Genomic DNA, 144,179 nt, shown 5'->3' with positions numbered 1-144,179 from the left:
TAAAATCTGATTAGTTAGGTTCAAGGGAAACAGAGATGAAAAAGAAGCTGCATGCCCAGGTGCAACTGACTGTCTCCCCATTCACTCTAATTTTAATCTCTTTGAAAGACTGACTTTCAGGTATAAAAAGCTGACTATTTTTTGATCTACAGATATAACTGGACCTTGTAAACAGCTGAACTTATTTTAGAGTCTAATTCTTTGCTTTGTTTTGCTGGCATCAGCAGCAGTACATGATGACAGCCTTCAGAAGAGAGTATGTCTTTAAAAGCAGCAGGCTGGTGTTTAGTGTTTCTTGTTCAACCTGGACTGGAAAAGAAATTGTCACTTTGTAGCCAGGAAGCTACAGCATGCTATGGTCGAGCAGGATGACAGCTGGGTCATAAACATATACTAATACATGGGTAATACTAGCAGTTCTCAGGAGCAGGCCTGTGTATGTCCTCTCCTTAGGTGGTCTTAATGCTCTTGAAGTAAAGGTACATATAGTAGGCAGCAGGAAAAGGTGCAAACCCAACTCAGATAAGGAACAATTCTGAGGAATGAACATTTACCCTTGCTTTGGACAAAGGATTGTAAAAGCCTTTCATAAAATGTGGATTCCCACTGCCTATCAAATAATGGTATGTTCAAAGGTGGGAAAGCAGCTGTGTTTTGCCAGAATGAAAAGGATGATCAGTCTGAAAGGCTTTTAAGTAAACTGTCAATCATCTTAAAGAAGCAAATCAGACTAGATACTGCCATGTAGTTCTACTGATGAGTTACTTCGTAGTTTTCAATATAGGTTGTAATTCTAAACTTGGGAGCAGTAACTTTGGATTTTTTCATAAATACGAGATGCAGAGTTTCAGCATTAGTAACTTGAGGAAATGTAATGATACAGAATTTAATTTTCTCTCAGAAATAATTTTGGTTTTAAGTGGGGCTCTGACTAGAGCAGAAGATCCAAAGGAGCCTCTTAGACCAGTGGATCTCCAGTGAGCTCTGGGCTGTCTCTTTGTAGATAAGATTGAAAAAAAGTGGAGTAAAATGAGAAAATGTCTCTGAAGATTTGCATTCAGACAAACATTTTCAAATTTGATTGTTAGCTAAGTATAGCTGGGATTTGGTGGCAGTTACAGTTGCTTGGAATACTGTCTTGCCATTCCCTCTGTAAAATTTAAGTGCTAAATGGAAACCAAGAACCAACAAAAACAAATCCCCAAAACACACAAAAAAGGCATTGACAAACAAAGACAAACAAATAAAACAAAATAAACCAGAAAACTAAACAAACAAGCAAAAAAAAAAAAAAACCAAAGAAAAACAACAAAATTAAAACAATGACAAAATAACAGTGGACCTTGTTATGTCAGCATGAAGGGACTTGCTAGGATTGCTAGGATCTTAGTATATCAAAGAAGATGCCCACATGGGCTGTACCCAGAAAAGCAGAACCTAAAATGGGCTGGTTTTTTCACCAAGTATAGACAAGCATGCAAGATATTTTGAAATCATGTAAATCCACAAGATCTCTACTTCACCTGTCCCTGCATATTACATGTCAAAGAAAAAATTCTTGCACCTTAAAATAAATGGAGGCCCTTCAGCACTACTGGAAAAATTCCACTGAACTAAAAGAAAGGACCATGAGAGCTCAATAATTTTGCCACTATGCTCCAGAATCCATAAATCCCCACTTGCTCAGCAGCACATATATTTAGGAAAGTTTGTGAACAGTCATCATAGCAAACACATTTTATGACCCTAATTTCAGAATAAATGTTGACTAATTCTTAAATACAGAAAACTGCAAGACAGTAATCTTCACTGTCTTTCCTAACAATAACTCCTTAATTAAGGGATGGAGGATCTCAATGATATTTTTCAAAGAAAAGCCCCATGTAGTCTTTGTGTGTTTACCCGTAGTGTGAGACAGAATATGCTAAAAATGTCACAGCTAAAAGGCAATTGATTGCAGAGCTTTTGAAATTACTATGTTTCTCCCTGCAATGCTATGCATTACATCTTATGAAGACAAGTGAAACAGAAACTACTTCATTTTCACCTACCCACCTCAAACTAATTTCTCTGGAAGATTCTTCTTAAGCAACATCAAAGCTGCTTCTGAACCCTTCCAGGAAGTGCAAATAAAATGCAAGGTATTGGGCAAAGCTATTCATCCTTTAACTATGTGGAAGTTCCCCTTTGCCACAGCATGCTCATTGCTTTCTAAATTGCTTGTGGGTCGTTATGAGATGATGTCACTGATGCATGTGAAGAGAGACATGCATTTTTCAGACTAATCTCATATTTTTCAGCAGTAGTCAAAGGCATAGAGAGCTGGTTCTGAAAGCTCAGTTTCAGTGTAAACTGGTATCTGAGGCTGAGTGCTCATCAATGTTTAAGCTCCTCCAAGTTTTTAAAATATGCATGTAGCATAAAGAAAACACTAATAATATGATACACAGCATTCAGTGTGAGAAATCCACTCAAAACTATTTTAATTATACACATTTATTTCTAAATTTCTGTAGGAAAACCTTATTGCAACAGCAATCCACTCTGTAATACCTTCCTCTAGTGCAGAAAACAAACTGGATAAATGCCATCTCAGAGGTGTGGCTAAGCATAACTTGCTTTGAGTACAAGCATATTAAGCCTTATGACAGACTGAGCTTCATTTATGCCTAGTGCATAGAAGTTCTCCGAAAAATAAGTAATTACTTCCTTGAAAACCAATGTGATATTCCAAAACTTCACTTTTAAGATGTTCCCTGTAGATTTTTCTTTCATATCTATAACAGTGTGAAACGACCTTTGAAAAAAGGAAAAAAACAAGTCTGCAAGTGATGCTGTTGACTGCAGGCACAGAGGCCCAAGTTGCTCCTGCTGTCCCAGTTGGATTAGGGCTCTGCTGTGTAAAGCTCTTTTGTATGAAATGCTTCCTGTCTCACAGACTATACACAGACTTTGAGGATTGGAGTCCTCAGAAACATCACTCAGCTGTTGCCTAACTCTGGAAAGTGCTCAAGTTTTCAGCATTACACTGACTTAAACCTTGGCTTATGGTCATTCCCAAAATGACTGGGAAGCCCTGACAGTATGACACAGCACTTTTATCTCTCACATGGCAAGCCTCATTGAGTCACACAGTCGAGACCTGCTGTCTGCTGGGTGGCTCAATACAATCTACATAGTGAGAGTGCATGTTCCATATGGGGTCCTGCAGAAGGTATGGCCATCATATCGCTCCCAAATGTGCCAAATGACAAGCAGGGTACACCACTGCTCCTGCTGGTCATGGAAGATCAGTTTTGGTTCTTTCCAAACCATCTATCTGCCCAATTCCATCCCTCCTCTCCTGGTACAGTAGGAGAGGAGCCCTTCTATTACCATTTTTTCCTGTTGTTGATCCACTTGCTACTGAATAGGTCAAAGTTAAGTGAGGACAGATGGTGAGTGCAAGTGTGTCCATCTGTCATATTAATACCCTAGTCCCTTTGCACTGACATCAGAAAGAAAGACAGAAAGTATTTTTCCTTGTGTTGTAATGCTACTCATCAGTATTTGTGAAAATGTCAATTAGTTCTCAGTTAAACCCTCAGAGTATTACTGTGATACTGCACAGGCTACCAGACCTATTAGTGTTCTTCAGGAACAGGTATTTTATATCCTTGGACTGTTTTTTATGGAGTTGAAGGTATGTTTGGTTAAACACAAGTCCTAGTTTGATGGCAGATGACTCCTCTCTTTAATTACAAGTCATCCATTGTGAGGGTCTGGGAGTGCATTTGGTTTTTGCTGAACTCATTTCACTCTGCCTGTTTCTACAGAAGTGTGTTTGTGTGGCAGGATTCCTCATTTTTGTTTCTTTCTTCTTTTAAGTGTCTTTTTTTCCCCCCCCGCTAATTTCAGCCAAAGTAAACAGAAAAAATATTACAAAAGATAAAAATCTCCAGTGGTGTTACAGTTCCAGAAATTTACAGGCCTGTTTCTCATCCAAAGATGTTTAGGCAAGTTTGATTAAGCTTTGAAACAAAACACAAAGCTCGGTGCCAAGCCATTACCACAATATTGCCAGTGTTGCGCTAACATGCCGGAGAACTTCACTCTGACTTTACACCAGTGCAGTCCTGCTGGCCTACCTTCCCCAAGGCTTTCACTCCACATGGCTTGCCTACCTGCAGAGCTCCTCTCCAAGATTTGTATAGATTCTCAATAAGACATACATTTTCCTAGAGGTTTCCTAGAGGTCTCCCAGCCATCTATTGCTCCCATTCCCACATTCCTCAGAAATATGACTCTGGAACTACTCCTTTCTTCCCAGAAACATATCCAAGCAATATAAACCTATGCTGTACAATACTTTTAGAGGCGCAGACATAGTCCAGGAATAACTGTTCGTTGTCTTGTCCTGTCTTGTTATTACACTCCTCTCATTCAGGAAGACCTCCAAGACATTTGGTGGAGGAAAGCAGGGGAAGGTAATGAACATCCTCTGTCAACAAGGTTAAAATGCAGGTGACTTCATTACAGATTTCTTAGGGGAAAAATCCAATTCATTGTAAATGAATTATTGTTTCTAAGATACTTCAGTGTTTTGGATGGCAACTCCACCTAAAGAGAAGAAATATACATCACACAAGTAAAGCTAATAATTTTATCAGGCTGTGTGATTTTTCTTCATGGGCTTTCATAAGAGGGAAAGGAGAAGAAAAAAAAATAATTATTTTCTTCCCTGTTCACATTCCATTCAACTTCATTTTTGCCTGAACAGGGACCATGTAGACCATAGAAAACCAAGTCTTATCAGTTCAGCAACTACAATGAAATATTTCACTTTTGACTGAAAAATGGTTACACTAAAAACAGCTTCTAAAGGAATGACGTTTCATATGTCTATCAGTTTCCAAAATTGTTAGCTACAGCAGCATTTACACTGAAATTTGTTATCTTCTTTGCTCAGTTCTTAGCTTCCTTTTCAGGTCTTAAGCTTTCCACTGTTTTCTGTGCCTCTTTGTAGGATTATATAGGAAATCAAACTCTAGACATTGTGAGAAAACAAAATATATTAATACTTTTGAGTATTTAAATCATATGGAAAGGTAGACAAGTCATATTATTTTATTTCTAGAACTATTCTTACTGATCCTACGTATTTAAGCCGAGGAATATAAATAAGCCCTAGACACAGTATACTTATGAACTCTTTTTTTTATAAATTCATACTTTCTCTGACAGTGAAATCAAGTGATCTGTCTTCCTTTCAACTCAGCAGATTAAAATAATCTCTCAGGGTCCTGCTGAGAAAAAATTTTACAAATACTTCATTAAGCATATTTATATAAAGCTTCACTACCAGCACCTCTGCATCTACAAAGCAGCATCTTTCCACAGCTCAGTTTGGGAATTTTATCTTCCCTTTATCCAACATATCCTCAGAAATAATGAATGTTTCAGTCAGCACTCCCATAGTTCCTTAAGAATACCACAAGGACTTTATTGCTAATTGAAGAAATAGATAACATGTGTCCTCTCTTCAGCACAATTTATTTATTTTATGAGCATTTTTCATCAACTTTCAGACATTTTCTGTTTGAAATTCCACATAATTTAATGTTCCCCATCTGGGATGTAAACACTCATCATGAAGAAAAGGAACTCAAAGAAAGAAAAAAAACCACCACAACAACAGCATTTCTTTGACTCCTGTGTCAGTAGTAGCAATTAGCTACATGAATTTTCCATCTGCTTTTGCTAAAGAATACTTGAACAGCTGCATCCTACAGGAAGACAACCTGATGCAGCCAACAGAAACTGTCAAGCACCTGGTCAGTTCCTGTCACTACCATCACTATTGCTGCAGATATCAAATCACACAGGCATTGTTTGCTAACTTTGAACAAACTCCACTGAAAAAACAAGAAGAACAACAAAAACACCAAAACACAACCAAAAAAACCCTGCTATTTTGCTTTCTTGTAGTGAAATTTCTTTGCCTACTGATTTAAGTGGTTTGGGATTATATTTTACTTTATGCGCATTGGATTGAACAGAATAGTGTAATATGTACGAAAAATTATGGGCCTCACAGTCTCCTAAACAATAAGCACACCACAGTAATGCCACAAATTAAAGAGAAATCAATTATTTTCTTTGGCACAGTCTAACTCTGCTGTTAATTGGTAATATATATTGTGTTGGGTAGTTGCATCTAATCTATTTTTTTGCTTAAAGGAATACCTACCATTTTGCCCTTGTATTTCACAGTGTATCATGCAAACTTTCTCATTCCTCAGTTTAAAAGGAGAGACTATTTTCTACTTTCCTCCTCCCCACCACCCTCAGGAAAAAAAAAAAAAAAAAAAAAAAAAGGAAAGAAAAAAAAAAAAGAAAGAAAAATATTCACTGATATTATGGGAATAATAAATTCAAAATGTCTGGCCTAGCTTACTTATACTGTACTACAATTTTCAGACATTTTGCATGAAGCACAAAGTTTCTTGTTAGATACCTGGACCCTCTGCATCTGCCTTGTGTTGAAAATGTTGAGAGAATATCTTTCTCCTTCTTCATTGTTGAAGCAATCTTCTTACTCGCATGGTATTGTTTAACTCCCTGGCTGAATCCTGGTAGGGCTTACGAAGAGGTAAGACCATCTGTGGTGTTAGGCAGAGAGTGAAAATGCTTTCTGGAACTGTCAGGGGAATTAGGAGATTTATAATCTTTTTCAACCCAAGGCCTGTGAAATATGTAATTTTGACTTTGCTTGTGAAATAACTGATAATAAAAAAAAAAGAATAGATCATTTTGAAAATAACAGTAGGTGGCAGAATTTAAACTTGCGCTCAACATCTTCACAAACATCAACCAAAGTCATACATTAATTTAGAGGTTTGGGCATGACTCTCATGTATTTATGCAATTTCAGTCCTCTTGTCAGGAGTTCTGCATGCCTAGAAACTGCATTATAGACTGTCTGTTGCATTGAATTTGATGATCATGGCTGTGGTCTGCAGAGCTACAAACACAAGACCATTGTCTTCATATTATTCTATTTTTTAAGATTTAAATTCCTTCTAGTTTCAAATAGCTCAATAAATTTTCTTTTCCCTTAGTTTCCACAATAATCATCTTCAGAAACAACTGTCACAGCACAGGTTTTGCATTGAATGTGCATACATCCACCGTGCCATAGCAGGCATGCATTGCTAGTAGATCCATGCCTAGAAACAGGAATGATGCTTCTGCAAGCCTTCCCATGTGCTCTTGTGAAGGTCTCTCTTGCAGAAGGTCCCACTGTGTTCTCTTCCCTTGTCCTCAACAACCACAGTCTCACAAAGAGAGCAGCTAGCATGGAAGGAAACATACATATGGGAGCCTGGGTAGACTCAGACAGACAATCTTGCATGAGTTATGCCAGCATAGCCATATCTTTGCAACACAATATTTCTGCTAGGTCAGCTCAGACTGAGATATGTGTCAGCAACCACAGTCTCTTTGTGCTGTTTTACTGGGAAAGAAAGGGTTTCTGACACAAGGACAATGTTGCACCTGATTTCTACACCAACATTTGTGAATCTCCTGCATTTTTAGCAAAGGAAATTGAAATACAGGGATCAGAGTTACAATCAACAAGCACCTTAGCTAATTGTTGATGTTCACCCCAAAAAACCTACAGCATAAGTTTACAGTGTTTCATGACACTTTGTAAGTCATGGGTGAGCTGTTTCACCACACTCCTGTGTTTACACCCATCTCCACAATGTTTGTACCCCCATTTTTTCCTTTCACAGTTGACAGCCAAGCTGGTTTTGGGTCTTAGACTGAGGAGATGAAAAAAATAAGCATTTGGGCTTGATTTCATCTAAGTAAAACTGAATAAGGATCTTGGAATGGGAAATGTGTATGATTGGTATCTAGCAAACTGAAATTGTGATGGTGATTATTAAAATTCCGAACTCACAAGACCCCTAAGAGATAAAAGACTGTTCTTTTATGAGTTCTTTCATGGTGTGCTTTTCTAGTCCTTAGAATAACCAAGTATTTGTAGCTATGAAAAAACAGTGACTTTTAAAATAAAAATACCTCTACCTTTTAAAGGTATCTGAAGTTAAAACAAGTTTTCTTAAGACATAGTTAGATCATTTAATTATTATTATTAATCAAGAAGATAATATAAATGACAGATTTTTTGCATCCTGAATCATTAGGTTATCATGTTATAGGGGATATTTTTAATCACAATGTAGAAGCATATGATTTACAAGTACCTTCTCCCTTCATAATCCATTCTATTGCAGATGTATCTGCATTCTCTTTTTTACCCTGACAATAAGTATATTCTGACAAAATTACACTTTAGATCTGAGAACTGAAGACCACAATAGAAGATATTTTAATTAATTTTCAGAGATAAAATTAAGTGAGATTAGATCAAAGACTAAAATGCAGCAGATATTCTTCATTGCTGGAATTATTTGTGCAAGGTTTAATTGGACTGCTATTCAATGCCTTCTACATTTGTCTTAACCGTATATAGGCTCCTGTTAAAAAAAACACAAAACAAAACCAAAAACAAACCAAAAAACCCAGATGTGCTATCATCTGAAAACAAGACAAAACAAAATAAAAACCAGTTCTGGTTACTTGGCTTTTTAAAACCTGTACCTGTTCAGTAAGTTCCCAGTTCTAGCTTACCCTCCATAAACACTTCCCAAGCCCCTAGACGTTATTAGTCTCCCACAACAGCACAACTCTTCTTAAGACTCTTTTATGATGACAAAATCTCTCATAAGAGCTCCTAATACATCATGCTTTATCATTATCACCACTGCTATAACAGTACCACTTTGCAACACACAAACAAATTGGGCTTTGAAAATTGTTTTAGATCACACAAAGTATCCATTAGAGAGACACATGCAATAAGTCATGTATCTGCACTGGATAGCTGGAAAGGATGAGGCATCATGGCAACACATCGTGGGTTAAGGACTAGCCTAGCTGTCCTAACACAGAGAGGATTTCCAGGAGTCCCAGAGGGGATGCAGAAAATTGAAATGTTTTGTTATTTCATCCCATCATGCCCGCACTCCCCTATATAAACGGACATTACTGTCTTTTCAGTCCTTTTCCCCTCTCCCTCTTCTCCCAGCCAGACCTTATCTCTCATTTGGTATGTCGGGGGAGGGTTTTGGCCTTGAGCAGCCTGGTTTGCCAGGGAAAGGATGATTTCTTCTCACTATTTGGGCTTAGAGGCATGGGGGGTAGAGAGGTGTGGTGGGGGAGGTGGGGAGGAAATTGAGGCCTGGGGTTTTGGCCAGGGTTTTTTTTTTTGATTAAAGAGATTTTTGTAAGCTCAGGTGGAAGGACTGGGCTGAAGCCAAATATGAATTTGGGTATTTTCTGATTTCTGTATATAGTTGTGCATAGTACTTCCATTTAAACTTCCAATTCTTTCCAATCCCATGTGGCAGCATCTTTATTTTATTTCCTTTGGGGGGGTAAAATATAATTTCTGTCCACTCTTAAAACTAAGACACAATGGTAGCCCATTGTTTTTTGGATGAAAATCTGTCCCACTGAATCTTTGGTGTTTTAGTAATTGCCTCACTGGATTAACTAAATGCTGCAAAGCAGGGAATATGCCAGATAAAAACAGTGGACAATAATTCCAGTAAAAACTGAAATAGACACAGGTGTATTATTCTGAACTTCTTTATTCAGAAAGCAGAACTATTGTGAACCTCCTGAGACACAGTTATTTCTATTTTTTTGGTCCACAAATCCACCCATTTTGCAGTCTTTAAAGTCTGCACATTTTTTCATGTGGTAAAGATTCATAATCTGAAGCATAAATCAGTGTATGTATCTAGATACAAGGCAACCATCTTTTAAATTCATAATAGCTACTATATAAATATATACACAAATATAGAGCATCAGTCACCAATTATTGTGGGGCTTCCCATGAAGTGTAGGACTCTGCTGAGCTAGGCACTGTACTAATAGGGAGATATTTAATACCCTTCATATTAAACAGAATGTGTTTCATTTAATCCCTGTGGTTACTTCTGGGCTGAAAGCTAGAAGCAGCAAAAACATATCATCAGAGAAATGTAGGTAAGAGGTGCTGCAATGGAAGATTGTGTATTTGTGCAGCTGAAGATACATCATATACTATCTGCTGTTATGACTGTGCAGCATTTATCCCCTTTAGTGACCATGGCACAGTGCAGAGAGAGAGAGAATGTGAGCAGGAGAAAGAGAGAGCAAAGGACTTAAGAGTAAGAGGGAGAGAAGGAAGAAAAGGAGGAGATGACAGTTGTTCAAAGTGAAGGAGAAGTGGTGGTGAGGGAGGCAAAAGCAACTTATTAGAAGCAGTCAGCTATGAGGAGCTCCACTGGGGAGACAGAAAGCACAGCTTGAAGGCATGTGTGAAAACCATTGGCTGTGGTGTCAGTTTTGATGTGGCTCTGTCTCTAGCTGCTACTGTGGTTGCTCACACTGCTCACATCTATCACTCCCACAAGCCTGAAGGAGAAGGCAGGCTTTGCAGTACCACTGGGTAGGTGTGAAAAAATAGTCAGTGGACTGAGAAAGAGAAGGAAATTCTTGCCTGTGAGGACATGTTGAGCCTGTCCCACTAGCAACCTAATCATTTAAATCACCAAAGCAACAGTTCAAGCTGCTCCAATCACTCCAGCAGTACTGTGCCATGCTGTGTTGTACCCTTCCATGCTGTGTCATGCTGTGTGGTGCCATGCTGTACTGTGCCATGCTGTGCTGTGCCATGCCGTGCTGTGTTGTGTGATGCTCTGCTGTGCAGGGAGTTAGGGTTTCCCAGGTATGCAAGTTAGTGCCAGAAATCATCTGCATCAGTGAAAGTGTATGATGTTGATGGGAGGGTTTGTGCTAGTTCTGTGAGTAAAGCTTTATGCTGGAGACTTCACAGCTTTATCATGAAGACATCCTAAGGAAGAAGCTGAAAAAAATGGTGCTCAGTGACTAATTTCAGACGCTGTAAACCAAGAGAAAGGGAAAAGATACTCAACAGATGATGAACATATTTGTGTCAGTCAACCAGCAATATATTCTTGTTAATTCTAGACGAATTATTTTCCCTGTTGTTCTAGTCTCCAAAAATACTTTTTCCTGTTTCAGTGATATAATTATGATATGGGCAGAATCACTGCAATAAATGAATTCCTTGTTCTATTTGTCAAAACAATGGGACCCAAGGTATGCCTTACAAGCTATGTGTAAATGACAGAGACAAAAGAGAAGTCAAGTTAATTAAAAAGGGATGAGAACATAAATCGATTGTTTTCCATGGCTGCAAATTTTTCTTATAAGTCATTATGCTCTTTCTTGATGCCCTCATGTGAAACATAATGCTGGTACTTGAATCAGTCTTCCAAACTCTTTTAAAATCTACTGTGCACTCCAACCTTTAACAACAAGCACTTAAATGAAATGCACTGTTCTACTGGATTTAGTGTGAGCCTCTTAAGTGATTCTTCTAGTCAGCAAACTCACTTGAAAGCTTGACAGCCTAGCCTTTTTTTTATTTAAGTTGAAGAGGAGCTAATTTAGAATCACTGGAGAAATCAAATATTGGAAATTAAAGCAACAAATCAACAGAAGACAGCAGAACAGAATTAAATGGCCATCTCCTCTGATCATGGATACAGCAACTTCACCCCCCTTCTTGCAAGTATTTCTTTAAGATCCCTAGGAGTAAAATAGCTTCTTAATACACCTACTGTCAGTAAAAACAATCTTAACTGTTTTCTATAAATGCCTCTATTTGACTTCATAACCCTGTAGTAAAATAACAGAGCATAAGCTGCATGTCTAAACTTATTTACAAGTAGTATGAGCTCTGATGTGATTATTTAACAGCAATTATACTGCAACAGAACTATGTCTGGAAATGTTCTTTTGTTTGAAACCAGTGACAAGTCCACAAGCCTGGCTTCATAGTCCTGAAACTAGTTACAAACTTGCTAATTCATTTTTATTTAAGAAAAAGCCCAAACAAAACCAACCACAAAAACACACCAATCTTCACAGTAGGATTCAGAAAACCAAGGATGAGATACCTATAATACCTATGTTCCTTTCCATGGGCAAGTGATTCACGTTCTCACCTGAGATCTTGTCCCCTTGATGGGGATTTCAGCTGACATTTTTGCAGCACACTGCCTCTATCAATATGCCAAAATTTATTCCAGGATGATCAGATTCCCTGCTCAAATCTTTTCAGCCTCACTGCTGTCTTGGTGCAATGGCTCCTTGGATTGGTCACTTGAAGTGGAATAGTGACATAAATGAGGATGGGAGTCATTCAGCCTTGCATGGTGCTAGTGCGGTAGCAGCAGTCCCTTGTGAACTTTGAGCTTCATGTTTTCCCAGACAGAGAGGGCTGAACCCAAGATTTGACCAAGCTATTGACCAGGCCAGTACTGAGACCAGTGGATGGATGAAGTGGGTGCCACAATTGTATTGATGACAATGCATCAGGAAGAAATTCTTCACAGAAAGATTGGCCATTGTAATGGGCTGCCCAGAGAGGTGATGGAGTCACCATCACTGGAAGTGTTTAAGACTGGATGAGGCACTTGGTGCCATGGTTTGGTTGATTAGACGGTGTTGGGTGATAGGTTGGACTTGATGATCTCTTCTTTTCCAACCTGGTTAATTCTATCCTATCCTATCCTATCCTATCCTATCCTATCCTATCCTATCCTATCCTATCCTATCCTATCCTATCCTATCCTATCCTATTCTATTCTATTCTATTCTATTCTACTCTATTCTATTCTATTCTATTCTATTCTATTCTAAAAACTGTTCCAATAAAGAGACTCCACTTGACCTGAAACACAGCATGTGAGATCTTCCATTCTTTGCTCCTCAGCCTCCTGGTCTGCTTACCAAGGCTGACCTTTGGATGTACAGTCCAGTATGACCAGTATGATCTTCTAAAAACACCATCAACCAGGGTCCACCACAGCTCTCTGAGGCCAGCTTGTTGTGGTTCTCCGGGATTATTAGCCTCTTCAGTCTGCCAGGGGAGTTATTTGTGTGATTCTCTCTTTAATGTATTTCAGTCTGGACATCAGGTTGGCAAAATTCTACCACCTGAATTAAGTCAGATAAAACACTGTTTAAACAGACACATGAGGTCCTTTCATACCTACTCTCCCTGAAAATATTTCAGTGATAAAAAAGGCCTTTCACTAAGCAGGAGAAATGTAGAACTGTTGTGACATTGTGAGTGACTGAAAATAGCATGCCATGGGAATTTTATTTTTTTTTCCCCTCATGTCTGGTAAAACAAGAGAAAAGTTATCATACATATGCTGTCCTGTTTTACATAGGACAACATCTCAGCCCTGAGATATAGTCATAAAATGTCAAATTGCACATACACATTTTCAGAAGGACTAAACCAAAAAACCCCCACTGTATTTTATATCTTGGGTTTGGGGTTTTTTTTTCATCCTCCTTACTCTTTGCTGACTCCCATGTAAAGAATAACCTTACACTTGATCTTTTTTTCCAGAAAACAGTGATCTCCTAATTTTCAAATAATTTTACAGGAAAACAGGTTTTCACACAGTTTTTGTGCTTGCCTTTTTCAACATCTCAGCCCTGAGACATGCACATGAAAAGGTTTTTATGATGATATCTCAATCTGCTCTCATTTAACAGCCTCTGTGAAGCCTTGCCCCACAGAACATACAGGCACTTTAAGATAGATTATTGTAGCATTGTGCTCCTTACTTATTTCCAGGGACAACCTAGAGAAATCTAGCAGCATATTTTTACTTTGAATCTAATGGATGAAAAGTGGTTGCGGGCAGACTCACATCTCTGGCTTCCTGCTTGCTACTGCAGCTCTATTTATTAATTCTGCAGTGGGTGTTTTATAGGTGCCATGCGATGCCAGCTGAAGGTTACCAGAGTAAAGCAGTTAAAAAGATGAAGACTACAAAGTCATTGGCAGCTTATTTTAATTCAGCTGGAAAGCACAACTTCTGCTTTTATCATCCTTTGTATTTGGCAAAGGTTAAAGTTTATCTGAGTCTCACAAGCTGCCAAAATGCTGAGTAGATCCTGCCATTGTCTCAGTGAACAGTGAATTGCATATTAATTGAAGATCTAAAGCTCTACATCAAACACTAGAAGTGTTACCAAACATTGCAGACCTGGGACATGAATATCTGTGGAGCTAGATGGGAATGTTTGATTTAACAAGACCCTTTAAATGTTTTCTACAGAAATGTTGCTAAATCCTTTGAAACTTTGACAGTGTTTTACTCCTAGCTGAAGTTAAAAATTATTTTCAGAAAGTCAGTCCAGCCTGCTTACCAGGTCATAGCCTAATGACCAGCCTCAGGAACAGTCCCACCATCCCAGCTCCTAGGGCTGTTTGAGATGACAGACATGCAGATTGCACACCTAACCTCCCACAAGGTCTATCAATCATGCACACAGGCACACTCTTACCTTACTGCTTCCTAATAAAAGGAGAAATAAGATGAGGGCCATAAAAGGAGCTGCCTATCTCACCCTTCCAGGAGGTGTATGAAATGTTGCAAAGGCAGAAAACAGCAGGCAAGGAAGGAGACCTAAATGAGTGAAGTGACATTTGTGCACTACTTAAACAGGTGAATTCAGTCACACTGTAGCGCATTAAGAATTTCTGTCAGCCACAGACAAAGACATCTCCTGGATGCTATTTAATATATGCATATATATAACACAGAAGGAGGCAGAAGGTACTGAGCATTTATCCAATATGAGATACTAATAATATAATGTATATTACTAGAGGTGGAAATCAGGAATAATGCCAAGGAATTTGAGAGAATCAATTCCATATTGATTCAAAGCCATATTGAAAAGCAGGACTGGTAATGACTACAAAACAGAGTTGCAGATACTGTTCTTTATCTCAATAGATTTATTTTTTAATGGGAATGTTCACTGGATCTGTGTCCAGCTTTGTTGCACATTCCTTTTCTTATAGTAGTCCTGATCTAAGCCACGGAATTCCAGGATTTAGAATTTTGTATGTTTAGGCATGACCCCTCTCTTGCATAATGTGTTTGTCCAGGGAAAAGCTGTCAGTTAAATACCAGCTTCAATAATGCAGAGGTCAGTGGCAATAGTCAGTATCATTGTGGCTAGTTAAGTCACTTGCTTTAGGAGTAGAGTCACAGGTGCAATTTACAGTGTGGGTATGGTATCTTAATTGCATACTAGACACCTACATCCTTTTCTGGAACTGAATCCACCTGACTGTCCTGTATGTTTTGTGTGCCATTTACATAGAATTTCTAGCTGAGCAAATCCTTGAACTTACTTTTTCTCGTGTTTGTAATGCAAAAGGCAAGTAGTGAACAGATGTAGGAGACTAAGTGTAAGTGGTTCATGCTAATATATGTAGTTTTAATGGACCTTCTTTTAACACAGATTGGCTTATAATCTTCAGTATGCAACGGTGTAATTTTAGATGTGGTCTAAAAGTCTAGAAATCAGGCACTTCAGTAGGAAGTAGCTTAAAGTACTAAGTATCTGCTGTAATTTTAAACTCTAGATGCTGTAAAATGCAGCCAGGAAAATTTGCATCCTGGGGTTGGATATTATCCAGAGAAGATTTTCAGGCTCCTACAACTTCTTACAGACTTACCATAGCAACTTCCATCTCTGCCTCATCTGCTTTCCTTCAGCCCAGTGCTTCAGGGATGCACTCCAGTAAACACACAGGACAACTGACTTTCAAAATTGCAAAGAAAGAACTGGTGAAGTAAAAGATGTTAAGGTTCCATTTCCATATTCAGTGCACATATTTTAAGTAACAGGGCTTTCTTGAGTTTCTATTATTTTCTTGTGCACGTATAACTGATACATTATTAAAACTTTGTCCTACAGCTACTGGAGCCAGAACAAAGATGTCATTGGTTCAAAAAGTCATTTATCACCAAATGCCTCCTCTATACAGTTAAACACACATAAACCCTATGATTCTAAGAAGTAGCAATAAAAAGCAAAATAAAACAAACAAACAAACAACAACAAAAAGTAAAACCAAACCACCAAATAATAATTTTAAAATAAAACAAGATAAACAAAACCAAAAAACCAGAAGTGAGATAGGTGAGGTATGTTCAGTGAGTGCTTTGTATAAAAAAATCTCTGTATATTTCTCCTATCAGTACATCAAAATGTTTTTTACTACTTTCTGTATTTCACCTTATTTTTCCAAATGCTGTTTTACGTCATGATTACTATTTGCATACACTCACATCTGACATGCTATATCCTATAGACAAATTATATTTAGCACTGTTGTTAGAATCTTAAGTTCCATAAACAAGAAAGTGCAAGAGTATCAACTCTTCAGGAAAAAAGTTATAAGATAAAACTGAGATCTTCAGGTAAAAGCTACTGTCTGTGATCTATCCAGCTGCTCAGAGGTGACTAACAATCCCCACCCTGCTTCAAGATTTATCAAGTAGAGAGGTCTTTCTAGGCAATTCTTCCAAGAGAAATTACAACTTCAAAGGAAAGATTAACTCCTTTAACAAAAGAGGTCACCAACAAGAGCTGTCAGGTGGAAGGAAATGTATCAAGAAATAAACATGAAAAAGTGGAAAGTAAATTTACTGAGATGTCCTTCATGATATGCAAAGAAGAACCTCCATCTGTTCTCATTATCTGTGGATAACTTTATAGCCTTGCTTTTCTAACACTGGTTACAGATACTTCAGTAACCAAAAAAACCTGAAAGCTATGCAAATATTATAGAACATTTTAACTTTTTCAAGGTGCTCTGCACAGCGCAAGGTCAACTGGAACACAGAATAAAATCTCTTGCAAAGTTTCACGTTTATTGCCACAGACAATAAAAGAATAAATACAAATAAGGAATAAACTGTATTTAATCTCCACTATTTTCATTGTTTTCCTTATTCACCATTGAGTTAATCCAGTCCTGATCTTCCAGTCACATAACTTGGGGGCAATTAGTTGTGTACTGGAATCCTCTCTTCAAGTCATCCAAAACTGAATTGTTTATTCGTTTTGGAGACAATGTAGGAGCCTCCCTTGCACAAACCTGCATCCAAGATGTTACCCATTGTCTTCTTTCTGTTGGTTTGCTTGCAAAACGTGTTAAAAGCACCTCCCACTCTTGTGTACAGGCAAATAGTGTAGCTGGGGTCTTTCAAAGAGGTGGTTGCCCCTACTTAATTTCCTATATAGTTAATACAAGCTGAGCTAATCAGGCTAATTAAGTTTCCCATGTCGCACTGAAAACTCATCTGCAGAAGGGATCACTTTGCTGATCTAAATAGCTGGGGCATTTTACCTATCTTCTGACAACTGATGGACAGAGAAAATAGAGCAGACACAGATTTTCAATAGTCCTCATTTATTGCCAGTTGCCATACAGTCCTGTTTTCCATGCTTCCCTACCAAACTTACACACAGTGGCACGGGGCATTTGCTGCACTGTGGTAATGCTGTTGCATTTTAGGTTTGTAACAGGAGCCATTTGCCTGCCAGCACAGTGCATACTGTTTTCTCATCCTAAACCTGGAAGGCTGAGAAGTTGAGTCTATCAGTTCAACCTTAGATGTGGATCTACAGGACTCCCTTTTTTTTTTTTTTCCTTTTTTTCCCATCCACATATGCAGCACAGGAATATCCAGCTTGCTTGTTCCATTGTATTTCCTCCCAAAGAGGAGCTCTAAAGGGACATTTCTTTGGCTACTGAATGCCCTGTATTTTCTCTCTTCACTAATCATGCATACTGTGTGTTGCAGAGTTTGAACTGCTAAGCACAGTGTGATTCACTTTCTTACATGAAAAAAAAGGCAGGGCTGTTGCACTTCACATCAAAATCAGTGAGTTTGTAACTGCTGTGACTTTTAATGATTGATAAGGGCTTTGGCATGGTTTCTATTTGGAAAAGAGGGGTTTGAACTGGTGGATGAAATACGAAGAGGAGAGACACACATAATGGGCCCATCTCCCCTAATCTCCTCACCAAAGAATACACAAGGAAGAAAAACAAGGAGTCCCTTGTAACCCTTGCAGTGACAAGGGCCTTGTTTAATGTATTCAGTTACTTATCAGTAGGCCAATATAAATCTAGCACAGCAGTGTGCAAAGTCAGCAGGGGGTCTGAATCCTGATGTTATTTTTCCCACCTCTGAATAAATGATCCCAACCACCAGCTTCAGAAGCTCGTCCTCATTAGTATGTATGAAATGAGTGGAATAAGCACTGAGAGATTTATATTGTCCTGTATTCAATTTAATTAATAAGAGATGCTGCCAATTTCTAGAGGAAAGAGGCAGTGTCCATAGATTCCTGCGCACCTTTCATTGCTATTAGTGATAGAAATCTATCACAGCATGGAGACCTTAAAAAGCACCCTCATAATCCTACTGACATTCATTAACTAGACATTTTAGCAACCTGCATATTACAATCTGCCACCATCATTACGCTCGCTGTAGAGTTTTCATTATAAGCCCTGTACTTACAAGGTTTTATAACTCAGCTGGAAAATGTAAGGATATCCAAGGAGTAGTTTTTGCAATACTTGTGTCTATTTTTAAACTCTGGACAGGTCAAAAGCAAAAAACAAAAAACAAAACAAAAAAAAAAAAAAAAAAAAAAAGACCACCAAGAAAACAAACAAAAAAACCCAAACACATAAATGCCATTTAAAAAAATAAATAAGCAAACGAACAAAAATCCAGAACATCAGTCCGTCTGAGAGCAAACAGCACAGGTAGAGTCACTGTGAAACTAGTTCCAAGGAGGCAGGAATGGGATATTAATTTCCTTAGCATGAACTAGACTATGGGAAAAGGTAGTTTGTATATGTCTTATCTGACATACATAAGGACTATGCCAAAATCTGGATCCGGACTTGAAAATCAGTGTCTCAATACACTGAGATCAACCATAGCTTTGGCACTGACTCCAGTGCAACCAAGAATTGAAACAGACTTTCCAGTTTAATGCCAGGGGGTATTCTTTGTTTTATTTTATTTTATATGTTTTCTATTTTGCATTTATTATTATTTTATTTTATGGTTATGATCTTGATTTTCTGTTTTCACTGAGTTAGGAGGCATGGTTACAAACTGGTTAATGTTACGGATTTTGTATCTTGGGTGATGCTCTGTGCCTGTGAATGTCAGTGACAAAACTTCTAAAAAAATTCTGTAAGGCCACTTCTGTACCATAGCACTGTAGCCCATGTCAAATGTAGCCCATTTATAAATTTAGTTTGGTATATTTATAAAGATTTAAAAGATTTCAATAGATTTCAATAAAGATTTCAACAGACTGTAGGCCCAAGTAAAAACTTAATATTCTTAAATCAAGTTTTATTTGTATCTTTGACATAGTAATGTAAGCAGATATTAAATTGCACATATGTTTTATGTTGATTTTCTGTGAACACTAACGCATATTCCACACAGGGCTGTGTATACAAACCCAGCAACATCCACAGGAAGTCTCTGCCAAAGCTGAGGAATAATGTTGTCTTCAGGACAGTCCAAATAAAAAGTTAAGTCACACAGAATATTGCTATAAATGATACCCTGGGCAATAATATGTGAATTTATTTTTTAGCTTGTGGGAGTTTCATCACAAATAAATGAGGATGCCTGTGGCTTGTTTCATATAAACTGTTTTCCTCTGCATTTCTTCTTTATTCCTCTTGCCACTTCTGTGCCTGTAAAGTATGTTTCTTTATCTACTAAACTTCCACATATGCAAGAGTAAGTATGTTCTAACACAATATATTTGATGTTACCATCTAAGGAAAGGATAACAGCTTGACTCAGAAATCCAGTTTGTGTCTCTAAGAATGGAACCCTTCCTTTCATCACAGTGAGTCAAACAGGCTTCTCCAAGCAGTCAGTTTCTGCATGGTCTCCTGCCCTTTCTATTGCATCAGTGACAAATCTTCCAAACAGCTTTTACTCACTTATACTCAATTTTACTGCACTAGTATCAGTCTCAGTGAAGTGACTGAAACTCACTTAGGCAGGGCTGGAATGCCTAAGCTGTGATTTACCTGGGACAGTCACAGCCGGGAGCATGGGCTAGATAATGATTGCCAGGAGTGAGCAAACACAGGAAGTCTCTGCTCCCCTTCCCTCATTCCCTGGTAATAGTGCAGGTTTCATTAGCAAGTGCTTTCCAGCTCTAATAATCACCAGGAAACTCCAGACTACAACCAGCCTGGGGGGAGGGAGGGAGGGAGGAAGGAAGGGAGGGTGGGATTTTAGTCTACCAGTAACGCTGTTATCATCATCCTCAGACGGGCCAGAAGCTATTGCCTCTTCACAGAGTGAAAAACATCTAACTCCAAAGGTACACTACCTTCAGCGCAGCTTCTTGTGGTATAAAATCTTTTTAAACACAAGTACCATTGGCAACATACAGACAATTGCCTGGAAAAATCTCAACTACTGAAACTGCATCTCCAACATTCTTATCATTACTTTTCCTGGCCTAATGAATTACAGGGAAATGCATAAAGGGAGCCCTTTCTACATCAGTTAATTGAACTAGAGCTAGAAACACAATCCTGTCAGCTTTCCTCATAGAAAAAAATAAATAAATCACAGACAAGCAGACAGACGAAAATACAATTTCAGCTTTTTTTCCTGAATATTCATCTTTGTTAGATAGAGCACATTCAAAAATTACAAAAAATACCCCATCAGCTCCACACTGCCAATTCCTCACTGCATCCCATAAAAGCCATGCTGTGCTACAAACTGACAGCTCATTCCATGTCCTCTGTTGGAGAGAAATCGTTTTCTGCTCTTCCTCATGAGACACCAGGCGACATGAACTAGACTTTGACAAGGGCAGGTGCATGGGGAAGATGGGAGAAATGAGTTTCCACTCGCCTCCTGGTTTTACCTTGCTCACAGGTGTGAGCCAAAAAGAGAAACTCCAGCCAGCCCACTGAAGAATGATGACCACTGTTAACCCCAGTGCCTTTTTATAGTGATCCACCATCCAACATTTGTCCTGCAGCACTGTTATTTCCTGGCTATTTTGTGTCACTTTTTCCAAACAGAATTAGGTCCAGGCAGCTCATCAGGCTGTGTGGGAAGGTTACTGACACTGGTGAAAACTGCTTTGCTAAAAGCAGGACATGCTCTTTTCTTCCCAAATAGTTTGTCATGTCTTTCAACACGTTTTCAATCACTCTTCCGTATCTTAGCAGGCCATAATGTGTTTGACATTAATTTCTCCATTAGTATGTAAAAATATTCATATTGTTTAAAAGCAAATGTAAACCTAGAAAAAAATCAGCCTCTCATTTCTCGTTGTTTTAATTCATTAATTTAATAAGATCAAGGGATAAAACCTGACTGAATGATCATTTTCTATCAGCTCCCCATTTGTCAACGCTTAACCAATCCCATTTTTCCTACTTTGCTTTACTACTTCTCACTAATCTTCTGCTTCAAATGGAGACCATTTACTTCCCCTCTCTTCAGTCCTCTTTCTAACCTTTCTCCTTTTCCCCATCACTTCTTTCTGGTTTACACCCCTTTCCTCCAGTGCATACTTCACTTCATAAATTTTCTCAGATGGAGCCTTCTCCTCATGTCTTCCATTTCATCCTGGCTGCTCTCTTCTCCTCTGTTCCTCTCCTTCCTTCTTCTTTTTTTTCCTTTTTTTTTCTTTTTTTTTTTTTGGACTGGATGGTTGGTTTCATTTGTTTGTTTTGGTTTGGGTTTTATGTCTGTCAATGGCAGACCCTTTTTCATTCCCAGTGCCATCAATCTGAGGGTTAAAAAAAAAAAAAAAAAGAAAGGTCAGCTGGATGAGATTTAATGTTATAAGTTAAAGTGTGTGTGTGTTGGGGAGGAGGATGGAATAAAGTCTCTTTATTTCAGATACTGAAACCATTAAAGGTTTCGCTTTGGCAATATTGCATTGCCTGGCAGTTTCACTTACTGAGTGTTCCTAAGGGCTTGGTTCAGCTGAAGGGACACTGAAAGCAATGATTTTGACTTATTAAACTAACCATTTCTTATTCTTTAAAATTGGATTTGCTTTCAGATTGATGCAGTAATTGTATTTAAAACATTTTCATTATAATGCAGACTTATTTCAGTATTGCCTTTTCAATTACAATAATTTTACACTTAGTTCCCCATCTAGACCTGAAATGTTCGTTGTTTTTTTGGAAGCCACTGCAATGGTTCATTTGGACCATATTTATCCACTGCAAGAACATATCCAAAACCAAAATAAATCTCTTTTCTCACTGTTTTCCTAAAGCTCTTGATCAAGCCCCCAATTTTAGAGACTTCTGACTAGAACAGAGGATTTTCCCCAAGTTAACGGTAGTAATTTGACTTAACATTCCAATCAAAATATTCTGCATGTTTTCAGAGAGTCTCTCTATACCTCTTTGCTTGCTCTCCAAACAACTCAGTAGTTAGTATCAAACCTTAATCATATAAAAAGAAACAGAAGCTGAGAGATATCTTTTATTCTGTTTAGTTTTCACCATACTCAAAAAGAATGCAAAACACAAGGACAATGCTGGCAAAGCTAGGGCAGGTAGGAATTTCTGAAATACTAAAAATGTAGAGCATGATATCTGAAAGGAAACCATCAAGAAGTTACTGGGGAGCATAATAACTTCTCCCATAAGAAAAGCGATGGCAACAAAACCCTGAAAACTCTTTCCAGATAGTCTCTCTATGGTTTCTGATTAATTTTCCTCTCAGAGACTCTAACTAGAAGAGACTAATATGAGATCATCAACATCCAATGTGTGAGGAAAGTAAGGTTCCCTTTATGGAAAATCCAATAGAGTTCAATAGCAAGTAATTTTTCTAGTGACTTAACAACTGCTATGGAATACAACAGATCAGCTATATTCCTGCTGTGGAGCTTTACAGGCTAGTTAAAAATTACCATGCATTCCTTTCCTGGGCAAATTTTGCAAAGCAGATCTGCAATCAATATGGATGCACAAACATTAATAGGATTATGTAAATTTACCCCAGAAGAGGATCTGGCCCAGGTGTGTTCAGAGTAATTTGATCACAAACTGGTGCAAATTTATATTAGCTTTAACACCTGTTAAATTCTTCATCACTTTCCCATTTTGACCTTCCATGTTTTGTTGTTTTGGTTTTTTAACATGGAAACTCTCCTTTTGCCATGTGGTCCAACCACTATCCACTGTATTCTCTGCTTATTTCACCATCATGTAACACTCTCCTCTTCTGGGAACTAGATGACACAGTGACATGTGAATGTTGCTCACAGTGCAACATGAATTTCTGCTGATTTTTCTGGCACAGTACAACAGGGGCTGGCCAGGGCAGCCTCCTGCATAAAACATCTGCTCAGCAGCCTTGTTTGCCTTCCAAAATCCTCTGTAGTTGTAAAGACCAACTTGCACATAACTGGCACAGAGCAAGTCTCTTTGGGTTCAATGGAGTGCCTGGTATTTCCAGTGAATATTTCAAACTGCTACCACTTTCCTGAATTTTTACTATTTTGGGTGACCCTACCAAGCATACCACAGGTCATCCTACAGTCATCTGGGTATCCATTTGAAAGATGTCTGAATGAAGTGATTAGGAAATGCAACTCAATATATACCATCCAGCAACATAAAAATGTGTCATTTCTAGTAAGGTCCTTAATTAAGAAGGAATTTTGCAAGGAGTCCTCAACCTTCAACCTTCATTTTGCAGGTTTACAGCAGTCTGTAAGATGTCTAGAACCCCCAATTTTAAACAATAAGCCTGACTTTTCAGGAGTTAAATGAGCAAAAGGCTTGTTGCCATTTTATGAGACTGAGGATTGGGTCCTTGTTGGCTTTTACGTATCTTCTTTCCTTTAACTGCAGTGTGTCCAAGAACAGCTATGTGCTGTTTAAAAATCTGCCCACTTTCAACATTTTAAGCACACAGCTGAGTTTGATGTATTCCTCTAAAGTGATTAAAAGATCTTATTTTTCCCTGTGTAGGAGTAATTACTTTGCCAGACATTCAATATAAAATCATACTTAAAGTTTGATTAGTGATTACTGTTTCTGTAAGATTAAAGAAGTCAACACTTCTTTACATTAAGAAGTCCCCACACTCAACATTTTATTTGTGGTGAGATATACCCCTACAGGTATAGGCATCTCCCCTGATACCAGAATGGGAGAGGGGAGAAAAAATCCAGTTATAACTTCTCCGAAGTTTACAGACTTAGTGACAGCCAAAGCATCTTGTAACTTCCGTGGGGCAAACCCACCCTATAGTTTCTCAGACAGCTGCCAAAATCCTCAGCTCTGCTACCCTTGTGTATTGTCAGAAGAAATTTCTTCTGCACTTAGAACCTTTGAAATAGGGGCAAGAATGAAGTGAACTAAGTCTAACAATAATAACACACAAATTGGGGAACATTGCGTGTATTACTCTGATTTGGGAAGACAACAAATGGGGAGGTACTCAATGACAAGGTGCCATTGCACCCCTGCAGTATCCCAGCTCCTCAGAATTGCATTTAGGGGGATGCTATGCCCACAATCACATGGCTCTGGGAAGCTGGAAGAGTAGAAAATACATGTGTGTGTGTGTGTGTGTGTGTGTGTGTGTGTGTGTGTGTGTGTGTGTGTGTAAGTATATATATATGAGGTTCAACATGCCAGTTGGCATCAAACTTCACACAAAGTGAAAGAGTCAGTGGCTGCCCTTCTCCCATACGGGCCAGGTGTCCCAGGAACTTCAAGCCAACATACTTCGTATGCTATCACGAAGGCCTGGAAGAAGTAACATTTTCTTATGAATTCAAGTTAAATCTTTGGCAGACAAGTACTTTGAAGAGGGCTACAGTGAGTTGAAGAGCTTCTCTACAGTTTGTGAGAATTGTTCCAATAAGGCTTTTAGAATGCACAGCTCCATGGAGACCTCACCAAGAATTCTTGAATGGAAACCTACTGTACTCTACTTCTGCAGTGGCCAAATAGCAGCCTTTTCCCATCGGTAAGGTTAGTAAGTCCTCTTCCCTGAGACAGTATGAGTAGCCCGCAGTTAAAATAATTGTGTCTTTGTTTTCAGAACATCTGACAGCATGAAGGATTGAGATTAAAGTTCCATAAAAATAGCCTAAAAACCCCATTTGGTGGGAGAGAAAATATGAGGACAATAATTTACTGGATTGAGTACATAGGGACAGAGAGGGAACATGGGGTCAAATAAAAGGTATTTTTTTAAGCTGTGAAGAGCTGTCTGATTTTGCAAATCCACTCAAGAGCAGAAGGAGCAGCAAGGGGATGAAGGACAGAAAAAAATTACTTTTGGCTTGGAAGGTGGCTAAATGAAAAAAAGGGCTTCAATGTGTGATCTAAGAAGTTAAGCAGTGCAGACTTGGAAATTTAAGACTGGGTGGAAAAACGGATGAATGGATGAATGGAAAACACTTTTGTAAAACAACCTGCATATAAAACTTCCAGCCACTGATGCCTTAGCTACTACCAGTGTCTGGAAAATGGGATTTTTATTATTTTTTTTACTGCTTTCTGCTTCTTGTGGAATTGTAATACAACAAAAATCTGGACTGTATTTTTCAAAACTCTAAATATAGGATGGGAGAATGTTCTCTGTCAGAGAGCCTTTTTTGATTAATGAAGAAATGCAAGTGTAAGATGAACCACTCAGTATTGCAGAAATAATCTGTATTTGAAGCACAGAGCCCAATCTAGATCTGCTTACAGTTCAAACCCACAACAAAGTCAGTGGAATTTTTGAACACCTAAAAACGTATGTAGTGATTGAGCATAATGCAATGATTGAATGTCACCCTTTGGTATTGTTGAAAGGGTATTTCCCACAAATCCTGAATGTGTTCCATTGCTGTTCCCATTTCCTGACAGGGAGAAGTAACATAGATAATGGTGGGCCTCTTTGTGGAAAAGGGGTTAGGACTCTTGGCAAATCAAGGTACATTCATCTGGTTTACCCCCCTCACACATGCTTCAGTACCCAGAAATTATTTGTACCAGTTCAGTTTCTGTAATTGCTTTCAGACCTCGAGTTAGTTAGTTTCACTAAAATTTATCTGTCCCCAGCAATTAGTTTGGTTCAGAACTCACTTCTGTTTTAGATTTCCAGGGAAAGAAAGAAAACAAGTATTATGTCTCAGTTCCTTTGGTTAGAAAATAACCCTAAGTATACATTCAGTTTAAACTGCTTGAAAGGAAAGAAGAAACTTTTCCTTGACACAGATGAATGTTTTCCCTTGTAATCTAACAACTAGAAACTGAATGAATGTACACGTAATTTTAGATCCCAAATCAAATACTGAACAAAAATAAATTTCTGAGAGTCCTGTCATTATCTGAAAATAAAAGGCAGAAAAAACAGCTTTCATGAACAAGTAATTATTTTAATTTTAATGCCACACTTCGTGGCCCAATGCAAATCCCCTACATTGGAGTCTGTTCTTAGCTGGTTTGGAAAACTAAAAAATAAAAAATCATCATAAATCGTGTAAAAGCAATTGCACATGCAGATGAATCCTCTCAAAACTAAAGACTTTGGAAATATAACCACAGGCTCTCCTTGCAGTGTTACTCCGGTGAGATCTAGAGGGTGGAAATAGCTGCTAGAACTCTTGAAGGATCGCATGCCATCGCCCACGATGTGCACGGCGTTTTCCATCTGTTTTGTCGAGTTTATACTGTAGTCCGCTCCCGCAGCTTGTCCGTTCGAGCCCCAGAGCTCTGAGAGGTCAGGGTGGCGTGGGGAGCCTCCCCACGGGGGCCAACGGCCAGACCCACGTGTGGGCCGAAATCCCAAAGCGGCCGCACCCGCGCCAGCTCCTGGGTGCCGCACGGCCCCGGTCAGGTCTGCGAGCAGCGCACCTCCAGCACCTTCCGCCCTCGCGGCCGCTGTCCTGGGGCCGCTGTCCTGCGGCCGCGGTAGCACACGGGCGGGCGGCTTCGGAGTGCTCCACGGCGCAACCCTCGCTTTGCCCCGCTGCACTGAGGCCGGGACGGGGAGATTACCAGCTGTGGCTGCGGGGGCACCTCAGCGCGAGGGACTTCGGCTCGGGGGCCCGGGAGAGAGGGTTTAATATATTAGCACTGCTTGCTCCTGTTCCTCCTTGGATGGGCTCCGAGACAGGGATTAGCGCCGCGAGCGACTACCGATGCGGGAGCGGAGGGAAGTGGGGAGATGACGGCCGAGACCAGAGCCAGCCCTACTCCGCGGTCCCATCAGGGTCACGAGGGCTGCTCCCGGGGGATACGGACAGGCCCGTCTCCGCGCCCTTTCACCGGCGGCAGCACGCGCGGGGCCCCGCCGCCACTCGGAGCTCCACAGCAGCCGCTGCTACAAGCTCTCGCAGCCAGCCGAGGAGCTGCACATTCCCCGAGGGCTACGGCCGGTTGCCTAGAACCCTGCCGCCGCCGGCAGTCAGGACTATACTGGCTGCCCGTGGGCACCTTAGCATCCCCCGCTGCCCGTCCACGACCCGCGGGCGCGTAAACAAACGTGATGGCTGGAGACAGCGGCAGCTGCCTGGGGATGGAGGAAGAGGCCGGTGACAGCGGGTCCCCTCCACTTGCACCTGCTCGACATAAGCCCGGTAACGCTCATCACGGGCTCCACGCCGGAGGGATGGTGTCGCTGGCAGCAGCGTCGCCGGTAGAGAGCGCTGGAAGGAAGAGCGAACCACTCCCCCCCAAACCCCGCCACTACACACACACCCGCCCCTGCAAGCAACGACCCAACACCGCCTCCGTCAGCGCCCCCCCCGCGCTGTCCGGGGCTGGGCGACCCCCGCCTCCCCGTGAGGCACCAAGGCCCCGCCCCTCGCCCGGCAGCCGCGCCCCCTCTGGGGCACGTGCCCCACCCGTCGTGGCGGGCGGTGCGAGAAGAGGGGCGGGGCGCGCCCGTCCGCCCGTCTGAGTCCAGTCCGGGCTTTGTCTCCGCCTCCGCCGGTGGAGCCGCGTCCCAAGGGCCGGGAGGCGGGCGCGGAGGGGAGGCAGGGCAGCGGCAGGCAGCGGGGGACAGCGGGGGACAGCGGCTCCCGAGTCCTCGCCGCGCGCAGTCCAATGCCCGGCAGCTCGGGGCGAGGAGCGACTGCGCTTTCCTGCCGTGGCACGGCGAGTGCCTCCAGCCTAGGAGTTTTACTGAAGCAGCCGTCACAGCGGGAGCACTTTTGGTAGAGAGGGAGCAGCAGGAGACCCCGAAATGACTTACCTCCCGAAGCGCGACTGAACGGGACTTAACTGGAGTGGAACCGTAGTGGAATTTGGGTCTGGAGAGGAGTTGCTAACGCCTTTTTTTCTCTTTTTTTCTTTTTTTTTTTTCTTTTTTTTTTCCCCTCCCTGTGCCCTCCCTTCTTTTCGCCCATCATTGGAAATGAACAAATTGCATTTGCAATTCAGAAAGTAGAAATATTAAATACTCCATCCCCCAGGAAGCACACATGTAGTAATGACAAAGGATTGCAAAGGAGAGAGTGGCTCCAGTTTCCCAGAGAGATCCCCTTAAATGGATTACTAAATGGGACACTACATCAGCTAGTCCTGTCCTCTAGCTGCCTAGATACATGCACCGAAAAGGTACAGTACTCCCCCGTCCGTGTCCCCTACCTGGTGTTTTGGGGTTGCTTGCAAAGGAAAGCTCCCGGGTCGCCCCGGCAGGCTCGGGAGGACTGAGGATGGTGTGTGGTTTGAGGCTGGATGAGGCTGTCTCGACGGCGTTTGCAGCGCCTGGGGAGGAGAATAGCCGCCTGCAAGTGCACAGGCTGCGCTTGCTGTTGCCACTTCACAGGCATCTCGTGGCTTCGCTTTTTCTCTTTTTTAACCCCACCGCCACATACACAGAGAACTGCTTGATGTGGTAGTTTTCCTCCCTAGCCCCTTGACACGGTTTGCATGCGCGGTGCTGGAGCTCCTCTTTGCCTCCTCAGCCCCGAGCCCCACTTGGAGCGGGCCGGCAGCAGTGAGGGGGGCGCGCCCGCTGGGGCGCCGCTGGGAGTTAGGCGGCCGCGGGACGCTGCCGCCGGGTCTGAGGCTGGTGCTCGCTCACCCTGGGCCTCCCAGCATCTTGTGGAGCTGGGTTGCGGACTGGGGGTGGGAGGCGTTTTGGCGTCTTTGTTATGGGGACAATGTGGGCACTCAGTGGAGAGGCGTAACCCCACGGTCTACGCGCTTCCTTGCCGGGTAGTCGGGTTGTGGTCCATTTCTTTATTTTTCTTTTATCTGTTTTTTCAAGGCTGGGGTTGCGTTTTGAGGAAAGTGGCCAGGAACCGATGAAACTTACTCGGCGGCGCAGCCCCCGGCGCTGGCGCGGGCTTTGTTCGCGATCGTGGGCTGGGGCGGCGGGCTTCTCTCCCTGCTGACAGCGGCCACCTTCCTCTCCGCCCGGCCCCGGCGGAGGGGGGCTGCCGGCTGCACTCCCGCAGCTCCGGGGAGAAAGGTGGCTCTCGGGCAGGGCTGCTCCCCGCCCCTTTCTGCCGGGCGCCGCCAGTATCCCCCTCGCGGGCCGGTGGCTGTACCGGCAGCTTCTGCCTGGATGGTGAGCGCAGGCCGGCGGGCTGGCCTTCGGCGCCGAGCCCGAGAAAGACCAGAACCCTCCGAGCGGTTTGCCGGGCCGGGAACATCGCGGGGCAGTCCGGCTCCTGCTCCCTGCGCCCGCGCCCCAGCCCTGCTACTCCTGAAGCCTCTGTCCTCCCTCCGGCCCCGGGGGAGCCAGGCGAAGCGGCGGAAAAGAGAAAGTTTTTCTAAGGGGGAATAACAAGGCCGACCGGCACAAAGGAGTTGCTGTTCAGCCAGCCTTTCCTGAGGCGCTGGGGGCTGGTGGCGCGGCGGCGCGGAGCCCCCGGCCTGGCGGCGGGGCGCTGGGAAGCCGGGCGGGGGCCCTGAATGGGGGAGCTTTCATGCCTCTGATGCTGGGGGGGGGACGGGATGCTGAGACGGATAAGGATTTCTCTCTAGGCTCAGATATACCCCATACTCCTGCCTGCACGGGCAGAGAAGGCTCTAGGCTGAAAGAAAGGTGCTACAGGAGTCGTGGCTGCGGCTCCACACGAGCTGGAGACCGCGGGTGTTTCCCGCCCCGCCCCGGGCTCTGCTTTTGCCAGGGATGCTTTGGGGACGCGGAGCCGAGACGGAGGGAGGGCGGTGGCGCCTCAGGCAGCCCTGAGGGCCGGCTTGGGGTCAGCACCGCCCCGCCGCTGGAGAGGGAGGCGAAAAGTTTGGGTCTTCATCACGCGTGGAGAAACTACCTGCTTCTTGCGAGGGTTCGGCCGTCCCACCGCCCCTTCCTTCCTTCCTGCCCGAGGGAGGCGTTTCCCGGGGGTGGCTCCCGAGGGTGCGGGTGGGGATCTGGCGGGGAAAGCGGTGCTGAGCTGCAACGCGGTTATCTGGAGCGAAGATGCCCTCCGCTTCTCCTGCCTGGCTCTTTCCAGGGTGAGTCGCAAGGCAGTAACTGCTGGGTTTTTCTTGGGCAAATAGCTCTGTCTTTCTAACCGTGAGCGCTCGCTCAAAGGGAAATTTCCTCTCTCGAGGTAATTGCAGCTTTTGAAGTTTGTAAACATGTGCGCTTGTGCCAAGCGTGCGTGTGGCGCGTATCTCTAAGCAGCTGTGGACAGAAAATTATTTCACTGGTAGAACGACACAATTGAAGGCTGTGGTCTGCCCCGTGGTACATTGTGCAAGACGCTAATTCCTGACTCTACAAGGTGAATGCTTGATTTTCCAAAGGAGCACACACGGCTTGCAGGTGTTATAAATACCAAAGAGTTCAAAGTCTACAACCATTTTCTCTCACAGGGCTGCGTGATGTGGCTTATTATTTGGCACAGTGTGCTAACTTGTGTTTAGTATCCTCCACCAGGGATATTAATTATTAAGCTAACCTCAAAGATAGTAGCTAGAGGCTACTATACTAGTAGCTACTATTTTCCTGCTGTCTTTACAAAAATCAGTGCAGTGACTGGTTTTGGTTTTCATTTAAGTATTATCCAGTGAGCCATTCTCATCCAAGTAGTCTTTACTTGGCATGTAAATCCTTTTTGGCATCAGCATGAGAAAGTCCAGTAGTCAGAGTCTTCTAATCGCAGAACTCTCAGAGATTTTGAGGGGTCTGTGGCATTTCTCTCAGTAAGATTTATGCAGCTGTGATCATGTTCAGGACTTCTTTTGTTGTTTGTTTTCAGACCAGAAAAGCAAAATGATCTTCCTCTGGTTAACTGCTGAGATTTCTTGTTTTGTCTTGTTTTGTTTTGGGTGGCTTTTTTGTTTGTTTTTGTTTTAATGAGACCAGTGTAGTATATGATGAGGACATGTGGGTCTACTCCACCAAACGCCTTTCTTCATGGAATTGCCTCATACATGATTGATAGCAAATCTTAGCTTCAGTAACATCAGGAAGGTTTGTCACTGTTAAAAAAGTATAGTTGCCAAGGCTGTCTAGGATATGATTTTATCTAAAAGGAACCCATCTTTAATATGGTAGCTTCCATAAGGCATAAGACAAAAAGTACATATACTCTCTTTGAGCTGAACAATTTCCTATGCATGACAAGGCTGATCTCTGTTCTCTACCACTCTTTACTGGAGAAAATCTCTGGCTTTCATAAAGGTTTAGTTCAGCAGCAGGTGCCTGGTTCAGGTTTCTTTCTGAATTCTAAATGAGTTTTAAAATAGCAAGTAATACTGTATAAAGTATAGTTGCAACACTTACTCTTCATGTAGTAAGAATCAAATGCTTGAAGCATGGGTGAATTCTTTCAGGGAAGATGAATCATATGGCCAAAAAAGTTCTATGTATTGTCAATTAGTCAATATTAAGACTGTATTCTTACTTAATGGAAAAAATCAACCTTATCAACTGAATTCATGCTACTTGAAGCAAAAAATAATTGGGCCCTAACAGTTGTGGGAAACACAACTAGCTAACATCTCTAGCTACTTGAAGATAAAAGTGAGTATTACTGTAGACCCTCTCTTAATGTTTGTAAATAGAGGATCAGAGTTACTGGAGTTTAAGACTGAAGAAGGATGAAGGTCAGACTTAGGATAAGGAGTTGCCTTCATTGAAATAAAAAGAAAAAAGAATAAAGGAACAAGAAAAGGAGAAAGATCAAATTAATGACCTGTGATAAATCCAGGCGGGAACTGTTTGCATTAAAAAGGAAGTAGGTGATTGTGAACTTGCTTGTGCATGTTTTGTGAAGGGAAGGGGAAATTTGTCATCTTGTTTTGAAGAGCCTTATATAAATACACATGAAAGGAGTTCTCATGGTTTACAGCAGGGGAGACATAAAATGTTTTAGGATTAGATAGACCTAGGCTAATACATGCCTTGCATGCAGCTTGTTTGCAAGAACACATTGTTACACTACCCAAACAAACGTTTTGTGTGTAGAACCTGATTCCCATGCACTGTGGCAGAGCGCTGAAAACAACAACCAGGTAGGTTCTGGAAAATAATGAACTACATTAGATGCAGCATACACTAGAGAAGAGTTGAACCAGAAACCAGAAGTGTTCACTATCCTAATTTGGCACAGATGCTACAATATTTTACCTTCTAATATTCATTTATTAAAGAGGTAAATCTTTAGCCCTTATCCTACCCATTCTCATTCACCCGAGTAAGCTTTGTTCACCCAGTGAAGCTTTGCTTGACTGAATAGTTGTTGGAGAGTAAAGGCAAATGATGAAATATTACTCAAATAGGGATTTATTTTTCATGTTTAGGCCCCGGGTTGAAAATACTTGATGAGGACCTGAAGCTATGGTGAGAGTACATTTACACTGCATTGACCTTCAGTGTTAAGTCAGACCAAGGTCTGTGTGTTGTGGAGCAAGTCACATCTGACAAATTGTGGCAAGCTTTGTCTTAACAATGGTACAGAAAAATAAGATGAATAAGCAGTGCTTTGTATTGATGACCATTTGAGCATTTTATGTTCATTAATTCTTTGTATCAGGATTACTCTGAGGTGGACATGGCATGCACAGAGATAATTTTTGTGGTAAAATGCAGTCAATAGTAGCATGGGGTCCAGCATACAGCAACTGGGAATGGTGTTCAATAGCAAAAGCAAGCAGCTGGGGCAAAGCTTGGGTCTAAGCCTGCCATCTCACTGTAGGAGTACTTTCAGTTTTTGTTCCATCACACCAGTTTCTTGAGTGAGGAACAGTTTAAATGTGCATAGGATATGTGAAGGCAGAAGAATTCCCCATCTCAACGCAAATCTGTAATGCTGGATTTTGCATGTCTTTATTTTCTTTATCTGCTGTCTCGTGAGACAACTAAACCATTACCTGTGGCCATGGACATAACTGAATGTTCATGTATCTACAGTGTTAGATCTTTAACTGCGCATGGCAAATGATGGTTTGGCTTTGGGTCTTGATTACAACATGGCAAGTATGGCAGCAGAGCTCCAAGGCACTGTTTTAAGATTTAAAGGGAAGAGTGCCACCTACTGTGCTGTAATTATACATATTCCATGTCCTGCCTGTCCTCTGGAGTTTCCAAGCTGCTTGTTTGCCTATCGCATTTCAGCAGCTGTAAGATGTGAAAGGATTCAAAATTAAATGTGATAGGGGGAACTGAGGGAAGATTTTTTTTTAAAAAAATGAAGGAAAGAGATATGCACCAACCACATAAGTCTGTTCTGGAGGTGTTAGAAGGGCTTCATTGAAAGACAGGCATAGAAATATTTGCAGTTTTTGTCATTTCAAACTTATAAAGGCTGCTAACAGTTTATTGTGGGGCCACTGGAAATGGGAAAGGCAATGCAAAATCTGTCTGCCCCCATAAAATAATCATACTCTCAGCTTTCATAGTCCAGGTGAACATTAATGGGGATGCCAGACTTATGCCCTCTGAAATCTAGAAAAGGAAAAAAAAACCAAAAACAAACGAACAAAAAAACTTTCAAAGAAGGAAGAGGATAACAAGAAAAACCCAGCATTAATTATCCTGTAATTTGCTGCAAAACCTCTTGAAGTCTTTCCCAGTATAGAACTGTAGTTATTTTTTAGCCAGAAGGAGGGATATACTATGGTCTGTGTGAGCAGAGTCCTTTTTTTATGAAAGGGATTTTTCCCCAAGCCCTAAAATGTTTCTTTAGGGGCTGGAATAGAGATGTAAAATGAAGTAGATAAACCAGCCATTAACAGAACTGCCAGTTCCTGCATCTCTAGAGTGAAGACATATGGTAATTCACTACATTCAGTGATGACCTTTCCTTTAAAAGTATTTTTAATAGTAGGCATTCCTATATAGAATATTTATACTAGATACTTGAAATTCACATGTCATGGACTACCCTATGACATTTTTTACTTTTTTTTTTAGCTACTGACAAAACTGCTTCTAAGAAACGTTCTGTAGAAATGCAGTTTTACAACACTCATGCAGTGCTGAAGTAAGAGTCTCTGTGGCCAGATGCACAGTGTTGCAGCACATTATACAATAGCAGCATGGGTGCTGTCCTCGGTATGGAAAGTGTTTGGCTCCTTCTCCATCACCCTCCCCAGTTAAAGCCATGCCTTGACTGTAGAGTTATACCCTTTATGTGATGTGGGCCAAAGATGCATTCCTTTGCTTTCATGATCTCTCTGGCCAGTTGCCTTAAGTGAAAACATGATGTTTATCAAAATGGAAAGAGATTATGTTTTTATTACACCTTTTCACTTTAGTCTGAGACTGTCTAGTGGATGAGAGCTATAATACTAGCATTTTTACTGAAGATATTAGTGGAAGTTTGATTATTTTGAAGAAAAAGGAATTCCTAACCCTAATCAATTTTGCAGTGACCCCAATAGCCTTAGAGGGCCTTCTAGTAATGAAAATGTGTAGAGTATATAATAGATATGGTCAGCTGTTCCAGTTCATCAGACAGAAAGAGTTCTGTCTCATATGAATCCCCAACACAATGGGAAAAAACTGTGTCCAAATACATTCCTGACTCAGCTTTACTCAGATGTTCTCTATATTGAGTATTCCTGTGTATGACTTTGGTAGTCAGACATGAAATCCGCTATGTTGGTTTCTTCTCCATCGTTCATGAACATTTATCCATTACTTGCACTCAATGCAGCCATTCATTGAAATGTTAATAAGAATTTGAACAGTTATAGCTCTAAAGTAATGTTTCTTTTTTTTTTTCTTTATCAGAAAAAAAAATGGTGATTTGTTGGTGCCTTTTGAAATCTACTTTTTATTGGTAGATTGAGATGGATTCTGAGCTAATTCCTTCTACATTCCTGAATTATGGCCTAGCTAGGCACTGTCGCTGGGATCTTCATCTATTAATCATGGAAGCTGCTTTCTTATTCGGTTGCCATAGTTTCAGTGCCTCAGATAGTGTTGGGGTGCCTTGGGAAAGGCTTGAGATATACTCGGACTTGCAAGCGTTGCAGTTATTTTGGCAGTAGAAGAGCTCTGAAGGAACAGAGAACAACATCCAACATTATTTAGAGTTGGATTAAAAGAGGAAACTTCTGCATGTGTCTCTCTGGACCTTGTTATGTGAACATCCAGCTGATACTTACTCCCAAGATTTGCTTTTGGTTTTGTCTTGCTGGTAAAACTGTGCGTTTCAGAGACTAATGGCTACCTTTATCCATTGCAAGAGCAAAAAAGGCCTTTCATTAGTTCTGCTGATAAATGGTTGAGTATATTAAGGCATTTAGGATTTCCTAAGCAATTCAGGTAATTTGTTTTACATTCTGTTTTAACCTAGCTACATACAGCATGACATCATTTTTGAGACTAAGTTAATGTTTATTGTTACCTTAAATTTAATAAAAAGACAATAAGTGCTCTTTTGTTAGCCGCAGAGCTGCTTGAATTACAAAGTAGAAAAAGGGAAATAAACTTTTTTTCCAGGCAGAACCAGTGCTCTTTCTGCATTGTGTTAACATTGGCAGTATTTTTTTTTTTTAAATGTTTCAGTATCTGTTCACAAATGGAGCATTAAAACATACATACTTTCAGGAATGTGGAGCTGTAAGTAGTCAGGAATAGTTTTCCAGCTACTTTCCCATTTTTCTAGTTTGTTAAACTAACTTGCCAGTGTAATGCTGAATATTAATTGTTTTGTGAGTTATGATTGATAGGAAATAATGCACAAATATCTTTCATTAAGCAAGTCATGATCTCCTTTTCCTTTTGAGAAAAACATTTCATTACTTCTGTGTGAACAGGAGTGAGGCATATCTTTTAGCAGATATTTAAATCCCATTTCTTTTGCACTATACATTACAGTGGTTTCCCTCCAGTTCAAATAAAGCAATTTCATTTGTGCAGACATAAGCTTGATACATATTTTCTGTTAAAAAAGAAAAAAAAGAAAAAAAGCTTTGAATAGTCACATCAAGCAAAGACTCATGTTAAAAGCTGGTCAGTTTAGGTTAAAGAACTCAGTATAATTGGAACTAATCTGGAAATTTAACCACCTTTTTACTTTCAGATAGTTGGCTTTCATTCAGAGATGAGTTTTAAAACACCAGTTTGGGACTTCCCAATCTTGTCAGTTTTTCAAGTGAAATCAACAAGCAGTTTGACAACATGTGCCTGTTGCTTGTAATACACCCTCAGGAGTCCTATCAACTGAACCAATTGAAGTCCAGAAATTTCACATGAACTTTAAATATGACAAAGCTTTGTTTGCTTGTAAATGCACAGAAAAACTGTATTTGTAATTTTATACTCTGACATAGTATGGAAGTTTCAGTTTTACAGTCTGGCTTTTGTGTACTCTGTTGTATATGCATATTTTGCATAAAATCAGTCCCAGCCTTTTTCCTGTTAAACTCACAATGTGCATGTATCAAGCAGACTGACACTCTGACAAAACAAAATTATATGTTCTGGTCATTTTGTAGTTCCTTTTGGAAGGGAGCTGGTGATTGTATAAGGAAATTGTTACAGTGGAAAAATATCATAGGTCAAAAGCTGTAGATGTACAAATTCAGTTGTGTTTTTGTTCTCAGAATGTATTGTACTCCATGTAGTTTCAGGTTAGGTGTAGAACCACTCTGCAGTTCTGAAAGGTATATTTGTATTTTCTCTAACATTAATTAATCATTAAGTGAGTGATAGGTGGATTTATTGTCAGTATGGAAGCTGAATCTTGTTCCTGTTGGAGAGTGAAAAAAGAGTTATCTACTGAGCACCTCAGTAACAAGCCTTTACTCCATTTATAATCCAGTATAGTTATTTCTGTTTGTTTATGGTTGGTCATAAAAGTTCTGCATCCACAAATAGCTTAATTTTAGCATCAAAATGCACTATTCTTGTCAAGGAAAGAAAATAATCATTTCTGGGAAAGTAATTATTATATTTTGTGTCTTTTTAGCAATGTTATAGTGTTTGCTTTGCAAATCTTGAACATGTTGAGTATCATCTTACTTCCTGAATATTATTCTCAGGCTAAAACTTGTTTAGGACTGCTTGCTCATGAAGGGACCTGAAAGACAGGAAAGTCATCCCCCACTCCTCCACAGACTTCCCTGGTACTTGCAGCTGGTCCTGGGTGAAAGCCGAGTTTTGGAGCAGCTGCATGGCGTGGAGAGGGTTGGCCAGATCCCTGGCCTTTGCATCTGAGTCTGTGAAGGAAATGCTGTGGTTGCACTCAGCTTGAGCCAGCAGGATACTACTGCATCCTGTCCCAAAACACCAAAGCATGGGAAAAGATAGGATGGGATGCCTTTTTGCCATCCGGAGCTCCTTTTCTGCTACTTGCTCTGTATGGAGGGTATAGCCCCCTGTTCATTGCCTGATGACAAAGCAGGAGCTGGGTCCCATAGGATTATCTTTCTTGAGTTCACACCATGAGTGTGGCTCAATGCAGCCTGATATTTGACTCAAAATGACTTTTTTTATTATAGAGTATCACGGGCTTTCTGACTGCAATTTTGAACTTTGCATCATAGTGTTTTTAGTAGTGGCTTGTCATCATGGCTCTCTGACAAAAGAAGGCCATTGTATATTAAATAAACTTTTGAAGTTAGTTTTCTGTATTAACAGAGTTGGGTGCTGTGTGTGTAAACTTCTAATAGTGTTCAACTCATTCCACTTATGAATTATTTGTATTTACTAATTAGAAATGCATAGCTTTTGCAATTACAAATTACTTTTCCATACCATTGTAGACAGAAACTTTCATAGTTTAATTGATTTTTAAAACATTTTCTGTAGCCTGTTATAGGGGGGTGATTATACAATATATTTTGGTTTTGAGAACTGTGTCCATGCAGTACCTTTATTTTATATAAATACTTGGTGCAGATTTTTGTTTGTTTGTTTGTTCTTGGAAAGGAATGAAAGAGGAGAGCCTTTTCAGGTTTCGCAAAGAGGTAAGAAGACTTAACTTCTTTCTAGTGATTCTTTCAGATACCTTTTTTTTTTTCCCCTCAATGAAATTATTCTTGAATTTGAACAGGAATTTGTTTTTCTTTAACAAGAAATTAAGAACTGAATCTTTAAAGTGCTGTTGTGGGAAGAGGAAGGTCCAGTTGCATGAGTTGCTACACTTTTTCATTATTATCTGCAAGGTGTTTCCTTTTAATTCTGTTGTAGGGAAGTTGAACATGTTCAGATACACTGATTAATTCCATCACGAGATGTGTATGTTGTAGGGTGGTGTCGTCTTTTTTTGCTTTATCCTGTTCTAAGCATAAAACTTAGAGATATTGCCAGAACACTTCCTTTCCCAAGATAAAAAAAAACCAAAACCACAACAAAACAAAACACTGCAGACAACACCAGACCAAAGCCGATGATCCTGTTCTTGTTCAACAACATGTATAGTCCAAAAGACAGATTTAGCCATTGTGGAGCTAACTACCCAAAGGTATGAGGTGAAGGCTGGTGTTCGGCTGACTGGGAGAATAATGCAGTTTTGATTTGTCAGAATGTTTTTCTTAGAGTACCACATACAAGTGTTAAACTATGTATTAAAGTTTGAATGTAAAGCATGAAGTGTAGAAAAGAGTAAGTTCTGTGCCGTACATATATCTAATTCCCTTTCAGTGTGCCCTTTACATTATGACCAATTGTTCATATTCAGCAGTGTCTGTCATAAGCTCTCTCATGTGTTGGTGAAATCTTGGAGGTAGTATCATTAGGGGAAGAAAAACACAAACAAAAAATAACCAAACCAACCAACCAAAACTAACCAAAACAAAAAAACCCAAACCAAAACAAAACAAAAAACCAAACACCAACCCCAACCAGAAAACCTCCTAACAACCAAAACCAAACCCACACAGCATCCAGCTCAAATGAGAGAGAGAATTCATCAGGGTCTTTTCTGTGGCTGTTAATAAATGCAAGTGATGTGCTGCAGAAGGGTGTAACATGTAGACCACTAATGTTGGAGAAAAGGTCTGTAAGAATGCTTGCATTAATTTACCTTGAATAGCAAATCAGATCTATGGACATTTCTTTTTTTTTTTTTTATGCGATCATTAATCTGTTTTAGTTTTGAACAGATTAAAGAATTGTTATCACTGTGAAAGAACTTCAAAAACTTTTAAAAACCTGCAGCACCTATACAAATGCTTATACTGTTGCCTTTTTAAGAAGGCCTAATCCTGATCTTCTCCTTTGGGCCTGTCTCCAAAGATCCAATACCTGGATTCCCAGCTGTAAAGATATATTCAAATTCGTTGCCTTAGATTGCATGAATATGTCACCAGAACATTGCTCATGTAGGTAAGTGCAGAGGAGCTGGGTTGAAGCACAAAAATATGGGTTAGCAGGATCTAACTTTCTGATCTGCTAACATCAAACAGAAAAATGAGGGCAGAGTTTTGCTTTAGATTGCATGTCCATATTTATTTCACCAGACAGGATTTGTCTAGTAAAGATAACCTCTGACTCATTCATATTGGTGACATAAACTTTGCTGACTTCAGTAGGCCTACTAATTGCTGAAATGTGAAAATTCTGGTGGATATTAACTCATAAGAAAATTAATATGCGTTGTACTGTAAGGGCATCTGTACATTGAATTGATATTTCAGCTTCAGAGAGTCTAGTAGTGGAAATTTTTGAACAGTAAACCAGCAGAGAATGTGTTAGTAAGGGGGCTGGGGTGCTACTTTGCAGCTGTGCTGCCTACTTCTAGACAACTATCATATGACAGCCTGCTCAAACAACTACCCCCATTTAAAAAACACAGTTGCGTAAGAACAAACACAACACATTTACCAAAATACATTCATGGGGGGGAGGCAGGGCCTTAAAGATTTCAATGGATGGAGTATACTGAGAGGAAATCCGTTGCATTTTCTTTAGATTGCATGTCAAAGCCTGGAAAGGGGGTGGATAACATTTCTCCTTATTACATACTGGCTTTAAAAATTTCAAGAGAAAAAGACCTTCCACCTTCCGACACAGTTTATAAATGCAGGAGTTAATCTGTAACGGCAGTGTGCTGTCTAGAGAAACAGTAGAAGAGCTTGGTCACTTTTTTTTTTTTTTTTTTTTTTTTGTAATTATACTGAGAAATACTTCAAGTTTTCTGACAGCCTGTTCAGCCGGGACACTTAAGTTCTGAAAAGGAAGGGAAATGCCCTGTACGTTTTCCTTTGCATGTAGCCTGCCCTCTTGTGTTCTAGAATCTCAGTGCAGACTCTTCAGGCATCCAGATGATAAGGAAGGTGGTGAAAAACAGAACAAAACCAAGAAATGATGGACACAAGCCATGCTCCTCAAAGGCACTGATTTTGTCTGTGTGTGTTTGCTTGCTGTTCGCAGTATAAGAAGCAATATCGTTTTCAGCTTTCTTAAACAGAGACTTTAGAAAGTGGGTTAGCCAAACTGATGTGCAGAAAAGCTCTAGGAGTGAATTTGCAGTGATGGGTAAAGGCCATAATGCATATGATTAAAGTGAGACATGCTGCCTACACAAGGAATTGCTAACAAGATTCTTTCACAGCTTTCATGTCTCAGCCCTGCTTTTACAGAAAATAAATTCCTGTTTAGTTTCAGTGGTTGCAACATTTTGCACAGCCCTACAGGATAGATAAGGTAATCAAACTATACAAGTGCAACCAGTTGGACACAAAATAATACAATTTGCAGAAACAGTGGCTGTGCATATTAGCAAAATGGTGTCCCAAGTTAACATTTGCTTGGTCTGTTTTGAGCTCCTGTGGTGTTGCTGCTTAGTTCTTCAGTAGTCACAGGGAAGGGAGGCCAAAAGCACAGATGAAGGTAAGGCAAATGAGTTGGATGTTTCAGAGAAAAGGGAAGGCAGGGATTTTGCGTCCATTAAAAATAACCCATGTTCAAGCAGTAGGGTAGAAATTGTTTCAAGCTGTTAAATAGTGCATGGCACTAGTTCTAGCACTTCCTCTTGCTCATAGGAAGTATATTTTCTGTAACTCAAACGAGCATTTAAATACTCTCCTATGTTTAAAGAGCTTCCAGAATTTAGAGTTATATAAAGTTTCTGTGATATGCAGATAAATAGACTGCAATAGCTGTTTGTTGTCCGAGTGTTTAAAGAAATGGTAATTGCAGTAATTCATTAGTTTAGAAGTGATTCAGAAGTCAGCTGGAAATGTGTTTGACACACAAATCTAAGGCTATTTAATTTTTCAAGTTTTTTAACTTGTTGAGAAATAGTTTGTATCTGGATGTGGATTTTGCCTCAGGTCAGTTCCATGTGAAGTCAGTGCTTCTTCTAAACCATTTCATTTGTGTCCTGCTTGAGACACAACATCTTTCAGCCTTCATTTCATTATCAATAGTCATATTATAGATATGGAACAAGAGACATGCAGATTCTGGAAGTGGTTCTTTTAGCTAAGAGTTACTTTTGTGTTAAGGATACAAGTCCAAGTGCTCCAGTCTTACCAAAAAGAACTTACAGGGGTTAGCATGTTTTGGGATTTGTTTGTTTGTTTGTTTTTAATTCAAATCAAGATCCCCACAGAGAGAGTTTTATACGTTTTGGAGTAATTTTGTTCCCACTGCTGTGGGTCTCTTCAGATCCACACAGGTTGAGAAATCAGCAGTAGGTCACAGCTGACTGATCAAGACAACTATGCTCACATAGATGCTGATTGGCTCTTGACTTCCCTTGCAGCTTTAGATTTGTCTTCCATGTATCTGTTTTGCCAGGGTACAGTCGACTCCCATCTGGGGAAAACCTTTCTGAAAAGGTTGCATATTTGTATTTGCATCCTGACATTGCTTTATGAATAGATGCCTGCTTCTGACCCCAGTTCAGACCTTTGCCCTCTGCTCAATCCACACCTTACGTCGTATCTGCAAGCCTGTAGGTGGTTTTAGGCAGAGACTTGATTCGAAAGCTGCTGTGTGTAGAAGAAAGGCGATACACTCACAAAAAAAAGCACTCAGTTCTTCAGTCTCAGCTGATCAAGTCTCACTGTTGTGGGCTTTTTTTTAAGTGAATTTTGTGTGTTTAGAATGTGTCATGGCTAAGATGCCTAGAGATTTAGAGCAGAAACAACTCAAACACATACATAAATAAATCAGACATGTCGAAAGCATTATGAAAGACACCAAACTTTCTTTTGCTGGGTACATCATGAAGGTGGTGCACTAGAAGTGCATTGGTGATGCACAGAAATTCATCTGCAGATAAATAAATGTTTCATACCTGTTACATGCAAGTAAACCAGACATTTTTAGGCAGTTAGGTTTTTTTTAATATATATTTTGTGTGAGCTATTAGCTTCAGGTTTGGAGAAGTTCAGACTGAAAGCATCTGTTTCTTCTCAGTAAAAAAAAAGAGACTCCCTAAGCATCTGTCCCAAGGCCATCTCAACACTGACTGATGAAGCCTGAGAAAATAGGGAGTTTGTACATTGGAGAGGGCACTGGATTTTCAGTGCAGCCAACACAAGGTGATGTGAAGAGATGTAGAGTTGTTTAATAGCATCAAATCATCTTGCTGAGAGTAGTGTCTCAGTAGCCAGGACTGTGTAAACTTGTTGCCAACTCCAGCTCAGGTCTTGCCAATTCAGACAACTAAAGGTGATTTCTGCAATACAGTGGTGAAACCAGTGGGGATGAAATGTGATGCTACTCAGTGACGAGGCAGCTCATACTAACTAGACTGGTTGTCTTTTAAGAAATAGGTGGGATAGTCCATGAAATACTGCTGTGATGCAATATATGCAGGATTTCCATTGACTTCAGTGGGTGTTTAACAACTACACTGTCTTCACTGTGGCTCTATCATAGAAAACACTAGGACATCTCTGCTTTAAATTCCATTGTGATTTTATGCTATAGTGTGAGATAAAAGAACTGGAATTTGCAAGACTAAATGGAAAATTAAGGGTAAGATATTTCTCTTAACTGCAGGGGGAAATCCTCACTTTTTATCAGTTTAAATGAAACTCTCTTCTTGAATCTGGTACTTGATGCTAACGCATATTTTCAGTGTGAACTCAGCAGGCAAAAGATGAGAAGCTGTTTTGTCCTGCTGAAGGATACACGGGAAGAGAATAAGTAATAAAGAATTTATCTAATTCAGTATTTATGGTGTCTTTGAAGTGTTAATAACATTTGGAAAATACTATTGGAAAATATTTGTATGGCAGGTTAATGTCTGCTGGGTGAGCTTGTTAGAGAGATTGCAATAAATCTGTGAATAATTTGCAATTTATTTTTTTTTCCTTAACAAAACCACTAAGATGGCTCAAGTTGAGATATCACTTTATCTTGACAGGGTTTTTGACTGAAGCTTCACTCAAAATACTTTAATGAAGAGAAAGATGTTTTTAGTAAGTGCTCAGCAGTTAAGTAAGTTGAAGTCAAATTTATGGTGGCATGTCAGTGCTTTTGATATGTGCAATCTTGTAAAGATACTGTCTTTGAAAAGGTAACATCATGACTGACTAAGTCAACAAGAAACCCAGAAACCTTGAAATTATGAGCAGATGTAGCTGTGGTACCAAACAGCTTTTGGGTGACCTCAATTACCCCCATAAGTGCTGGGACAAGCACGGATACATAGAGTAACTTAGAAGGAATAAGTGGTCACAAAGGAGCAAGGATAGTAGCTGTAATGTCAAGGCTGATGGATAGAAGGTTCCTAGAAACAGAAGGATTAAGGGAATGGTTATAGGTATGTATCTCTACAGAGGGCTAGCTGAAATGCCGAGATATAGAAGGGGAGTGCTGTATGCTATTGTACTCTCTACTTTACAAACTGGCAGTATGCTGTGGGACGATTTTTTTCTGATGAGCTGTCACTGTCTAAAGTATATGGGAAGCTTGGAGGGGAAAAAACAGATGGCACACAGGAGATGCAAGTGACATCGTTTGTGTCTCTGCCTGATTTCTTTACCCTTCATACAAAATTTGGTAGGTGGGGGAGGAAAAAGCCCAGATGGGACTCTCCTCCATCCCCACACCCTCCTCCTTGCCTGTGTAAATCTCACAAGACTCCTTCAACTTCTGTGACAAGCTATAGGTAGAGAAAAGAAGGTTTTTCATCATTGCTGAGCATGTCAAGTGATTGGCTTGGAAAAGCTTTTTTTCTGGGGGGAAGACAGATTGACACAGCAATGCAGAGAGAAGGGGCACTGAAAATAAATACAGTAAGCAATTTTATTGTAATGAGCCTTGGGCAAAGAGGTGGAAAGAGGCTTTACAATCTGTGTGTTTTGGGGGAAGCTGCTAATGGTCTGTATGATCTTCTTGTGTTCACGCCAATGGTGAGGTGATATGTTTGCAGCCATGAGGAAAGGGCATTGGCATTACCCTTTGCAGCTGGCTGGTCAGCTGTCTGGAACAAGTTCATGGCTTTTGGCCAATTTCCACTGAACTAGTAAAACTTCCTTTAGAAAAAAATCCCTGCACCTGGCACTGTTTAGGAAAATTGTCGGTAGCTGCAGCAGAGAAGCAAAAGCCTAGCTCAAGGCAGAGTTTACAATCCCAAAAAGTTAGATTTTGATATATTATACTTTGTTTTTTAAAAGTGCCAACCTGTGTCTTGGAACAGAGTAGGGTTTTGTCTGTGGCAAAGGGAAAGTGGGAAGCTGGAAAGTGGAGGCAGAAGGCCTGTTGGTTTGGGTCTGTGCTGGACCCAAAACTTTTGCTGAGATGGGGCAGGACTTGTCTGTGCAGGCAGTGACTACAGAATTGGTCTTTGTAGTAGGGGAAAGGTAACTTCAATATGAGGATCATCGTTTTAGGTGTGATTCTCATGCTGGTGGTGTAGCTGCTGATGTGCCAGGAGGCATGTGAAACTGAAAGCCCATTTTCCAGCTCTGGACCTGGATGTCTGCAGCAGGAAAGCCTGCTGAGCTGGCTACTGCAGAGTGAGCCAAGAGTACAGTGTGCTGGACAGGGAGTACCAGGAGGTAGGGCAGTGTGTGTGGTGGCTCTGCCTGCATCGTGATGAACGTGAGCAATCTGGCGTTTGTCACAGATCTTAAAACTAAGACTGAGTGTAAATAAAGAGCCCTGCTGCAAGTAAGCAGAAATTTTATAGCAGTATCCAGGGATGAAATCAAACCTAAACTGCAAAGGAAATATCCTCTGCTGTATTCAAAGTTTGTGTACAGAAATTTTAAAATAAATGCTCTGTAACAGTGATTTAATTCTGCTGTGATTATGAACTTCTGCAAACATGCTGTTTCACATTAGTCTCTTAAAGAATTTTGATTAGTTAACAGCTGTGGCTCCTCAAGTCCCCCAAATTTTATTTTCTCAGTAGGAAAGAGTTGAAGAAATCCTCAAATTATTGTAAATGAAGGTTTTGTTTCTGTTTCGAGCTAAGATATACTTGACAGTGTCCCAGCAGTAATTAGGTGGACATGCTTCTGCTTGGAGAGGCTACAGTGAACTGCCTTTAGTTCAAACAGTCTTTTCAGTTCCTGGAGCACTTTGTGAGTATTAGGTGCTGAATGCCGAACAAGTGCTAAAATCTAAGTTATAAATAGTACTGCTTAGTGACGGGCTGTTTGAACCCAGAAGCAGGCTGCCATGGCTGCATTGTGAATTTCAGCCCTCACATCATGCAGACGACATGCACACTTGCCCCCTCCCACCCCCACATATATCATCACATATCTTTTCTGATAGTGGTGTTTGTTTACCACCCATGTCTGTGTTGCTTCATTCAAGGTGCAGTGCTCTGTGGGACAAGTTAGCACTTGGATGCTGAGGATGTGGGCTGTCTTTCTCATCCATTTCTCCTCCCTCGCACAGAAAACGCACCTGGTAAATGGAGCAAGAATGTGCTCTGCTGTTGGTGCTCTGTGATGTTGAATCCATTGCTGGAATTCCCACTGCAGAGGCCAAATTTCACTTTATGGCAAGGTGTACTGCAGAGTCTACCTTCATTAGAGGACAGACTTTCCTGTCCCCAGTTCTGCCATCTACTGCTATGGCTGCCAGCACTGGGCAGCTTTCTGTATGTGTGACTGCAGCCTACGTGATGTGAGCAAGGGCTGCAGGCATACTCTCCTATACAGCTCTTCTGCTAATGAGCCTGTCTGCTAATTAAATAGAAAGATAAAGTTGGCAATGTCTTCGATATTTATTCTCAGTGTGGCCCTTTTGACTTGTTTAGAATTTCAGGGTGGTCTTGAGGGAAGAGATTTGGTAAGCAAATGCTGAGTTTGTACTATGCTTTATCAACACTGAAATAAAGTTTGTAAAATAGTGTTTTGTTCCTTTTAAGCCAGATAATGCAATGTAATTAAAAAAAAGAGAGAGAGGAGTAAACCTTAACTCAGAAGCAGAAAAAGCCATGTGGGAAAGGCCTTTTTGTGAAATTTATTAGTATTTCTGTGTATGCCACACATGCTTGGTGACATCTGTGATGAATGACAGTCAGAGGTTAAAAAGCATTTATTATACACTTTTGACCACCACTTTGCTTCCTAATTCACTGTTGAGATTATGTTAACCATTTCAGCCTTCTTGAACAGCTTCAGACAGCTGCCATTTTCTTAAAGAAAGAAAAAAAAAGGGCAAAAACCAACCCAACCCCCCAAAAAACAACAAAAACCAACACCCCAAGCCAACCAACCAATCAAAAAAAACCCCCAAACCAACCAACCAAACAAACCCAGCCTGATGTAGGAAAATTGCTCTTATAACCAGCAAATGAGAAGTGTCCTATCTAGATGTACATTTGCCAAGGGTAAAGCTTTTTTTTTTTCGGCTGAGGTAGGAAGTAGGTTTAAAGCTGAGATTCTCTGATCTGGTAGAGTGAGAGGCAGATGGCCAGACCCCCAGGTGATTTCTGTCTGTTCACTCACTGCTCCCTATCAAGCTTCAGTGCCCTGCAGTATGGAGAGTGGGAGATTTCCATATCTCCAAGGAGAAATGCACTGCTTGCCTCCTAGTTGTGTGACTTACATAGGTGTCAGAATGTGAAGCATTAATGCACCTAAAAAAAATCCAGACTGGGTCTTTCTGTGGTTCATAATTTCTTTTTCTTTTTCTTCCTTCCCATCTCTATCCACTTCTGTAGATAGATGCTAGATAGGCAAAGCACTAAAGTTGGATACTCCCAAAAATATGTGAAAAATTGTACAAAGCCATAAGAATTTGTATATGTGAAATGTTAAAAGCTTTCAGTAAAGTTTCTTGTGGTCCTGGTTCTGAGGGGACATGCTGTGAGAGTTGGATATGTTCAACCTGGAGGAGGCTCCAGTGAGACCTTACAGCAGCCTTCCAGTACCTAAAGGGGCCTACAAGAAAGCTGGGGAGGGACTTTTTACAAGGGATTATAGTGACAGAACAAGGGGGAATTGCTTTAAGATGGAAAAGGGTAGATTTAGACTGGGTGTTAGGAAGAAATTCTTTCTAGTGAGGGTGGTGAGACACTGAAACAGGTTTCCTAGGGAAGCTGTGGTTGTTGCCTCCTCCCTGGAAGTGTTCAGAGTCAGACTGGACAGGGCCTTGAGCACCCTGGTCTAGTGGAAGGAATCCCTGCCCACAGCAGGGACATTGGAACTAAATGAGCTTTAAGGTCCTTCCCAACCCAACCCATTCTGTGATTGTGTGGAGGTTGGTTTGTGATGGTTGGTAAAGATCATAGAATCGTAGAGTCAATAAGGTTGGAAAAGACTTCAAAGATCATCAAGTCCAACCTGTCACCCAAGACCTCATGACTACTAAACCATGGCACCAAGTGCCACGTCCAGTCCCCTCTTGAACACCTCCATGGATGGTGACTCCACCACCTCCCTGGGCAGCCCATGCCAATGGCAAACAACTCTCTTTGTGAAGAACTTTCTCCTCACCTCAAGCCTAAACTTCCCCAGGCATAGCTTGAGACTGTGTCCTCTTGTTCTGGTGCTGATTGCCTGGGAGAAGAGACCAACCCCCACCTGGCTACAACCTCCCTTCAGGTAGTTGTAGACAGCAATGAGGTCTCCCCTGAGCCATCTCTTCTCCAGGCTAAACAATCCCAGCTCCCTCAGCCTCTCCTCATAGGGCTTGTGCTCAAGGCCTCTCCCCAGCCTTGTTGCCCTTCTCTGGACACGTTCAAGAGTCTCAATGTCCTTCTTAAATTGAGGGGCCCAGAACTGGACACACGACTCCAGGTGTGGCCTAACCAGTGGACACAGTCTCAGGCTGCGTCAGGGGAGGTTTAGGCTGGAGGTTAGGAGGAAGTTTTACACAGAGAGAGTGATTGCCCATTGGAATGGGCTGCCTGAGGAGGTGGTGGGGTCGCCGACGCTGGGGGTGTTCAGGGCGAGGCTTGACAGGATGCTTGGTTGTATGGTTTAGTTGATTAGGTGGTGTCGGATGATAGGTTGGACACGATGATCTCGAAGGTCTCTTCCAACCTGGTTAATTCTATTCTATTCTATTCTATTCTATTCAGTGCTGAGTACAGGGGCAGAATGACTTCCCTGCTCCTGCTGGCCACACTATTCTTGATGCAGGCCAGGATGCCATCGGCCTTCTTGGCCACCTGGGCACACTGTTGGCTCATGTTCAGATGGCTGTTAATCAGTACCTCCAGGTCCCTCTCTGTTTGGCAGCTCTCCAACCACTCCGACCCTAGCCTGTAGCTCTGCATGGGGTTGTTGTGGCCAAAGTGCAGCACCTGGCACTTGGACTTGTTGAATGCCATCATGCTGGACTCTGCCCATCTGTCCAGCCTGTCAAGGTCCCTCTGCAAAGCCTTTAATGAGATACTGGGGTAGGTGGACTTCTAGTTGTAATGGCCAATATATCCATTCCAGTGTTCTGATGGTGTGGAGAGTTTCAGATGTGTGGATTGTTCTGGTGTTCAGCAGAAGAGTTACTGGTGGAGGTTTGTATGCAAACTGTATGAAAAAGAAAATGAAAAAAAATAAATAATGTGACTACTCCAGCTCTTTGATGGAATAATGCCAACAAAATAATAAAGGAAAAGTGGAGCTAACCATATGCCACCGTCATGATCTCCCTGGAGGTTTTTAAGGACAAGCTGGATGTGGCTCTGAGCAATCTGATCTAGTGTGAGGTGTCCCTGCCCATGGCAGAGGGGCTGGAACTAGGTGATCCTTGAAGTCCCTTCCAACCGTAACAATTCCATGATTCTATGACACAGCATTTTTCACAGATTTTTCATACAGTAGAGTGATTTGTGACTTCCCACAGTTACTTCATAGTAATAATTCCAAGCCCAAGAATTAAAGGTCTGCAGGGTTACTGCTAGCAAGTAATGCCTGAGAGGGTAGATTTCTTTGTAACCTTTTGGCAGTCATGGTAAGTGTTGATGAATGTATGGCGGCTGCCATCAGGCTAGATGTTCTTTTCAGTTGCAGTCCTTAAATGGAAACAAGTGCTGCTTATATTTGTGTCTTCTGTATGAGAAAATTGCAAGTTCAGAAATTGGCATCGGGAACAGCTTGTATTAAGAGACATTATGAAAATCTGCAGACAAAAAAACTTGTGTTCAGATGAAAGAAGTTGAAGGATATATGTTACATAGACATCTTTATTTCTTGATAGTTTGTTGAGACATACACATATACACATATATATATGCATATATATATGAGAATGGATCTAGATGTTGTAAAGTGAAATGGAAACATGGCTAAACAATTTGTCATTGTATGATTATGTAGAAAAGTGAGTTAGTTATCAGAGGCCTATGCGCAGGCTGTACATGGGAGAGTTGGATATTCAGGAAAAGCACTGTAGGTAGAGTTATTTTCATATCATTGTAGTGATCATGACTTGGTGCTGACCACTATATCATGTAGATTTTTGTTTTAATGTTCATTTCTCTATAGAGTCATGAAGAAATGTAATATTAATTGCCTGCTCTGTAGCTTAAGTAGAAATGCTAAGGAACAATAAAGGTCAATGCTAACGGGAATGTTTTACTGGAAATGCATTTGGCTTTTTTTTCCTCTTATAAATAAAGAAGGTTTAATGTTTTCTTCTCTCCAAAGGTTTGCTCTTATTGTTTCATTTCATTTGCATTTTTGGAGGCTTAAGGGAGGTGCCATGACTTTCAGAACTGCTGAATATTCAGGACTTCCTGGAGCAGTCTGTGGCACTGGAAGGTGCAGCATACCTCTGAAGGGCAGGCCACAGATCTGTACTTTTAACTATCAGGAATAGGCAGCAGCACATGTCTTTTTTTTCTTTCTTTTTTTTTTTTTTTTTTTTTTAATGAATCGTGCAACTTCTGTTTCTGCAAAATCCCTGTGGACCATTTGCCCATCTGGTGCAGCCATCCCAGACTGCTCTGCCTCTCTCCTGAGTCTGCTGGGTTGTGCTAGCTCTGCCTGAGGGCCAGAACAAGCTTACTTCTGTCTGCAAGAAGGGGTACTTGAGAAGCTCAGGTTTTTATCAGTGGTATAAATTCCTTAACCTAGGCCTGATGAGTGGCTAAAAAATACATCACTGATTTTTCCCTAACTCTTCCAGGAGAGTGCTGTTTTTCTAGAGTCTCTGGAAATATGAGAAGACACAGGGTTTCCAACCTCCACTGATAAGAACTGCAAGTTGATGAAACAGGGAAGCTTGCAATGCATCCTGAGTGACCAAGGAGTTCTCTTACTCCTGGAAATTTCACTGTTATTGTGATTCCAGAGTTACAAACACTGGCACACAAGAAAACTTTTCTTTGAAGATATAAATGTGCATCACATTAGCTGGGAAGTGGTGATTCTTAAGTTATCTTCAAAAAGGTGTATGTTCTTGTCAGCTGTCACTTAACACAAAAAATTACTTGTTGAGTAAAGAAATGAGGAGTTTATAAACTTCAGCATTGCTGCACATTCGTTGTCAAGCATGTCAGAGTAGACAAGGAAATGTTCCCTGTGATCAGTGTCTGAAGCTAATGGTGTATCTTCAGACTCTAGGACTGGTTTGTGATGGATTCCTTGCAGATCAGTGGTTGGATATCAGTTATGTTTTAAATGGCTTTATTCCATAGACCATGGGACTGAAAAGCAAGATCAGTATAGAGACCAATGCAGGCAAGTAACTGCAAAATGTAAGCAGACATCTGCATCCACTTTTCATATGTAAATGCAAAGCAAAAAAAGGGTGAAAATTATCTCAAGTTCTGTGGGTTCTTTAAATGGAGAGTGTGTATTTCTAGGAGTAAACTTAGAGTAACAGAAAATTCAGGGGTGCTAGGATAGCATGTGAGGGAAATTGCAAAGAGCATGACTCAATAAATAGTTTTTTACAATTTGTGGAGAATCTGAAGAGCAGTGACACTGCAGTTTGAATCTTGAACTTTATATGAGAAATTTAGGCTGTCATCAGCAATCTAAGTGTCACTGGGAAAATGAGTATCATCTGCAGTGAAGCCTTTTTTTTAAAAAAAGGAAAAAAAAGGATTTTTCAGAACTTGTATCTGATTGACAATCTTATTGTATTTGAAACTAGGAACCAAAACTACTGAAGCTGGCTGACTGAGAAAAAGAATATACAAAGTGAAGGTAACTCTGATTAGGTGAGGGTAGCTCCACAGTCACCAGCACATCTAGCAATGACACCATTAAAAAAAAAAAATCTGCTAAATAGCTGGGAATTGGTCCAGTTAATTTGATGCAAGTGCATTCACTGACTGGTGAATGGATTTACAGCAGCCCTGTGCCTGCACCACCTAGGTGCTCTTGTAGAGCAAACTCTGCATTTTTAACCTGTATGCAGGCACTGGATTGTAGAAAAAGGAGGAGCATTATCATGGTTCAGTGTGCAGTGGTTTACCAGTTGGTGCTTGGTGTTTTCATGCAGAAGCCCTATGGCATTGTCAGAACAGGGCTTTGCCAGGGTGAATAAACTCTTCTCTGGGTCTTGTAATAAACTCACTACCTTGTCTAATATAAGCTCTCTGTTGTTTTACCTTACTGGTATCTATGAAGCTTGCACAAAGTAATGCTTACTGATCCTATCCAATAATCTCAGGCAATGAACCATTTACTTGAGTATTTCTATATGGGAAGTAAAAGGAGTACAAAAATAGTAAACAGTAACATTTTCTGATTCATAAATTAATCAGGCTTCTGGATGTTAGGGATGCTAAGATTGTGCACCTGCTTTCAAAACCAGGATATGGCCTTCAGGTAAAGTAGATAATGTTAAACTGATGCTAAGCAGTACCTTTCTTCCTTACAGAAAGACCAAATATTTGATAATTATGTAGAAAAAAAAAAATTTAAAAAACTAACTAACAAACACCACTTCTTCAGTTCATGTAGAAATGATATTTGCAGTCAGTCACTGTAGTGTACAAACACTTTTGAAATGAAGTCAGTTAGTGGGAATTAATTCCCTACTGAATTCGCAGTGGTTGGAAGGTATTATTCGACTCAGTCTCACGTAGCTAATTTGCAGCTCTCTGAAACGCCTTGCTTTAGAGAAGTAACAATACCATAATTTTCAGGGTTTGAAAGTAGTAGGGGGGAAGCTATAGACCTGACTGCAGACTCCACAGAAGAAAGTTGCCATTGCCTTTAACAGTTTGTAAGATCCCTGAGAGTGGCAGAAACCTGTGGGAATCCTTCACGTGGCTTGAAGAGCCCTTATAGCAGCCCTCAGTTACGAAAGCCTGGCTTGGGGATGTGCTGGGGAGAGGTGTGTGAAAACTGTGTCACAGCCAGGGGCTGGTCGTACTATTCCTGGAAATTGGTAGGATGCAAAGACACATTATTCACGGCTTCTTTCCCTTCTTTGTTTCGCACGCAGTGGTGCTTTGGGAAGCAATAGTTGAGGACACAACCTGGCAGCTCTGTGCCAGCATCAGACAATTCACTTTCTGAAAAAGTCTTGCTGCAGCTCATCTGCAGAGATCTGTGTCCATTTCACCCTCAGAACCACTGAAAGGGTCTGAACCAAAAAAATAATCCTATGAGATGGCCAAAAAAAGTGCTCTTCAAGTTTGCAGTTCAAAAGCAGAAATAATTTTGTATTATGAAACAAGAAAGGATAAAAAAATCTTTCTTAGCTTTGGGCTTTTTTACCTTCAATTTTAGAAGACTTCAAAAATTTTTGTTACTCATTGCACATAAAACATACTGAACTGCCAGGCTTAATGTGAAAACTAATTACAGTAGACCTCAGCATTTTTTCCTGCCTTATGGAATACAACACCTGCACTCCACGGGACTGAAATCTCATTTGATAGGACTGGAGCTGTGTTCTTCCAGGGTAAACAGAGACTGGCTGGAAACTAAGAGTTGCCCTACATCAGGCAGTTGTTTGTACTAGCTTAATCCTTATCAGAGAATTCAGCAATAGTTACTTGAGAAAAGGTGCTTTTATTTGTTCAGTGAGCTCTTGTAGTTTATCATAGAAAAAAAATCTCAAAAAGCTTTTGTCTGAAAGGAGCAACAGAAGCAGGAACCTTGTGTGTGCAGATGTCATATGGGTAGCTGGAAAGGAATTAGGGGAACTTGCAAACCACTGCTGGCAGGATTGAGGTGAGAAGTGGTTTAGCCTATGAAGGAACAGTCTGATGCATGTTAAAGTCCTGCAGTCTTACTGCCTCAGCTAAATTTTTAAATAACAGGAACAAGGAAGGTGAAACATCCTGTGCTCTTACTTGAAATGTCTTTGCTGCTTTCATTATTTCCTGTAGTAATGCACAGGATATCCAGCTGATTAGCCACAGCAGGCTATGTGATCTTCATAACATCTACAGGAACCTTCTAGGATGTAATCTCTTGCTGAACTTGCAGAATAAACTTTTACAGCCTATCAACAATATATAAAGGTTTTGGAGAAACTGAGTACAGGTAAGGATGTCAAAGATCCTACCAGCTAGGATAAAGTCTTCCAATTTTTTGCCAACCCAGCTTTTCCAGGTCTTTGCTTGTCTCTGTGCTTTTTATCTTCTCATGCCTTCTTTTCTGTATGTCACCATGTCCTTATTCTCTAGGACGTAGATAGGTAGAAGTCATTATCTACAACTATGCTTTAATTAAAGTGCATTGATCCCCATATGAATGATCTCACTCTGAAGTTGCCTTATGTCATCTTAACTCTGAATACTTTGGAAGATTAGTATGTTTTAAGAATTAACTTTGAATTCACATCTTTCTTCAATTGTCTTGACTTTCCTCAGGATCACAGTATTGACAGGTTCCTAATCTTTACTGCAGTTAAACCAAATCCTTTCTTCCTCCAAAGGATTCATGTTTCAAGCCTTTCTCCTTTCTTCTTTGTAATTGCAGTTGCCTTTCTCTTTACATCTTGATTGCAATGGTGTCTGCTCCTCCCTATTCTACATTCTTTTGCTTAGTTTCTGACTCTTCACCTCTTACTTGTTTGTCTTCCAGTACCTGACAACCACTCAGATCTGATCCTCAGGCTTTTTGATGCGTTGTACCATCAGTCTTTGAGGGAACCCATCTGAGTTTTAGGAGATTCCCTTAGAAGCAGACAACTTTGTATTTGCTGATCATAATAATAAATACACTTTCTTTGTAACGAGTGAGCCTGCCAGGGAGATGAAGCATTATTTATGCAAATGTGAAGAAAATGTGGATGGGGTTCAGGATTTGAGCTGGAGTTCCAGTTGCATCTGGTTCTTAATTCTTCCCCAGACAAAAGCAACTACTGCTAACTCAACCAAAAATTTAATGCTGTATTGAAGGAAAAGACTTGTTCATTTTTCCATGTCATTTGAAGTACTTTGGCCAACAAATAGGCTACCAATATGAACAGAATCATGACTAGCAGAGCTGTTTTAGTAGTTAAATAATTTGTAATAATGCCTGTTTTTGCAGAAATAGAATGTCTTAGCTGTAGTATGTGCTTGGGAATAAGCATCAGATGAAGCAGTCATTAGCAGGTCTGTCTGCATGATTAGTTGTAAAATTTGAACCATTGGGAGCTTTTGTTTAGGTTATTAACCTTTACATGCAAAATAGGCAGAAATATTCACCAGCACATACCCATCTTAGAAGAGTGTTTTCCTGTTGGTGTCAGAGTCAGTGTGTGCTTCACAGCAAGAGAGAAATACTTTGTCTTGTGAGATCAGTGGAAAAACTCATTTACCATGATTTTGTTCCAGGTCCTTGCAAGACTATTCTGAACATATGCAAATTAATCTGGGGACAAAACAGCTGGGGTGCCCCTCATTCCTCTTTGTCAGAGTGGTCTGTGCTCTCAGCCCTTGAAACTGGTAATAGCCAGAGCTGCTCCTTGTGTAGATCTGTCCCTTCTTACCTGCATCCAGTTAAGGCTGCTGTCTTTCCCTAAGGACAGAATTTGGAAGACGTAGTAATGCACTCACGGGGTGTGTGTTTCCAAGAGCAGTATATGCTGCTTCTGAGTTTGGAAAGCCTGTAGTAGTTTAAGCATTTTTATTTTGACTCTGGGGTCTACGTAGCTTGTGGTTTGTTCTGTCGATTTTGATGATGGACAAAGGTGAAAGCAGAGATGGAGGTAACCCATTGACTGGAAACACCTGTCATAAGGGAAAGAGAAATGGAGGATGAGAAAAATGGAAAGAGACAGATCACCTTTCATGCCCCAAGTTCAGCTGGCGAGTCGATCCCAGGAGCAGTCCAGCTGGAATCTCTAGCGATGGGGTTGTTTCAGTATGTGAACAAGGAGTGTATCCAAGCAACAGCTGCTCAGGTCTGACCAGAAAAAAATAAAGAGCACGCCCTCTGGTACTCTTTAAAGTTGCGCCAATTGCAGCTGGCACCTATTCAAACCTGTCGTCGCCTTCACTGGCTTTGAAAGAACGTTTTGCTAAAAGGTGAAGGCATATGCTTTTCCCCCTTGTTTCATCTGCCCAACTTTTTATACTCTCTAAGTAAACAAAAACGCCACTTAAGCTCAAACAGGTCTCTAGTCACAATGCTGGGGTTTATGGAGACTCACATTTATTAGCTTGTTTTAACATGTTGATAATTCATCAAAAGCAAAGTCAACAAATAGAAAGTCTTGAGAAGGGAGCCTTGCAACTGGATAACTGAACTTTATAAGAAGTAAAGAGTGAAGTTCAAAACCTGTTAGGAAACAAAAGTTAAATTAAGGGACTCTAGAAGTTCCTTTATGTGGGAAATACCATGACCTTCATGTGTGCAATTTTTGGGAAGAAAAAAAAAACCCAAACAATGTAATTTCTTTATACGTGAACATGAGTGTTCTTTGCCGTCATTTGTAAACCAGGCTTTTCAGTTTGTTAGGCAAAGAGGAAAACAGCAAATAAATTGGAGTGTGTGACAAACACATGCACACAATATTTGTTATTTTTTGTTATCTCACGGGAATGTCCTCCAAAGCTGGCTTAGCAAAACACTATGTTATTAAACACCGCAAAGGCTAAGAATGTATGCTTTCTAATGAGAACCATAGGGTTTAGCTGTCCATTGAATTCTAGTAAAAAACGTGTTGTACCTCATTTCACTCTGACAGCAGAGGAAATAGGGAGTTACACCACTGAAGCATGTACCGTTCTGAGTCTGGATCAGCTTGGTGACAGTTAGGTAAGAATCTTTTATTTCGCTGGGAACCTAATCTGGCCTTTTCCTGTAGAGTAGAATTTGAACAGCTAAAAGCTCCTGCATACTTTTCACTACTGCTCGAATGGTATTCTTTGCTGCGACTAGCAGGATGCATATGTAAACCGAAGCTTGAAGTACTTTGTTTTGTTATGCTGAAAGGAGCACCAAGTCGATGAACAAGTGTCCCTGAGGGGCTGAGTTTGGCCTTCAGAGTCTCTAAGCCTTCAGAAGTGCTTTCCGCAGTCTGCCAGCAAAGGGTCTGCTTCACGTTTTTTAATGCTCTTTTTGTGATGGAAAGGATTTAAAAAAAACATCTAGCGAGAGAAATAACTCACTAAAATGAGAGCACTAATTTGGTAACAGGGGGTCCAGAAAGCAAAAAAAAAAAATAAGCAATGGAATGATAGAGCTATGGGGGAGAATTCTTGTGTGAACAAATCAATCTTTTTCAGGTTTTACAGAAATTGGAGCTTTTTCCTGTCCTAGATATCCAGCCTCTCATAAGATAGCAGCAAGTGTGCTAGAATTACTACAGTGTTTGAGCCTGTAATGAAAATAATGTGCTAAGCGCTGGCAGACAGAAGTTATGTGGTTGGACTGTCATTGTCAGTATATAATTGTTAACCCTTTACTATGGCAGTCTCCTTTTTAACAGTTACTTCAACTATGTTTTTAGTGTGTTGTCCTGTATGATTTATTGATTAAGAACATCATGACTTTCAAATGAAGTCTGTCTGCAGTTCTTCTCGAAATGGACACCTGGTTTTTATAAGACTAATATGCAGAAGGACTGCATTGTCTGATTTCCCATCCAGCAAGTTAAGAATTTTTAGACTAAGCTAATTCCAGTTAATTAGTAATTTGCTTCATCAAGACCAGCATGTAATTCCTGCTTACCTTTACTGCTGGGCTTTACCTCTCTGCACCAGCCCCAAACCCTCAAATCTGTGCAAGTGTTCATAGGGGTATTCAGCCTTCATCCCATATGGCACAAAACCAATTGTTGACCTTCAAACACTTGGTTGTCTTTTAGAAAGCTGTGTAAAAAGCTTTTGCAGCAGGGATGAGAGGAGTGAATTTTTATGTTACTGTCGGTGTAGCTTGTTCTAATTCCCATAGCTTATACTAAAATCTCTGACGCTGACTCAACTTTGCAAGTGGAATTTTATTTGCAAATAGTTTTTGGCCTCAATTTAGAGCAGAGCAATAAACTGTAGCCCAAGGGCTAAAAGAGATTAAAATTAAGCAGGGAAAATGGAGAATTGTGCCAACTAGGAAAAGAGGGAATTTCTAGGGAACAGTAACATTACCACACACTTGCCTCGCATCCTTTAGTTGGTTATTTTGAAGCACGTTAATAGAGTTAATGGAGCCTCATAACTTCCTTGTGAGGCAGGTACTGCATTCCAATACTGATTTAGAGATGAATATACAAAGGCCTCATGCAGTCCTGAGTCTCACAGCAAAGTCATAAATATTCTCAAGGGAAGACTGGGAAGTGGTAGCAAAGAGAAACAAATGTACTGTGGACTGGTACCTGCTGATGAAACACCCATGCAGTGATGAGTCTTCATTCGTCATAGCTGTCTGGCATTCATTTCCTAGACAAAATCAGCTTTGATTGTTGGGAGGAAGACATTAAAGACACCCCCTTCCCCTCAAAAAAACCCAAGTTCAGAGACCTACTATTTTAGTTGTCAACTAGCTTGCTACTTTGAACAGTCACTCTAGTCCTGCTTCTGATACTTTAATAGCTGCTCTTCTTCCTCCAGCGAGATTCAAATGATTTATCAGTGGCTTAACTATGTCTCTGCTAGCACAGGGTTGCTACACAGCAGTCTGAAGGGAATTTCTCACCTGTCATTTATTTGTCTGTGATTTACTCTTTGTGGAGAAAAGATTGGGAACTTGGAAAAATCATACATTTTTCAACCTTTAAAAAATAAGCTGCAAGGCCGTGAGTTGGTGACAACTTTGTATCTTCTGTGTTTGCCTCTACTGGGCAGCGCAACTAGTGAGTGAAAAATGCTCCATTTACACCTCATCATGAAGAACAGGCTTGTGCTGCACTGTGACTAAGTGCTTGATCCCTGCGTGCCAAAATACATACCTTCTAATTGACATGAAAGCAGCTTCTGACTTGGTATTTAGGATGTAACACAGCTCCTAGCACAGGCTTCGTTTCCAGAATAGAACACATTCTTTTCTACCATGCATGTTAATTCATTGTCCTCCTTCCTTCTCCTAACAGCCCATGAGATTTGAACTTGGAGTCAGCAAAGTAGGGGCTTTGTGAAGCACAAAAGAACACCAGGTTTTTATCACACCATGCCTGTATAGAGAGCTGTTCAACCATTCAGTTGCTGCTTGTATTGTGCAGCTGTTATTCTGCTGCTGAGAACATCTTGCTGTCGACAGTGAAGTAGTACCTGCGGGAAACACTGGCACACTGAGCTTTTCAGGAGGAGCTGGGCTTGGGGATTTGCCAGATTCCTACATGGAGAGCTGAGATATTTTTTCCCTGTGTACCTTTCCCATTTTAAAAAGCTTGTAAATAAGTAACAAATTATTATCCACTTGTCAGCATCTGTACTGGGATTTTTGCACAATGAGGTCTTCCTGATGTGGTGAAGGAGTATGTTTCTTGTGTTCTAAACCCACCTCTCCAAATCTGATAGTGGGATTGTGATGGGCAATGTCAGCACTGTGCTTCCTGGGTCCCTGGTGGGGGGATGCAGCTTTCTATCACAACAGCTCTTTCTTTGCTGAACTGATGGTCAGTATCTGGTCAGCCTAATCTATTTAAAGTCAGCCAAGCAGACATCCCAGAGAGGATGGTGGAGAGGGTGCTTTGTTTGCTTATGAGCAGCAGGAAATTCAACTGTTTCAAATTAATCACAAACAACTATGTGAGGACAGAGTGAAGGAAGTGTCTGAAATCCACAGAAGGGAAGAGGGGCAGAGAAGACCTCAGCCTCAGTCTCCATGGCTAAATTTGGATATGTGCAACAGGGGCTACAACACACACTGTAGTTCAGGACAGAAATTCTTCTGAGCAATTAATGCAAATGGCTATATTTTTAGCCTACCATCCTAAAGAAACAGGACTTGTGTGATTGCATTGTCTGTGTAGATGAAGTTGTCAGCTCTCAGAAACTTGTGAGATATTCAGTTGACTTAGCCCAGTCTGGAAGATGGTGTTTTTCAAAGGTCCTTCATGAAACCAGCTAAACAGGTGAAAAGAGCATGGCTTCAGAGAGGCAAGGGGTGTGTGGGGAGCTCTGTCCTTTTAAAGGCATCATCATCAGAACACAAATTCCTAACAACCAGGCTTCACTGTTTCCAGTGCTTGTTTAGTAGTAACGTTTCCATATAAATAAACAGAATGTTCCTCCTGTAGGATTGTGTGAGGCTGAATTTGGTACGTTGCATTTCACAGTGCCCAACACATCCTAACATAAACTAGCAGACTAGCTAGTGCAGAACATTAATTTTGTGAGGTCTAACTTGCTGGCTACACTCCCATCGACTTTATTAAATTAAATGGCAGTTTTGTCTGCCTATGTTTTTCAGGATCCAGACCCACAGTTTGCATATTTTTAACAGTTTGAAATTGTAACAGTGCACAGCTCTTGATCTTTGCCATATGGGACGCTAACCTTGTATGCCTTGTGCAGGAGATGTAACCCCATTACAATAAGAATACGGGGTGGGGGGGAACACAAAGCATGAAAAAAAGCACATGGAAATCAATGATGACTATATGCAAGAAAAAGCAATGTATGACATCATAGCATGGCAGGTTGTTAAGTGATATGCAAATGTCAAATATCTGCTGCATGTGCTAGGGTCTTAAATGTTCTCATCACAAGTATTTGTACTTTGTTTATTGCTTTTGTTGTGTTTTTTTTTTTAATTGTTTTTGAGAGGAAGAATGCTGAAGGCACATAATTATATTTCTGACTTGATCCTTTAAATCCAGTGGGGATCTTTCCACTGACTCCACTGAAAGCTAAACTAATCCCTAATTTTAGAAATTAACCTTGTCTTTCTTTCACTTTGGAGTGGTGTAGAAAACATCTTAAACCCCTGAAAATACAATTTCAGGCTGTAAAATGGAGCATTGTAGATCCCCATCTCATGTGGAATTGATTTAATGTCTGGGACTGCCAAATTCCAGTCCGATACAAATTGCAACAGCTGAATTACAATTTTTAAATCAACCCTGAAGATGAGGGATTTATAATAGTTTCATGGGAAGGATGTTTATCTTTCCAGCCATATGAAAATAGAGGTCTACTCTGTTTAGACTTACTACCCCGTTCCCATGAGGCAAGTTAGATATATGTTTCGTTGGGCTTTCTGTATATATCCTTACTCCCTGTTTCTTGCAGGTTCCCTTCCTACTGCCGGTGCTTCTTCCCCAACTCTGCCCTTCCCATCTAACTCTTCTTCCATTCACTTTGAGGCTTAGAAGTCTTTTCCCCTCCTTGTGGGCCATTTGTCAGTCCTCTCCAAATCACCTGCTGATTGAGGTGTACAATAGTGGAGGAAGCTTTCCTGTGCTGCAGGAAACATGTGGATACGCACAGGGAGCTTGTCACAGTCTCCAAATCCTTTATCTCTGAAACATAAAGATAATTCTAATGCACAGACAAAATTCCCTTGGCTCAGTAGTAGTTTCTGAGATTTTTGAGTTTGAATCTCACAGAAGTGATGTTATTGTTTGGTAAGCCACCTGCTTTCCTACCCATGATCTGAAAGCTACTTTCTCTTTCATTTATGATTAAAATGCATAGAAGAGTTCATTTTAGAAAGTATTTAATGTATTTTAACGTTTAGATGGCCTATGACCAAAGAGGTGCTGACAGAAGTGATAGTGAATTCTCTTTTCATCCATTAGAGACCCATGAGACACAAATTGTGAGCCTATCTTTGGGTATAGCCATCGTTTTGGGACCTGCGGTCTTCCTGGGAGCCAGCTGCTGGGAGGGCAGCATCATTACTTCCTTTGATAAGTGATGAAGGATATGCAGAAGACTTCCTTGTCCTTCCCTCTCCTTGAATTATTTCTGTAAGACTGAAAAGTTGATGAGTTGGTAAAGGAAAAAAATAACACACACCCATGAGACAGAATTTTCAAGCACAGACTCCAATTGAAAATGGGTGTGATACACACTGATAACTTTAACAAGTTTTCTAACTCCTTCAATGCCTTCCCTCCAGCTGATGTCCTTCTCATTTCCATTTTCTCAGGAATCTCCTTTGAATATTTTCCCTTTCTTCTTTTTGTGTCTGCAATTGCCTTCATTTCTAAAGATTCCTTTCCACATATCTGCAACTGTCCTCCTGCCTCACAGTCCTTTTACAGATACATTAATTTTGAAATGGTCTCCTCATCTTTGTATTTTTCACTCCATCTCCCTCTGATCATTTCTCCCCCTCCATGTCCAAATGGCATGACAGCTCTCCCTCCCTTGCCTACTTCACCTATTTGAACCTACAGCTTCCCAGTTTTCACAGTCTTTGTTCTTTGCTTCTCAGCACCTGTACTCAGGTCTGCTCTCTTTTTTCTTCCACACATCAGCCTTGCTTTTGCCCAATTCTTTTTCAGAATGTTCCATCCACTGTGCATAAATATAGCTGTACCTTCAGCCAGTTCTGTTCTTTAGTGTGGGAAATCTTTGTAGGAGTCTGAAAGAAGAATTTAATCTCAAGTATAAAATACATTTTGAAGGTTGTGCTGGTGATTTGTGCCTCCTTTTCACATTAGGGCCGCTTCTAGTGTTTAACTAGGAGTCCTAAGAAGTCCCTAGCACTGGAGGACATTGGACATTGGTTCATCCATTGATGGATGTTAATGGATCAGTTTTGCCTGGAAAGTATCACAGTATGAGAACAGATTGTGACAGCAACCACACAGCAGTGGGATATTGAGAGATGCAGTCAGCGTCAGCACAAAAGGTTGTTGGAACTTGTAGCACTATGCCATCTTTCTGCACATTTATATTTGCTTAAGTATATTCATACCTCTTTTGTGTTGGTGTTCAGAGTAGTTTCCACAAGGCCTGCTTGAATTTTCTCTCTCACTATACCTACCACTTGATACTGTACTGGTTTGCATAAATGCCTGAATACCTGCTTCTCCAGCTGCTCCCCATAGTGAAGTCAATGGGATTTCCATGTGCAGAATGAATGCCAAACTCCACCACTTTAGAGTATAAAAGCTTTGCAGAAGTGGGGAGCACGTCTCTCTGTGTCTGTGCAGTGCCTGAGCACACAGCTGGTGCTCAATAAATAATATATGTGTAAGGTCGGTAAGGAGTGACTGTTCATCTAGTGCAGCTGAGGTGAAACAACTCTTTGTAAGAAGAGGCAATTCATTATCACTTTTACTGGTCTATTTTATAATTTAGGCTTTAAATGATGAAAGTATATTAGCCAGCTAGTTCAGGGGAAGCTCATTTACACCGCCTTCACACAACATGTCCCATGTTTCAAATGACAGGAAGGATAGCTAGTTCTCTACAGGCAAATGCATAGTGATTAAACTGTCTGAGCACCAGCAGTAGGCAGCCATCGAACAGATCATTATTAAGAGGGCTATAATTACAGAGTCAAAGCAGCCCCTTGCAGGGCACTGGTAATCTGCTTTGAGAACTGGGGGCACAAAGGCATATCTCCTTTATATGTTGAGGCCCAACATGTGCAAAGTAGCTGCAGATTTCTGTGTTACATCAGTTGTGTCTTAAGCTGTTAAATGCTTCTGCCTGGTATTTGGAAACTGACCTGCTTTCCTGGCCAGGGGGATCTGTGATAGAAATAAGTGCTGAGTAAAAGGCTGTCTAGGAAAAAAAGTATAGCTGTGACACCTCCACAAGAGCTCTCATGGTATTGCTTTAGTCATTAGCTGAGTGGATACTTGAGCTTAATCAGTATCAAAGGCACATACACAAAGTCATCTATTTCATTAAGCTAATTTGCATGACTCAGCTTACCAAGAATCAAATTTTCATGTATTGTCCATCTTGCTGTCAGCAAAATAAGAAGAGGGGAAAGAGTAAATGGTAAGCAGTGTGAGACTGAGATGTGGTGGTGTGTTGTGGTTTTTTTCAGAGATACCTGCTAGTTTCTCAAGATCCTTCAGTGTTTTTGGATACCAAAGATAGGAAGTACTAAGCTTTATAAAATTTATTTTAAATAACTTGTGCTTAGAAATCAGACCTAAAGAGCTTTATTAAGTGCAGGATTTTCAAAGCAGAGCATAGTTAGGCTTTCAGTTCCTGCTGTGGTTAAAGAGGAAGGTAAGTTTGGAAGGAGGTGATGGGAGGATTAGAATAGTACACTAAAATAGACCTTCAGCCTCCTGTGGTCCTCAGAAGACATCAATGAAGTCTTTTGTGTGTAGCTTCACACAACATTGCAGTCCCAAGGGAATTGCTGCTGCTGTTTATATTGTACCAGATCTGGCTGTGACTTTAACCGAAAGCTGTAATATATTGAGATACCTGTATGTGTTCTTCTGTCTTGTCTCGGGTGCTCATGACACTGTCCTCCTACAGGATGTAATTTTTTTTCATTTTTTTTCTTTAAAAAGAAGGTTAATGTTTAATACCTTCTTTTTCATTTCTGCTAGAACTGAAATTTAATGACTGTTGAGTGAAACCGTGTTGTTTTAGTTGTATCATCTGGTAACTGTTTGCATGTTAAACCTTCCTTTGTCCAAGACAATTGTGACTGAGGTTTGCTTTCCAGTGTGGATTTGTTGTGGTGATTAAGATTATTCTGGCTAAGCCTACCTGTTGGTGTCTGGTGATTAACCACAATTTAACTTCAGTGATAGAATGAAGAAGAACTTTTATAAAACAACTGAAAAAATATGAGGCATCGTTTCTCTTGTTATTGAATAAAGACTGAACAGTGAATTCTGCAATCCATGCCTAGACCCTGCCCAGAGTTTTTCAAATGCTAATCTACTGTTTAGATAAAAATGCAGCTCTTCTATTGTTTGGGTAACTTTTGTAGGGATGGCTGGGGCGGGGCGGGGAAGCAACTTTGACAAGTTGGTAATGATGGAAAACCAAAACAAATGCATAATTATGAGTTTAGTATTTCCTCTGACATGATTTGTGCTCCTTGAACTGCAAAACTGCTCCAAAGCCATGTCCCTGCTGAAGCTGCAAGCATTAACTCATCTATCTTGGGAATACATCCCATGTGTGTGCATGTGTGCGTGATTCAATTCAGTTTTTAAAGACTTGGTGTTGGGCTAGAGGTCATCAATTGAATGGATTTGTTTGAGCCCAAAACGTTGATCTGAGCAGTTTGAGATGCTGGAAGTCAGTTATTGTGGATGCTGCTACACTACAGAAATGTCAATATTTTTACAGTTTAGTGACTCAAATGTTTGCTTAGAGAAAGAATGGGGCCAAAGAACACTTGTGTATTTGAATCAAGAGAACTTCAGAACAGTTTTTCTTGCACCCTTCTTTATCCACATATGTATGTCTTGACTGTGTGAGTTGTATTCTTTAAGACAAGGTGCTTTTTATATTTTTTTTTCTTAAAAATGGCACAGCACCAAGCATTCTTGTAGTAATGTACAAGTTTAGGAAAGAGTATCTAAAAGGAGCTCCAGTGCAATAGCATCTTTTGCCAGTGACGATACTGTATTTTTCTTTCTGTTGGTAGCAGATAAGCAATTTCAAGCAGTATTTTGTCATACAGTTTATATCTCAAATGTTATTGTTGCACCAGTGACAGACAGAGGGTGGTTTACAGTCTTCTAATTTATTGGTGGATTGTGACAGCAGTAGAAGTGATGGTGTGGACAGGACTGCGTAGTGCACTGCACAGTGCCCTATGTTCACCTGATGCTAGACATTGGTTGACTGTAGATGATGTGTGGTTGGTTTGAGACAAAGCAGCAATCAGTAACCAAATTGTTACTGTAAGAAATTGTCAATTCATCTATTGTATAGAATTTCAGAGTCAAAGAGAGAATGCAAGAAGGAGGAAAGGTGGAAGACTGGTGTTGAGTAAGCTCTAAAGAGAGGGGGTTTTATCCTTTCATTCAAAAGTGTGTTACCTCTGAACTTGTATCTGGTTTTACTAATTAGAACTGCTTTATTTCATGCCGGTCATTGAAGAGAGCACACTTTTGGACTGTGTTTACATTAGAAATACCATGAAATGAAAGGTTTTTATAGAGTTTGTGTGTGTTGGTTCATGCAGTACAATTAATCCTTCTTGTACCTAGTCAGGAGGATCATATGGAAGACGTGTGGCTTAGCATTTTTGTCCTAATACATTTGACCTATATTTCTAAGCATGCATAGCAAGAGAAGAGACTAAAGTGGAAGTCGTGATGAAAAGATTTCTGTCCTCATTTGCATTTCCAATCAGGCAAAATTCTTCTGGATGACAGGGCAATGAACTGTGTTCCTGGCAGAGAGAAATGGTTATCTTTGGCAGATCAGGGGAAAGGAGGATACCTCGGCCTATCAACTGAGAAAGGAAGTAGATTTGTCTCCATGTTAAAAGAGAACAAACATGGCTGATGAGCTCCAGGAGAAAGCCGCTTGCTCTTCATTGTTTAACCCCTGTGAGAAAGCTACTACATCTCTTTATCCTGATTTCTCCATATAAGATGGACCTTCAGAGTTTACCAGGATTTAGCTAAGCAAAATAATGTCACAAGTCAGCTTTATTAAAGTGTACATTAAGAGATATATTCCAAGTTAGTCATCCTTTGATCATCAAGAGATGGGTTTCTTTGGTGGTGGTGGTTTTTTGGTTAGTTGGTTTTGGCTGTTTGTGGTTGGTTTGTTTGTTGGTTTTATTGTTATTAATAATTATTTATTTTTTATTTAAGTGATGCACTAACAATTTCCTTTAAGCTATCCAAAAAAGGAGGGGAGATACCATCTGTCTCCATGAGCTTGCAACAGAAATAATGTTCTCAGATTTTGGGGAATGTAAGGACTTCTGTGAGTAAGGGAAGTAATCTGTTCTGGTGTAAGAAAAGTCTAATCTGTTCTTGTGTGAGGAAAGCCAAGTCCTTTTACAAGAGGGAGATGCTGTATGTAACTTCTGGAAAGGGATGGGGAGGGATTGTAGGAACCTCCTTAGGATTGAGAAAGGCCTCATACAAGCATTTCTCAGAGCCTATTCCAGCAAAGCATTCAAGTGTTCAGTCTCACAAACCAATTCCATTCTTTAAAGGACTATATTGTAGATCACTGCCAGTCTGACCTTCATCTAACTAGTTTGTATTGTCTCTCCTGGCTGCATGCTCTTTCATGGAGGTCCTGTGCAGGCTGTTTCTTACTGTCAGGAGCAGTATGTATTACTTCTAGGATACCAGAGAATAAAAGTACAGGAATTGGCTGAAGGATAAAAAAATAAATATTTCTGGTTCCAAATTAAGGAGTTGAGTTGTGAAAAGCACCACAATACAATGAGACAATTGTAAAATACCAATGAATTTGCATATTTTTTCCCCTTGTTTTTGTAAATATGTGAGAACATTCTCAATTATTATTTATTTTTTAATAAAGTTGTTCTTCAATATGTAGCTCGACATGTTTCTAACTCCATTGCAATAAGCATAGCTTACTGGTAGGTGAACTGAATGAAGGTCTTTTTTTCCTTTCTGGAAGTTTTGTGAGATGTGGAAAAGCTCTGGGCTGTTTGTCCTGCTGAAGTACCTCTATGGCTGGTGTCTAGGAAAAGCTATTGCTGAGAACCCTCAGGAAAAGCAGATGTCAGGCAACAGGGTCCCTCACAGCTTCTGGAGAAGATTTTGTAGTTAAGTGCCTTCTTTCAAAGCTACATTTTTCTATAAGCAGAGAAGAATGTCCTTTGGATGTCTGTGCTGCAAGCCATTGAAAGAAATCTTCCAAAAAGCCATCACAGACCATTTTGCAGGTGATATTGGTCCTGGTGTTCAGGAGAGCAGAAATCAGCAATGTGTATAGTCATAGAAGCTGCAAAATTGACTTCTTCTCAAGCACAGTTTGAATGTAGGAACAAGAGTGTGCAAAGAATAGTCTCTTACCTAAAGCTAGTGTAGTGATGTTTACCACAGAAGGATAATACCCATGAGATTCTGTTTTGAGTTGGTCACAGTCAAGAAGAAATACAGTGTGGAATATGACTAAGAACCTAATTTGTTTACTTTAAGAAAACAAGAATTCAAACCAAAATAATTTCTACTTTTAAAAGATTAAGTATAACCTCAAATTTCACATGAAATTTGAATGTGATATTTACATTTCCTCACTTTAGATGGGAAACTTCACCCAAAAGTTATAAAGTTAGCAGAATTTAACTGAATATCTAAAGATTTGTACTTTTATGAGGGTGAAAATATTAAATATATACAGTCCTCTCCAATCAGAAGACATATCAATAGGTAAAGCAATGTCACCTGTGAGCTGATGTAGATAGTATGAGTTGTAGAGCAGCTACAGGTCTTTCTGAAATCCACTTGAAAACAAAAAACTCCACAGTTTAATGGAGGCCATTGTCAGCATTTCTCTGGCATAAATAAAACCAAGCCTATGCCCTTTAGTTGCAACTGCTGTGTGACTATGCTGCAAGCTGGAGTGTCACTGTTTTGTGGTGCAAGGAAGCATAATCTGTGAGACATGTAGGCAAGGCTTCACATGAGGTTTCCAGTTTGGACTGGAACGTCACATCCTGATGCCAGCGTAGCTCTCTTCAAACTTTTATAGTGAGCTCAGCACAGTCTGGCATACAGCCCTCAGTCTCATGAAAAAATAATTTGATTTTGTGTTCTAATGTCTTTTGTTCTTTTTTTCTTTTTCTTGTACTGGTAGGAATTTGAATATTGGCTGTAGATCAGCTCCTGGCAGCTGATCAGCTGATTGTCCGTATTATTGAGGCCAAACAAAAGTTAGGGGAAACTCTCTGCAGCATTTGATGTAAATCACATAAGCAGCAGAAGTGCAGAGTAAGAAATAACAGCAGAAGTTTGCGATCTATGATGTCTTATTCCCTGTTCCTGCACAAGAATTTGTGTTCTATTAGGCAGACTAGGAAGGATTTGTTTGGGTTCAAAAACACCTGGCATGACCTGTTAAAATACTGTATCTCTGTGTGCCTACTCATCAAGCAATCTTGCTGAATTCACGTAGATCCACTCAGCTAAGAAACCATTGCTTTTCAAGCATCCCCCACCTTTAAGGAGTGAAGTTTCTCCTTCACTTCTGGGAGTGAAGGAGAAGAGGAGGAGGTTTGGGAGTAGACCTTTGATTGTCTGAGAAAGCCTTAGTATTTTGGAAAGTGCCAAACTTTCTTCAGTGAACCCCAGAGTGAGGGCCTTCCTGTCCTGGTGCTAGTATATGTAACTTCATCACCAGTATGATCCTGCATTCTCTCTGTTGCACACAGCATGTTTTTTTCCAACTCTGTGAAATTAGCTGGAATATTAGTAATGATGTTTCCAGCATCAGTCAGTAGCTGTGTGCTGGTGCCATGAAAATGACTTCTCTTTCCATGTATCTCATTATTTGCAGTCTGAACCTGAATGCAGCAAATCATTCTCAAAATAGCTGTAGGAAGCACGAGCAATATAGAAACGTCTTTGTCTTACTGCTGGGCTTGGGGCTGCATAGCTGAGCCTGCCCTAGCACAGGACCTGGAGACAGGCTGCTCTCTCATCTGGATGACAGTCTGGATTGTCCTTTGCAAAAACCCTGCACGTGGTTGAAAAGGCAGAGGATATTTCCTGCAGAAGAGAATGGCTTTGCCTTACTCTACCAATGAGCAGGAGAATGGATTAGAGGCTTTTCCTATTAGCAAGGAAACTCATCCATCATGCCCCATTCAGGCAGTCATACTCGGTGGCCTTGTTCTCTCTTGCTACACTGAACCTGTTTCTCCACAGCTTTTACAAAGAAGTAAAGTACATAATAACAGCTATTGCTTTTGTAACTTGTACTACAGGCATTTATCAATGCTGCTTTGACTTCCTTTTCTGTGCTGCCTTAATTCCCTCATGCTGTGCTAAGAAGCAGGTGTGAACAAATATGTAAGGATGCTTGTGTTCCTCAGCCTGTGGGTGCATGTATGTCAGAAGACAGTAGTGTATTTATGTGGTGCAGGGGCTCATCTCTGTCCAAATGTAATCTTTTTAACTTTTTTTTTGACCCACACCACCTCAATTTTAAATTCACCCTTGAAATCTCATCAGCTAGTTCGTGTTTCCTTTCAATAACAGACCTCCAGTAATTAAAGAGATTTTGTGCTGTTCTATTAATTACAGGAATTGTGATTTTTATATTCAGAGGTTAATTGATGATATCTGCATATAGCCATTTCCCTTAAAATAAATGGAATTACAGTAATTAACCTTATATCCAGGTTAACAGACAATATCATTTGTCTCAGCAGTAACTTGGAAGTAGGATTTTTCATATGTATCTGTTGGCTTATTGCTTCACCTTCTGTTTTCTTAATAACCCTAAACTGGTGGAATGAAGAGTGAAAAAGGATGGACTAGAATAGACTGGACTAGACTAGACTAGATTAGACTAGACTAGACTAGACTAGAATAGAATAGAATAGAATAGAATAGAATAGAATTAACCAGGTTGGAAAAGACCTTTGAGATCATTGAGTCCAACCTATCATCCAACACTATCTAATCAACTAAACCATGGCACCGAAGGTGTCATGTTGGCATACTGAGGTGGTCCTTTTGCTCAAAAGGCATTCTTGAGGATAGGATACTCCCTTGTATTAACTTGCCCACAAAACCATTTGAATCACTTATGGTATAAAATTTGGGAATTTGTTTGGCATGAATCTAGGTAGAGCAAAGCTTGGTTTCTGTCACTTGCAGCTTGCAACTGCTACCAAACTGCAGGAACTGGATTATTGCAAACATCATGCTCATATCAGAGAAAAAACTGCATAGATTTTCTGTCTGATTTATTCAACTCCCTTAAGGTTTCCAAAAATATCAGCAAAAAAATACCAAAACCAACATCAAGCCACAAGGAGTAATGATGAAAGGTAGAGATCAATGAAATTTGTCTCAAGTTTTAATAAAAACTCTTTCCTATGATTTCTGAGCCTTTTAAATTAAGCTGAATGTCTATGAGCATATAGACGTGTGAAGAACTAGGTATCTGAGAAAGAGATGTCAAGAGGTAGTGCTAAGAGACAATGTTCTCACTTCATCAGAATGTTTTCTTAGCACTTGAAGTCTTCAGATTTTGTCACCTACCTGCCTGTGTTTGTCCACAAGCATTTTTAAAATTTCCCTCTGGGATTGCATTTGTTTTGTGAACATCTTGCATTTTTGAGGTAATCTATTTCATGCTCTTCTGCAAGGTGTAGAGCAACCTGAGAAAACAGATTTCATAAACATGTTAGGGGCTAAAATTATTAATACATATTGAGTGCTCATTGCTTACTTGCCTTTTTTATCTGTCAGAGACAAACTTACCTCTCCCTCATGACTTTGCCTAATTTTCAGAGGGAAGAGCCTTACCCTTTTTCCATCTGTAGAAGTCAGCTTGACTACAATGTATCTGCACATCCTTATGCTGAGCAACCCTCCTTAGGGTATAAGTGATAGGGTGAGGAGCAATGTCTTCAAACTATGGAAGAGTCAGTTTATATTGGATGTTAGGAACAAGTTCTTTACTGTGAGGGTACTGGAACAGGGAGGAAGTTGAGGCCCCGTCCCTGGAGATACTGAAGGTGAGGCTTGACAGGGCTCTGGGCAACCTGATCTGGTTGAGGATGCTTGTGCTTGCTGCAGAGAGGGTTGGGCTAGATGACCTTTGGAAGTCCCTTCCAACCCAGAGCATTCTATGATGCTGAGGTTTGGCTCAAGTTGTCCTGCTGCCATGACTAGACTATTACAACATAGAACAAGAGGTGGGCTCTACAAAGGTGGTAAAGGACTTTCAGGTAGAGTGGTGTCCACAGCTGGAGTAATTAATGCAATAAATGGTAACGTGTGGCCAAAAGGAGCAGGGAGGTGATTTTCCCCCTGTACACTGCACTGGTTAGGCCACACCTTGAGTACTGTGTCCAGTTCTGGGCCCCTCAGTTTAGGAAGGATGATGACTTGCTGGAATGTGTCCAGAGAAGGGCAACGAAGTTGGTGAGGGGTTTGGAATGCAAGCCCTATGAGGGCAGACTGAGGGAGCTGGGGTTGCTTAGCCTGGAGAAAAGGAGACTCAGGGGTGACCTTATTGCTCTCTACAACTACCTGAAGGGAGGTTGTAGACAGGCGGATGTTGGTCTCTTCTCCCAGGCAGCCAGCACCAGAACAAGAGGACACAGTCTCAGGCTGCACCAGGGGAGGTTTAGGCTGGATGTTAGGAAGAAGTTCTATACAGAGAGAGTGATTGCCCATTGGAATGGGCTACCTGGGGAGGTGGTGGAGTCACCATCATTGGAGGTGTTCAGGAGGAGACTTGATGGGGTGCTTGGTGCCATGGTTTAGTTGATTAGGTGGGTTGGATTGGTTGATAGGTTGGGCACAATGGTCTTGAAGGTCTCTTCCAACCTGGTCTATTCTATTCTATTCTATTCTATTCTATTCTATTCTATTCTATTTTCAGGGTTACAGTAAATTTCATTCACAGTTTGAGGGTAGGGGTTTGATGTTGCATCAAGCCACTGTATGCCAATGTTGATTGAGGCCTTTGTCAAAAATACTTTGACAAAGCTTGTTGTTTCACTCAAGGGGTCAGGTAAGTGAGTCCATTTCTGTTTAAAAGAATCAGGGCCAGAACTGTCCAAATTACACAAAAGCTAAGCAATGTGCTTTGATTACTTAACAGTTGACTTAAATGTGAGGGTTTGCATTTCTCTTCTATTTTATCACCTTGAAAAAATGAACACTTTCATTTCAAATAAATGAAACAACTTTCCTAAGGAATGTAGTTGGTGTTCACGCATTAAATGCATGAACATTTCTTGCATTAGCAAAAAGTGGAGGAGAATGGTTTGTGATTACATTGAGGTTTAAATACAGTGATGTGTTCTTTGGGATCTTAACTGTTTCTTCAAAGTTAACCTATGCCTTTGTATATTGATCTGATCTCTTATGCTGACATAAGAGGACTGGAAATTAAGTTTTTCCTCATGATTAGGGGATGAAGAAGGGCTTGCCATCCATTTAAGTATGTAGCAGCAGTGAAAGGAAGCAAATGCAAGTATCTGAGAAAATCTGACCCTAAGAGCTGGCTGAGCTGTAGGGATTGTTTTAGGATTACTGCACAATCCTGAAGTTATGTTTACATCAGGCATGTGGCAACTGAGACAATATCTGCAGGGCTGTGTCAAGCTTTTAATCAGTGACAATTATCAGTATTGTTCTGTAAACACATCAGGTTTCAAGTTTCACATTTTTCTATCTAAAATGAGAGGAAAACAAAGGGAGGCCACATTTCTTCCACATTACGGCTTTGTGTCAACCTGCAGCTATATAATTTTTATTCCATTCATCAGACGAGAATGGAAGGTCAGTTGACTGGCACTGATATTTCCCAGGCAAAGTAAGGGTTGGTGAGAATAATGGTGCTGCTGGTAGTGTATCTGTTTTCTATTAAGCATGCTGGGATGAAACAGCAAAGTATATATTAGAGGTGGCACTCTCTCCTGTCAAAAGGTAGTGATTGCTACATTTAGGTCTTAAATCAATTGAAAATCTTGACAGAGGTTTGCTGAAGTCCCAGAAATAATCAATAGAGCTATTTTTATCTCTTAAATGAGTGAGGCTTTTAAAAATAATAAAGACATCTTTGTAATGACCAACCAAGCTGTTTCAGAGTTAGAGTCTGTTGCTCTGTGTAGTTCAGGGTGGTGAGTGAAAGGGCTTATTTAGGCATTACCTTTGTTCCATTCTGCAAGTTTATAACCCCAAAATAAAATTGCAAATGTTTCTGGCAGTCATCCTCCAGGCACAGATGGCTTTCCTCCTGGTTTTGGCAAACCTGATTTCAGTATAAAACTGAGCAATTATTAGAGAGTGAAATATTTCATGATATAATACCATTACCACCACCATCAGCATCATGACAAATGGAGCGTTCATTGTTTCTGGTGCCATGCAAGAGAGCTAGTGCCTCTGAACTGACCCTTACCCTAAAACCTGTGTCTTTGCTGCTTGCTGGTGATACGTAGACAGAGGGATGGAACAGAGCAGATGCTTTAGCAAGGAACTGTGGCCATTTTCTCATTTGCGTTGGCTCTATATTTCAATGCAAATATCACTGAACAGGTGGCTGATGAGGCCCCCGTGGACTGTTTACAGTAAAGGTTACAACCAAAATCGATAGGCCTGAGATGCTTCTAATTCCATCTGGGAGATGTTCATCTTCCATCTGACTGTTCCCTCTCTGAACAGCAACATCCTATTAACACGGCAGTCATCAGGGATGTTTCACTCAGGTCAGCAGAAGGTTTCTTCTATTTAGGAGGCCTGTTAGGCCTCCATTTGTTCCTATATTTCCTTACTGCTCCACGCTGGATTGAGCAGTAATGTTGATCTTGACAGGACAGGTTGCCAGCATTATGCATGCTGAGTTTTGCCTACTGACTTGACACCTGCTACTACCGTTTGGCAGGCCGAGGCTCATCACTGCTGCCTGGGGCTTGTCCAGATCTTTTCAGCTTATCGCTTACTGAAGCAGGAGGCAGTGATGTTACGTGTCCTAGTGGGCATTATTGTGCATGATGTATGGCCTTTTCACAAATGAGGGGAGAATAAAGCTGGTAAGGACACGTCCTTGCACAAGCTTGGACAGCATAGGCAAGTACCCCTGAAACTTGTGTGAAAAGTGCTTTTTGTTTTGGCTGAAATTGTATTTTACACGCACATTTTTGCAAGTCTTAGTGGAAAGATCAGCGTGGTCCGTGTATCTGTGTTTCATCAAACTGGTAATGAAGTTTGTATTATTTTCTTCTTTTCTTTTTTTTTTTTTTTTTTTTTAATGAAGGTAGATGCTGTTGCTTACTATATGAGGCAAAATGCTTCTCATTGGTGTCTTTCCCTTGGGCCTAATCGTCACGTCTGGCATGCAGCCCACAGCAGCTGGGCAATGAGTAAGCAGTGCTGAATCCAATTAAAATGGTAGTAAAGCATGTATTGCAGAGGGCATCCATACATTTCTCTTATGGTCAGAGAGAACTTTTTGATAAGCACAAAAGATGAGGGTGTGCTTCACAAACATAATTGAGGGTCAACTAGGAATACTGGACAGGGTGGGTGTTTCCCTTGCATACTGCCTCCCTCCCCTCCCCAGCTTTTAGGATTCATTGTTACCACATAATTTTAAAAAGTACAGGTGATTATCCTAGTACATTCATGCACCAGCCTTTTCGGCACAAGAGCCAGCTACCTGGAGTGCTACAGTGTTTTTTTGGCCACAGGAAATAAATGGCCAGCTGTAGAGACAACAGGAACAGGACAGGAGAGGAAAGATGAATGATGGTGACACCATCAGTCACAAAAAGATGTTGGAAGTTGGTAGTGATGATGAGCATAGAGCTGGCATTACGTCTTTGTGGCCACCTGCACCACCATTCAGGTGACTGAGCAACAATCGTTAGAGAAAGGACAATACAAGCAAAAAAAGCTGGCCATCCCAGGCACTGTCCTGCTACATGCCAATTCAGTTGTAATGTCTGGCACTCAATGCTGTGTCTTACTGATGACCACTTGTGTCTCGTCTCTCTTGAGCTCTCCAAGCACCTGCTGAGCTTCTGTTCACTCACATCTGTCTGATCCCCTTGGCACCACTCAGTCCAAGCATTTTACATGATCCCTTCTGCTGCCAGGTGCAGCCACACAAGGTGGTTGAGCAGCAGCTAGCCCACCACCCAAACAGCCGTAGACAAAGGATGCTTTACTGAACAGCTCTGCTGTGCTGACCTAACTTTCCTTGTTTCCTGGAAGCTGCAGCCTGCAGGTTGTATTCATCTCTTTTCGTTGTTGCATTAATCCCTATTTCTTTCTCTAACTTGTACAGAACTCTTGTCTTTCACTTTTTAGGACCTGTGAATTTAAAGGGGTAAATAGCATCTTCTACTCAGAGATTTACAAAAGCTTAGCCAAAGAGATGAAGGATGGTTGTCAGTGCTGCATGGCAAATTTGTGCCATAGCAGGAACAGCAGTCAGGTCCACTGACCGATTTCTGTGCTTCAGCATGGCAAAGCATGTCCTGTGTAGGCAAAAATGTGTTTTTTTCCTGTGTGGATAGATAGATCTTACTCTCTAAGTTGTTTTCAGTGAGACACTGGTGTAGAACTTGGGTTTCTGATTCACTTGCATACCTTCAAAGCTCTTACTGCGGTAGTTCTCAAATCTTTTTGTTACCTTTATTACACAACTCAAATAATTTTTCTGTTTAGTGGGGCTTTTTTGAGTTTTCTGGTTTTGTTTTGGTGGTGGGTGGTTGGTTGGCTTTTTTTTTAAATGGTCCCTTTGTTTCTCATGGGGTAAGAAATGCTGAATGTGAGGAGAGGAGCTATTTGTCCATTATTTCCAGGGTCAGTTCAGTGTCTGGTCCTTCTCCAGTCATGTATTTTTCCTTATGTTGGAATGCAAATTCATACAGCTACAGTTTTTTTAGTTTCCTCACTGCTTGGTTAAATGCTGTTCCTTCTTTACTGGGCTTACTGCCACCTTTCCCCCCTGACATTCCCCTCCCACCCCCCCACCCCCCTTTTTTTTTTTTTTTTAAAGAATGAGTTATGTCTACGTGTCTGTAGAAACAAAATAAATTGTTTAAGATAGCCATGGTTTTTTATGGCTATTAGGTTTTCTGGTCTTGCTTCATGCATAACATTGTCTGGTAATTCTAACATTAACCTTAATAATTTGTGGATCAAAATGCAGCTGTTGTGCATGAACACAAGCCATCATGGTATAAAGGAGGTTTGTAGTAAATGAATATTACAAGATCTGTGTGTTACTGAGCAGGCTTACTGTGCCATGGGAAAATTCTGACATGGTTACGTATTTGGGTTTTACTTGGAGTTACGCTGGGGTTAGCTGAGAATAAAGTGAGGCCAAAGCAACAAGGCAGGAGATTTTTTAACATGGAAGAGTGTTCCTTTCAATAGTTACTTATAGATGTGTCTATGCACTCATTGCTGCTGCTGTTGAATTTGTTCTCAAGACCAAATCTGGCCTTACATTTCATGAAATATACCAGAAAGTTATCTCTTCCATTTAGGAGTTTTCTTGTGATTGTATAACCTTTCTGAAATTTAAAAGCTGATTACTAGGGTATTTTGGCAGCAACCATGTAATCATTTCCTTAGCCAAGCAGCTACTCTAGATGCATTTCCACCCAGAGTGTTGTTCACTAAATGCTAAAAATACCAGAAGGCTAAAAGCAGGGCTCATCTTGGTGGCTTCTTGTTGGCTGAAATAGACATGGATACCCATAGTGGAGGGCACTTGGCACAGAAAAATCAGACTTTTCTCCTTGATTTGGAATGATGATTAGTTTCTTAGCTTCAGAAACTCCTTCATGCCAGCAGCATGTTTTTTTCCAAAATTAAATGCTCCTATGTCAAACATCTCTGTGGTGGGTATATGTGTATGTGTATGTCTAGGCTTTGAGTGAGTAACTATAATAGCAATAGAAACTATATTGCACTGGTAGCCAGATGTCCTAGCTAAAGGCTGCAGTGTACAACCAGAAGAGCTATTCCATTTAGAAAGGCAAAACTTTGATTTCTGTGTGTTAAGAGATTATGTGATTTATTTATATTTAATCATAGTATGACCCAAAAAAACCCAACAGAATTGAACACAGTAGTAACCAAAATAAGTCATCTCACATATGTATTTGAAATCATCATCTTTAGAAAGAAAATTAAAGCACCAAAGTATCTTGCATAATGTGTTTTTACTGGTCTTAAGCATGCAAGGAGCATGCCTAATTGGAGGGGGTTTTTTTGAAGCTCAGAAGAAATCTGATCTATTCTACCAAGTCAATAGCTACAAGTCATCACATTAGACATAGGTTATAAAACATGCTCTTAAACATTTGCAGGGCTGTATTTTACTAGCATGTCTGCTAATAAAAGAACACCACCAAAACTCACTCTTCTTGTCACCACTGGCTTCCTTCAACAGGAGCAGAGAACTGGATTTCTTAGAGTCAGTTCTCTCTCTACAAGTATTGCTTAATGCAGGCCAGGTTGAACTGCAGTGGTCTACACTGACTGAAGATCTCTTCATAGATGTTTGTAAAACATTTATTTGGCAACAGTACCTGTACTTACTCTGCATCACTGTCTACCTACTCATGCTTCGTCAGACGCTGTTTTCACAGGCACTTTTGATTAGAAGGTAGTTTCAGCATAGTTGCAACACTTGCATCACTCCCAGGAGGCCAACCAGAGCTGAGTATTTGCTGAAAAGGAAATGTATACTAAAAATAAATGTGACCTTCTTGAATCAGCACTTCTGAAATTCCACTGAAGTAATATGGCTCTTTCAGCCATTGTGATAGCAGCAAAAGTAATGTTGTGTTTGAAAAATCACCTCTTGGTAAAGAATTGGGCTTGGATGCAAATTGTCTGCAACTGGTGTCCTACTTGATGTTACTTTATCATCACAGGGATTGATATATCTGTAGTTGACTGGACTCATTGACAGGTCGAAGCAGACATTTTGCATTTACTCTTGTGGCAGTTTTAGTTACAACTCTGTATGAATTTAAACAACTATGTTCACACTAGAGCAGTAGAGCATTAGGGTTTTTTCCCCTCTTTTCTTCCCCAGAAGCTACCCTTAAGAATGATGGAGATTTGTAAATACTTAATAACTTACTGATTAGTCATTATCAGAAGGCAATATATCAGTTCATTAGTCAGTTAATTCTTTTCAGGTAAAAGAAAAATTATCTGACCCAATAACATGCCAGTAAAATTACTAAGTAAGCATGCTGGACATTGTTAATTTTTCTGGAAGCTCTTTCCCATACATATACATGCAGTGTGTTACACGTGTCAGAATGAGAAGCATGGAATGACAGTGTGGAATCACCCAAGGGAAAAGTTTTTCAAGCTCTGAAGTGGAGTGGCAGCAGTATGTCTGCAGTACCATAATGCTTTCCTTATAGCGTACACACATTGTTAGATAGAGGATGATGTGCTGATAGGGAGTAACAGAATGCAGCTATTCGTATGCTCCAGAGCCTCACTGTGAGCCAAGTGGTTTGAATTGTCAGCCTGCAGACTGATACTGTGGATGAATAAGCTTTAAGTAGAAGAATTGGATTGCTTGATAAGTTCTTCCTGTTAAGGCACTGCTGTTCATGTGCACTTAAGACTTCTGCATTAGGTGGTAACTATTTGAAGAAAGAAAGAATTTAAATCTGTTTATGTATTAAGATAAGGCATTTTGGTTTGTCACTTTGCAGTGTAGCTATGGGGCAAATTTTTTAAAGTGGTAAAGTTACATTTAAAGATATATTCAGAGAGAACGGTATTACCCCTTTAATGTGTGTATCTCATTTTTAATTCAAACCCTTTGAGGGAAGCTGAGTTTCCAACTATTATATTTATTTCTGCTGGTTATTTCTACTTTGGGCATTCCTAAGGACTCCAGATGATGTTTCATTGAGCATGGAAACAAATGGAAAGAAACGGTATCTGCCCCAGAGAATAGAGAGAATGTATAAGAGGTGATTAAAGAGACAAATGGAGGAAACAGGTACGGAAAGTGTTTGAAGGCAGACAAAGATGTATCAGTAATCATACACAGCTATCAGCCTAACCAGTGATAGATAGAAATGCTTCTCTTGGGGTTTGTATGTGCTATCTCCTAGTATGTATTCTCACATGAAGTATGATAGACAGTGTCTGCATTGTGTTGCATTTATTCTTGCTATTTTTATCCTTTACCATCCGTCTGACACTTTGTTCAGTACAAGTGTCAGTCATTGCCTTACATTATTTTTTTTTCTAGTCTCAGCCTAATTTGGTCTCTCATTTTATTAAGAGAAACAGAGAATCAGCCAAGTTTCCAATTTATGTGTTTGAATAACAATAGCCAAACACAAAGTATAATAAATCATTAGCCCTTATGGACTCTGTGGCCCTGCAACAGATTCCCTGTTCCAATTCAGTTATAGAAGCTGAAATTTTTATTTGAAAGCAAGTATCTGATAAGGCAAATTAATTATTGTGGCATTTCTCAGTTGGGTGAAAGATGAGGAATCAGATGTGTCTGTGAAATTAAAAAATGAAAATGCAGTACTTAAGATTTGTTAATGCTTTTTTTGGCATTGAGAATGGAAGCATAGGTATTTAATATTAAATGGTGTTGCAGAAGGGCAAGTTAGCACTTTGTTTGCCAAATTAAGTTTCAAAGACTATGTAGGTTATGAAGTTTGACTTTCTGCCTGTAAATCTTGAATGACTGACAGACTGCTGTAAAATAGCTTTGTTCAAAAGGAATCTTTGGCAGGCATCATCAAAGGTTTGAAACTCTGGAAGGGATGAAAAGAAACCCCCACTTTTACACGCATTTCCCCTGCAGATCAACGTCTCTGTGAAATTTGCCTGGGAATTATGAGCTATTTACTGTATTATGTGCTGTTTTCTTTCATTGTATCCAAAGGCCCCTGTGGTTCCTTTTATCTTCGAGATTTAGGGATATTTTTGTACATGAAATGTGAATGAGTGAATGCATCAGTGGAACACAGGAGAAAAACGCTGGGTTTAGACAGTTCTGTTCTCCCTTATTTTATCACAAGTTGGAGTATTGGTTTTATGGCACCTAAATTTATGGGTACATATTTTTATGGTAAAGCCCAATGACATGTTCTGCATGCTCCATCAAGCTCTCTCAGTGTTTCTTCACTTGATCACAACTCTGCAGGGTATGAATCAGTCCCGTCTTATAAACCTTAATCTCTTAACCAGAGTAACGTAGTGTGGGGTTTTTTTGTTTATGGTGTGTGTCATCATGCCATCATCTAATTATGTACACCAAAGAAGGGGAAAACTAAATATTTCCTGGAAAATTCTTGTTAACTGTCAGTCAGTGCAGGACATGATGCTTCTTTATTGCATATAAGCAGCTGAGAGGGAAAATTCTTCACCACACATAGACACTTACGTCTATCCTCAAGCAAGATGTGGCACTGCTGGGGCATGGTAGGGCAGTTTCTGCTTAGAAACATGACATACCTCCTCAGGCAAGAGGCTTGAGGAGAAAGAAGGCTCCCTCTACTTTACATTGACTCTTTTTAACTTTATGTATATAGTGGTTAAAACTGAATCAACAGAAGACACTTAAGCCCTTATTTGCCTTCCACAGGGTGAAGTGAAGAAGTGAAGCCTCCCAGCTGAACTACTATGAGGTCAGAAGCCTTGCTGCTATATTTCACACTGCTACACTTTGCTGGGGCTGGTTTCCCAGAAGATTCTGAGCCAATCAGTATTTCGCATGGCAACTGTAAGTATAAGAGGCCAGAGGTCTTCATTTGCTTAATACTGATCAGAGGAGTTCAACAATGTTTTGTTACTGTTTCAGTGAATAAAGTTTTTTTTCTTGATGTCTCCCAGGTCAGCCAATTTATGTTGTCAATTAGTAACATAGGAATATGAATTTTTTCATGTTATAACTACTGGGGGGTAAACTGCTTGTTCATCCAAAGCCCTGTCCAAAGCCTTTCTCCTTCTCAAACTGACAATTCAAGTAGTTCTATCCAGCAGCAAAGGAAGGAAGTCTTCTTGTGCTGACCCATAATGAAAGCGTCCTTCACCTGACTTGTGAAAATGTAGTTCGGTATAACCAGTGAAGCCCTCAGTACTAAGCATAGCACCTTGAAGTAACAGCTCTGAAAACATTATTTATTGATCTAATACAAACTTACTTCTTTTAGCTCTGATGAATTCCACTTTAATATTAGACAATTTTTACTGAGCTGGAAATGCAGCTAAACCCCAAATCAATACAAAGAGTCTTTTGTAATGGAATATCTCTTCTCTCTAACCAGCAGTAATTGTCAAACACTTCAAAATCTAGGGTAACACAGACAGCTGTGAATCGGCATTGAGATTTGCTGCCTAAACAGGAGAAGAGCTTTTTTGTGCATTTCTCTATGCAAGTCAGGATTAGCATAACTGATCCTTTCACATTTACCTCAGCACAGTTACAATTACTGCAAAGAAAAGTCTTCTGAACTCCCAAAGGTTCACATATTTAAAAGGAAGTCTTTAGTGTGTGGGTCTGTAAAAGTATGCTAAGGACTGTCAAGTCAGCAATGAGCATGCTTATGTTCAAGCCTCCTTTCGGTCAGAAGTTTGATTTTAAAGTGAAACTCTTGATTGTCCTTGGTTGTTGTGATTTGGAGTGGCCTTGGCACCCGTAAGCTTGGGTAACACCAAGCTGAAAGATGTTATTTCATGTGCTCCAAATGCTAATAGGCATCAGGAATACAGAAACAGGGCAGGAACTGCTCTGAAGCAAACCCTACTGAAATATGTCTAGTATAACCACTGGGTCTTTAAAACCACCATTTTCATCCTCCAGAAGGGTGACACTAATTGGCCTTGCTAGTGCGGAAATAGCCAGTCTTTGTTGTTTTGGAGAAATGGAACAGGGAATAACTTTTTCTTCTGCCATATGACATGCCAAAATGCACACAAATGTACAGCTTCCCAGCACATGCTAGATCCATTATTTACAGAGCACATGGTGCAGGAAAGAGAACAGCCTGACAAGTAAACTTGGCATTTTGCATGTAGGACTTGGTCAGAAGGATTAAGCTTCTGAACATAAATCCTGCCTGGACTGTCTTAATTTGTTTTTGCAAGAGTTCTCAGCATCTGGTTTGCAGTGAAAGTTCCTCTTACTATTCAGATCTGTGACCAGACTTCCTCACATATGGCACTCTCAGGTGCTTTGTTGAAGCCATGTTGTGAATCAGTACTTAGCAGGGAAACTACTTTTGGAGGATAATAGCTGAAAACACTAAAGCAGTAGTTGTAATCCTGAATAAACAGACTCCCTTAAACAGCACCAGGTTTCTCAGAAAATATATTGATGGGGAAAAGGCTCAGGTATAGCTGCCTGCTAGTTGGCTCTGCATTGATGACAAAACTCATAAGAGGTTTATCCACCACCTGTTTTCTGCTGTCATTTTTCTGATGTAACTAGCCACCTAGTTTGTGCATCTAGCTATAATGACAGTGTATACATATGAAGTCTTCACAGCAACGTGGCCTTTGGTCAGAAGTGTTCATTGTTGCTACAGGCTGTATGCACAGGTGTCTGGAGAGCATAGCACACCCTGTATATCCTCAGGTCTCCCAAGGAAAAATAAAAAAAGGTGTGGTAATAGAGTGAATAGGTGTTCCTGCTGACTGGTAGAGGTTGGGGAAAAGCTAACTGTTTGATAGCGTGAGCTCAGTACAGAGCTTCCACACAGTATTGTTGTTTTGTTGACAGAAGAACTGGAGTATCAGTCTGGTAATGAAAATAATATCCAGTGACTTTAATTTTACAAAGTTTAAGTGGTGCTTTCCCACCATTTCTCACAAGTCTCCACAGCTGTTCTAGGATGGAAGGCCAGTCCTGTAGGAAACTTGAGGATCTGGCAGTTTGAAGCAAGAAAAACCAAGTCTTTTGCTTTAACCACTACCAATCCTGTTATTGTGGTGATTGATGGGCCACTGTGAAACAGCTTTGTCCTGCTAGACACAGTTTGGCAGTCAGGAGAAAGCATTTAAACTCTGCAAGCAGCAAAAGAAAAACTGTGAGAAAGTGCCCTGTACCTTTGTGCCAAGAGCTCCAGAACAGCTTTATAGTCTAAAAACCTTACAATTTTTGTCTTCTACAAAGGTGATGACTTTCTCCTTTGCAGCTGCAAAGACTGTAACCTTGAAGAACTCTCCAGCCCTCTGTGCTCTTGCCTTCCAACCCAAGGCTGTGCTGCCAGGGCAGAACAGAAACCACAGGGTTTCTCCATAGCTGTTCCCCATGGTGCTCTGTGTTAGCACTGCTTTACTTTGTGATTCTCTTTTGACCCTGGTTTTTATTTGTTTGGGTTTTTTTCCTCTTCCTGCAGATACAAGACAGTATCCGGTGTTCGTGGGTCACAAACCAGGGCGGAACACCACGCAGAGACACCGGCTGGACATCCAGCTGGTCATGGTCATGAACAGGACCCTCTACGTCGCTGCTAGGTCAGTAGACCCCCTCTTTGCCACTTCTCCCTTTCTGCTTTCGGAGGAAGAACACAGACGTTCTTAGATTTTTCTCTACCAGAAATGTTAGGTTTTTTTCCACACTGAGAACAAGATTTGCAGCCTGTTAGTAAGACGTTAATCAATCAACTAAAGTTTGGTGTTGTGAGGTGCTGAGCCAGTCCTTTCAGGACTACGCACTTCTGCCTCCCTTTGCTCAGCAAGATGGAAACTGCCAGAGAAATTACTCACTTCCATGGAGGAGAGAGTCCATTCTCATCCTGCAGTTCTTTTAATACACACCATTAATGACATATTGTAGAGGATGATTCTGCCGGTGCACAAATGCATTTTCGGATAAAAGTTATTCACCTATAAGATTGCTGGTTTAGGCATGAGTTTAATATACGAAGACAAAAGTAAAAGGCAAACATTTTTTGCTGCTGTTCTTTTGATGTAGTCATCAAGGTTAATTGAAGTTTGTGTCCAGATTAATTTTTTTTTTTTTTTGAGAACTATACTGTGCAGATACAAGCACATGTCTTACTAGAAAAATTGTATATAGCGCCACCCACTCGGTTTTCATAGCTCAGCATGGCACCATCAGCTTCAATGGAGCTACACCAGTTTATGCAGCTGCCAGCCTGGCACAGTTCAGCCATTAGCACTTCCTCTCCCTGCCTGTTAGCAAGGGAGATCAACATCCTTAGAGAGTGGGAAATACTTGATGGATGTGGGTTGAATGCAAGAAGGGTTTGTTTTAGCAAGTGTTGGTAGTTCAGGAGTTCTTGAACTTGGATCCTGTTTGAGATCTCTCTGCAATCTTATTGTCTTGTAGCAGCTTGTTTCCTGCCTGTTTTCTGGTCCTTCTTATCATTGGAGAAATATGCATCCTTCTGTATGTGCCACAAAGAGCCAGGGTGTTCCTGCACATAGGAAAAGTGGTGGGTGAGATGGCCAGGAGGTGAGAGGGAACAGATACTAAACAGGCAGTCTCTCACAACCAACCATGTCCTCAAAGCCTTTGGCAGCCTCTGGGAGATGCCTGGGTTTCTTCTCAAACAGCCACTCTTCACCCTCTGGGTGGTCAGATGTGTATAGCAGCCCTATTCTGGCCCTATTCTGAAGGGCCTGGCAAATAGATCTTATGAGGAGCAACTGAAGGAGCTGGGGCTGTTTAGTTTGGAAAAGAGGAGGCTGAGGAGTGACCTCCTTGCTCTCTACAGCTACCTGAAAGGATGTCGTAGAGAGGCTAGTGCTGGTCTCTTCTCTCAGGTAATTAGTGATAGAACAAGAGGGAATGGCCTCAAGCTGTGACTAGGTAGGTTTAGACTGGACATTAGGAAAAAAATGTTCGCATAAAGAGTGGTCAGGCATTGGAATGGGCTGCCCAGGGAGGCAGTTGGGTCACCAACCCTGGATGTGTTTAAAGGTCGTTTGGATGTGGGGTTTGTGGATATGGTTTAGGGGTGAGCTTTGTAGAGTAGGGTTATAGGTTGGACTTGATGATCCTGAGGGTCTTTTCCAACCTGAATGTTTCTGTGACTCTGTGATGTTTCTGTGTCTTGTGGCGGAGACCTGCTTGTCAATCTCCATTAAACATCAAGTAATCAGTTATGTTACACCAGCAGAATCACTGAGTGCCAGTTCTAACACAGTCCACGTTCCTGGCTGCTAGAACACTTCACTTCTACTTATTCCTCTACCCTGGCATTGAAGATCTCCCAGCTAAGCTTGGCTTCTTCAGACTTCTTGCATATGCCCGTTTGTGCAGGGTCTGCATGTCAGAGCTCTGATTTCTTACTCATGCTGAGCCATTGCATCAAGTCTGGGCAAAAAGCATGTATTCATTCATGGGAGCTGCAGCACCATTGGCTGTAGGGCACAAAGAGTGGGCAGCCCCACAGCAAGGCCTCTCTGTGCTTTGACTGAGTTTGGGAATTATTATTTTTCCTGCATTTAGTGTTGATAATGAGCTGGGCAGGGAAGTAGTCTGAAGGGTTTTGAAAGGTGGTGACAGGATTTCCTCCTTTTCATGGCTGAGTTCCCTTTGCTTTCCTTATTTGTTTTCCTTTAAATTAGGAAATCATTTTCAGTGAGAAGGTGGTAAATCCACTATGTAGATTTTGCTCCACTGTATTCATAGTTTGTTCTCAGACCGAGACTGACACAATTAGACTGTTGTAATGCCCAAGCAACTGGCATTACAGTAGGCAAACCCAGCAAAATATTTGGGGATATGAAACCACTGTGTGCATATATTATATAAAGAATGCTAATATTGGGAGGATAGTGTGTGCGCTAGTATGTGAGTATGCATTATTACATATTGTGTAGCTATGTATTTGTATCAGTTTGCTATTATGAGAGTGCTTATATACTCCTTGTCTTGTGACCTACAAAAGAAGAAAAAAAAGAATAAAGACTTGGTCTGTTTTCTGCTTACACAAGCACAAAAAAAAAATCTCCTTACACTTTTTCCCTTTAGTCATTCTAAAACTCTTTGACGTATTCTTTTCCACCCTCCACAAGTTACTGAATAAAATCCCTGCTGGGCTGAGAGGTTTGTGTGATACAACTTAAAATTCAAAGGTCATTTTTAAGTAGTAAACTTCAGAAAATTAGTCATTCTTTGATAACCTCTATGAATGAAGGTTTCTAACTGTGATACCGCATCTCCTGTAGGAGTAGTAGTAAATCTAGTAACCGGAGCAGATGTGTACACAATCAGAAGTGTTTCTTGAAGAGTTTAGTAACAAGATTAATTGAAAACTGTAGCTAACATAAATCCCTTACTTATCATGTCAGATGTTGCTGTTATGCTATTTTTTAAATATTGAACAGTGCTAAGTTTATTTTTATAACAAATTATCTGAAAAGTACTGGAAGCAAATAATGTAACATTGTGTTTACTTGGTGTTGTGAAGAAATATCCATCGGTGAGGTGGGTGAGGGAAAGACTCGCAGCAATCAATATGATTGATAAGCAAGCTTCAACTTTATTGTTTCATGCTTCCTTATTTATAGTCTTATCTTATACATAGTTAATTCTATTCTAATTTAACACACACTATTGGTAACTTTCTAAAAGGTTACATCATTGTTTTCACTACTCTGTGGAATTTCCTAATTGCTCTTTTTCCCAGATCTTCACCTACTTCTTATCTTGTTTGCCTTCCTTCTCAAGGGCAGCTTGACTTCAGCACACCAAGCATCAGAACTTTTCCACAACTCCTACTCCATGGCTGTATTAATAACAGAAAGTCCTTCAAGGCCTAATTTGCACAGATGTTCAAACCATTTCCCAACAACTTGGAGGTTGTTTGGGTTTGGGTTTGGTTGTGTGTTTGCTGGCTTGTTTTGGAAAATCAGTTTTTACTTTGTAGACAGTTTCCATATGCAGGAAAGGTCTAATTCAGAGTTGAGAACCACTAACACTTTATTATTGAGTGACTGGCACACAACACAGTTTCTGCCTGTCAGTTGTTTATTTTGTCATATGGGATACATGATTCCTGTATTAGCTGTTACCAAATAAAATTTTGTGTCACTTCAGAAAGTCTCTATTTCATGTTATCAGGCAATATCAATTAGAACAACTCTGCCAAAGCCTGTAAAGCTGTTCTGTGCGCATATGTGGCTTGCAGTCTGCAAAGGACCAGGACTGCTTTCTTTGTTCTTATGGGAAGGGTACACCCTTGATATCTCTCTCATACTCACCCACATCCACCCACACACGCCCTTTTCTAAGTTTGCGGTGTCTCCTCCTCCTATTGTCTTGTACAGTGGCAGCTTTTGTTCACATTATTTGCCACCTCTCATGTGTATGTAGAAAGCAGTTTGTTGAGCCCAGGAAACCTTACTGATGGCTCCCTCCTCATTTGCAGTTACACATTTCCAGACAAGGCACTTAGTGGCCAAGGGTCATGCACAGCCAGTGGCATTATTTAAATTCCCTTCCTCCACAAGATTATGCCATGGCAACAAAACTCGGTTCTTCTGACTGGAGGTGGGAAAAACGGAAGCTCTAGGATTAAGTCAATTTGTGTTAGAATAACTTAATTAGCAGCGAGCTGTACACATACCACAGCTAGTGGATAGTAGCAGTTGGGCAGCAGTGGGAAAAGGAGGGCAAGGACAATCCCACATTGTCTGTGGTTAGAGAGCCCTCCCTTGAATTTGACAGCTCTTTTGCTCTCTGCTGACATTGTCAGCAACTTCTGTGTCATGTATGGCATGAGAAAATGATATGTAATGATCCTGTAACTTAGCATCTGAGTTTTCTTTGAACTGTTTCTTAAACCAGAAAACAAGTCTCTTGAAAGCTGTTTCATTGAGAGTGGAACTAAATAACTCATTCTGACTATTACCACTGTATTTTCTAATTGTTTTGTTTAAAAAGGAAAAAATCATAACCACTGGAGAGCAAGACTGATGATTAAATTCAAGAGCTGTGATAGAAGAAGGTTCTTAGAGTCCCAGCCACACCTAATTTGCAATTCAAAGATTTCATTCCCACTTTTTTATATTAGGAGTGACAGCAACAGAGAGTGATGTACATAAAAAGGGAATCGTGCAGGGATCTATGAAGCTGATATCATTCTAATAGGTTAGCTTTAGTCCAGCACCAACCCTGACCATTGCTTTGCCAGTAAAGTCAGGGAAATAATAGACCAAAACATTACCAGTGCTGGAAGTAAATGACATCTCTGGTTTTACAGAGTCTGGAGGAGAAGAAAAGCCACAACTCCTCAGTTTGGCATCTTACAAAGCAAACAGCCTCAAGTGCCATAGCAGGCAGTAGATTTTAAAAAGCCAATTCCCTGTAACAATGCTGCCTCTTTTCTCCACGTGAAAGAAGTGTTGCTTATTCCTCTTGTTTGCTTTATTTAAGAGACTAGCACTGTTTCTCCAAAACCATAAATGAAGCTAACCTTGAGAGCAGTGATTTTTAAAATAGAAACAGTCTGTATCCTACTTTCAGCAGACCCCTCCAATGCTGTGGATCTTGCTCCAGCTGCACAGCTTCCTGCATTTTGAAAAAAGCCAATGTTATTTCAAGGAAAAATGAGATGCTTAGTCCCAGTTTCATGTGGCAGTTACTACAGCATTGTGGGTTGTTGGTTTGTTGTTGTTTCTTTCTTCAAATTTTGGGTCCACACAGAGATGCCCTTGTTTTCAGCTTACACAGAGGAGAATATTTTAAAATATCTCTTTACCTGAGTAGCTGAGTCTAGTTCCTCTTTCAAAGAAGAGATTGGCAGCTAACTGTAGAGAGGGACTGGTTCTCAGGAAAACAGGAAAGTAAATGCAAGAAAGAAGTGTGAGCTATTTTCAGAAGAGTATTTTACAATTTTGTTTGGCCACCTGTGTGTAAAAAGAAAAATAATTTCTGGGAATATTTTTGTAGCCATCAGCCTGTTGCCTACTATATTGTCTATTAAATTATCACAGATGAGGTTAAGCATAATTATTTTTTTTTAAGAGAGAAAAAAAAAGAAAGAAGAATTAACCTCTTTTTAACCCTGAAAGACTAAATGTGACACAGTGGCTGCTAGCCCAGGAATCTGGCAAAGGCTGCCTAAGAGCTAATGTAGCTCATTTCGGGACATATAAAAACATCTGCATACATCTGCTGTAGGACCTATAGAGCAGAAATTACATGAGGCTTACTTCTTTTGAAAATCTCATTTCTTCATTGCCTTTGGGGATTTGAAGTTTTGTAGCATTTCTCTCTTAATTAGAAGGAAACAGTTTATATCTGAAAGTGCTTTTCTGGGATAAGCAAGCAATGCTGCTGGTAATGTTCCCTGGTTAAGACCTGTGATTTTTCTTTTTGGAATGGATTATGGATTATCTTGTGATAGATAGCTGTCTTCGTAGGAAACTGTCTGACTGCTCCATTTGACTTTGCATTCATTTGCTTTTGTTTGCAGGGATCATATTTATACTGTTGATATGGACACATCACATACGGAAGAAATTTATTTTAGCAAAGTAAGTTGCTTTTATCATCATTCAGAAAACAAGGACTCTAGAACAACCTTCAAATAAATAGGAAGATGACTCTGGTTCAAACAACTTGCCAGGGATGCTGTAAAAACTGTAATAAGCAAGTAAGATGGCACTGCTAATCATATTTGGACAAAGCTAGAATAGCAATCATGTCCTCTGTGAATTTGTGATAAATGATTTAGCTGGGCTGATAAGCAATCTGTACTGAAATACAGTGAGGTCCCTGATGGAACATCTGTCAAACATCTATTAGTTTATATTCAGAAGTTTTCTATAACAGCTACACTATACCAATCAAGTATACTGAAAATTTCATCACAAAAAGCAAGTACTATTTGCATATTTTCATACACACAAATTTTATTCACTCATGCAAGTAGTCACTAGATAAAATCTTATTATATATCACTTTGTAGATGTATTCACATTATTTCCATGGGAAGTTGCATCTAAACTAAGAAAAGCTTTGTCTGCATTACCGTATTGTACATTAGCATAAACATATAGAAATAATCTCCCTTCAGCTCCTTTGCATTGCATCTGTATTGTTTAATACAGGCAAAACACAGCCTTGGCCCAGCAGAAGATCATGCAAATTTGGGCACTGGATAAATTCCACTGTAGGAGGGGAAAGAGTTTCATTACAACTGTGAATGATGCTGAAAATGAGCTTATGCCAAATTACTTGTCAAAAAATCAAGACACAGGCTTGTAATAGAAATAAATACTCATGGTTATTCTTCCAGCTTGGAGCCCTTCATGAATACACAGTGCCTCAGTTTACTGATGGGTAACACTATCAGGAATATAATTTCATTAGTGCCTAAGGTATTACTGTCTTACATGTTTTTAAGTAAAGTTTTGCTATCATCAACCTACTACACCTGACCACTCCTGAAACTCACTACAAACAAATGCAGCCTAGGATTTACCTGTAAATGTTCTGGAGGAAGAGTCTTGGCAGTTTTATTATCATCAATCAGCCTACCACATTCAGCCACTCCTGAAGCTCGCTACAAAACAATCTAGCCTAGGATTTACCTGTAAATGTTTTGTAGGAAGAGTCTTAGCAGATAAAGTCATCAGTTGGCCTGTTGCTGATTTCCGTTGGTTTAGGCCTTTTTAAAAAAGGGATACATTTCTAGTGTAATGAATAGATGGCAACATAAAATTAAGTGAATGCTCCACATCACTGATCTTTCATTGTTGTGGTGAATTAATCATGGAGAAAGGGTGCAGAGAGCTTTCAATAAATATATGTTGAACAACGAGTTTCCCCTAAGGGACTTTTACTTCAGAAACCAAATGCAACAACCTCTGGGCTTTAATTGATTTCTTTCTCGATTCTTGCAGAAATTGACGTGGAAATCTAGACAAGCTGATGTAGACACATGCAGAATGAAGGGAAAACATAAGGTAGGCAATTTTCATTTCTTCTGCATCTGCCACTTTAGTTTAGTTGCCTCACTATTATCTCAGCTGCTGTCTGTGATGTGGAATGGATCATGTCATTCACTTCTTGCCAGTAATTGCTTTTTCCATCAACTTACTGAAGGCTTTAATTTGCATAACAGTTTACTTTTAATGTGATAAAACATTACGACAGGATCCACATCAATATCCTGAAATATTTAAAGCACTGAGGAATTTGGACATAATGCTTAGTGTACTGATTTTGCTTACCATCACCTCAAATCTTAATGCTGCTGTCCGTCTTCCTGAAGGAAGTTACTGAGAAGTTTGTGCAAAGCATGTGAAAGCATGAATGAGTACAGTTGTAGGACTGTTCCTTAAAGCAACTTCACCCTGCTGTAAGCTATGACTCTATGATGCAGACTCTTTGATTCTTTACACCTGCTTCCCCTTTCTAGTTACATATGCTTTATGCCAATACATTGTACTGGTGATGCTAGTGTCTTACAGCAACATAGATGAGATTAAGATCAGATTTTCACTCTTGCAGAAAGTAACAGCTTTCAAACAAAATTCACCTGTGCATACAGTAGCAAAATCTGAGCTGTAGTGTAAGTATCATATCATCAGTTCATTGGAACCTTTTTTAAACCACTGGAATATAAAGTTGGATCTTGCTCATTGTCAGTTAAATGTAGCTGAACTAAAGCCCAGAATATCCCAGTGGCTACCAGCCAATTCCATTTTAGTCCTGACAATGAAATATCATTGCATAAAAATAAAACCAGACACCTAAAATACAGTAGTTGAAATACTTTTTATTATTTTTCTTCAGGATGAGTGTCATAATTTTATTAAGGTTCTCCTGAAAAGAAATGAAGATACACTGTTTATCTGTGGAACAAATGCATTCAACCCTTCTTGCAGGAACTACAAGGTATGTAATCTGTTTGAGAGATTTCATTTATGCCTTGTCTTTTTGTTGGATTTATTGTGGCTGTGCTGGAAACAGCACGAGGTTGTCATTCAACAGTGCATCATTCAGCTCTGTGGAATTTATTCACACTTGTTTCAGTGCTACAGACCTGAATGTTGATTGGATTTCTGAGGATTGCCCAAATTGATTACCTACATCTTTGCCACCCCTGCAGATCAAGAGTATATTGTCACCTTGCATTGCCTTCTATAGTTGCAGATTCTTTCTGCTTACAGATGCACTCGCTCCTCAGAAAGCTCCTTAGCTTGTCACAGATACCCACATCAAGTCATAGGCTGGTGCTGAGGCTTACTTCTGGGTAGCATGTTTTAAATGTCTCTATGGTACTATTCCCAATCCCAAAAGCAGTTCTCAAGACATTGGAGTACAGCAAAACCTGAGAGAATTAGTGTTGGGGACCCAGCAGATATGAAGCTGTGGCTTCCGTACAGTTCCCTATGGAAGCTGAGATGCTATGGCACTGTGTGCTGTAAAAGTTGTTGAGAGAAGACTGTGGAAAGGTACAGCAGGGGGATGCTGTGCTCTTCACTAGCTGCGGATATGCAAAGCCAAAGAATTACCTAGAGCAGTTTAGAAAACTGTCCTGGTCCATGAATACTCCACACTAATTCTTTGACCAAAGTGTCTTCCTTTGACATAGTGTGTCCCCATTATCTATATTGTAACAGGGCTTATTTATTCAAATATTTGTCTTTTTCTCTGTCTTGCATCAGTATCTGATATAACACCCAGCAGTGGATGTCTCTAGAGTAGTTTTGAAATGAATTTACTTGGACCCTTGAAATCCAGTCTCTTCTTTTCCAGGCACTGCTATGTCCCACAGGTCATTTCTCATCCTTCTTCAGGAAAAAGAAAATTGAGCTTTGCTGATGCTGTTTCTGATAACTTGCAGCACAATTCTAATTCATTTAATTGGGTTCAGAGTTAGTGTAAAACCAGAGTAAAGACATTAAGACCCAGGAAAATTACTTCCTTAGTAGTTACTTGATGTGACTTGCTGTGCCTTCTGCAATGCTGCTGTACCTTTTTTAGCCACTGTGATGGCTACAGTCTAGGAAAAAGGAGAGAGAAATTCAGGGTAATCTTTTCTTTAAGTCTCTGGAGGAAGAAACAAATTTGACTAAAAGAAAGAGCCTACATCATGCTGACTTTGTGGTATAGCTATTTAATCTTTTTTATCTTGCTGCTAGCGTACAGGAAAACATGTGGGTCTCATGTTGTATTTAGTCTTCCAGAACAGTTTGTCATTTTTTGGCTCTCAAGACCATTAGAGCAGCTAACAAATCCAAGCCAGTCCCGTCACTAGAAAGCTGTGTTCTGATATAAACACAGATTTCCATGGCATCCTGATGTGAGGGATATGCATAGCCCTCCTTACCCTTACCCAAGTATTTCATTCTCTGTGATTCATGGCCTCTGCAGACTGTCTCACCTATTGCTGAGCTACAGGTACTGTGTAGTGATGCCTCTGTGTGTCAGTAGAAGGTCTGTCCAACAGCTGCCATGGTTTTTTCCCCCATATGTTCTTGCATTATATAGAGAGCACTAAAGAAAACAGGGCTGTCTTCTATCTTGCCAATGGAAGTGTGGGGCTTTTTGCAGGGAAAGTTGCTTAGAACTGTAACTCATTTCCTGTCACTATCATGTGAAATGCTTTTCAGCCCTTAAGCAAACACAACTAATTCCGTTCAGAGTGGATTTTCATAGGAGGAATACATGACAGAGAGCAAATTATGACAACCACTGGAGGATTTGGGTGCTGTAACATATAAGCTAAAAATTGATTGGAGTAGTTGATGGTGCTGCATGGGTTATTTTTCATGCTCTGTGAGTCTGTACTGTATGTGATTTATACTGTAGGAGCTGCTTAAGCTACTTGAACATGCTAGAAAGATTCTTATTCCCAAAATACAGTAATGTAAGAATCTTAAAGACGTAATAGCTGTACCTTTCCCCCATAGCTCACTAAACCCTCTTGAACTTAGCGTAAAGTTGATCTGTATATTTGTATCATTAACAGTGCCCAGGGTGAATTTATTTCCCAAGAGTTGCACTTAAACCTCACATTTTACAATTCCTGCACAGATTAATTCTTGCCTGATAGTAAGAGGATTTCTCTGTGACACAGACTCAACTGATACAATAAGACTTGGAGAGCATCCTTCTGAGTATGCTAATCAAGGAAGAGAGCACCACTGTTGAGACTAGAGCAGAAGGATCTCCGGACTTTGGGGAGAAAAATGCACACACAGATAATTGTCCCAGTGTTGTTTCTTCTGACTGCTGTGGCTTGCAGTTTTTTCCTGTGTATAAGAGCGCTTCTGTTGGATCACTGTTGAGGATAATTTTGAATCCTTGCCAGAACCACACACCACATAGCCTGCTACAGTTCTCCAGGAAGCCTGTGTGCAGATAAAATATAGACTGACTACCTCCAAAAGAATGCCTGACTTACTGGACACATAGTCTTCAGACTGATTTTATTTAACACTGTGATTTTTGTCAAGTGTTTAATTCATAGTCAGGAGCACTCTTAGAGAAAAGAGAGAAATACTGTTAGATCTGTCCTGGGTATAAAGTTTTGTTTCTCTGTCTGAGGAGCTCCTTTTTGTTTTTCAGATGGATACCTTGGAGTTCCTGGGAGATGAATTCAGCGGAATGGCCAGGTGTCCCTATGATGCAAAGCATGCCAACATTGCATTGTTTGCAGGTAAAGTGATAGAGATAAACTTCCTGCTTTCTGTCCTGCAGCTCAGGCTTGTCATGGAACTATATCTTTTGAGTCTAGAATGGCAAAATCTAAAATACAGCAGAGGGAGTGAATGATGACTGAAAATAGAGGACATAAGGAAATCACTAGCATGGAAGCATTCCCTTCTCTGGGATTAACTTCACTATCATAAACATTGCCTGAAGCCTCAGTTTCCTGGTTCAGTTTTTCAGTATTTCTTGGATTCATCATTACATATTGACACACCAGTGTGAGGCACCTTTTATGTCTTCATCTAGCTTTTTTAAAAGTCAAGGCTTGTGTGAACTTCAGCAAGGAGAGCCAACCAAGGTTAAGTTAACCTTCATAATAAAAGTAAGTTAGGGAGTGTACTGCAATGTACCTTTCTCTAGACCTAGAAGAAAAGGGAAGGTAATTTTATTTTAAAGTAAAGAAGTCTCAATGTGGTATTACCAGCTGTTGTAGACAAAAAAGAATGTGTTGGTCAGTAGTGATTTATGCTGCATGCAGCAGAATACAGTTAGCTCTAATTTCTACTAAAATAGTTTTGAAAAAAATGAGTGTTTAATAATAGGGTTAATTTGTCCTGCTGTGTGGTATTTTCTCTTCAGAAATTCCTGTTTAAATTGTTCATTGAACTTCCCTTAGTGTAAACCCTGCTGATTTAGGTTTGGGTGTAAAATAGGTGGTAAAGCAGCCACCCATGATAATGTAAGTCTTCTTCAGCAGATGCAACTCTAGAAAGCAGAGCCTCAGTGCTACATGGAAATACTTCAGCAATAGCATCTGAAGATTTTAGGAGTGTAGTATTACAGCCACTCTCAACTGAGTGTGGACAAAGGCTGTATTAAGCATTACTGTATTTGAGGTGACATCATCTGCCTCACAAAGGAGTGGTTTTATAGCAGGTTGAATTTTTTTTTTTCTAAATTCTATCTAATGTAAATAAATGGGTCCTTTTGGTTTAAAAATATTGGGGATGGTACTGGTACTAGTATGTAATTTCTTACTTACAGTCTTTACTGGTACCAGTCTTTACTGGTACTAGAATGTAATTTCTTACTTAAAGAAGAACATAAAGATTCTCTGACAGTAGCAGGTAATTCATAAACTGGAAAGAAACACTTTCAGAGAAAGACTTATCCCATGTGTCTCAGATTCCCAATCCACAGGATGGTCTGTATTACCTTTCAGAAGGGACATTGTCAATATACTGGCCAATAAAATCTTTATGATAAACCTAATGTAAATATTTCGCTTGTATTCAGCTGAAGTTTGGTAAGATGACTCCCTCTCTGTCCCTGAAGAAGTCATTGCATTATTTGAAGATAAAAGGAATATTTATAGAAATGATCATACTCTTTCATGACAATTCAGAATAAATTTCATACTGTTCAAATAAATTCTTGTGGAATATATCCCATAAATCTGCTAGCTTCAGAAAATTACTGTTTGATATGCCATACATATTGATACACATAATAACGTCTCTGAGTGCAGTGAAAAGCAGTTTCAGAATATTTTAGGGCACTAATCCATCTCATCTGGGTCTGTTGGGTGCATTTACATGAATATGGCTCTGCTTCTAATCTGTAGCTGTTGTAGCTGGTATGGGTGAAGTGTAGTTGGTCACGTGGTCTAAAGGAATTTGGCAGCAAAGAAAAGAAATGTGTGATTGTATTAACACTGAGCATCCATATCTAAAAAAGTAATCTTTTTATTCTATTTTGTAATTGGTTTCTGTCCCTGCTTTTTTGGCAAGTATTTTTCCCTGGGTTTGCTAGGAAAAAAAAAAATTTTAAAAATCCACTTTTCAATAGCCAAATAATGATGGGATTTGTGGGCTCAGAACAAAAAGTACAGTCCTGCTAATAAAAAACAGTCTGATTTTTAAAATATTGATCTGAAATTAAACTTTGCCCATATATGCAATGAGGAGAGCTTAACCAATAGAAGCCTATTCTGCTTTGTTTTGGATGTCCTCAGTGCTGGTGCCATGAAGGCCTAGCACCCAATATAATCTCTGTCAAAGGAGACACTGGCCATTCTGTCTACAGAATCAGAGCCACAGAATGTTAGAGGTTGGAAGGGACCTCCAGAGATCATCGAGTCCAACCCCCCCTGCCAAAGTGGATCACACAGGAATACATCCAGATGGGTTTTGAAGGAGAGAAGGAGGCTCCACAATCCCCCTGGGCAGCCCATTCCAGTGCTCTGTTACCCTCACTGTAAAGAAGTTTCTCTTTATGTTGAGGTGAAACTTTCTATGTTGAAGTCTCTATTGTTCCTTGTCTTATTACTATGCACCACTGAAAAGAAATTGGCCCCATCCACTTGACACCCAGCCCTCAGATATTTATAGGCATTGATAAGATTTCCTCTCAAGCCTTCTCAAGACTAAACAGCCCCAGTGTATGTCTACATAAGTAGACACACTACAGACAGAAGTTAGCTTTGCCTTCCTGCTGAGATGTTTCTGCTACCATCAAACACCATGTTCCAAGATATGTCTCACACATGAAAACAGCCCTGTACAGTTACCATGACCTGCAAAAATATTAGACAATTACCTGCTCATAATTTTGCATGCTTTGTTTATCCTTGGGGCGCCATATTGTGGACCTTTTCTTACTGCTTGTCTTCTTTTATCTTTTTTTTTTTTAAAGAGAGCAATGTGTAATTTATGCAGGAAATGCCTAAAAAGCGTTTTAGAAAATAAACATGAATAGGCAATCCTCCTCCATATCCCTGGTTTTGCTTAAGCTTCCTGCACATAACTTATTTTTTTGCTACTGATCTTTGGCAGAGGAGAAGTGATCTCAAAGGGAGAAATTTGCATAATTGTCAATCAGCTGATAGCCTCTAAGACCTGTCTGGTTTCTCTTCCCTGTTAAATGTAACAGTTCTGTCCTGACTTCTCCATATTTATTTTGCTCACATATATTGGAAGAATTTATGGACATCAAAGCAAAGGTGTATACAGGGAAACTCTGTAGGGTAGTTTGGTATGACTTACCCAAACTGCAGAAGAATGACTCTATAATGACTCTCCCACAAACTTCCTCTGAAATTACCATTTTGAAAACTGGTGACTGGCTTGTTCACTGCTCAGTCCCATTACCTATTTGGATTTTGTTTTTCTCTTCAGTGTTCCTAAGGAGTTTGTGATGATTTTCATTGCCCCATCTCATTTGATTGATGAGAGAAGAAAGCTATTATGCTATTTCTAATGCTCCTCCCCTCTTGTTTCTTCTTTCCTCCCCTGCAGAGGGAAAGCTGTATTCTGCCACGGTGACAGACTTTCTTGCAATAGATGCAGTTATATACCGAAGCCTTGGAGATAGCCCAACTCTGCGGACAGTTAAACATGACTCAAAATGGTTGAAAGGTAAGTAAACAAAAAGTAAAAAATAGGAAAAAAAAAAGTGACATCTCTGGTGAGAGTCTTGGATTCCTGGCAGATGTCTCTTGTCACTTCATTTCACCCTTGCTTTCTTGCGAAAAGAAGGAACTAAACTACTGATCTCTTTCCCTCCTCTCCTGACCCCAAGTTACTGGACCTGACAGAAACTGTGAGCATGGTATATCAGAATATATATTCCAAGTGAGCTTTCCAAGGTGAAATTCATCAGTTTACAGCTGTTGGATGTAAAGGTTGGAACTTGCAGGCCTCAATGTGCTTGGGCTGTGTTTGAAAATATTTGTGCTCCAGGACTATGTTAGGTAACAGTCAAGGCTTCATGAAGTATAGATTTGTCCTGTTACATTAAGATTCATCAATGAAAATAAAATTTTGGGAATATTGCACAAAGCCTTACTTTTATGGTTCTTAGGGACTATACAGCTGCCATTGAATTAGGCAGTTTCTGTGCTCTGAATGCCCTCATTGTTAAGAACAGTGCTGTTTAGCTTCATGTAGGCGTTATGAATAGTTAGCATTTGGAGTGATTTTAACAGTGAGCAAAGCCGTAGTTTGAAGTCTTTTTCTGCATGCAGAAATGTTTTGCCAGGTGTCGACTTTAGCTGTCCCACTTTGCTTGCTGCTACAGACACGTGTGGGCAGAAACAGTTATACGGTTTGTTATTCCCTCCGCACACAGCCTGCATGCCATAAAGAGCACTGCTTGGACCCCTCAGGCATGCCATTATACATTGCCTCTTTACCTTTCCTCATACACCATGCAGGGCAGATGTATTGGTGGCAAACACTTACCTACCTTGCAGTGAGGTTGTACATACTTATCCCCAGCCGTGCTGTCCCCAGACAGTGATTCTTCTCCAGTGGTGATACTGCTCATTCTGGAAACTGAGCAAGTTTGCCTAATGTGGGCATTTCACCTTTGGAAGTTTAGTGCAAATGTATTTGGCTTCTCTTTGTGTGCTGTATGCTGTACATGATTCCTAAATAGGATGTCTTTCTTTTTTTCCTAGAACCATACTTTGTCCAGGCAGTGGACTATGGCAATTACATTTACTTTTTCTTCCGGGAAATAGCAGTGGAGTACAACAGCATGGGAAAGGTAAGGTCAAAGACGTTGCGTTGGATGACTTTGTTAGATTCAGGGGGAGGAAAACATATGCTATTCTTGGACCAATGCTGTTAGTAGTGACCTTGAAATGAGAACCATAAATCATGATGACAAGGTCATAATTTTGAGAAGATTCCTATTGCTCAAGCCAAAAGGTTTGTTGGAGTGAAACATTGCACTGTCTTAAAAGGAAACAGGATGGTTTCTTGTGAATGCTTGGAGATCTTTTCTCAAATCATAAAAAGCATGAGGCAAGTGTAGTTAGTTCAGCGTGGTAGGCAGTTGTTAGAAATTAATTCCAGAGGAGGGTGATATTTTTCTTCAAGAAATCTGAATTGGAGTGCTGAGTAAACAGGGGCAGGAATCTTGTGCACTGCTGTTCTGCAAAGAATAATTAAATACTTTGTGCGGTTTTGCTAATTTCACAATAGCTTTCTGACTAGGCAGTCAGAAAAGCTGACCAAGGTCACAAAGGTGGAGGGCAGGAATAAAAGCCCAGCAAGATTTGCATAGTTTTCAAGTGCTGAAAACACAAGAATCAGAGCAGGCAGCGTGGGTTGCGGGGATTGTGAATATAAAATGTGCTTTTGTTTGCGGAAATAGAAAGCTAAGCAGTCTGCATGGAAATGAGTTTTATATGGGTTGAGAACAGATCTCCTGACGGATTTATGTCTGTATAGTAAATGCCACAGCCTTATCTTTTATAGCACAGTGTTCCAAAGATGAATTTTCCTCTGTTTCTTATTTGTCACAGATTATGGAGACGTGGGATTAAATTAAGCACCTTGCTGTGTTATTCCAAATGTTGTAAAAACAGAACACCGACAACGTCTTTTAGTTCAAACAAACATTTATTTTCTCCATTACTTTTGCTCTACTCCTTCCAGGTAGTTTTCCCAAGGGTGGCTCAGGTTTGCAAAAATGACATGGGAGGATCTCAGAGAGTGCTGGAAAAACAATGGACTTCCTTTCTCAAGGCTCGTTTGAACTGCTCAGTTCCTGGCGATTCACACTTCTACTTTAACATACTGCAGGCAGTTACAGATGTTATCCATTTCAATGGCCGGGATGTTGTTTTAGCAACCTTCTCCACTCCATATAATAGGTAATAGGTGCAATAACCTTTTACCTCCTGTTTCCTTTATGTTTTGCTTTTCACTGCATTTTGATTTTACTTTATGAAGGTAGAAGAAGTGATTGCTCAGACAATGTAATTATTGTGTAGCACAGGCTTACCAGTAGTTTATGTTTCATTTGAAGTCACCCTGGTATTGCTTACTGTGTTTTATGTCTGATAATTTAGAGCAGCTTTCAGCCATTTACTCTCTGGACACATATTTGGATATACTTTTCTTTACATGGAAATAATTCAGACCCATCATCAAGAAGTTTTGCTGCATGTAACTCTATTACAAAGAAAAAAAATACGATTATTTTTTTCCTCACGAAGGTCTAAGTCTGTTGTTTTTGCATCTAACCCATGCTAGCACTCCTTCTCTTTTCTTCATGCATCCCTACTGACTCTTGCCTTTTCTCCTGGGGAAGTCAAGATCCTAGGCTGTCCTGACAGTTGGGGAGGAGGGTCCCCAGAACACCTGTATTTCATTGTTTCCATGGTCTTCCAAAAGCATTGGTTCATCTGCAAGGAATTTATTACCATTGCCCATTATACCATGTTTCCTCAGAAGCTATTAGATGGGTAACTGTATCTAATTACTGAGGTCTCCTAAAAAGGTTTAAAAAATAGTAACTTTCTAATTAAAAAATACATTTCTGTTTCACAGAGTAATGTTTTTGCTGAAAGGGGAACTACATTGCTGAAATTGATCTGCTTTTCCTGTGCACTGGCTACCTCTTGTCAAATCCTGACCTCAGTGAGGTCATGCGCAGAACTGACTTCAAATAAAAATAAGTCCAAGCCTGTAGTGTATAATCACTGCTTTTGGCATTAGACAATAGGAACTGCAATGGAATACTTATACCACCAATACACAATACATGCTTAAATTACGATCATCTATTTTTTTTTATGCAAACAGGCTTAATAAAAACCAATGAACAAACAAGAAATTCAAAATCAGAAAGAAAGGAAGGCTATACCTTGAGATTATCTCAAAATTGAGATTGTCTTCCCACTCTGCTAGTATTTCCCTCAGTGTGTCATGAGCAATACTTTTTCTTACACCCTGCATTTTATTATTTAAGTACTTGCTGTTAAAATCAAGGTACTATTTTATAGGCTCCACTTATTGCCAGATATTGAAGATGGCATAGGCTTGGAGACATCTCATTGAGACCTGATTCTGATGTGGACATGTCTCTCTCATTCCTTCTCCACTGATGAAAAGCTCCAATGAATATCTTTGATCTTTGGAATGAAGCTTCACCCTAGAGTGAGCTCAAGATTTTCCAGTCTCACATGACTTACCCAGGGTAGGAGCTGGTGATGGTTTGTAGTCCATTAGTGGACTTGGCTGTGACCTGCAGTTCTCCCTCATTCTAGGTTTATCACACTATGGACCTGCCAGTAGCCATTCTCAAGACTAAGTGTTGCTGCAGGCTTCTCACCACAGTGATCACTTCATCACCATATAGCTATGCATTCAGCCCAGTTCTGCACCTCAAGATTTTAGGGTTGTTTTTAATTTAGGGCTTAGTTCAGCAAGTGCAAGATCTTTTAGGTTGAGTGGATCTTGAGGTGTCTTTTAGAGTGAGGTCCTGTGTATAGTAAAATTTAGAGACTGGATGGGGCACTTACCAACTCTTACATCAACATACATGTGGCTGCCTTGTTTAAAACTCCTGCTGTGTATGCAGTATCCCATTAATACAGAGCTTTGAAGTTTCTTTCCATATAAAAGCACAGTCTGTGAAGATCAAATTGAGGCTGTCTTGCTATTTGTTGTTTCTTTCACTAATAAGGATTTGAAAATCCCTAATATTCAGTTGTTTTTTTATCAATTTGTATGTGTTTATGAGTTTAGTTTTATTATCTGTAACAGTACCTGCATTTTTAGTTTGGTGTACAATAGCCCACAAGCTAAAAGCAGGATTGAAAGTCTCACCCATCTAGGTCCATGCTAATTACTTGATAAAATCAAGTGGTGAAAGTCAGACAGGAAAACAGTAGTTGATGAATATAAAAATTACAGGTGGATGAAGGTGGAATTCATGCTTCCAAGTGACTGAACATGAGAAACCCCTAAACCTTTCAGAAAGTATAGGTAGGGACATAATTACATTTAGACAATGCTGTCATGCAGTTGCATGCGAATAACGAACAAGCTGAAATTTACAACTTTATGATCTAAAATTAGAATTGAATTTGCTTCTGTACGCTCTTTACACCTCATTGAGTTAAGCAAACTCTGGAGCATAGTTAATGCCTTTCCACTGGGAAAACTTGGTGAAGATAAGGCTGTGGGAGTATGGAGTAACAATGTGTAAATGCCAGGTCAATGACACATTGCAGCATGCTCCCAGTTTGGTCAGCACCAGCTTCTGAGCTGTCTGTTTTTGAACCAGGAGTGTGTTTTTGAACCAGGAGTGTGTTTTTGAACCATGACAGGAACTGTGAGAGTTAATATAGAGAGATACTGTGACTTACAAGAACTTAAATTTCCAAGTAATGGGCTGTGAATTACACTGGCTGTTACTCCTCGTGCATTGCCAGTGCCACACAGAGTTTCCCAGATTCTTTCCCTTCTTCAAGATTATTGTGATTACTTCTTTCTACAGAGGCTTTGAAACAAATTGTGCTGGCAGGAGCTGTCTGCTGATTGGTATATTTCAAGCTTTTCCATGAGGCTGGCTTTTCCTGTCAATACTCGGAGGTTACAGGGTTCAGGATTGAGTAGCCTGTGACAGGAAGACTTCTATACAGCGTGTTTTTCGCTCAAAATTTTATGCATAACTGCAGAATGAGTAACAATTTCTGGGAAATGTCACTTTGCAGCATCCCTGGTTCTGCAGTCTGTGCCTATGACATGCTTGACATTGCTAATGTATTTACTGGGAGATTCAAAGAGCAAAAGTCTCCGGACTCCACATGGACACCAGTTCCTGATGAACGAGTGCCCAAGCCCAGGTATGTGTCATGTATAGTGATATAGTTCTGTTCCTGCACGCAGAACAGAGGCTTTTGGTAATTTGAAGAGCTTTGTAAAGTGCAGGTAAAACTAAGATATACATCATAACAGTAAAATAGAAGTTGAGTTGTTGAGTTGCATTTGGATCTCTGGTATGCAGGTGAGAAGTTTTCCACGTAAAACAAGGCTTGTGTAACATAAATCAGGCCAGTAGCAGATCCACTTGATCAGAATAACCTATCACTTCAGCGTGGTGTGAGTTACACACCTGTTGCAAATTGGTTTGGTAATGGGTATATCTCATTACAGAGCCTGCACCTGTTCTGTGGTTAATATGCAATTTATGTGCCACAGAGGAAACATCTTGGGGAGAAAAAAAACATTACATGGGAATGGAGATTCAGTTTACCTCATTCCTGTTATGAGTTGTTTTCCCTGCTTCCTCTGCCCTCCTGTTTGCATGAGGCTCCTCTGTTACACTATCATAGTATTTCCTGTGAGCACCCATTTCATACAAGTTGCTGTTGACAGGCACTTGTTAACTTGTCTACACCAGTGGCATTTTGCTCTGAGATAAAGTATCATTCATTTATCTACCACTTTAATGTATGTATTACATTGCTTGTGGTATCTTGCATAACTTCAAACACATCTGAAGGTTTGGGGTGGTAACTGAGCTTCTGCCAAAATACAAATTTGGCGCATCATGTTTTAGGGTTGCCAAGAATAGTATTCCTGTGCTGTCTTTATTCTGAATTTGTCACCCAGGACAAGAGCTTGGAAGTGACTGGAAAATCTGGTAAAATTCTGTGTCTGTTTTTTGTCTGAGCCTTAGTAAAGCACCTGTCAGCAGTGTTGCTGGATTTTCTTCTCGTTTTTGCAGTCTCAACAATTCATTGATATGATGGGCGGCACTGGTAGTGCAAGCCTGCATGAAGGCTCCAAGGTCATTTGTTTGGGATTTACTTAGAGACTTTTGGCAGGGAAGGAGGAGAGAAGAAAGAGAAATCTTCTCTTTCAATGGGAAGGAAGAAGAGAATGTTGCATTATGAGCTTGTGGCATGAACCAGCGGTAGGCTAAGTTATGATGAAGATGGCATAATACTACTACTTTTAAGCCAGCAGGAGATAACATAAACTGAATTCTTGAACACTGTTTCATGTAACATTTGGCCATCAGTCTGCTTAACAGCAAAAATATATGTAACTTCTAACATATTGAATACATAAGAGTTGTAAGATGCCTTTGAAATAAGGTCATTTTTATTTGGCTGTCTTAATATGGTGCAGAAACGTTAGTGCTCATACTGATCTTAAGCTTTCTCAGAAACATAATGGAGCCTTTCAAGGGCCTTGCTTTCCTTTTTGGCCATACATGGCAGGGTTTACTTGGGTTTATGTTTACTCAGTTAAACCAGTTTTAAGATTGAGACAGTATTAATCCAATCATCTGATTTGGATTCAGGAGAAAATAGGTTTCAAGATTAGATATAGAGAAACCCTAGGCACCAAGGTGCCAGAATGCATAAGCTGCTCCCTAGAGTCCCTGGGAATGCTACCTCATGATCATGTACCCTTGCAAGGACCTAGGAGACTGGTGATACCCTTGCTTTTTCCTTCTCTCCTCTATTGCTAGTTCTGTGTGCAGTTAAAAAATAACCAAAATATTTTGGATACCAAGAAGCAGAGCACATGACCTCTGTGTGTATTGTTCGTTGTGCAGCTGTGTGGGACCATACTCATTGGCCTGGCAGCATGTATATGACCAGATGGTCCATCTTCCCATCTTACAGTGGCTCAAGTCTTGACGACTCATAGGGGTCTAGGGAATGAGATCAAATGGACCTTTTTGTTGGAGAAAATAACTCACACAATATTAATAGTATGCAAACAATTTTGCTGCTTCCTGTGTAGAAATGGTCTGACCAGGCAGGAAAGTTAAGTTACTTCTGAGGAACAGGGTAGACCTCAGGAGTAGGGTGAGATGATTTGCATTTCAGTTGTCAAAGAATGATTGGAAAACACGTCAGTCAAAGTCATTAATGTGCTGCCATACTTGAACAATCTTATCCAAATTTAAAGAAGGGTTGGACATTTGCTGGGTTGTCTTCTCCAATACTCCACTTTCTACAAGAGAGGACTGAAAGCAGCATCTTCCACATATGCTAAAAAAGTCACCTTCCTTCTGTATGTTAGGGACTGCTTTTATTCCAGGAAAGAGCAGTCAAGCAGGCAAGTTATAGATCAGAAAGCAGCTGTGGTAGTGGACAGCATCAAGCCAAATGCACACATGCAGTGATTAGATTCTGTGTGAGCAGATGAACTGCAAACTGCATGTGTCACAGTCATGCTGAAGAAATCTTTGTGCTTTTAGGTGACATGTTAAGTCCTTTTGAGGGGAGGCTCGAGCCAGATTTTAAGCATCCCCTGAGGGACTGAACAAGTCCACCAGACTTCTCAGTACACCATTTAAACCCTCATAATGCGCATTAGATTTCACTGAGGGCCTCATTACAAAAGGAGATTTGCCCTAGGCATCAAATAAGTGTTCTGGCTTTACCTTCTTGTTTTATTTAGGCCTGGTTGCTGTGCTGGCTCTATATCATTAGAAAAATACATAACTTCTAATGAGTTCCCGGATGATACTCTGAACTTCATCAAAACACATCCACTGATGGATGAGGCTGTACCTTCCATTGTCAATAGACCTTGGTTCCTGAGAACAATGGTCAGGTATGTACATCTTAAGTCAACTCTTGTCCTCGCTGTTAGATGCCAAGTTATACCAATAGCGTTGCTCAAAATAGTCTCAAATTCTATAAATTCCTTACTGTGTGGGTCTTGAATCCAGCTAGTAATGGTGGCAGCACTGAGCAGATGCCACAGAACTCCATGAGCAGCTTTCAAGACAGGGAAAAGCTTCTGTGCTTTCCAACTATGCTGCGCTGAAACAGGATCTTGGAGGAAATGTTTTGTGGGGAAAACTGACCCTCCCTGTTTGCTTATGGGCCAGCATTTGAGACATCTCTGTAGAAAACTTTGGGCAAGGATCAGCAGACAGCCCAGGGATATGTACACAGGATACAAACATGTCTGCCAGGATATGTTCACAGGATATGAAGATGTCTGTCGGGATGTGTGCTGGCCTGTTTTAATGTTTACAAAAGTGTACAGTCAGAAGTAATCATATAATCTGTATACTTTCTATGGAAACGAGAAAAATAATAATAAAGCTATTTGAACAAAGACTCATAAATCAGCAAGCCTTAAATACACTATCCTCATCCTATCAAAACACATTCCCACTCTGCTGTGGTCGCTGTACTGTCCACTTGTGAGCTGAATAATGTGACTAATTCTTGCTGTGTTTTCCTCTCTTCCTCCATACAAGGGTAGAGTTTGGTGCCAAACTGTGTTTAACATCAGAAGTACCAGACTTAGTTTTAGTAATGTATCTTCTGCCAGGCTTTTCTATCAGGTTCTGTTCTTCTAACCAAAGACAAGAGCAGCAAGCTCTGCAGAGGGCTTTGCTTTGATCAGCAGTACCAGATAACTGGTACCAAATCACTAGTATTTGTTTTCAATAAATTGTGTCATCTCAAGATTTAGTATCATCTCAGTACTGCAACTCGCTTAGCGATGGTTGTGTGATTATTTTTAGTGAGGCTGAATAGTGTTTAGCATCTTGCTAGTACATTGCTACAGCTTTTCCTTGCCAAAAAAAAAAAAAAAAAAAGGAAGAAAAAAAAAGTTGAATATAGATCAGTTACCATTTCTGCTGCTTTTAATGTGTCAAAGCTTGAAATTAATTTTAAAATAAATAAATAAATCCCTGCCTGCAGAAGTTTCCAGGCTAGTACTTTGCTTTTGATTGGAAGGGTAATTCCTACGTGGCCTCAGACTCTGAGCAGTCCTTCAGCTTTCTGGAAACACTTCTGCTAGCTCTTGGACATCTGGGCACACAGAAAACCACATGAAAATTCCCTGCTATTTGGGGAGCCAAACTATTGCATTGTGTTGACTTGTAGCATTATTCTTTAGGAAAAGTGCTTATATTTATTATATTGTGGGAAAGGTAATAAAATAAACGGCAGTGTAATCCCAAGTGATGAAGAACGCTGTACTGTTATTCTAGATACCGCCTGACCAAAATTGCTGTGGACTCTGCTGCTGGGCCATACCAGAACTACACCGTGGTTTTCTTGGGATCAGAGAAGGGAATCATCCTGAAGTTCTTGGCACGGACAGGGAACAGTGGTTTCCTAAATGACAGTCTTTTCCTGGAGGAGATGAACGTTTACAATCCTGAAAAGTGTGTATCTAATTCTTTGTGCTTGTGTATGGGTGACTGATTTTCTTGTTTCCCAGAGAGTAGATTGACCCCTGAAAAGGGAAGTGGCTAGAGAAGCCAAATTTTCTGAGTAGTTTTGAAGTGTTTGGAAAGGGGATGTCTGCTTATCAGTCTCTACATTGCAATAAGGTATTTTTTTATCAATATGTGTAGAAAATAGCCCATCTGATGCAGCAGTTGATAGATAATTAAAAGTGAAATTCTACAGAGGAAGATTAATTTTCTAATCCTGTGAAAAAAACCTGATTCCTCTCCAAATAACTCAACAATCAGCAAGCTGCTCTCCAAGGGAAATTTCCCACATTTCAGCCTTCCTGAAATATGCCTAAGGGGGCTTTGAAGTGGGCTATAATCATGCAGAAGTTTCTGCTACTTTGAGTGCTGGATAAGAATAAACACAAAAAATGAAGGGCCCTCAAAAGGCTTGTCTGGTGTGCCGTCCCTCTCCACTTCTTATTCCCCCATCCCATGCATTTTTAATACTCACTCATAAGTCTATCAATGCCTTTCATGGCTGTCATGTATTCTTTTTCCTTAGACTGTTGAATTCTACACTTCTCAGGAGGTTTTTGTGACTTTTTAAAAAAAGTTTTCTTTCCAGTTTGAGGAATCATTAAGTTTTCATCTGCTTTCCCAGCAGAACTTGTTTATAACTTTGGTTTACTCTTTCTCATGTCAGGTGCAGCTATGATGGTGTAGAGGACAAGAGAATTGTAGGCATGCAGCTTGACAAGCCCAGCAGTGCCCTGTATGTTGCCTTCTCCACCTGTGTCATCAAGGTTCCCCTGGGACGTTGTGAACGTCATGGCAAATGCAAAAAGTATGTGTTTTCTGGTGGCTGTCACACTGGGCATGGGGAAATTGGAAGTGCTCATGAATGCCACCTTGTGCTCTTCTTTCTCAAGGGCCTGCATAGCATCCAGAGACCCCTACTGCGGATGGGTGAAGGAGAGCGGGGTGTGCACACAGCTGGTCCTTGGCTCTAAGTGAGTAAAGGCTCTGGGTGAACGGGCTGTGAAGCTCTGCTGGTGGCGCCAGGCGGTCTTGAGCAGAGCTATTTGAAACATGGGACTCTTAGGGAAGGAAAAATGTGGGAAGTGTTTGTTCCTATCTTATTTGCATTCACCTCTGAAATGTCTCACAAATTTTTTTGACGTGAACTCTCAGCTGATTGGTAACCACTGAAAGAGGAGGAAGAAGCAAATGAAAGAGCTGTACTAAGGCCTGCATGTTATTGAAAGGAGGGAACTGAAGGGGTATGTCTGGACCAGCCCACACTGGAGCCATCACAGCTGATTAAAGAGGCAATAGAATCCAAATTAAATTACTGAAGCAATTTGTCCACCAAAAACAAAACCAGTCCTTCTAATTTACTGTGCATTACTAAGAGGAATCACAGAGTACAGTAAGAGCTTAAAGCAGATTCAGAGAAGTGCTGGATCTCTCCTTGCTTAACAGTACAATTTAATTATTTTATAATTATGGAAGTCTGTGAAGGTTTGTTTAAATGTGATTAAGAAAGCCTCCTTGTGGTGAGCAGACCCACTTCAGAGCTCTCAATTCTTCACCACATCTGACACACCTCATGTTTGCCCATTTTGAGTTACAGATATACTTCCTCAAGATAGTAGTGGAAGTGTAGTACTTTGGTACAGGTCTTTGGTACACAGTGAATAAGTTACCCACCCTGTGCTTGCATCTTGTTTAATTTGATATTTCAGTCAAACTATTTTGTCCACTGGGGATGTTGTATCTACATCTGTATGGATATGCTTTACTGAGAGTGTGGACCTTACCTGAATGGGAGTTTGGTACCATAGTGATAAAGTACACCTGTGATCTTACCAGGTTTTCTCAGCATTCCCATACTTCTTGAGTCTTTTAAAACTTCCATGGCAACTTGTAGGGGACTTCTCTACCTTTCTCTTCAAAGCAGCTCCTGTGTCTATCAATCAGTCCATTGAGGCAGACAGCAGAGCAAGCCAGAGGCAGAGCACTCTCTATCCACCTGGGATGGGGATCCAGATCAGCTATGAAGATGTCTGTTGAACTTCTAAACCAGCCAGCAGGAGGCAAAGATCTTAGCTGCCCTGCTGGAATAGGTGGCAGTTAAGCAGTAGTTTTAAGAACGTGGAATTGGGAATAAGGGCAATTATGCCCCAAGGGCAGGATCCTAACTAATGTAGGCAAAGTCTGAGTTGGAGGTTTTCCAAGGCTGTTGTCATTCGCCTTTGACTACACAGGAAGTTGGAACAACAGCTTCACTAGTTATCCAAAACCACAGGCAGAGATTAGAAGTGTAAATTAGGCATCTCAACTAGAAAAGCCTGTGTTTCTCAGTGTAGCCCTTTCAGTTCAGTAGAATGACTTCTGTGGACTAGATCTTACACCTCTCAGCCTCATGCAGGACAAGTACCTAAAGGATTGCTGAAATGCAGATTGTCTTTGCTCTGTGCAGTACCTTCCCAAAAGGTCATCTTCCTTCTCATGTCCAAGTGTTGGTGCACCTTGACTACTAAATGGACACGTTAAGGCAGGATTATAACTGCTTCTGATAATATATATTATAGATTTAACAGTTCAGAAAATACAGAGCTGTTTGCCTCCCCTGACAGTAAGGCATGTAGTGGAGTGGAAAAAAAAAAAAAAAAGCAGCATTATCAGAAACCATTAAGCAATGACAAATAGCTCAAATATCTGTGTTGCAATTTTTTAGTCCTTGTGTGGAAGTTCCAGAGAAACAGCCAATTTTATAGCAGGGCTTTATTTCAGTTGTGATAATTTCTTTCTGGTAGTGACTGTTGTTATTCATACTGTTTTGTTTCTTTCTATTATTTAGACTGGCATTTGAACAGGACGTAGAACATGGCAATACAGATGGCCTGGGTGACTGCCAAAGTAAGCAAAGCTTTTACCCTCTATTTACTATGTGTCACAGCATCCTTCTGAGTGCCTCAAATCACCATTACCTGTCAGGCTTTCTTTTGTGACAATGTAAGCCACAACAGGGACAGCAAGTGCTGGCTAATGATGCAGGCTCAGCACAGGAACAATTGTTTAAATGTATTTAAAGAAAATAGCCCAGCTGGTGTGATTTATACTAACAACAGACTTCAAAGCCATTATGTATTAAGAAAAATCTCAGTTCTGGAAGATACTGACTATAGGAATGATATCATGAATTGGGTGTTCATTGTCTTTGTCAGCCAGAGTGACTGGGTTGTTTATGTAAATACGCAGAAGTGGCTTGTTTTCTTGCTGTAAATTATGACTTGGACTACACTCACATGCAGGAGAGAGAGAGAGAGAGTGAAATATAGCTTTGGCTCCAGATCAAGAAGTGGGCACTACATAGTTTGTAAATCGCATTGGATTTTACGCACAGGCTGGACATCATAGTGTTATTAAGGGTCAGACGCTACTGACTGTGCCTAAGACATTTTAATAGTAAACCTTATGTACTGACAGCATGAGTTAAAAGCTTAAATACAGTCTTTAAGCATTTACATGTTGCACTGAGGTGCTTAAAATTGCACGGCTTGCACTGTATGCAGAGAAACCTTGCATGCTGATTCCTGAGCCTTCAGGAACACCCAACGTCTGTGTTTAGGACAGCTATCATTCCAAATAGTCTTGACAAGGTCGGTTTAATTCTAAGCCCCAAATATTATTTATTTTTCAATCAAGAATCGCATTAATTTTGGTGCAGTTTGCTCTGATGGTTGTAGATGCAGTAAAACTGCTGCAGCTGATGAAGTAATGTAAGGTAAAAGTCATTACTTTTGGAATACAGAGCAAAATAATGGAGCACTAGAGTGTGCTGTGGGATACAGTGCAGACCAGCTGCTCTGGAGAAAGCCAGAGCATTCTCATGCCTTGTGCATCCTTGTTCAAGTGCCATCTATTATTGTGGTCACTGTGCTTGAGGGAGTACAAGGATTATTTCAGGCTCTACATGTACCTCTTCTCAGCTACACATTCCTACCTCTGCCCTGAGATAGGGTTGTGTACTCTGCCTCTAAGATTGTGCTTCCTGTAAAATGGGTTAGCACCAAAATCAGGTCAGTTCCCAGTTGGTGCAACTTTGCCCTTTTCAGCCAGTTCTGCTCTCCTCGGGCAAATGGGTTAGACAGGCATGGAGTGTACCAGATATCAGTTAAATATAAAAGAAGGGTAGGAAATTACTCAGAAACAGCACACTGTGCTCATGGAGAGAGTTCTGCTCCTGTGGGGAGAACAACAAAGCCAGTACCTCTGCTTAAATCCCTCTTCAGCCTCGAATGATGCATTGAACCTTGACATTGCACAGGGGTAGATTTCATTCCCTGCTCTCCCAACTGATCTTAATACTGCCTATGGTCTTAGTTCATTTAAGTTTTGTCTTCATTGGCTCATGTTGCTGGCTGCATCACTTGTAGTGCCTTGCTTTAGATTTGGATTTGGCAGGAAGAACACTGACATTTCCACTTGGTATCCCTTATACAGGGCTGGTCATGAACGCTTACAAAGACATACATCGGTTTTGGGTATGTCTGAATAGTAGTTTTGGCTGGGTCCTTAGGGCAGTAATCACATACATATAAATTATCAGTTGAAGCCTAAAATGTTGCTAGCAGCAAACTATTGAAAAGAAAAAAAAAAAAAAAGAGAGAGAAATAATGACTTTTCCCCTGTTATTTTTCTTTCAGATTCCTTCGTAGCCCTGAATGGTAAGGAAGTTCTTAGTTTCATTGTTTACTGGCAGCAGATCTATTTTGGAGGAATCACTTTTCACTAGACTTTTAAGTATTTTTCATACTTCTGTTTTATTTAATATTTCTTCCCAATTTATTTTGTTCATAGACATTTCAACTGCTTCACCTGATCACGAAATGTCTTACGACACAGTGTATGGTCAGTTCGTGGGTGTTTTTAAACATTCTCTCCAGATCCTTGTGTTAGTTAGTAATTGTACTCACTAACCTGTTAGTTGGTTCTTGTACTCAAATAGTTGTTACACTTTTTCACTTGCTTTGTCTTGGTTTTGAGGGCCTGATTCACTAATCACAACTAGGATTAAGTCATACCTCTTGATTTTCAATTCCTCTTTTCTAGTCCTCCCTCAAAACTCTCTCCTTTGAATTAAAGTCAGATATGGTATGCTAGCAGGCATAATTAAAAGCATGCTTCATCTGAACCATCAAACAAAGGAACACTTGGGCACAGTGATGCATCTTATTGATTCGCCAGGAAAAACAAGACAGCAGCTCACATTCCGCTTCTGAGTTGTCCAGGCTGGTGTCATGACTGCTACAGCAGACAGTAAGAGATACGTTAGACAAAGGACCGTTCCTGGGTTACAGAAAAATCTCTTTTAAGGAAAATAAACCTGTTCCTAATGTGAGTTGAGACTAGGTTATGCCTCGATTCCTGAAGGTTCCATCAGTTCTAGGATGAGTCATTTACATTGCTCATTCTTGCCGTATCTTAATGCCTGGGCTGTTGAAAAGAAGGGATTCACAAAGCAAATTAAATGACCTGAGCTGAAGAGGATCATTTCTGCAAGTATCGAGTAGCAGTTTCCCATGAGGCAGCTGTTAGTCTGTGCTCACAGTACTTTTCACCACTTTGTTCCGTATATTTGGAAGTGGATTATGCTGGTAGTTGGAGGCAGAATAAATGACTTCATGAGGAATTATTGCAGGATAAATAATCACTTTAAAATCAAACTTAGGCTTATATTGCAATTGTTTCTCTTTATGGACATCCTAAACAAAGACAAGTACTCAAAAGCTAAGGGGATATGTTATATTACTCTCAGTGAAGTCAACAGCGAATTTCCACATGGGATGGGAGCTTGCTTGTGAAGTTTCTTTCAGGCTGTACAAGACTAGCAGCTAATCAGAGCTAGGGCAAATTCACTGTTATGTTTGGCTGAATGTGGCAGGAGTAGGTTGGTGAGCAGCTGAGATGAGCATTTAACTGATCCTTTCATCTCATGCCCGCAAAATATGTAGGTACAGAAGAGAACCAGTGACAGTTCACTACAGCAGAATATAAACAACTGGAGGCACAGTAAACCTGTTCAACATTTGTAAAAATTGTAAAAAAGGGTAAATTCCCCATGTTGTTTATTACCATGAAATGGAAAATGTGCAGGTGGAACTTGTTTGAAAGTATGATAATGAAAACCATTGAAGGGAATGTACAAAATCAAAGGCAAGTTGAGACTTCATAATGTATGGAAGACTCAAAGTTTCATCTGCATATACGGCTTGTACTTTCATTCATTTGAAAATTGGTTATATTTCCAATGCACAGATCAGTAGTTAAAGAACAGTAAGAATAAAATCCATAATGCTGAATGTATAGTGCTGATGTGCCAGAAATGTTCTAGGATTCCTGCTGCTAAGTGCATCTGTAGGCTGCACAGTTATAGCTGTGGGGCTGTAGTTCTGGATCCTGGTAGCTACCATATTAGTACTTTAGCAAAAGTTGATGTTTTAATCTGTCCAGGAAACAGTGAGGTGATTCAAGTGAGCAACAGAGTGAAAAAAAACCTGCAGAGTGAAAAAAAGCTGCAGTTCCAGGGAGTCCAAGTAACAAAAGGGAGTCCATTTTACTGTCCCGGCATGTCAAGGCCAATAATAGACTCCATAAAAGTAACCCAGTTCTTGAAATAGGACCCTGCAGACAGACGCAATGGAGAAATGCTGACCCAAAATTAACATTGGTTCCCATTCATGCCCTGTCTTGAGCAGATGATTTCATTGGCTCTCTTCAGGTACATCCCAATGATGTGGCCTCTAGGCAAGGTAGCTTAACTAACTTTTATGGGTTTAGTTAAAATACCGATTCTAGTATTATTACAGTCAGTCTTTTCACCTACTATGGGAAAATATGAAAGTAAATGTGCTAGTCACCCCTATTATCTTCCACATAATGAGTGTAAAAAACTGGCATGAGACAGTAAACCAGCCTTAGTAAACATGCTTGAGTATGCTAAGTGTCATGACTGCTGAAACTCCAGTTGCAAAAGGATTCTTAAAGCATGATTCCCTTGATTTACGGCACTATAAATCAGCTCGCTTTCAACAGACTTATTGCCAATCTGCAGCATCATGACTGAAAGGAGAACCAAGCCCTTAATCTTTGTGTCCTTGGCATCAGCCTCCTCCTGACTCCATTTTCTGGGGCAGTCTCATGTGATTCATTGTAAACAAGTAAAGTGCAGAGTCCACACAGATAACTCTTCAGGTGCATCCCTTTTGATACCCAGGAAGATACCAGGCTGAAGGTCAGAAAGAAATGATGCAAAAATTATATATTCAAACAAGGAGATCAGGCTGGATTCCTCTGCAAAATTGTAAGCAGCTTCAATTACCTTTGGAAACATCAATTCTTAGTGAATTGGGCCCTTGTTTTACCCCCTAGCCATAGTCCTTTCTCCTTCTGTAGTATTGATTTAAGCCTTTCTCTCTAATTGTCTAATTAGGTTGCTGTAGTTGTTAATAGGATAGTGTGCAGACATCTTAACCTCTAAGATCCTAATGACTTGTGCATATTAGAGCAACTATCAAATACGTATTGAATCCCTGTCTTTGTTTTAAACCTGAAAAAACTCCTTATATTCTACAAGTGCACTTCAGAACGAGCTATAGTTACAGAAGTGCAGCCCTTCTGAATCATTATCCATGCCTGTAGACACTTAAGTGCTTTTACTCTCCTTCTGTTACTTGATTACAGCACTCCAAATGCAAAGTTTTTGCAAATAATGAAAGTGTGTAGAACAGATTTTTTTAAAGTGTGCCTATTTTGATTTTTGCATGTTTGCTTTAAACAAAGAAGTTTGAAAAGCACTATGTCTACAGTTTTCCTTATGGTTTGTTTTAAAACAAAGGCAGAATTGGTTTTTTAGATGTTTAGGCATTAACCAATATTAACATAGATGTACTAGTTACATGTCAGATATGCTAAAGCCTCTTTAAATTGCAGTGAAGCCTATTTGAACAGTCAAGAGTGGTAAAAATGGTATGATGGAAAAATAAAGCCTACTACAGGTTGTAAACTACAGAGTTTGTTGTAAAGGTTTTAAGGTGGTTGTGTGTGAGAGGGCCAGGACTGGGTTGCCTGCAGCTTCAGTCTTTTCTCTGTTTATGAGAGAAGCTTAACTAGCTCATACATTTGTTGTGCCACTCCGCTCAGTGGTGAAAATAACCCAGTGGGACTGGCTGCTCAGGAGCTTACCAGTTGCAGTGGTAGTGCTTACAGGAGCAGCCACTGCCCAGTACTAAGTGTCTGCAGAACAGAGCTCTAACACAAATGGAACAGGCTGTTAAGGTCTAATCTGCTCCTACCCTTCTTCCTCAAAATCAAATGAAAGAAAATTTATCTCAGTTAGGTGTGGAAGGTTGTTTCTTAGCGTGTATTAGACTAACGCATTAGTAACAGAGTGAATCAACTGATACCTCACATTTGTGTGAAACCCTTCACTACCTAGTTAGCATCTGGTACATGTTAGTATCTTCACAAAGCCTTAGTTTTCCATTACGAAGTTCTCTATGTATTTGTAGTGCATGGTTTAGGAAATCCCTTTTATTAACTCTTCCCCTGCCTCTCCCTCCCCCCCGCCTCCAGAAATGTGTCTCTTAGGCATATGTTTTCTCTAGATTACTGTATTAAGAGCTGTTTTTCTTTAACTGTGCTTATGGGTTTTTCCTAGAATTTTCACTTTAGGCAAGCCTGAAGTGTGCAAGTGTCTGAACAGTAATATAGGCATATAAATGCATGTCAAAAAACAGACGTAAAATTGTGATTGCTACTTGGCAAGATTTTCTTCTTTTTTACCTCCTTATCAAGCTTTGACTAATTGCTTTCTGGTGTTGAGTGCAGCACTATTTGTCGGCTGATCAAATATTGTACATGTTATTGTGGTTGCAGAATGGGGTGTTAACGTGGAGATTGAAGCCTGTGAATGCTGGCACATTTGGTTTAGTCCTTAGGGAAAAGAAGACATGGAAATCTCATAATTTCCATTTTCTGTCCTGTTCTCTGTCCCATTATTTCTCTTACTTCTTGGGAATGAGCACAGGAGTTGACAAGCGTAAAATGGTGTTGGGGTGAATGCTTTCACGCTCCAGTGTGTTCTTGCTTCAAAAGGGCACGTGTTTTCAGTTGCTGGACCTCTACCTGTCCTTTTGGAAGCAAGCAGCCCTTCCAGAGGATTGCTGTGGAGCAAGCAGCACATTTGGGTCAGAGTCCATAATCGATCTAACTGTGTTACCAGTACTCCCAGAAATGCTGTGGCTTATGGAAACCTTTTAGTAGTGGTTAATTTTTGGCTTCTCCTTTCTATTTGAGCAACATTAAAAGCTCTGCCTTCAACAAAATATGGTCTCTAATTCACTGTGTTAAAGAAAGATGGCTGGGAGAAACCACACTTCCTGTCATGAAAGGAAAAGAATAATTCAGTGCCCTTGTCATTATAAGCTTTCATCCTGAGGTACAGAGATAAATTGTGTTAATGATTAGTTGTAGCAACTGAAGGTTGGGTTTCTGTTGAGAACACTGTGAATTTGACCAATTTTCCCTGCTAAGTGTACCAGTTATAGTAGCTGCCTCTATGTCCTATGCAAAATACAGAACAAAGTACTGCCATATATAATCCTGTGTAGTAAATCAAAAGAGCTCCTTGAAAATATACAGAGGAGCACAGACATATTCTTCCTTTAAGACCATTAATATTCAGCAGGACTTCTTTAAATCATAGCAGCATCTTAACAGAAGTTGCCACATTTTTACTGACTTCATCGGTAGTTCAGTCCTATAAAGCTGGTGAAAGGACTGTATAAAACAAATTACATGGGTGCACCACAAAGCTTGGGAGCATTGGTGGCTAACATATAGATTTTTGATTACTGGAATGGAATTGTGGGACCTAGGTTCATCATCTCTCTGTGTGTTTCTGAGAGCCGGGCCTGAATGGCTTTGAAAGCCATATAAAGGAGCCTTTCTGAGATGCAGCTTCTGAAAGCTTTATGCTTATCCAGTGGCTGTTTAAAATTAACTACAGAAGCGTAGTCTCTACCTGCCCAGCTCTGTGTCTTCTCCTTAAGACTTTAAATTTGGGCACCTTGTGTTTCTTTATCTCTGCAGCAGTAAGTCTCAAATTATTTTTGTGAGCAGTGAAACAACATCAAGGGAAGGAGCAGGGAGAAAGGGTCTCTGCTAGGGCAGTCTGTAGCCTGGTGATTGGACTCCTCTCCAAGGCAGACTCACATCTAAGGAAGGAAAATTAATTCTCTGGGCTGTTAAAAAGGAGGCAGGAGAAAAGAGAGCTGCTGTCAGTCTGTCTGGTGTTATCTGAAGAGAAAGTGTTATCTGCCACTCTCTCTGTGAATAATCCAATTTCATTAGTTTGTGTTTGAGCATGTTTCAAAAAACCCTCTTTTGATAGACTCTTTCAGGAAAGTAGGTAAGGGAAAATATAGTTACACCACACTAAATTAACCAGGCCCAGAGCTTCCTAAGTCGTGATGAGAATAATTCACTTTGGTCCATGGGACACAAGGGAATTTCAGACATAGTCAAAATATTGTGGTATGGATTGAATTTCAGTGTCCCCTCCCAAGCAAAGACAGAAAACCCTAAGCCACTGGGAAAACTCTAGGCCATCCTTCAGTGCAGTAATTACAGCAGGGCATGTCTTGTGAATGTGCTGTTTGTTGCGGTGTGTTTGATAGATAGAAAAGGATATCATCAGCCTTATTCAGGACAATGAAAAAAATATCTAGAGTACTTGTAATGGAAAAAAAGAGGCATGTGAGACCTCTGTCCTGTAGCTGCTGGAATCACAGGTTCTTGGACAGATCCATGTCATAAGGCATTGTCTTTACTGTGACTTTGAGCAGAAATGACATGCAGTTTCATGCTTATCCCAGAGCCATTTTGGACCATCAGCTCAGACAAGACTGAGAGCAAGAGCGCAAGAGGGTGTGAGCAGCTAACAGCCCCTGCACATTTCTCATCCAGAGGGCAATGCTGCACTGTGAGCACACCAGTGCTGGGCTGTCCCCTGGGGGCATAGGGGAGAAAGCCATTGATATAGCCATTTTGTAGGTCCTCTGGCATTCACCATCAGTTTTGGCCATATTAGAAGCTGTTCTGTTTAAAATTGTTTCTAAAAGTCCTCTTTAACTAAGCCAGTACCAGGCAGCATGGACTAACACTTCACTATCAGTCAGGCATACATATTGAATCCAACTGAAGGATGCTTGACTTAGATTCTAAGTGTGCTCACCCTCTTCCACATGCATTTAATTTTATTGAGTAAAAGCACACAATCACCAGCTCAGCAGCAGCCTGAGGCATGTGTGCACCTCTTAAGGCTCTGATCTGGAAGGTTCAAATCCCGTTTCCCTGAGGCCATGCTTTGAAGGACTTTTGAAACATTGCTCAGCCTAAAACAAGGTGTTCACCTCTACGGAAGCAAAGCAGTGTGTCCATTCCTTAGCATGGAGAGGTAGTGTGGTAAGTGACTAATGAGACTTATCTTCCCTACCTGTATTTATAATGTAAACAGGACACTCCAGTTCCCTAGTCCCAAGCACCACCACTTCTGACTCTCGCGCTCGACAGGGTTATGATGCTAGGGGACGCATGCTGGATTGGAAGGATCCGCTTGGTTCATCTGAAAATACAGATCCATATGTGGCAGTTTCATCCCATAATCATCAAGACAAGAAGGGTAAGGCCTTGGAAATGACGTCCTGTGGTGAGGAGGGAGGGAGGGGAGGACTCCAGTGTAACTGCTTCCAGCTGGCTCGGAGTAACATGTAATGAAACTCCTGTGCTATAATTAAAAGCTTATCGTAAAGCCTGAAACTAAACAGCCAACCTCAGACTCAGTCCTAGATAATTCACTGCCTGAGGAAACCACACAAAACAAACAGAGTGTGTGCCTTTGCAGTGTGTGTTGTGCATGTGTACGGGAAGAGGGGAAACAGTGGGGATTTAGCCGTCTTTAAACTTGATCTGCCCTCTTTTCTGACAGAGGGAGATCCATGGCTTCCCATTGTTCTTAAGGGTGCACTTTTTTATTGCCTTTTTGTCTGAATTCCCAGCACAGCAAGTCTCAGCTATTTCACATTATTTCCATCTCTCAACAGCAAAGGTACTGAAGGTCTGCTCCAGTTTAACTGCTGAAGAAAAACTGATAGTAGTCCTAGCCACTGGGCCCTAAGTCCTGCTGCCTTCAGTGAGACCTAAGCATCAGATACCACCTTTTAGAGCTGGGGCTGAAGAGACCATTAGTGTATTTTAAAAAGACGTGGAGGTGACTAGTGGTGGGTGCATTTTTAAAGCACCAGAAGATTGGGGTCTAGGTGTGGTATCACAGTGTTCAGTCCAGCGCTGAAGCACACATTGCTTTAATACAAGTAACACCCCTGTCCTTGGCTCTCCAGTCCCCCTTTTGCTATATGTGTAGAGAATGAGGTAGAGAATTGCCTATATTTGGCACTTGAATGTGCTCAGAGAAGCAACAGCTCTTCTCCTGTGTAAAGATGGTTGTGCCTCCACATTCCATCTTGGTTCTCTATCGTTCTCTCAGCTCCTTTTAATCTGTCTCTCAAAGAGGTTAAAATGGTTCCTTTGTATTTAGGAGACCTATGTTCAAATAGCTCTACTGCCTAGAGAGATCTGAGTCCTTATTCTTCTCCAGGGTGTTCTTGGATCACTTCTTTCAATCTCTTCTCTATTGGAGATGTTTCACTCTGTATGGACTAATTAAGTACTCAGTGGGCCAGAAGGGGGATGGGTATGAGCAAAACTCACTTGCTGAGTGGTTAGGGAGCTCACCATGGGCAAGAACACACATGAGCTTCAGTCCTTTCTGCTATGAATACTTGATATAAAACACTTAAAATATTAATTGAAATGTGGATTCCAGTCTCTATTGTTCATGCATTTTACATGAAAAACTCATTAGACAAAAGCATCAGCTGTTCCTAGAGAAGATACTGGTGTGCCAGACTTGCTGCATTGCATTGTTTGCCCAAACTAGTAGGTTACTAAATCATATTCCTTCCCCTACATCTGACCCAGTGAATCTTGAATTTTCTGCATTGCTGTGGAGACTTTCAGCAGGGGGTGATGAGCACATTAACATTGCAGAACAGTCTTCAGCAGAGCTGCACAAACAGCTGACGGCAATCTGGACCTGATCTGTGAACTCAATGCCTGTTATTCACAACAGCCCCAGACACCCAGTGCCTCCCACGGTCCTGGGATATCCTGGATTTCTCAGTGAACTCCCTGGGATTGACCTCAAAGAGCCTCCAAGGTTCCTAGCCATGAAGGCAATGGCTGTCACCTAGCTGGTGAAGCAGAGGACAAAGCCTGAAGTGCTTTTCCAGCTGAGGGAGGCCAGTCAAATTAGACAGAAAATGCAGTAAAATTTCCTGGTATGGATGGCAAACATTAATCTAGTTTCCTTGGCAGGAAATGGAATATGAAGATTTGAACCCTCTCAGATAGGGAACGCAAACTTGTCTCCCACCTCACAACAATTTTTTCTTACAAAAATGGGAGAAACTGCAATTTGCAACCCTTCCTTCAGATTGGTTTTTAAAGTGGCCCCTGTTTGAACAATTTTTTTCAGAGCTTGATCTTTCAGACAAACACCTGAAAATTTAGAGGGGAAAACGTGAACTTCTAGAACCCTGTAAGTGTTACACGTGAGTTAGGCACCTTGCAGACCTGTGGGCTGCTGAGCTTCAACAGAGGAAGAATTTCAGGCAGCTGCAATACTCAGACTCGAAACTGTAACTTAGGGTCCAAGGGACTGAATCGTAGAATCATAGAATGTTAGGATTGAAAGGGTCCTCAAGGATCATCTAGATCCAACCCTCCTGCCATGGCAGGGACACCTCACACTAGATCAGTTTGCTCAGAGCCACATCCAGCCTGGCCTTAAAAACCTCCAGGGATGGGGCTTTTAAGGCCAGGTGCTGGAGAAGAAAGCTGAGATTCCTAATTCCTACTTAAGCTTAGTTTGAGATACCATCCCCATTTTTTTAATTCCTCAGCCCTTACTCTTCAGCTATAGAAGGGCAATTCAGAAGAAGTGATTTCTTGGTATCACATTTGTAGATGAGGAAAGACAGATAAACCTGCATGCCCTTTGAAAGATGGCATGTGATTTACCTAGCACTCCTTTTTGCTCTCAGCAATAAATCACGGTAATGCTGACAGCTGAAAAAAATAAGGCTTTCTTTCTATGCAGTCTGTTAGTAACACCTGGTACGCAAAATGTTTGAGATAAGAGGACATTTCTTACAAAATACAGTGTTACCTCTTCTGAAAGTGAGTGGTGTCTTTCTTTCACATGGAAGAAAAGAGAAAAGGAAGAGATCCTTGAACCCATCTCTTCTGCTGGAGTCAGACAGGAGAATGGTGTCAGAAACCACCAATAGTGGAGTATCTGGCCCTCCACATACCCAGAGGAATGTGGAGACATGTATGCATTTTAATGACACTATTTGTTATGTGTGGGTTCCTACTTCACAAATCTTTTGTGAAGCAGTGCTTAATAGATGGAAAGGAAGCTCTTAAAAGCATCTTGTATGCCAGTTGCAGCTTTCAGAAGAGCATGCAGCGAAAATATTAATAAATGTATAGCCGTTGGATTCTAATCATTTGTGCTTCAATTCACTAACTGATGAGGTGGCTTTACATTCAATAGTTCCCTCCTCAGGGAAGGAGAGCTACCAAAGAGCCTTATTAGCACTTGACAGGGTCATTTAAATATCATGCATTCTTTGGTGCCTAATTATGAATATTGACAAAGCTGGAAGCAGTCTACACACAATCAAAACAATGGTGGCAGAGGTGACCGCATGGTTGTTTACCATTACCATCTACTTGTGTGTTGTTACTCCTTACCTTGCCCAGTCTAAAATTGCTATTGACCTATTGTTTTAAAAGGGCAAAGGAAAGGGGTTTTACACAAAATTAAATCAGAAAATGTTATGTTTACTATCCTTTTATCAAGGTTTTGTTTTTCACTTTTGCTGTGATTTCTTTTACTTTCACACATTCACAAAGAAAAAAAATATTTCAGTATTTTCTCTTTGTTTTGCAAGGTGCTTTGTGTTATTCTTTGTTTGGTTGTCATATCCCTTAGACAGTGTTTTCTTTCTTTTCCTGTGCTCACAAATGGCTTCTTACTGATTGTACTTAATTGTACAGAATCCACTTGCTGCTTTCTTTTCTGTAACATGGGTGCTGCGATGATGTCACATCCATCCATATGCTTCACTTTTAATTCAATGCAGGCATCTTGGGGAATATCTGTGGGGGTGTGAAGAGGGGGTTCTTTAAAAGAGTTGACTCATGGGAATGTGACATTTGTGTGCCACAGCTTTAGTAGCTAAATATACTCTGGAATTGTTGTTTCTGAGCTGCATCACATTTCTTGCCAAGATGAAAATGTGTAGTGCAACCCATAGAGTGGGAACTATGTGTTGCCATCCCACTGGCATTTTCATTTTGGCCATGAAGGAATCAGCCCTTCCTGTTGCAGAATAAATTAAAGAAAATATCAGCTCTGATTGGGCAAACTGCACCCCTCTTCCACCTCTTCCCCCCCACCCCCAAAAAAAAAGAGAAAAAAAGAAAGAAAACCCCATGTTCTAGAGTTTATTTATGTTTTGTTTTCTTTCTTACTGTGTTTTAGTGTTAATTTCTGTGTTTCTCACCTTTGTTGAAACAGTTTTCCTAACCTCACCATCTAACCTTCTCCCCTGCTGCCATTGTACTTGGTCCCCCTCCCTCCACAGTGGTGAACCTCCTCCTGTGGAGCACTCCAAGGCTTTACCCTCCACACCCCAGTAGTGGCATAGCGCTATGTCTCTCTGTAGTCATCCTACTAACGAAGTGGGGAGTAGACATGTATGGCTCATAGAGAGGCCTGCACGAAGAAAACAAAGTGATTTTCTTCAGGAGTAGCTGTCCTTGCCCCTCATTACCCTGCTGCCCTTCTCTGCTGCCTTCTGTCCTTCCTGCCTCCCTTCAGAAATGCCTTGTGCATTTCAAGTCCTGGGTTCATTAGTGCAAATGCAACCAATTACTTAATGTTCTCACATGCCCCCCAAATGCCAGGAGTCTGCCTTTTAATCATGATTTTGACAAACTGGTTGCAAATTCAGACTACAGTTTGATGGTTCTGATACATTCTTCTTTGCAGTGTTCAGATGGACATGGCTGAGCTGAGCACTGAATGATGAAAGTGTAGTGTTGCTGTTAGCAGGCTTAACGTTTGTATTCTTACTTGTGTCAGCATTAAGTGAAGATTATGAGGTGGTATCTCTTTTCCTTTAGAAGCCTTTTGTCAATATCCTTGTAACAATGGTTAAATGCTCTCTAACAATGGTTAAATGGTGTTATGGGCACACTTTACAGAGTTTAGAGTTGCTGGTGTATTTGGGTGTCAAGGATGGTCCTGCAGTTACAGTCTCTGATACCACTTGTTATTCTATAGACTGTAGTGTCTGTATTATGATTATTAATAACTGCAGTTTTTCCTATGATACAGAATTTGGCATCATTAGGAATAGTCAACTTCTCTGTTTGGAGAGGAATGTGCTATTAGTGAGTCTGAGGACTGCTATTGAGGAATCCAAGGGCTGTTCATTTGAAAACCTAGCTCCAGAATGTATTTCATATTGTACATAAGTGACGGTGTTACTAAATTTTACTGTGATTATAGATACTTGAAAGATTTGCCAAGAGCTGACAATGCTTGACTCCAAGGAGTCTGCAAATGTTCAGGCAGATTCTACTGCAGAGAGACAGAATTATACAAAACTTCAGGTACAGCTGTGATAAAGAATGTAAAGGGCTGATTTCACAAGATACTTTACAAGAAGACATGAAACAAAATGGGGGGGGGGGAAGGCTTCTTACACTTTTTTGCATAAATTAAACAACTGGTGTTCATCATGGAAGGCCTGAGTTTTGCACCAGGAAGTATATTTGCAGAGTATGTTTTTGCACAAAAGACATTGTTTTATGCTAATATGTTCAAGGATCTAAAAGATTCAAAGTGTCTTTTATCAGAGGGAGCAGGGAGAAGTTATTTTTACCTTGCTGATATTTTGTAATAACTCAGAAGAGGATTCAAAGTGGCACAAAATTTGTCAAAACTTATCTTTTGAGTCCGTGTTTGCAGGTCTGAGAGGGAGGACTTGGGTTTTCAAGGTGAAACAAATACTCTCTGTGAGATCTGTGTCATCGCCCTGACACTCCTGTAAGGAACTGACATCCTAAAAAAAGTGTTAGGCTAATGGGAGAAGGAGCGGCACCATAGTCAGTCCTGGCTAGGCTGGGAAGAGTGTGTGCCTGGGAGAAAATAACACAAACATTGCTATTCTTTCCCATATCTCAAAACCATCTTGTATAGGAACATAAAGCAGATTGCAAATACTTTGCAGTTTGTTACTTTTCAAGTGCTGAGGAAACAAGGAAGATGGAAGAAACCCAGGTCCTTGCATTTACTATACGTGTGAAGTCTTTTGCCCACAGTCTAATAGAAGAGCACTGTGAGAAAGGGAGTGGGGAGTTTGCCCTGATTCTGTCTATGATTCTGTAGCATTTGGCTGAGATTTGAAGTGAGAGGTGTGGTTACTTGGAGCTGTAGTGCCTCGCAAAGAGATTTCACCTCACAAGACAAGATGACATGGGATTTAGTCCATTTAAAGTTTTATAGACCCATATCTAGATTAAAGCCTACTTACTTTTCCCATCAAGATTTAAACAGAGGTTGGTTGGATGAGTCCATGCTAAACAAAGCCCTATAGATTTTTTTCCCTGAAATGTTCTTAAGTAAATTAGCATCAGCTTACTGTAAACATACCTCTTTCTAGAGGGGAGCTTATTTGTGTTTGTGACGTATACTAGCTGCTTGGGTGAAATACAAAAAAAAAAAATCAAAAATCTTTTAAAAATCCTAACAAAACCAACAGAGAAACGCTCCTGTATTTACATAGAATTCCTCTAATGAGCTAGGAACTGAGCTAGTCTCAGAGACTAATCACAAACACCTGCTGTGGAGCACCATTTTAGGTCCATATCGGATAAATACCAGAAAGCCGATGTTAGCAGTTAAATGGCACCAAATTTCTCAGCAGAGTTTGTAATGGACAGATATCTGTGTCACCATACTGGGCTAATAACGAGCAAACATGCCAGAAGGATGATGACCGCATCACACCAGAGTCCCTGGTGTCCTATGACATGCACCAAAGGGCTGTGCAGTCAGGATTAAGGCAACACACCAGACGTGTCCAGAGGAATGACACTGATCCTTCCTCTCTTCTGTCTTGCATGTATGAGCTGTCTGCTCCTGGGGGTAAAGACAGCTAATCATCTCAGATTGCATCCTCAAGTTCAAACAGTGGCAGTAGAAAATTAGATGCTAATTAATAAAATGGAAATTTTATATAAAATTGATGAAAGAAGAATGCTGGAAGGATGTTTCTGACAAAGGATTTTCTTTAAACTTGTTTTCATTATGTTTTTGTAAGTTTCTCTGAGAACAAGAGTGAAAAGACAGGATACAAGGCATGCAGAAAAGATGACAGAAACAAAAGTCTCTAGGCAGGGTCACATCCTTAAGCCAATTTTAATCAGACATAGGGATTGTAGTAGAATATAGGGTGGTGGTCTAGTCTGCCTTCCCTGTGACTAAATCTTAATTTCAAACCTTATGTAACAAAGGCCCCTGCTCAGTTAGTCACAGATTTTCTCTAGTAACCTTCTGAAAGTGTAAGGAGAGGAATGGTTTTCATGGCAAAAGATAGGCAAGGATTAGGAAACCAAAATAAGGAAGGAGGTGTATTCCAACACATACCAACTGCCTGTGCCACGCCTAAAGAAATGCCTGTACTTCAGCACTGGCATGAACTTAAAATTTTCAGAAATCAAAATATTTCTATGTTTCACTGCAGATTTCAGATTAAGGTAGCAGGAATGAAAATGTGAATAGAAAGTGTTAGAAACAAAAGTAATTTTCTATTTAGTAGGCAAAACAAGACGTTGTTAGTAATAAAAGAGGTTGTGTCAATGTGCAGACCCTGGTTATGAAAACTGCCAACAGAGCTTTTCTGTCCCCAAATTACTGGATCCTACAAATGAAAGAAGAGTAAAGTTTAAAATAGAGCTTGTCAAATGTGGCTGCAGGAAACAGCAGGTATCCTTGACCTGTATTTGTCCGCCTGCATAGACTGAGAGTCAGGCTATCCATTTCCAAGCTGCAATGAACGGTAGAAGCCTGCCTTACTAAAACAGGGAAAAACTGTCATTGCCCCAGGACCTTGATCTGCTTCTTCAATAAAAGAGGCCACATCTGATTTGTCAAGGCAGCTGCTCAGGGTTTAGAGCATTAGAGCTATTGTGCAATGGACTAGATCCCCGGCTGCATTCATCCATAGTCACCCGGTGAGGACAGCTTGGTGAAGGAACACAGTCTGCCTCATGCTCTTGTTTGACCCTTGTAGCACTGGCATATTTGTCAAGAGCTGAGAATTTGCTGTGGGGCATGCTGCCCCCACAGGGCCACTACTCTCTCTGGAAACAGCATTGTGTTAAGGACCACCCATTTTAATTTTTCTGGCTTTTATATTGAGTATAGGAAGACTTTGCTGCCTATGAAATTGCCAAATGGGGAGAGCAACTTAGTCCTCTAAGTAAGAGATTTCTTGAACTGCTTTGAAATTCGAAGGAGTTTAAGAGCAGAAAATCTTGTAGCTGAAAGACAGTTAAAACACCTTTTGGTGTTAATGCCAGTGTACAAGTAAAATGTCAATATGCTATTAAAGATGTTTGAATAATTCATTTTTCTCATACAGGATGTGCCTAGTTTCAATAATTATATTAATTAATAGGTAAGATGTCCTGTAGTAATTTTACAATGACCTAAACATTGACAGTTCTGGTTCAGAGCACTTTTAATATAATCTGTGGGCTGTGAACAGTTTAATTAAATGTCTCAGTACAAAACACTACCTACATTCTTCACATGTATATAACCTTTTAGTAAATGGTATCAGCATCCTTTTCAGTATGTAGGGAGGATCCTAACTGACTCTTTCCCCTTTTTTCTTAGTTTTGTTTAAGACTGTAAAAAAAGGTGAGCTTAATTCTTTATGTCAGGATGGGCTGTGCTTACTGATTAACAGCATGTAGTTAATTAAGAAAAAGTAAAACCTGGAGAGGGCATAATTTAGATTTTGCCATGTTAATTTTATTGAACATTAAATACAGATAACAAGTGTTGTCACATTTGGAAAGTAGTTGTTTCTGTGAATATCCTTAGTTTAATCAGGTATGTTCAGGGAGGTGTAAAACAAAGCTGTTTAATAGTCATTTAGTGAGACACTATAGTCTCTGGTATCTGATGACTGTTACTATGACTTTTGCTAGATTGTAATCACATGTTCTAAGATTTTCTGTGCTAGTAGCTGAGAAAGAGGACAGGGGGAAATACATTGTTATTCTCGTGTTACAAAAACAACAACAACAAGAGTTTTAAAGACATTTTATTGAGAAGTTTTGAAGCATGTAGCCCAAATATATCATAATCACAAAAAGGTGCATCTGACATCCCCATGAGGTGAAAAGAGCTCCTAATGGCCAAGCAGTAAGTTTAAAAAAAACCAAAAACCTCAGTCCCTTATACCCAGAAGAGACTTGTCACAGTTAGGGAATGAAATACACAGACAACTCTGTGTACGTTGAACATTGGTGCTGTGACTGATAACCACTTCAACCACCAGCTGATAGTCTGACAGCCCTGCCACAGCAGATAAGAGTAAGTCACAGTCCCTGCTGAAGTAGATTCTAACATCTCCATTGGCATTACAAGAGCTTGGGGCAGTTTGTAGAGAAATTGCTTGGGAAGCATTAAGAGGCATTTCTGGCACAGCTGTACAATGCAGCAAACATTTGGAAATGGCTAACAGCACATTCATCACCAATTTTGTGTTGGCTGGGAAGGAAATACCTGTAATACTCTGAAATAGTGGGTCCCAGTGGATAGCCTCCAGACCAGTTCCAGCCTTCCATGTTTACTTAAGTGGTTAGCCCTGGATATTAAACTGTATTTCTCCTACCAGCAACCAAAGATTGCCATCTTCTGTGAAATAAAATCTCAGATGAAGGTGTAGCAACATTGTCACAACTTCACATAAACTAGACAGTTCTTTCATATGCCAAAGACTTCTTTTAATTGAAAGTAACACCAGCTGCATGCTGTCAATAATATGCCATCTTGTCCATGCTTCTTCCCATTTTACCCACAATTGTGCTTGAAAATAAAAGAACAGCTGTTTAAAAAAAAAAAAATAGGCTGGGGGGTGGGGAGAGGAGGGAGCAGGCACATTTTTTAAGTTTACAAAGCTGTTGTTGCTTACTATCATGTTCTTGGAGAAGGAAACAGAAGGATGTTTTGGGAGACCCTGGAGAAGAGAAGGCTCCAAGGAGACCTTTTTGTGGCCTTCCAGCATCTGAAGGGGGCCTACAAGAAAGCTGTTGAGAAACTGTTTAGGGTGTCAGGAGTGATAGGACTAGGGGGAATGCATCCAAGCTAGAGGAGGGGAGATTCAAATTGGATGTTAGGAAGAAGTTCTTCCCCATGAGGGTGATGAGACACTGGAACAGATTGCCCAGGAAGGTGGTGGAAGCCCCTTCCATGAAGGTTTTTAAGGCCAGGCTGGATGTGGCTCTGGGCACCCTGATTAGTGGAGGTTGTCCCTGCTCATGGCAGAGGGGGTTGGAACTAGTTGATCTTTGAGGTCCTTTCCAACCCTGACAATTCTGTGACATCTTGAGTTAAATATCTGTGATTACTTAACACAAACAGGCAGGGAATTTCAATGTGCACAGAAACATGTCCTGAACAGCTGCACACCAAAGCCTTCATTACAGTAATTCTGAAAGTCTTTTGAAAAGCACCTATTTTTCAGGTATTTCCTTATTCTTCAAATCAGAAAATTGTACCGAGTTTCTCTTTGGATGCAAGCAGGCATGTGAGACAGAAGCCATAATGCTGGGTAAACACTGGTTGTTTTTCAAGAAGCAGAAGCAGAAGCGGTCCTATCACGTCCCACAGAAAAGGCCATTGGTAGTTTGTTTGAGCTTGTGGTCAGAACTGGAGAAATTAAATTCCTGCCACCAGCTTACAGCTCCCATCAAACTATTCAACAATTCTCCATGTGTTTTCGTTGCTGAATGAGTCCCAATCAGAGACTCAAAGGAGAGTGCAGAGCTGGAGTGCCCTCTGTTCCTTCTTCTGCCTGCTCTCCCCACAGAACCTCTTGCATTCACCACAGAGCCTGCCGAGAGGTTTGGGCAATCGTGGCTCATAATAACAAACATAAAGAGCACTGCTCTTTTTTTCCAGATAGCATTCGGCTTTATCTCTACAAAACACAAGTCTCCATTCAGTGTCTTAAAAAAGGTCTTGCAGTCCTGCAAGCACTTTATATGCTTTTTGTCTAAATATGACCAAGCTACAGGCAGTGCCCTGAGGCACTCATCCAATAAGACCAATTAATTTTCTGTACCCGGGGGGATTTGTATATCTCACTGTGCAGTTCTCACTCACTGAACTAAATTGCCAATATCGAATCAGCAGCTACTTCCATATACTCAGCATCAAGACCTGGAAAGACAATACAGTTTATCTCCACTTCCTCATGGCAAGATAATTTGATAACATCAGCTGTGCTTCTCTGAAAGGTTTGGTCTCGCCTACACTGTGTTTAGAAAGGCTGAGAGAGAATAAATATATGTCACTGAAAGAAAAGGGATTGTGATAAGATTTTTTGGGGTCTAAATGTTAGGAGAAAAATGAGACTTTAACCTATCCTGTGAAAGTTTATATATCTGTAGATCAGTAAACATGTCTTGAGAGCTGGTCTACAGATACAAAATAGCCGGTCAGGTTCCTTGTTACAGCACCTGCTTTCATGTTGATTAACTAGCTGTGCAAGCTGTCTGGTTCGCCTGCATCATTGGAAAATAACTGGCTTAAAGAAAAAGCATGAGGAGAAAGTGAATAGATACTACAAGTAAATCCAGAAAGCAGAGATTTGATCCAGTACCAGAATTGAGTGGAACCCTGGGAAAGTTGTTGTATTGCAGAAACTGTGTTGTTTGAGAGATGTATACAAGTACACAGACAAGTCTGCCTGGCCTGCTACTGAACAGTCAAAAGGGTATCTGCATGGGCTTTGGAGAAAACACTGGTTTACACACACTGCTGTGGTTAGATTGTGGCTGGCCCCAGGCCAGCTTTCTTGGAGCTGGTACATGCTGTACCTGCTTGCCAAAGTATGTCCTCCAAGATAAAACTACAAGTTCACCTCATCCAGGGAAGCAGACTGGCCATAGTAATCACTGAGCACGTTAAAAAACGCAGAGATAGGAGACATCAATGATACCAGTTACCATTTCAAAGTGTACATGTACATGCAAGTTGGGAAGGTGATGAAAAAAATATCAGGTTATGAAGTGCAGAGAACTAAAAATTGGACAGACAGGAAAATGCATAAAAGAAGCCATCACTGAAGGCAGAAAATGAAGTTAGGGGGGAGATAGCACCATGAAGACAGAAAGTCCAACAGGGAAATGCTTTTACCTTGGGATGTAGATGGAGTAACCATTCTTGCTTTACTGAAATTATTGTGAATTCAACTGAATGTAGCTGAGAGGAAAGAAGGCTTCTGATATTTATATTGTAATAGTAGTGACATACAGAAAAAGAGTGAGTGGTAAAATTATCCTTACTGTTATGGACAGTGTTTCAAACTCGTTGTAATTCCTTAGTCACTTAATGTATTCAAAAGCAGATGAGGCTATAGGACTGCAGTACAGAGGGAAATTATACACCTAGCATCAGACATTGATAAGCTGGTTTTTTTTCCCTACAGCACCAGCCCTGCAAATGTTTCTACAAGAAGCTGTCTTGTTTGCTGATCATTGAGGGCATCTTTTAGTTCTCAAGTCCAGACTATGACTACACCTGAAATGTTCATGAAAGATGGAAAAATGAAGAGTTAATCCATAGTGTTTGCTTTCTGTCACAAAATGTACAGTGCTGCTGTTTTAGTGACAGGAGGTTCATCTATCCCTGCTTTGTGTAAGAGTAGCCCTAACATGAGGTCCAGCCCATACACAAGCAACCCAGCTGTGGCCAGAAGGACTGTCCCTAAGGAATACAGTCTATGTGAATTACTAAAACACTGTTGGCATGATCACATGTTCAGCACTTCAATAATTGTTTCCAGGGACCAGGATATATAGGGTATGGTCTCATATTGAAACATCTTGGATGTCTAATAGGTGGCTCCTCCGTTAGTTCAGTTCTGATGTGTCAGTTGCATTAGTAACTGAAAACTAGCATTTCCGTTTTTTGGTCTCTTTTATAAAAGTTCAGAGCTGATGAGGAAACAATTTTTGCTTTTATCTCACATGCAGTGTTTGAAATTTAACCCCAATTCTTCAATCAGGCTTCTTTGAGCTTCAGTTTGCTAAGCAGAGCTGCTTATGTTGACATTCAGCAAACTTCACTTTTCTCTTTTGTGCCAAAAGGCCATAGTTCAAAACAGGCTGTAAAAAAAGGAGAGGAAAAGCCACAAAATTTCTCAGTGACAGCTTCTCTTTCCTTGACACCGTTCATAAAAAGTGCTTCCAGAAAGGCACTGGGCTGCCCAGAATACATAATGCCCACAGTGGGGCGGGGGGGGAGGGAAGGAACTAAAAACACCACTACCAAAAAAAAAAGTACAGCATTTGTTCTGTGCCATCAGAGGAGCTCCATGCAGTGAAATGGGAACTGTGAAGATGAGAGATTCACTTTCCAGGATACAACAACTTCTCTGGAGCCCTGAAATCATGCGTATTCAGCCAAACATGTGTAAACCTGGTTTAACCCAGCTGTGAAAATTCCCCTGAAGTAAACTAATAAAGCACAGCTGGATATGTTTAAGCTCATCCCAGGCATAGTAGAAACGTCCCAGAATGTTCACTCAGCTTTTTTGCGTCATTAGAGGAAATACAGCAGACTTTAAAGGAAACTTGTGTTTTAAGATGCAAAGCAGCATAAAGTTTGCCTCTGCTGAGACACGCTACAAAAGAATTAATTTTCCTTGATATTTGGATTTTATACATCTCATTTTAACTGCTGTGAATGCCTATGATTTACTTTTTTAAAGGACAGCTCAGTCTGCTTATTCCCCATAACACAGAGGCATCTAAAACTATCATTGCTCCCTGGGAAAGCATGAGAGGTGCTGAAATTAGGAAAGTTCAAAATGATTAGCGAGTGCATACCAATTACCAGTGGGAGAGTTTGTCAAGCACTTTCTAGTGAAAGAGCTGGCCATGAGCCTAGCCACTGGGGCAAATAAAACCAGGCTGGCTTCAGGACTGTAGTGGCTTCCATCAACATATATTATAGATCCAGGACGGTGTGTACCTCAAATCTTCTATACCTGCAAGCTTAATAAACTGATTTATGTATAGAGATACTTCTTAGAGGTAATGCAATTTTAAAAGCTCTATTCCAGCCTTTTTTGGGTCTGCCTCCGCTTTGTTTCAGTGGGGGTGGGAGTTGCCTGAGCATGAATTTGCTGGTTCAGATCTTGTATTTTCCATCTATAAGAATCCTTTTCAGAAAAGTGTGGCCATGTTGCAGGTTTTGTGTGGCTGCTGTGGGATGTAAAAACGTTGGGATGTAGGCTTGTAACTGAACTAAAAATAGATCATTGAAATCTGTTCTGAAAATTTTATTTAAAGACTCATGGGTTATTTTGTATGGACATAGTAGAGTTCTTTTCTCACCTCTCTTGTTTGTCTAGCTTGAAAAAAACAAAACATAAAAAAAAAGAACTCCATCTTCACACTGAGAGCGAAGCTACCTTGTTTTCTATAGGGAATCCTGTTGACAGTCATTCATCAAAAGTAGAGAGAAGTGATATAATTTGGGCCACTAAAAAGGAGAGATAAAACCACCCTTAGAGATCAAGAGATGAACCTATCCTGGAGGGATTGCTTCTGAAATAGGTCTGATTAAGGGCCAGAAAATCCAGACTGAGGCCATGATGGCTGATCTGATTGTTCAGAATCTTTTCAAGGCTTTGTTGCATGTTACTTCAGTCATATTGTATATCGATCTTTTCATAGTTCTGAAGTATGTTTTCTCCTCACACCTCCAATGATCACCAGCCCTCTTGTACCTGAAGATTTTTTTTCTTCAACAGACTCATTCATCTCTCCAAGGGCATGCATCCCCTTTTTGTTTGCTGAAAGTCTCAGATTGCTAGCTTGGGAATCTGGCTTTGAGAGATGTTAGGGTGAAATCTGCAGGGAATTGGATTACTCTTCTCAGTCACACAAAACAGTTGCAGACCTTTACAAACAACATTGCAACCTTACTGCAAGAGAAGGTGGGGGGGAAACAACACCAAAACCAAACATTTGCTGTCAGATTTAACTACATATGTTTGAGGTCTGGTTCTTTTCTAGTAGGTGACACCAAGAGTCCAGAAATATAGATTCAGGGTAGAATTGCACCGAGTCAGCAGAACATGTCCATGCGGCCAGAAGGAAGATAAAGGGAAAAGCTTACTTACTGTTTTCAACAAAACAGTTGCAAACATCAGAACATTGGGTTTATAACATGGTTGGTTTGTGTCAAACTGTGAAATTATTTCTTCAAGAAAAAAGTGAGATAAGATCTCAGAAGTGCATGTTAGACTTTGGTCATTCCTGAATTTGCTATTGCTTCAAATCTGAGTGTCCAGTCTAAATTAACTTGAATTGGGTTTTATTCATTTTCCTGGTTAAAAAATGAGGAACAGAGCTTGCTAATTCCTGTAGGGAATTTCCAGGCTGAAATAGTCTTTTAACAGCATGAGACTGCCCATAAACACAGTTCTAACACCTGGAGACATATGCTGAAAACCTATTCAGTGGTATTTTAAAAAGATACTCTGAAGCCCATAAGCATTTCCATTCATAATGATTCTATATCAGTGTTTCTTGCAAGTCTAAGCAGAGGGAGATGTGCATCAGATGCTTGCATTGAAGAAGAAATTTCTACTTGTTCTGTGGAAAGTGATTTTATAGGTGTTGGAGATGAAAGTGGGCTCATTCACATTTAGCTAGAGAAGTGTAGTTTGAGACAGCAATGACTCTCATTCCCTGACTGCTGCCAATGTGTAGTCTAGATATAAGTAATTACCTTATTCCCTGATAGTTATTCCGTCGCTTCCCTGACAAAATACCCGTCTTCATTTCCTACTTCTGTGTTTCAGTTTCATGTGTGCCACACTTGTGGCTTATTACTTTACCATCTGTTGCAGGCAGCTTTGGAAAGCCAGACAATAAGGCTCCCTGCAGAGGTGATCATAGAGCATTCTTGGTGTCCGTGGCACACGTCATGTCATTGTCTGGGATACACCTCTTGCAGCCATAAATCATTTCCGAGACAGAGGCGTCTCTGTTTTAACACTACAGGTAGCGTGCAAACTGAAAGGCATTTTTGGTGACAAGTTAGGTTATCATGCACAAGAACTTGAAGTTGTGGGACTAGGTATTGCTCTCTGCTTCATGAGTTATTCTCGCTGACTTCATCTGGGTGGTGAAAGAAGGCAGTGTCCAGACTCTTGTATCACCTCAGTAGCCTCACATTGATCTGTTCAAACTGGGAAGTTGTTTGCTATTGTTTTCATTCAGCAAGCAGTTATAAGGGTTATAAGCTGGAATTTTAGTTTGTGCTCACTGTGAATCATGCACCAGAACCTAAACTTAGAGAAGTGTAGCAGTGGGGGTCTATGTGATGTTCTACCGTCTGTGTCCCTGATCATAGGTGAGACAAATTTAGGCTTCACAGAATGTTTCTTTTTATACTGTACATGCTAAAAGGACATAGCTCTTTTGATGACCCTCTGGAGTTGAGGTGTTCTTTCTGCAGATGCCTCTTAATTGCTGTTCTCCTGAGACAGACATCCTACTTTAGATTTTTTCCAGGTAGACTTCTGATCATAACTTTTCAACTGTGGCTTTGCAGCAAGTCTTAGCTCACTTTCATTTGCCTCTGAGAAAATAAGTCAAAGACCTTACAGAAGTCGAAGGTTATCATGTTAAATATGTTGCCACTTATCCTGTCAAGAAAGGAAGTTTGTCTGATGTAATCTAATTTATTCTTGACAAATTTGCTTTGGGCCTTTTTTTTTTTTTTTTTTTTTTTTAATATAAGATGACATTATCATCTTTGGGATAGAACTTCATGAAATTGATTTTTTTAATCACTTATTCTCGTGTCATTCCTTTTCTAAACATTACACTGACAGGTCTGCCTTTTGTGAGGTCCTCCCTTTGGCTCATCTCAAAGGCAGGTAAAAATGCTTGCTCTTTTTCAAGGACTCTTGATGCTCATACTTCCTCCAGTGTTCTCCAGGGTACTGCACAGTGTCTAGATATTGCTTTGGCTAGGTCCTTAAAGAGTTGGGAATAAAATCCTTCAGACAACTTGAAAATATCTATATTACCTATTTTTACTTCTTTTCTCTGACTGTTACTTTTCTGATTACAGATCAGTGTGGAGATTTTTACTGAAAGGTGAAGCAGGAAAAGGAGTAAATGATTCATGCTCTGTCTCTTTTGTTATCAGTTCTCTCTTACTGAAGTTATTGTCCTGATATTAATTATTCTTACTTGTTTATGCTCATGCCATGTATTCATTAGAACTGTATTTTTTGGTGATTATTTCATCCTAATTACATTTCTGCCCTTGGAGCTCTTTTCTATTAGAATTAGGAGCAAAAGAGGTCCAGGATATCTTTGTCAGTGTTTTCTTGCCATAATACTTTCAGCACTGTGCATATTTTGCTTTCAATGGTTTTCTTAAGCGGATGTAACATACAGCTCTAACCCTTGAATACTTGAGTTTATTTCTGAAAAGAAAAAGCCCTATCCCTTACCACATACAATAACCTAGTATACAGTAGATCTACATCGTTGTATCACTTCTGGTCTTTTCTCCCTTATTTTCACCCAGAGACATTCAACAAGTCTGCTTCTCACCTATTCCAGAACATCAGAAAAAATACACATGTTAATGGTGTAAAATTTAATGTCTGCTTGCCTTTTCCCCAACTACCTTTAGTGAACAAGCTAGATCGATACTCTGTTTATGTGATTTATCCAAGCACTAGCTCATTTCAGAACTGAAACACTTTGAAGGTTTGGAAACATTTTTCTTGATGTCCTCTTAACTAACCAGACAGATAACCCTGTACCTTACCTACAAGCTCTGCTAGAAGAAGGAATGAATTATGTATGGCAGAATAATACAGTACAATATCAGGTCTTCTCTCTCATTAGATAAGTAAGAAGAGGTGATTTTGCATGTTCCAGACTATGACAGTACAGGACATACTGACTGAGAAAATGAACGGTGCTGTTAGGAGATGCAGACAAAAAGACATGGGATGAAATTACAGAAAGTTAGTGGAGGAGGAAGGATCAGGTTTTTCTATGGGAATCAGAATGGCCATGAAAAGTGGAAGATATCAGGTAACCAGCCTGGCTCCTTTAGTAGCCTGAAATAATCATCATATGTGGGAAGATCCTGAAGTTGTAAACCCATTTGTGATTTGCAAAGTGCAGAGCTCAGAAGGCTTCAGGGAAATAGATGTGTCAGCATGTTTGTGGCATTAGTGACGTGTAATGTCTGATCCTTCAAAGTGCAAATATTTAACCTCATCTACATCTTTGAAGTTTTTTTCAATTTTATTACTATTTTTACTACCAAACCTCTGCCAAGTATAATGCTAATACAGGCAATTCTGCTAACAATATCCCTGTCCAAAGTGTATCTGGTCATTATCCTTGGTGATGCATCCGCAAGTGCTACAGAAAATAGTCGAAACTGTGGATGAACAGTTCAGCCCTCATAAAATGAAATAAGCAATGAGTTTTGACATTGGGAAAGAAGGTACTGCAATGTGCTAGACATAATATTTTAACAGCAAAATAATTTAATTTGGAATGACTGTTATATTGCTAAATGTGAGATTAAAATACTATAGTGATATTTATATCAATCATGTTTTACAGTCTTATTCAACACCATTTTATGCAGACAGCCCAGTTTTCCAGTACATAAAGTCATAGGTAGAATAGAATAGAATAGAATAGAATAGAATAGAATAGAATAGAATAGAATAGAATAGAATAGAATTAACCAGGTTGGCAAAGACCTTTGAGATGTCAGATAATATATAAGACTTATATAAGGAGATACGTGTTTAAAGGTAGGAGTCTGAGTATTTCACATGACTTTCAAAAATATAGGCTCTGCATTTTTCTGATTACTTTCTCCATTCATTTTAATTACTTGAATAATGAAAGACAATGAATAATGCTGGACTGAGCCCTGGGGACCATTTTGTTCTTTAAGAACTGCAGGATAAGTAAAAGGACACACCATGCAATTTGTAAAGTGGCACGAATCCTGTCCTATGTCTGTGCTTTTTCTGGGCCCAGAGTTGGAATCACATTTGCTTATTCATGCCAGTTTGTGAAGGCAGTTACTAATGATGCTAGGGGCTTGAGATGTTGGTTAACAGTGAGTGCAATTATCAACCTATTTCATATTCAATTTCCACCCCCTCTGTGGTCCTGACAGTAGGAAGATGAACATTCCTCATGCTTAATTGTTTGTATACCATAAACATGAATACAGGGACAAATCTCTCCCATCTTATTTAAGTTAAAGTTTTGGGGATTGTTTGAGTAAGTCAAGATACATGGATGTTATCCATGATAAAAAATAAATTATGTCCTTAACCTGACACTGTGTCCAGAGAAGGATCCATTGCCTAGAGCAAAGCCACTAACATTAAATATCCTTTAACTCCAGTATAAAAACCATAATAAACATCAGGAAGGTCTGAGTTCAAGAGGAATTAACTGTTTAGAGGCTTTCATAAATTTCTGCCCCTAAAACACCTGCAGCATGAGCAACATCATTTTAGCTACCCCTTTGTTGAACACACATGCTCACTCAGTCTGAACTGTGTGGTAATTCCATAACCTGACTTGCAATGATTCAATATCCATTAGTAATGTAAAAACTGAGTATTTCATACTGTTTCTTTATGTAGTGATGCAGGTTTGTGCTTAAGGCTGTTATTCATTCACAGAGTAGAACTCAGCCTAAAGTGGAAGGCTGAGTGTGTAGAATAAAGTCACGTTGCCAACAGGAAATGTCAGGCGTGGACACTACATCCCATCACTGAGATAGAGATCAGCACCTCCCTATCCACTTCCCACTATGAGGAAGTTTTAGATAGCAATGAAGTCTGCTTCCCTAAGCTGAACCACGTATCTTCAGCCACACATTATCAGTCATGTACTGGAGTCTTTCATCATTTTTGTTTCCCTCCTTTGGACACATTCTCATATTTTAATACAGTTGGCAGTTAGGCCACCAGTTAGGGAAATGTTGTTGCCCTGGTGGCCTAACTGACCATTAACTAAAACCACCAGCTGCTTTTCTGCCAGGCTGCGCTCCAGCCTCTTGTCACCCAGCCTATATATACAAAAAAGTTGGTAAGGCATGACTTTGTCTTTGTGAATTCATGCTCCTGGCCTTCACTGTAGGTGCTTTAACCCTTAGATGGGTACTGAGCAGGTATTTTCAGTCTTAATACTCAAGGGAACCTATCTTTTAAGAAGTTTGTGCATAGAAGGTGTCCATGAAATTAGGCTTTGTTAAACTGAAACTTTTCTTAGCTTCACACCCAGCAATGCATTTTTGGTGAGACTTAACACTTCCCTGACCAGCCTTCCCACCGATTTAAGACTATTTCTGATCTCCAGTTAATGACTGCAGACAGTTTTACAAGTGTAAAGAAATTTGATCTCAAAATGCTGCAAAGTACAGCATATAAATATCAGCAGGTGAAGGTCCACCGAAGACCAATATCTTCGCGGTGAAATGTAGTTAGTGCTGATGTGCCATAGCCACTAGACTGGTGCTTCTGGTCTGTACACAGCAATTTTGTCTGTGGATATAAATTACAGACCTAGATGCTACTGCTGCTTCTTAAGATGGCAAAGAAAGGAAAAATCTGCCTCTCAAAAAGCCAATGGCCTTTAAAAGGGAATCATTTTATAAACACTTAACTGGAAGATTGTCTCTAATTATGTATTGTTTTCTGAGATTCGCTTTCCTCCCATTACTTTTTACTGTTAAGGCATTTATATTTTATTTTGTTAACTTATCATCCACTTTTGCTATTTATTCTCCCTGTGAAATCAGAATCCTTTGTCACAGCACAATAATTTCCATGACAACCAGCTGTGATGTCACACACAGGGGCTTATGATTTCAAGAACTGTTTTGCTTTTGGATATAAAGTTCCCTTGTCCGCCTAAACACCACAATTAAATGGAGCCAGAAAAATACATGCTATAGGAGCAATACTGCATCTAGCCAGAATACTTGTCAAAGGTTTCTGTGAAATAATGGGAACTTTTCAATACTCTTTTAACACAGTTTGCTGAGGAATATTTTACATTGGGTTCTAATTCTGGGCCATTGATACCTTCCCTGCCAAATACATGAAAAGACTTTTTAGAAGTAGTTGGTTTATGACACAAAATTTTTGTATCTTCACAAAGTCTCGGGAGAGTCTTGGAGGTAGATTTTCTGTCTTACTCTCTATCATGTAATAAGGACAAGGTTTACATTTCCTTAGAGCATGCAGAGTTTTAATGCCCTGGCATGTGGACCCTCTCTTGAGAAAAAGGTGGAAGAGTTGTTCCTTCAGCCCTTTATCAGGCTGTGGCTGCTTCTTCTTAAGCACTGAAAACAAAACCAGAAATGGTGTAAAGAAAACTAGTGGCTCTGTACTTGTGTTTCATTAGTGGTTCTGGCTTGGTGCCCAACTGTGTCATTAAAAAACTGCTTTCTTCAGAAACTCAGGGTATTGATTAATGCTGTGTTAGCGACTTCGGGTGGGAGAACACTTGCTTTGCCAAAGACACCATCTCTGACAGCAGGCTCTTGGAGGGCCAAGCAAGATTTGACAATGATCTCTGACCACGGCAAAGGACTACAAGATGAGGCCCTCAGAGTCAGAGCTTTCATATGAGAAAGCGTAGGCTTTGACAGTGAGGTCAAGCTATTCATGTGTTTAGAACAAGAGAGCACTTTTAAAATGAAAATAGCAAGGACAGTCATCTAGCAGGCTCAATAGATTTCAACACTGTGCTCTGCATTTCACAGTTATTTAAGTGTCCTCCTGAAGCTCAGGCATGTGATGCTTACTTTTAAAACACATGACAAAGATAACAGAATGATGAGTGGAGAAAGAAGCCTTAATGTGAGATGCCCTTCTCTGGTATTTGTAGACCTTCTGTCTCCCCTCATCCTTTCAAAGGTTTTTCAGTGTGAATGGCTTACTATAATAAAAATAAGGTGGTGTTAGATGAGGAGTGATCATATGGAGGGAGGGGAAGAATGAGCAGCATGTCAGAGAAGCAGAAGTAGTGGTTCTGACCCACTGATGTGAGTGTTAGTTGCCCAGGGCCAGGATTTTAAACTACTTGCACTTACCCTGCAAGCAAATTCCTTCTCTCGTCCTGAACTTCATGATCTTCAAATCCAACTGTACTCAAAGCCCAAGGCCGCATGAACACGAGGTAGCTGGCAGGTACAGTATATCTCCAAATTTGGGCAAGCTGCTCAAAAATCACCTTGCAAAATACAGACAAACCAAACAGGTCATGCCCTTGAACAAAGCAGTTAATGATAAGTAGCTTTTCCCTGTCCTTAGTTTGTTTTAACTGTTGTGTGCTGTTTATTGCAGGAGTGATTCGCGAGAGTTACCTGAAGGGTCACAATCAGCTGGTGCCGGTCACCCTGTTGGCCATTGCTGTCATTCTGGCTTTTGTTATGGGGGCTGTCTTTTCTGGCATCATAGTGTACTGCATCTGCGATCATCGCCGCAGAGATGTGGCTGTTGTGCAGAGGAAGGAGAAGGAGCTGACCCACTCCCGACGTGGCTCCATGAGCAGTGTGACTAAACTCAGTGGCCTCTTTGGGGACACTCAGTCCAAGGAGCCAAAGCCTGAAGCTATCCTCACGCCTCTGATGCACAATGGCAAGCTGGCTACCCCAGGCAGCACTGCCAAGATGCTAATCAAAGCTGACCAGCACCATCTGGACCTTGCTGCCCTGCCAACTCCTGAGTCTACCCCAACCCTGCAACAGAAGAGAAAGCCAAGCCGTGGCAGCAGGGAATGGGAGAGAAACCAGAACCTCATCAATGCCTGCACAAAAGATATCCCCCCGATGGCATCGCCCGTGATCCCAACTGACCTGCCACTCAGGGCTTCTCCTAGCCACATTCCCAGTGTTGTGGTCCTGCCCATAGCCCAGCAAGGCTACCAGCATGAATATGTTGACCAGCCAAAAATGAGTGATGGGGCTCAGATGTCAGTGGAGGACCAGAACGCCACTCTTGAGTATAAAACTATCAAGGATCATCTCAGTGGCAAAAGCCCCAGCCATGGGGTTAACCTGGTGGAAAATCTTGACAGCATGCCACCAAAAGTACCCCAGCGGGAGGCTTCCCTTGGGCCCCCAAATGCCTCACTGTCGCAGAGCGGCCTGAGCAAGCGGCTGGAGATGCACTCTTCTGCCTACAATGTGGACTACAAGAGAAGCTACCCCACAAACTCGCTGACAAGAAGCCACCAGACATCAACCCTCAAAAGAAACAACACTAACTCCTCTAACTCCTCCCACCTCTCCCGCAATCAGAGTTTTGGCCGGGGTGACAATCCGCCACCAGCCCCGCAGCGAGTGGACTCCATACAAGTCCACGCTGTTCAGGCACAGGCTGTGACTGTATCTCGGCAGCCAAGTCTCACCGCCTACAACTCACTGACGAGGTCAGGGTTGAAACGCACACCCTCCCTAAAGCCAGATGTACCTCCCAAACCTTCCTTTGCTCCACTCTCCACGTCCATGAAGCCCAATGATGCGTGTACATAATCAGAGTGAGGTGGGGGGGGAGGATGGCGATTAAGCAGAGGTTGCCCTTGAAAACCAGTGTTCTGCAACTGTTAACACTCACTCCTCTGAGAAGATGGTTGTTGCAAGCTGAAGATGTGTTGGATTTCTGCTCTCTGGGAAAAGTGGAATATTTTTTTAAACCCGAGCCATATGACACATGGTTGAAGGTTTGCAATTGCAGGACTCACCCCCACAACCCGCCAGTTCTTTGCTCAAAAGACTAACCCTCCATCATAAAACATTGAGCCAAAAGCACACAGGTGAAAGATGACTGTGACATTTCACCCACCACCCCCAGCTACACGGCGCATTCCTGAACTGGGAAAGAATGCTCTGAAAAGCAAAATGAATACTTACAAAACTGAACAAATAAAAAAAAAAAACCACAACAACAACAAAAATTTTAAAATTAAAAAAAAAAAAAAGAAAAGGAAGAAGGAAAAAAAAAAAAAGAATCCATTGATAAAGCTAACTCTGACTTAACAATGGCAGAAGTTTACTATGTGCAGGTACTGTGAAATGATGCCCACCAGTGTTACAGCCATTTGGTTACAGCAGTTAAATGCCGTGTTGGGCAAACTATGTCATAGATTTCTGCTACCCTTCTCTTTTAATGAATAACACATGACTGTTAATGCAAGTAACTCCTCTTATTTATTGTTCAACTTTTGTTTTTTCCTAAGGAAATGACTTCTGCATATCATCCTGTGAGCAGCTCTTCAGAGAA

At 40.5% G+C, this 144,179-nt stretch overlaps 1 protein-coding gene across 1 annotated transcript; it reads left to right on the top strand.

The window, feature by feature from the left end:
- The first annotated feature begins 28,382 nt into the window (after positions 1-28,382).
- SEMA6A (semaphorin 6A) lies at positions 28,383-143,825 on the top strand. The gene is made up of 20 exons (XM_054178247.1): positions 28,383-28,642; positions 81,322-81,459; positions 84,077-84,194; positions 90,131-90,191; positions 91,563-91,625; positions 92,458-92,559; positions 95,239-95,329; positions 98,619-98,738; positions 99,782-99,870; positions 100,767-100,984; positions 103,835-103,966; positions 106,545-106,700; positions 108,103-108,279; positions 108,998-109,138; positions 109,224-109,304; positions 111,158-111,216; positions 113,007-113,027; positions 113,161-113,211; positions 119,879-120,043; positions 142,242-143,825. Exons 2-20 carry the CDS (start codon positions 81,360-81,362, stop codon positions 143,429-143,431), a joined length of 3,135 nt encoding a protein of 1,044 aa, XP_054034222.1. The 5' UTR covers positions 28,383-28,642; positions 81,322-81,359; the 3' UTR covers positions 143,432-143,825.
- The last annotated feature ends 354 nt before the right edge of the window (positions 143,826-144,179 follow it).

Source organism: Dryobates pubescens, chromosome Z (assembly GCF_014839835.1).
Source record: "Dryobates pubescens isolate bDryPub1 chromosome Z, bDryPub1.pri, whole genome shotgun sequence".
Taxonomy (NCBI): Eukaryota; Metazoa; Chordata; class Aves; order Piciformes; family Picidae; genus Dryobates; species Dryobates pubescens.
This window is presented reverse-complemented; position numbering and strand designations above follow the sequence as displayed.

Excerpts from the sequence above, each read along its gene's own strand:
- SEMA6A (XM_054178247.1), top strand. The coding sequence starts at position 81,360 with ATGAGGTCAGAAGCCTTGCTGCTATATTTCACACTGCTACACTTTGCT. Across the intron at positions 103,967-106,544 it reads GAACGAGTGCCCAAGCCCAG|GCCTGGTTGCTGTGCTGGCT; the intron begins GTATGTGTCATG and ends TGTTTTATTTAG. Across the intron at positions 108,280-108,997 it reads AACGTTTACAATCCTGAAAA|GTGCAGCTATGATGGTGTAG; the intron begins GTGTGTATCTAA and ends TTCTCATGTCAG.